This window comes from Apostichopus japonicus, chromosome 15, assembly GCF_037975245.1.
Source record: "Apostichopus japonicus isolate 1M-3 chromosome 15, ASM3797524v1, whole genome shotgun sequence".
Classification (NCBI taxonomy): Eukaryota; Metazoa; Echinodermata; class Holothuroidea; order Aspidochirotida; family Stichopodidae; genus Apostichopus; species Apostichopus japonicus.
Genome location: NC_092575.1, coordinates 20,360,525 through 20,482,420, shown reverse-complemented (window position 1 = coordinate 20,482,420; position 121,896 = coordinate 20,360,525). Strand labels below are relative to the sequence as shown.

The window sequence follows — 121,896 nt, the reverse complement described above, 5'->3', positions numbered from 1 at the left end:
TAAACTGCTCTTTAAATGTGGTTAATAACTTAACACCAACATGAAAAATGTCTGTGCTGCAAAACTTTGAGGATCTTATGAAATTAATTATTGGCTTATTAACCTCATTAAAAAAAAAAATAGTTTATGGTGATCAAGTGGAATCATATCATGACTATTCATGAGTAATAATATTCAGTAGGCTTGGTAAAATTGTCGACCAAACTCAAGAAGATGCTTTGAATATTGTCTCTTCCGTTCCCCTATGTATAATATAGATCTCACAGCGGTATGTACGTACGGCTCTCTTAAATCTTAGAGTTCCTTTCAATATAAAGAAACTATATTAAATATATTACAACAGCGCCGCTAACTTGGAAAATAGAGGGCAGCATATAGTTTTCATATCGTCCTTCAAGTTAACGCCAGGATGTGTGATGCTACCGAGTTCTTGTATGTAAATCATGCAATTACGTGGTATAAACAAGTCTCGACGCAAGGGGACTTGGGTTGGGAGTGGATCAGTAACGTCGTTTGGTTGTCGTGCCCACAGTCTATCTTGTGTGACTGTTTGGAAAATGTATATGTAAGTCTACTTAAAACCTTCATAGTAATAAATTCTTCCTTTGGTTCCATTTCTCGGGATAGTGGAATATAAATTGTCATCTGCATACAACTATTATTTTATAACTGAGAACATAGGGATCTGCATTTTACTTAAAAATCATTAGTATTACCAAGGATCTGAAGTCCCTACAAGTTTCTGAAAATAGTTTCTATGAGGTTCTGTCCTTCTAACTTATATTGAGGAATGCTAAATAAGTTGACTGATTGTGTCATTGCAGAAAGTATTATGAAGTAGGCAATACAACCTTGGTTTCAAAGGGCCCATAGCCAGCTTGTCAAGTTTGGAGGGACAGATTGTTTGTTTGGCAGGCAGAATTTTTGTTGGGGGGGGGGGGGGGAGCATTTACAAGGATTCACCATAGGTGTCCATTACTGAGACCATAAATTTGAAAGAAAAATGGGAGGGGGGCATAATCAAAATTTTGGGGGACATTGTCGTCCAAGAACCCCCTGCGTATTACCACTAAATAACAACAACTACAGGTGAACTATATTTCTCCAAACCATATTTATTGGCAATATGATCCATGATTGGCTTTATTGCAAATGAAATGATCTAAAAAATAGAAAGAAAATAAGCAAGGAAACAAATTAATAAATTTAATTGCCTTTAAAAATCCTATTTGGTTTTAGAGATGGCTTCATTACAAGCAAATGTTTTGGATACTGCTATGCCACCTTGTAAACACCACAAAATACACAACTTTGACAACTAAGCTAAACAATTTGTCACTAAAACCAACTACTTAGTAATCAACAATCTCAAATAAGTTGACTAATTAAATCTACTATTTTATTCCTTAAGATGCTATGGTACTTGCATATATCATGCTTCAACGCACTTGCAGGGACAATAAAATCCTCCAGTTTTCTACTAGACAGAGGTTTCGGAACTATTTATACTGTCCCTTCAAGTGCTTTGGAGCCTGACTATGTATAGAGACAAGGATAGTATTAGAAACTTGTGTGTCCTAGCTGGCTGATAAATTTCATAAGGTCATTGGGTCTGGTTAGTAGTGGCCTCAAAGAAGAGGGGCTTGTGCTTTTACAATTTGCCACAATTTGAGAGATCCCCTTACTTAATAATATATTCACAAAAAATAGCAAAACCAGAATACTACATAGCAGTGGGCATAAACTTTTGGCTTTCAGAGACACCACAAAATCATTATAAAAAACAGTTGTAATACAACAAATTTTCTTTGGGATATTGGATTAAACTGCTAGAAAGTGAGATTATGGTCACCCATGCTCAAATGTCAACTTGCTATAAACTTGAAATGTAACCCAAAGTATACCTTTAATATATACTGACTCGAATATTTGAATGATATGGTGACTACAAGTTTAAATTTGGCTCAAGAGGAAAGCTTTCACAATATGCAGATCAAAAGTAAAAAGAAATGTTTAAATTGTAACAAGAGCAAGATGTCCAAAGAAATCAAAAGTTGAGAAAAAAAAGAAGATTACTGGCTGGAATGGGATTCACACCTTAATAAAATATAACATGATTAAAAGTATATATGTATGGGCTACATTCCCCACCACCCCCCCCCCCCCTCTGTAGAAACATTTGGAGAGCCCATTGGCTTAAATGATCAAAAACATTGATAAGTCATGTTCAAGTTATCCAGATTGTAAATAATATGACATGTTAAAAGCTATAACAAAGTAAAAGGCAATCTCAATCAATGAAAAATTGTTTTGTACGTGTATATTCGGAGACTTTCTATCTTCCACAAACAACAGGTATATTGTACTTAGTAGTGACACTGGTGTCACAAAACCAATTATAACAATCATCCATACTACACTTCTTGTAGTTTACAAGTGTGTAGACCATTGACAGTCAGTAAACATAAAAGGATTCTTGTACTCACTAAGGTATATCCAGGCGAGAGCCAGGAATTTGCCGAGGGAGGGGCGCACCTGTAGGCAAACTATCAGAGCCGTAGATTCTGCATTGAAAACTATCTAAGCGTAGCCCTGCCATGAGTTGACGCTACGGCTACAAGAAAAATTTTGGCCGCAAATGCCTCCCAGATCGCTGGAAATGGCACTTCCCAGGCCTTGTAAGTTGCATCTAAGCAATTTCTAGTGAATTACTAGCGATATCATAAAAACATACCAAAAAAAATATTCTCAAGGGGGGCGAGGGGCGGTCGCCCCCTTTGCCCCCCCCCCCTTGGCTACGCGCCAGGGTATATCTACATATTTATTGTTGGAATAATCTTGCTACCATTTTATTATTTTAAATAAGGACCTCTTCACATGACCTCTGACCTTAACAAAAAATAAAAGCAATAAGGGTTCTTGTATAGGCAAGGTTGGATCACATACCAATTGTGAAGTTTAACCACCAAGTACTTTAAAGTTATCATCTATACAAGCCAAGGCTCCACACACACACACACACCCCCAATGTTTGTATTACATTCCAACCAAGGACCCCATTGTATTTTCCATTGTTCAAATCCACGTACCCTAACCTTAACAATACCCCATACAATAGAATTCTTCCGAGGACGTGGTGATTCTTTAGAAATCACAACCGAGGACCTGAAATTCTTTTGTTCAAGTCCTCGGTCAGATAGAAAAACAAACGCACACACACACACACACACGTACACACAAAAGTTATATCATCATTGCACAAAAAGTTAAGAATTTCAAGAGTGTCTGTACCACATCATGTCTTATCTCTTCTAGGCAAAAAAAAAAAATAGATCAATGGAATGGTGAAGAAGAAGAAGAACAAAAGATTTGTATGCTGTGCACCAAAATATTATTCCTTATTAACACGAGCAAAATTATGATAAAGCGGAGGGATTTAGTCTCAAAATATCAACTGCTCAAGTCTGTAGTGAATGTGTGATAATGTGAGACTAAAATGTAAAATACGTTTTAAATCAAGGTTAATCACTGCAAGAGCTCTGGCCAAAAATCAAACAGAGTAGACAAAAGCATAATGAAAAATAGACTGGAAGGGAGGGGGAATGCGGGGGGGAGGAGGGGGTGATGGGGGCTTGGGGCATCAGCAAAAAACTGTGCAAAGAAACCCACATCCGAGGTAAAATATACAAAATAATACAAAAAAACTCCTTAGTAAATGACAGAGACTTGGCAACTACTTGGTAAATGCTTTCAATTTGGTTTTACTTAAATAGCACTGTGAGTTAACTTTGTTTATTTAAAAAAAGTTATTTAAAAAAATAGTTATTTCATTCACGTCACATTGCTCAAACACTATCTATAAACATTGCAGTATAACTGTTTATAATATCATGACATTCATATGGGAGGTTAAGGTGAGAAAAATGTCGTAAAGAAAGGTTTCATTGTGTTAAGCTTAGGCATCAATTTTATATATACACATTTATGTGTTAGGCTATACAAGGTGGCTTAAAGAACAGTTGTTGAAGGTCATAAGTATTTGGCACCAAATCTTAGCAATCTACAACCAACTAACAATTTTGGAAAGTACTTTCCTGCTAGTTTTTAAAATCTCCAAATTATTTCTGGACATTGAATTGTCGTAATTATGAAAATCCAATGTCTTCATCAGGAAAAATACTTTGAGGGTGGTAACGAAAATGCTTGTTGACGTTGGAGCATAAGTGGCCATTATTGGATTTTTCTAGCATACTTGAGGACAAGACTGGGTGGCGTTAAAGCAGAAAAGTTTCTCTTTTACCATTTGCATTTTAACATGACTTCCAAGGACAGCAAACAGGCTTGGCTGACTTGGGATTTTGAAAGATCACCATCTTTCAGTTGTATACCCATAACACTGTATAGAGGTAGTCTCACATTTTAATCCAACATTGCAAATGGTATATTTTCTTTCTTCAAATTTGAACCAAATTGTGCATTTTCCACCAACATCTCATGGTTAAAGGGTGAAGTAGTACAGTTTGTGTTACAACTGGAATCGACTCTGCACAAGTTTTGGAGGTGCTTACCTCTGTCATCGAGGGGGGCCTTGACAAACCCACGATATAACAGAGACGTTCTTTGCTGTGGGTCGGCTGACTGTACGCGTGATTATCTTTTGGCCTTCCATTTTTGGCTCACTCATGCTACCACAAAACCAACACAATCTGTGACAAGACCAGTTCATGGTTAACTGATATTCACTGATCTGCTAGAATATCTGGATTCATGATTTGATCTTTTCAAGTTTCAGTTCCAGGGTAATCATTTACTGCCTTATGAATGCACAGGGACCTGTAGTTATTTTTTCTTAAAAAATATCTCAGCGATCCAACTATGACATCACTTAAAAATGAACAGAAAGAGATTGAAATATGAAAGAAAAGAAGACTATTTGACTTTTAGAGGTAACCTGCCGATCTTCGCTGTTAAGTTGGAGGTCTGTCTAATCTGTACATGTATTCGGCTGGTACAAAGTAACCATGGTAACTAACTTCGTCCGGTGTGGTGTCATAGTGGTAGTGACCACCCTCGTTGAACTGTCTGAAACAATGCGTGTGTTCCACTCGTAAGCTGAGACCCTGTAAATGTACACAAAATATCAAATCAGTATTAAATGTAACACACACCGTTGGCTCTTCAGTTGATATAGATCCAGTGTTTGCTTGGAATGCCTTTTTCACTAAGGTTTAGCTGAACACTATGTATGGATCATATCCCAGCTTTACATTTGCAGTAAGTCATGTTTACGTGGGTTCAAAACTTTGATATTCAGTGACCTCAAATGATCTTTGTCCTCCACATAAGTTCTGTTACTCACAACGGTAGGCCTTGGAATCCAGCATGAATTTCTTCAGGTGTTACTTTTGGAGTACATTGTTTACGAACATTTCAGACTTTGACCTCTGTTGACCTCAGTCGGCCTCTAATGGTCACTCTATTGTCATTACACACACAGAGAGTGAGTTTGTGGACATCCTTCACTAGATGTATCAGTACTTATTCTCTGTTGGCTCAATGCACAGTAAATTTTGTCACTGTTCATAACCATGATGACTGTACCATACTTTTATAAGTTTTACAGTCACTTTAACTATAAACTGTTTGCAGTTACTGTAGTTATAACTTATGTTGACTACAGCAGCATATTGTTTCAAGGAGCATTACAAATTTATGCTTCACAATCAGCAACAGGCTTAAATACTCAACTGGTTTGAAATCACCTCAATTCAATTCAGCAGTTGATTAACCTATAAGTAAAATTATCAGTTATTTCAATATTTGTATTCATATTATTATTATTATATTTTTCTTACCAGAAGTAACTATTCCCATGCTATAGCTTGTTACTGTAGCCTATTAATAAATAACTTTAATTATATTAATTAATAAGTAAATATTTTTATTCCTCCGATGAATTTCTTACCGGGTCATGACTGATTAGCACACTAAGACAAACCAAAGGAGCGTCTGCTTCCCGAAATTTTAACCAACTGTCAACATCTGCATCTGAATTCAGAGGTACTTGTGAATAATCTGGCTGCAATGAACATGAACAACAAGAGTAGTAATTTTAACGATAGAGAAAGCTTACAGTGAGAGAGACAGAGGCAGACCTGTAGTTTAGTTTGGACATCGTGGAGTGTTAGCTCAGTGGTTAACACTGGTGCCTTTCAATCACAAGGTCCGAGTTCAAGTCACTCCAAGATTAATGTATGTCCTCCACTAACAGAGTTGTTGACAATTCATAATCATGGATGTTAAAATATGAATCTTAGAGACTGACTTCAGTCAGCTTGAGGCTTTGATAAGCCAATGAGGCTTCTTCGCGAGTTCCTGTTTGCAGGAGGATCTAAAATACATACATACATTCAATTTGACTTAGCGAAGAAATAAATATGAAAATAGTCGTCAGTGACACTGTGTACAAAATTTTTAAATGTTGAAAGAGTTAGTACGCTAACAAGGTTTTCAGACTTTTGACTTTCATTGACCTCCAATGAGCTCTGACTTCCACAGAAAAACAATGTGATTTTTAGGCTCACTACTTGTGGATCTAAATAGCAAGTATGAAATTAATTCAAGCTTTACATTTTGAGTTAAACTGCATAAAAAGTTTCCAGCGTTTGATATCTGTTGACCTCAAGTGACCTGTGGCTTCCACAGAAAACAAAATGGTTTTCGTAAATCACTAAGGTGGATCTATATACCAAATATGACGTTCATCCAAGCTTTCAGATGATTTTCAGACTTTGACCTTTTGTTGACCTCAAATGATCTTTTATCTCCATCTTTATTTCTGTAGGGTTTTTGCACTCAACGAAGGAGATTTACACACTAAATAAGAAGTCCAAAGTGCACTGTTAGAGTTACAACAGTTGATATATTTAGCAATAGTCGTCTAATCTTACAAATATGTGAGATCTGAAAACTACTGGTGCGCAGAAAGCACTGTCATTGTTAACCATGATGCAACAAAACACAGTCAACTAGGCCAACTATAGCAGTAGAACACACCTGCTGAATTGTGTCTGGCAATGCACAATAAACATCATTGTCAACCACATGTCAGGGTTGAATCTTTGCGATACCAGTTATTGACGATGTATTGTTATATTCTTGCAGAGTTTTCAAACTTCTCGTTTACCTACTGCCAGTGCATGAGTAAGTTGCTGATGTGCATTATTCTCTTAATTTGTACCTATGACATTACACAAGCATTTTCTTCAAATTTAAGTACATAATATTTGTAACATGTTCCACACTAAAAAAAGGACAATAGGTATCATTTTGCTGTTTGTCAGTGAAGAAAAAAATAACAAGGCAAAATAATTGCTTCAATTTTTCATTCCAATTTTTGTCATCCCCCCCTCCACCTTTTTAGCTTGCTGCCAAATTTAGGAAGGGTTTATTCATCAATAAAAGGCAGACCAAAGCCATTTATTCCTTAACCTTCTCAAACTGCTTCAGAGCAGAGACTAGTGGTGATGAAGGAATCTTAAGACTTACCATGACATGAAGCTTGGCTTTGCCACTTTCTATTAGGAATGTTCCTCCTAAGCCGACCGGTTTGTCTCCGTAATGTGCCTTGAGAGTTTCTCGCATATTCGTTACAAAATTTTCCTTTCCGGATCGTTTTGATACTTTTACCTCTATAACCTGTTTGATGAATTAAACAATATTAGAGGTGTATGCATAACAAAAAACCAAGTAGACATTAATTATGAAATGAATACTTTTGGCGTCTCAATTTGGTCATCTAAAAACTCTCTTTCTTGGATATAATTGTCCATGGTTGCCTACTAGTAACCATGTGCGAGGGTTGTTTTCCCCACTTCAAAGATTTCACCAATATAATAAATGACATTTCTTGTTATTTTGTTCCTTTCGTTCTTTGCAAGATTGTTGTTAAACTTTCATAAATCAACAATAAGCAAAACCATCAATCAAAAGAAACTGCCAAAAGGGTCTCATAACTTCTTAGGCATAAGTCAGCTAAGTACAAAACTTTTCAGAACAAACTATCAATTATTTCTTTCTGAAACACAAAGTTTGATTTCGGTAAAAAAGCCTTGGCGCAATTCTTGCAAAAAGACACTTGAGTGTAAGTATTACTTTTTTTGAGTTCATACACTTATGCTGTATATCTCGAATAATGAAGTGAAAAGTTTTTCCACCATTTCGGTAGTTCAAATCGTAGACGTTAGCTATGACAGAAAGCTCCTTCTAATGATAGGAAAGTGAATACATATAAACAAATGATAAATTTCTTTGATATTTTGTCTTCTCTAAATAATATTTAATTTGTGAGGTCTCTGAGCTACTTTTTATTATTATTAATATTTTTTTTATAGCCCATGAAGATTGACATAAGTCAAGAGCTAATATAGGCTGTGAGGCACTATAAGAGAAATCACATGGGCCAATCACTGGTTCACAGCAGCTTTGGAACTACTGACAGGTGGGGAGTTACTGGCCCCTTACCCCAGAAGCACACCCAAGCGGTGCGGTGCGAGGTGTGCACTATACATGACCTAAACTGAAGGCATCCAGAGATTCAGAACATCCAGATGGCAGATGAACACCTCTCGGTCAAGGATTGGGTGATCAGTGCCTATAAAAATACACCACCCACTCCTCCCCATCTTTGCTTCCTCTTAAAGCTCTACTATTCCATCTACTTGACTTACCGGGCCTTGCTTTCCCTCACATGCTAATAGGTTACCGAGAATGTAGAATTCGTTAAGATCGTACTGCTTTATCATCAATATCCCATCATCTGGACATATCATAGCTGCACGGGACTTGTTATCGCCATGGGTGCAGTCGCTGGTAGTTACAATATTTGGCATCAACTGCAAGAAACATCCCAAGAACACAAACAAATCAGTTGATAGAGTACAATAACAGAGTATTGAAACGTAAGATTATCGGTGCCAAGTAATCAAGACTTATTCAAGTTGTATCCAAATATGAATTTTTTTAATGAAGAAAAGTATACTTTACCAACTTTTCTTCTTTATATATTTCATTAACTGCAAAATACAAAGTTTGTTTTTAGCAGCACTCGGTGGATTCAAGGAGGAGGGGCAAGAGTCACATCGCAATCACCTATCAGCCATTGTCTAGTCATGTTTTCTCATTAACTGATCCAATTTCTCTCCCCCCCCCTCCCTGGATAACATAAAGGATCAGTAACATGAAACCTTGAATTCATTGTTATCTTTAGCACAATTTTACCCAAACTTCTCAAAATGATAAAATTCATATCAAGCCTACTTGTGTTCATTTGGACAGTCGTCTCAACATTAGGTATAGTCTAAATATGACATGAGCTACCCCTATGCTAGCAGATTGGGGATATGTTTGAAGCAATCTGTTACACAAATTTGATACCATTTTGTACAGGCAACAATAACAAATGATAACTAGGTCAACAGGACCATTATGTGTAGTTAAGTTTGTTTCTAGATAAAATAATTAATAAAAGAAATTAAAAAAATAATTTCAATTTTATTTAAATTTTTACCTCACAGTTGATTGTGCAAAGCCTTCCGGCTCCAGCACCTATGATAAATGCTCCGGGCAAATCCACTAAGCTAGCCACTGTGTCGAAGTTATAAACCTATCATAGAAAACAGAGAGAAGATAAATGTTGAATACATAACTATATGAATTTGATACATAATTTGAATATAAAATTTCAATACATCATTACAACCACGTGGACATAAACATCTAGGGTTCATAACACAGTAAGTTAGGGGATCCATACTTTGGAAACATTTGGGAGACCAGGGCCCCAATCCCAGGGGGGAGGGGGAGGAATGGAAAGATCTCCACTGTTCTAGACTTATATATAATATAATATTTGCCCTCTTAATTGAACCATCAAAACTGAATGATACCCATATTGTTGAAACTAGTTCTATGGAAAACTCAATGGTATCTGATATCATATAAAAGACAGCAAGTTTGAATATATATTTCTTTCTAAAGAACCTGAGAAGATGAATCCCATGATATTTTTCTTGACAATTTTATTGATTATTATTGAGATTATAAACCCTATTCACAAAGGCCACAGTCGTGCACATAATTTATTCATGCACCAGAGTTTGTGATACAGCAATCATTAAGAAATTAGGAATATGTGCAAAATATATTGTGATATATTAAAATGACTGAGTTTCTCATGGGGACCAAAAGAGTAAAAACAAACACCTTATTTTACTATCAGTATTATAATTTGATTATCATTAGGTCACAGTTCAATGATAAACTTAAGGTACTACTGTAGGCATGAAACACAGGCAAGGCATATAAAGCAGTGGTAGTATTGATGAATTTTTGGAATTTAAATTATTACCTTGTCTCTTTGAGCTAAAGGAACCAGGTATGGAACTCCCCCAACATCAGCAAGTCGAGGACTACCAGAGATTCCTAATAATGGAAGGCAAAAGAGAAAGGTGACATCAAGTTTACTCATGGATTGACATGGACCAGCCAGTATGAGTGAATTACTATTAAAACCATAATATGCAATCAAATAACAGCAGCTTCAGTAGCATGAGTCTTCGGTTCTATAGATGAATACCATACTAAGCTAATACTGTATTGATTGCTATTATGGTTGATCAATTTATCCACCAGAGAGAATACATCATGCATGTTGCCATTAAGATAAACTATGTATTTCCATCCCAGTCATGTCGGCATGGGAGGGGTGCATGCTATCCCCTGGTGCCCCCCAAATGAAATTGCCATGTCCAAAAAAAAAAGCCTGAGGTGGGAAGATACACAACTCTTTTACTTTTACCAACTATAATTTGTTAAAACATATATCTCCAAATTCTGCTGATTTGAAGCTGAATTTATTGTCTGGACTCCCCCTGATACCCACCACAACATGGCTTTCCACTGCCTGATATCAATGGCCCACATACTGTGTCCCTCTTAATGCTACTCTCATTTTAATCTGCTCCCGTCCCCACCGACCCCCCTGCACCAATTTTCAAATGTCTGGCAATGCCACTGGTTCATCCATATGAATTCAGCCTATAGCAGTACACCAGATATAGAACTGTAAAGTAACCAGAATGAGTTTGCTGACTGTGATTCAAACTTCCTTAATAATAAGCAAGTAAGCAACACTCATAATGCTGTCATTCATTGTCTCCACCATGCACACAAACCCAAGCATCATCACTAGTAAATGCGATAGAGATTAGCTCAATAACTCTAAACTTCAAAACACACAGCCAAGAAGTATCTGATTCCATTTGGGTGATACTGTATATCACAAGCTAAATGTTCCTTCACACAAATAGCTGAAGACTTGCACAAGTCTAAAATATGACATCATCAAGCTACAATGTGCCAAAATTTTGCTCATAAAGTTCCTTTTTTCTTAATTTATTATAATGCTAAATATTTTTGTAATGGAGATGGATTTTGCAGATTATGCTGAATCTAAAGTATCTAAAGCTCTCAATGTGAACTAACCAGTAACCAACACTTTGTTTTCAGTGTTAACACTGTTAACGTTCTACATTGAGAGTAGGATATGATAAACAAAGAGAAAATAAATGGCTTCTTATCCTAGTGGCACTATGATATCACGGATTTACGAGATGACAAAACTCTGCGACAACTTCAAAATAGGATATCTCTCAAACAAAGCCAGGTATTTCTTAATTGTTTGGTGGAATTGTTCATCACAAAGGTGTGTTTCATACAAGGTAAGGATGATTGATGGGTTTTTTTTCTCCATTAAGAATTTACGTAAGAGAAAAGAAAAGAAAAAGGGACTACAAACCTTTTGCTGCTAGAGTGAATGGCTTTTGAGTCAAATCTGGACATTCTACAGTTTTCACTGAAACATTCTTGAAATTGTTTGAAAGGCCTTTCTGTAACACTAAAATGTAAAGATTAAACCAAAATTATGCATAAAAAACAATGCCCAGTAAAGGTTGATTACAATTGAATGTATGCAGTTGTTACATGTGTTGGTAGTTGACCAACTTATTTGACAGACATTTGTTACCACGCTCTGTAAGTGAAAACATGCACATCAGCAAATGAAGGTCACAGGCCTAGGTGCTCCCTGTTTTGAAGCATAACTTTCAGAACATTACTGTTTGCAGTGAAAAGGGTTATTTCTTGTTAACTGTATACTAAGATCACAACTTGGACTTGAGTTGAGTTGAGGAGCTCAGAATATCTAGACATAAGACCTTTCGTTATGTCTAATTATCATAGCACAAAGTTGAGAATGCATAATTAGAACCTGTTGGGATGCTTGGTAAGTCTATAGTATATCTCGCCTAACTTATATTTCTAAAGGAATTATCACTTCTTAAGCTTAAAGCCTTAAAAGGGTATCAGTATTGCCTCCTGATAGCTTGAAAGTCAGAGAATGAGATAAGTGTACAAACTGAAACAAGCAACAACCACCCTCAAGTCAAAGCCATTCTCCTCAGTTAAAGTCTCAATACGTGTTTGCTGATCAATTTCGAAAAACAATCTTCTGCAGGTGGGTTTAATGGAGAAACGCAGTCGCAATCGAAGGAAGGAAATGTATTTTCTGTTGCCTTAATGTTATGAACGATTTACCGTAAAAACACTGCGAACGCCCATGTCAGCCGGATAAAGATTTTAACGCAGTCTTATACCCATATCATCCAATTTTTACAATTCCACAGAGGAAACATCTGAAAACACCTGTTTATTCATTGCAATGGAAGGAAATGACACAATTTCGCTAGCTACATCGGTAACACCGAGAGAAAGATACATGAGCAGGGACCTAAGGCAGGCTAGCCATGAAAGTAAAAGTAATCCTAGGCCTAACGGTTGTAAACAAAAAAGAAATATTTGATTGGCGCATGATCTGTTGGGCCAGCAGGGCTTGCACATTTTGATTAAAGTTTGCACAATCTAGGCTACAGACCTATTAATAAATCTGGCGAATTTTATGCAGCTCAACTTTTTTAACGACAGATCATAAAAATAACAAATATTGATATGAAAATTGCATAGAAAGGTGTCATTTTCACTGAAAGGTCGAAGTTTAAGTTTGGCAAACACATACTGAGACTTTAACTTAGCCTAGACCAACTTTAGGCTAGTGTCTCATTGAACCCTAACCTGTTGGCTAGTCTTTAGTGTTACTCAAAGTCTTGGTTTATCTAAAACATCTTAACCTCCATCAGAGTACATCTTAACCATTTTACCAATTTATAGTATGCTTACATTCGCAGGTAATACTAAAGACAGTTAGCCTAAGACTAGGCCTAACCCGAAGGCATAGCGTTAGACCTAGGCCTACCTCTGCACAGCTCATCAAGGTCAGGGACATGCAATGAACATTTTTCAACTGGAATCTCCTGTGTAGCCATTACTGCTTGCTATTTTCGCCCTTAGCTAGTCGTATTTGAGAATTGCCAGGTCCGAGGTTATAGAACAATCAGTTCGACGAAATCGTTGCAAGGTTACGCTTTCCCTGGTGATTTGTATTACTTTATAATGTTTGCCTCCTTGCAGTCTAGTCCGATCCAGTTTCAGAAAGTAAACACATGTGATGATACCAACGGCCAGGGTAAGTATAACAACATGTCTCACAATGTTGTGCTGAGGAATGGCCTAGTAAGTCAAGAAATAACTAACCCAATCGTATCGACAGTCACACGACCGACGGATTCAAGTCTCATTGAGCTTTGATAAGCTGATTTGAAAGAATAAAATACTTGCATGAAAAGAATTTTGTAAAATGAGATAACTGATGGATTTGTCGGAAATTGTAAATTCACCGGAAATGATATCACAAGTGCAAACAAAAGTAAGTGTTGTTGCGCCACACACATGACATCATCGTCAATGACGTTTCAAATTATAGCTAGATCGCTCTTTTGTAATACCGTATTGTTGTTACGGATATAAAAGCGCAGACAAGTTGCGCTTAAATGTTGAGTTTTCCAAAATTTCTTTCGGTAAGCAAAATCCTGCGTTAAGTTTTTGGATAATAACTACGAACAAAGGGCTATAGCTGTCCTTATCTTGTAATGTACCTTTGAAGGTTTATTTTGATGGTTGCCTATGCTAACTAAGCCTTAGTGATACCTGGTAAAATCGTCTGCAGACGTCCGCAAGTATATTACGAAAAAAAATTGCTATTGCGGGAATTACGAAATCCTTGTTTAGAAGTAGTAACACAACTGCATCTTGACAGAGGCATGCATTCCCAGAAATAGCATGACTTTGCTAAAACCTGGAATGTGTCCACTGTTGAACGAAAACTTAATAAGACTGCTCCGTGATCTGAAAATCAATACCGGTGTGTTCTAATTTTATATAGGGGCCTAGGCTAGTATTATTAAGTGCACGTGCCCTTCTGTTTGAGGTTACGGCTGAGCATGTCAGAGTCAGACTGTAGCTTAGGCTAGTCCACAGGCGCTCCCAACATTGTATTAGTACATGTACAATAAGTGGTCTCAAAGTAGCTTAGTCTAAAAAAATCCTACAAGTGCATAGTATAATAAGGTGAACATATTTTTTTACTAGGAATCTGGGACAAAATGTTGAAGGCATGATGTGCTGGCCTCTAGAAGGGGTCTAAGGGGAGGGGTAGAAAAAAGTGCTAGTCAGATATATAGCTGCACAGACATGACATAATCAAGAGTAGGCCTAGTAATAGTATAGGTCAGCGCAGTAGTAACAACACTGTCATGCTCGCACATTACTCCACAAGAAGTACCTGAAATTTTAAAGTACGACATTTTATTCACAACAGATTTAGAAATGTTGCAAAATCTACCTTCCTGCCTGTTTTACTTTAATGACACATCATTACAAAACCATAGACAATACTACCCAACTTTATAGTAGGCCTAGTTCTTGTTTTGATCTCTGCGATTGTCCGTGCAAGGTATTTGTGTACATCTATGGTGTTTAATAACATGTCATTAAAGTGAAACAGGCAGGAAGGTAGATTTTGCAACATTTCTAAATCTGTTGAAAAATAAAATGTCATAGGCTACTTTAAAATTTCAGGTAGCCTACTTCTTGTTAAATCTGCGATAATTTCGGGGACACTTGTTAATAATTAAGGGACAAAACTTTAGAATCTGGGACTTTCCCGAACATCGGGGACATCTGGTCGCCTAGTATTAAGTACAACATTTGAGTTTGGCCTATTACAAATGTAAGATCCAAAGCACAAGACAAAAATAGGCAGACTAGTGATACACTTGTTTTGGGTAGGATTCTAGCCTTACTTAGGCCTACCTTTGGAATTAGGATGGTGTTTGTAATTTGGGGCATGGTAAGGTCAAAGTTTGCACCACTACCAGATCAGAACAGGAGGGCAATCCAGGGAGTCGCATATGTCATACTGCCAGCAAAGACTGATTTTAAACGTACAAATATATATTAGCCATGCAAACTGGCAATACCGTTTTTTAAGTAGACGTGACTATATTCTTTATATGAACCCTACGCTGAACAAAACTAAGCTGGGAATCCTGTAGAATCCTGGGAATTCTGACTCCAGAGTCATACTTTTAACAGTGATCAAATTATTGTTAAATTTTTCCTATTTTTTTTTATGTCCATTTTATACTCACTATCTAAAAGATTATCACTCAATGTGAATCAATTAAATTCTAATGTTGTGCGAAGGTAATTATACATGCACTAGGCCGACTTTGTCCTCTTGCGTACTACTTAGAAACAGGGAATAGACCTAGGCTACTCTCCTCTAGAGGCAAAATGCAGTACAGTATATATCGCAGGTATACTCATGCATGTGTTTACTAGTTATAGGCTAGACCCAGATACAAAGGTGAACAGCGTCACAAAACTGCGACTTTCCCATCCCATTTTGAACATAGCTATCATCAAGTTGCGTGTTACTGCTGTTCTCACCATGAGTGGCACAGAGACATTTTGGAAATTACAAAGCCTGTCAATTAAGTCAAGTTTTCACAAATAACTGGACCAGGCCAGGCACAACATTGTACTTTGTAGCCTAGTTGTATTAACCGTTTGCCCAGGCCTAACATAACAGTTAGGTTCAGGCTAGTGCAGCATTTAAAAGCTAGATCTAGGTTTAGTATCTAAGGCTAGGTTTATGCTCCTCATTTTCACTGAGACATCAGGGTTCACATTGGGGTATCCTTCCCACCAAGTTTAAAGAAAATCTGCCCAGCCGTTAAGGAGGTGTTTGTGACACAAAATTCCACTAACAATATACATTTGACTTTTAACCATAGGACCGTTGACATCGGTTCCAATGGCAACCACTCACATTTCCATTAGATCTGTGAAGGTCCCATGTCAAATTACCCTTGGGTACCTTCCCACCAAGTTTGAAGAAAATCGGTCCGGTCGTTTTGGAGGAGTTTTCGACACAAATTTGGACACAAACACACAGACACATTTTGACCCCCCCTCAGTTGTAGGTGGCCCCCGAGAGTAGCCACTCAGGAAATTTAACCATTACCATGGCAACTGTTGCTATGGCAACTGACATAGCTGTATATTGCCCAACTGGCAGAGGTACTACAATATCTCATCCTCCCTATAGGAGCGACAAGATAAAAACAGAAAAAAACTTCCTTTGAGCTTTCAAACAATATATTTAACTATAACAATATGAAAGTAAAGGTGCAGTGAAATGTGCCTACATGAGCCTCTAATTGTTACTTAGTGTATTCGACTTCTATATATATATATATATATATGTAGATTAGTAACAGTAGACCTTCATAAAATGAACAATTAAAGCAAAATATCTTGCTTAGTGAAATAAATTGATACAAGGATGAAATTGGAAGTCACCTCACATTTCCAAAACAGGTGAAACAACTAACAGACTGGTTCGCGAATACCATGTGCAGAAACCTATACTGAACTGAAGTTTGCTTTCACAGAGGGATGTGAAAGTATTACAAAAAGAAGGATTCTATTTGTCTTGAATTTTCATTTACAGGTCTTCAGTATTGGCCCCACTTTGTAGTCTGCTCGAAAATGCTATAAACGTTTCAAAAGAACCTTCTGGAAGGCTCTTACTCTACTAAAGTATTACATACATTTAGGGAGCAACTGAATAGTCCAGTAATTTTGCCTCAGTGAGTAAAAATGCTTTTAGGGAGGCAGCATGACCACCTATCCTGATAAATGATATAAAAGATATTTGATAATGTTTGTTAAATTAATTCTGTTGGCTAACCTATTTTTCTATTATATTAATAGTTTCAGATTTCATCGCTGGTAATGCTGAAGAATTGGCCAGAAAATGCAGCATATCATACAAGGTGATTGCACCTTCGTCATTAAATTCTCTAAACTTGCAGCTTCTGAAGTATTGAAGCCAGAGAACTGTACACACAGGATTCAGTTTTCCTGGCCCTAGTCTCTGCCCTTTACCTCCCTGTTTCACTATTTAGCATATATTTTCTAATTAGGCCATGGTAGTTTATAAATGGGTTTTCAGTAAAACCTTTTATTAATGAGCTGCAATGATATTTAACTGTTATATAGAGCTAATTGTGTGAAGTTTGAATAAACAAATTGATTCATATATGAATGTTTTGAAACAGTTTGTCGTTGAACCATTGGAGTACTTCTCCATGTAAATTGCATGTATTTTATTTTGAGGATTGGAAAGAGGTTGTATTGAGTCTGGTGGAATAAAAGATACTGAGAAAGAAGAACACATTTTGTTGTAATGCTTAGCTTAATACTGAGAATATTTGAACAGACTTAGTAACATTCCACATTTTAAAGCTAGCAACAGTGAGGGTTGTTATAAGTTCCATTACTTATGACTATTTCCTTTGCATATGATCAGGAACATTTTGTTGTCAATGTTTCATTTAATTCATATAATTCTCCTTAATTTGCATTATTAGGTTCTCCTTTCGATTCGGAAAGTCCTATTTGCCCATTTTGCAGCCATCCCAATCAGTGGTGCTAACCTCTACCAGGAGGTGATCTCAAGTGTTGCTATATTGCAAACTGGATGTAAAAGGTTTGTGCCAGTGTTTGGCTATTCATCTAATCATGAATATTTATTATTTATTCATGAATATCTTTTTATTTATATATTCATGAATATATATTAGTTTTTAATGAATATTTATGTTTATGTATTCTACACTGATCATACACTAAGAAATGGTGACATGTGCGTTGCCAATTGCCTGTTGAATTGTAACGGTAAAAAAGTGAGGGGGCTATTTAATGTTGAGAAAAAATATTATTATCTGGAAACCACAATTGGTTCCCATTACACATAATATGAACAGGGATATGTGCCATGGGTTGTGATGAACTCGAACCTAACCATAATCATTGGTCTATATCGTAGAGAAAACAATTTTGAACAACTTCCTCAAACAGCAAAGAAATATCTAATTCAATTTAGGACTTATCACAAATATTTTTTCCTTCATACGCAAGGCTGAAGTCTTGATAAAGTCTAAATATGACATAGGTGAGCCATGTATGCTTTATATTTCAGGAAATGAAATTCATAACTGCTACACAAAATTTCAACATTAAATTATTCCCTGAAAGGTGAAGGGAGGAGGCGAAGGTGGTGCACCTCACAGCCAATTTGTGAATAATTAATTGGTAGGTTTGCCGGCCCTCCGATCCTGAAAATCGTTTGATATTCCAGACTTCCTCGAGTTAAGACTTCACAAGCTATGCAACTCTTTGTACAAACAGTTCCCTAAATTTCACCCTGAATTCCTTGTAAAGTGCAAAGTGACTCACAGTATTCCACCAAGAGTTGCTGAAGGCAAAAGAAAAACCAATGATATGAACAATGAATGGAACTTCATTGCCAGTGGCTTCTCCATAGGATGAAATCAAGCAGACCGGTAACCATGACACCAAGAAGGCCGTGGTCACCAGAATTGCAATCCTGATTCCTTTCCACTCTCTGTTGTTTCGTATTCCTCCCGGTGCCGCGCTATTGGTGGAATTCCTGACTTTTCTGTTTTGTTTTCGAGCTATAAGACCTATCCAAACATAGCAGGTGATTATGATGATGAGAGGTAATAAAACAAAAATAAATGAAGTGGTTATTCCCTCACCGACAGGTTGGTTTCTGTAAGGTGGAAAACAGAGTCGAAATTGAGAACTGTACTCAACTAGATCTAAGAATCGCTCGTCGGTGAAAATGTAAGAAGTCCAAGCTATGAGAAGCACATCGTAGACGACCTCTATCGTCACGATACGTACAGGAGAAATTAAACTGTGATAGCGCAGTGGTCTCAGAATTGAGAGTAGTTTATCAAGAGCTATAAGGGTCAATGTTTTTGTTGTGGCACCACAACAGATAGCAATGACAAACACTAAAACCTTACAAATAAAGATGGATTTCAATAAGTTGGCTTGTAACACGTCAAGTATCAGAACGGCTGCAATGGTGAAATCAGTGCATGCAAGAATCCTTAGAAGGAGATTTTGTGATTCTGTCGTGATTTTCACATTCTTCAACACCAGGAAGTTTATCGTACTTCCAATTACTGTTGTGACACCAATGACTGCTAAGCTAACGTATATGAAGTTACCTTCGAACGAATTGCCTCGTTCTGATGTCGTATTATTCATCATTAATACATGGGTGGTTTCTTGTATGGGTGCAAAATCCAAAATTTAGTAGAGAAATGTTCAACAATACAGTTTCCTGGAAAAGCTATTCAAGCTAGGGATGTCAGACACATTTCCTTTAAGTTTACCATGAGAATATACAAATTTTTGCTGCTTTGTTAGGTCACAGTCAAGATGTGTCAAGCCTGGATTTTGACAAATTAAGCAGTGTCAAGATGTGATTTAAAATCTTCAACAGATCGATATGTCCCTGTTCAAAGGCATATCCTTGGAAATTGCACCAGCCAAGGGAGGCATTGACCTAAAAATTTTCTCAGAAAGATGATGAAACTATCCAAAGCTGGTAAAATATGTCACTATGAAGAAAGTCCAACAGAAAGTCAAAAGAATCAAAGTAAAACTTTGAAACTGAGCCTTGATTTGGTCCAGTCAAGTTGAAGCTAGCCGGATACTGGACCAAGCATTCACCTTATTTGAACTTTATTTTCCGACTTTCAGAATTTTTTTGGCAACAAAGAAGTTTCAATTGTGTCCTTTCATTGGGTGAATGTGCTATGAGTGCCTACAATGATTAAAAGATGACTCATGTCACAGCTGTCATCGTAAATCCTGCCAATGGCAATTTAATGGCAATTCTATGTCAATGCAATATCAACTGTGGTATGCATGCTAGAAAATTTCGCTCTTTTGAAATGTAACAAAGTATATTTCCTCTGGTCCGGGTTACTACTAAAACAGAAAATAGTCACTGAAAATGTGAGCACGAAAATTCCTGGAAAGAGAAAACAAGCCTTAAAGATCCAATCGGATGAAAGCAAAGTTCGAAGTAAACAATATGCAACAAAGTTAAAGAAGAAGGAAACTGCTCCTTAAGAAAGGTGGTTTGCTATATACAGCTCCATACAGTTTTGGCACCACTCACACTATAGCTGAAACATAACAACATATAGACAAAGTATGACACAGCGTGATATGCATGTAAACCTTGAAGAACTTAATCGAACTCTAGATTATTACTCTTGAACAGTAATTCATTTCACAGTTTGATATATTCATCCATCCATTCTCAGATTGCATGTATTGCATTGCAGCTTATTTCCACTATCAAACAAAAATTGACTAAACTTATAAGAAAAAAACTTCCTTATTCAATCCATCTGTGTTTTTCCGCAATATATGTCAAATGGTAGTTTGGTGAATGGAGCTGTCATATATATGTGGCTTTGTCCACAACAATTAAAACACGCATGTCATTGTTGCAATGCTTTACAAAGTTTCCCAATCGATGATAACTGCATGAAATTTTCAAGAAGTTGACAAATGGTTTTCAAAACAAAAAGTCCAAACAGTGAAACATTCAAAGTTTAACCTGGCTGTAATTACTGTACTGACAATGGTGGTGAATTTGTTCCCAAGTTCTGTGAAAAACTGTGTGAAATTTTCCTCAATAGTAGTTGTCTTGTACTGTAAATAACATTTTGCAACAAATTTCATCCAGATATTAACATTCGGTAAATTTGAGTATTGATTTGTTTTACTTTCCTTAGCTATTGGTAGACCTTGCTTGTACTGCAATCTTAAACTTACCTAGAATGAAATCAATAAATCCACAGAGTTAATGCACTTGATATTGATAAAAATAGTACGTCTGCATTATATATAAATATTGATTGTCACTACTGTAGCAAACAATGCTAAGTGTAATTTGAATAATGAAGCATTTTAACTAAAATATTTTCTCCCCACCAATCAGGTTTATATCTAGCTGTTCAATCGTGAAACTTGTTTGTGAGTTTTAATTGTTCTTTTCAGCTAAAAGAGTCACGAGATAATGTGGTTGATTTAACTGATGGATAAAATCAAACTGATAATGTCAAAGTTGACAGACTATACTTGGCGTAGCAATTTGTCTAAGTGCTTCTTATATCACTAAAAATTGCAGCAGTTTAACCTTGCAACCTATTACTTACAACTTCAAAGGAAAAAGATAGGAAATTACTTTGGAAGGAATTATGTATTTCTTATGTCATATGATTCATAGTTTAAACAAAACATAAGTGGTTTCTGGTATTAGGGTGCAATTAAAAATTAGATGAAAGATGCTTCCTGATATTTGCTCTTTCAAGCTAAGGATTTCCATAAAGTTAATACATTTTTTGCTTGATTACAGCAAGTCAAAAGTACAAGAAACCTTTATTTGAATCACAGAAATTCAATTATTGCCTAATGATTTACAAAAATGAATGGAAGGAAAGATTACGCCTTAACGTACCTAGCATCGATTTGTGTAAGTTATGTTTAGAAGTCACTGATACCGATGTGTTTACAAGTATGACTAGCCTGGATTTTGGTTACGTAAGCAGTGCCACGATGTGACTCAAAAATCAGTGACATATGCCCCTGTTTCAAAGCAGATCCTGGGAAAATGCAGATTCCAAATGATCGAGGCATTCAGTTAAAGATGTTATGAAGGAAAGTTATCAATATGAGGGAAATCCTTGAAGACAGAATCCAACTATACTTGTTGTATGCTGAGTGTTGATTTAGTCCAGTAAGGTTTGAAGCTAGCCAGATACTGGACCAACTATTTCAGCTTATAGTTATTGTTTCTTGTAAATCAAGAATACAAAAGTTGAAAAGAGCAGATGTAACAGTTCCTTCTTTTTCTTCAGAATATTGGCTCTTCTGTTGGTTCATTACATAAGAATAATGATAAAGTTGGTGCAATGCAGGGCAATGCTTCAAAACTTTTTGTTTTTAATTTAATTATCATGTACAGTAATTTTGGATGATATTGTAGGAATTAAGCTGGTCCCTGTGGTTTTGTCTGTTGTGTACAGTTAAACACCACATTGGACCTCTTTTCTGACTTTGAGACTGTTTTATTGAAACAAAGATGAGTTTCACTCACTGTAGGTGGTTAAAGAATAGTTTCTTATTGGCTGATTATTTGTGCTTTATACAGTGATGTTGCTCAATGAATCATGTGACAGTTGCGATGAGAGATCTTTCTGTCTTCTTTATGAAAATATAAATGAACTGCAGTATGCTTATTAAATATTCCACTTTTTGGAATGTAACAAACGTTTATATATCACCTCGTTTAGAGTTACCATTAAACAGAAACAATTACTCAAACGTAAATGATGACAATTCCTCTTTTAGGTCTATGGATAGGAAACTGATGTCTGAACAATTGATACGGCTTATGGCAAAGTAGAAATGTTAGCAGTTCCTTAAAGAACATAACAGCAAGAAAATTAAGAAAGGATTTTAATGATATGATTGCTGTTGTAAGTTTATGGATAGAGTTAAGATTAAACAATTTTCAAAGCTGTAGGATACAGTTCTAAGGAAATAATGTCTGAACAATTGAAACAGCTGATGGCAATGTAGAAATATTTACCAGTTCCTTAAGAAATTAACAGCAAGAAAATTAAGAAAGGGTTTTTAACTACAAAACTGCTCCAAATAAAGTTTGACAGTGCTGCTGACAAAATTACTAAAGTGGTATGGGAGAGTTTTGAAATGACGACATAGGCAAAGTAAGGCATAGTGTGGTACGTACGTACGTTACCTGTAATGGATGAACGGAAACTGTCTGTATTAACTCCATTACTCTTAGTACATAAGCCTTCATTACACAGTCAGTGTTGGATGTTCCTGTATCTAGCTTATCGTAGATTGAATGGTTTCCATAGAATTTAGTTTCATTATCAAAACAACATTGATTAAACGGAATAGGACAGTCGTTTCACTTGTTAAAGTTTATTATCCAAACTGAGAGAAAGAGAGATGACAAAAGTTGACAAAGTCCAGCAGAACGAGGTTAATATCATATATTTTATATATTTTATATAAAAATGATAGGAAATTTGATCAGGTCAGCTGCCATACAGTATGTATATTTTCCCTTTAAAATGAAAAATCATACATCACCAGTCCAAGTCTTATAATCTGTTGCGATGATATGTCTGCCTGAAATTTTTCCAAATTGTTTAAATACTGAAGGTCATAGGCGTAGGAGGCGGGGGGGCTGGGGGGGCTGCAGCCCCCCCAACCAAAATTTTTGGTGAAAATTCGGGCAATATGCTGAGAATTTTTCGGGCACCTACTGAAAGAAGAAAAATTTGCAGTTGTGTTTTTCAATTTTTTTTGTGTGAAAATTTGGGCAGTATGCTGAGAATTTTTCGGGCACCTACTGAAAGAAGAGTAATTTGCAATGTTTTTCAATAGTTAAACTGATATTGTTATTATCGTTATTATTGTAACGACTTCCCCAATAATTAAAACCAATATGGAAGGGTAATAACACGGAAAATATAACCAAAATTTTTCGCGCGCTCCGCGCGCTTTCAACATCTTAATGTGCATATCATATAGTATTCATCAGTTAGTGGCATGTGATGTAATAACCGATGTATGCCTATATGATATGCACATTAACATGTTGAACGCGCGCGGAGCGCGCGAAAAATTTGGTTATATTTTTCGGGCAAGTCGTTACAGCCCCCCCAGATCAAATTAGGCTCCTACGCCTATGCTGAAGGTTGCAAGATATCAACAATAATCCATACTGTCAAAAATTTGAAACTTATGTTGGATATGATTTAGTGGAATTACTGTAATTTGATCCAATTCAATTGAAAAGACTGCTTGACTGAGTGTTCAAAAAATATAGTCTTTCATATGTTGAAACCCTTTCTATCTTAGCTATGACAAATAATTTACATGATATGAAATGATGTTCGATTAAATCTCTGTTATTTAATCTTTTTGGCTTTGTGACCCCAGTTTTTGCCTTTGTCAACTCGGTAACACTCCAGTCGAGGATATTGTGGCCTGGGGAATGGGTTATCTGGGAGGAGGCACTCAAGGTATCCCCCTCCTACGTGAGAATTCCTTTTATATGAGTCATAGTTTTTAGTTGTAAAATCACTTTTGAGTTTGCAACTTTAAAATAATTATGTTCAAGCAATTTCCGCATGTATTCTCACCAACGTCGGCAATTTTGTTATTCTTCCAAAGTATTGGGACTCTCCAGAAACTTTATGCCAACCCTTAAAGGGTCTTTTCCCCCAACGTGGATACAAGATTATGAAGTCATATTTAAATGAAAGGATCTTCCGGCAATTGAGCTGAAAATGTATATGTACTTAAAACATCTACAAAATTGTTGCATTTGACAACTTAGTTGTATTAAAATAAACCCAAGTAAAGCTTTGAAGTACATTCCCCAGATAATAGCACAGACCACCTACGGTAAACTGTAATCCCTTTCCCAGAGTATAGTGTAACATATTGTACTCATTCTACAGTATTGTATTTTACACCACCCTAAAGCAACCACAATATGTCCTGTTGTAACCACCAACTTACCCTTAGAAGAAGCATGGGGCTGTGGTCACTCTTAGGAATGTTTATATATGACGCATGTTAGTAGAAGTAGTTAAGAACAATGAGAGTGTATAATGAGACACTCTGAATACAGAAGTCAAAGCTATAACAACTCCTCTTTGAATCATCTCTTGTATAATTATCGTCAAGAATATTACATATAGTTTAGCCAGTCAAAATCGCTCGCAATGCGTTCAATCAGTGATATCTCGAGTTAAGTACAGGATATCATAAATTTAGATGTCATTATTAACCAAACATTGTTTCATTTCAACTTTATAAGTTTTATACTGTCTACCACTGGAATATACAAATGCCTTAAATTTGAGGTAACTTCTCTGTCATTTACCACATTTTAGCAGTGTCGAAACTTTCCGATAGGTACCTTCCACGAGCAGCTTCCCTTTTTGACGGAATGCTCGATACAACAGAAAATAGATAAAGATGTTCATCCAAGCATTTGTGAACATGAGAATGGTTGCGATCAGCACAGAGCGTATGTCGATGTCTATGTCGAGGTTTGTCCCAAGAAAGCCAATGACGTTCATCGGAAACCACGTAACCATGAACACCACCGTTAGACCCACCGCTATCCTGATGCCTTTCCATTCTTTTAATCGTAGCTGCAAGTTGTTACCCTCTGGACTTGTCAGACTAGAGACTTGCTTGTTCTGTTTTCTAGCTATTATGCCTATCCATAGATAACTACCGAATGTGATAAATATCGTGATTACAGTCCATACGAGTAGGAAGGCATTCGAAAATCTTCTGCGATTGAAAGGGCTGGGAATGCAGACGCCAAACTCTGGGGTGTACAGTATCAGGTCCAGAAACGAATCATCCGAAGTGACGTATATCATCCAGATTCCTTGAACGACCATAAAAACGGACATAACCGAGAGAACTCGAAAGGAGGTGAAAATTTGCGGATAACGTAAAGGTCTCAAAATGGTGAAGAGCTTATCCAGAGCTATGACGGTGAGCAGGTACGTCGTACCGATGTTACAGAGACAGATACAAACGAGTATGATCTTGCAGAGAAGCGGAGACCGAAGAAACGTCACGTTCTGTTGAAAGACACTCACCACAAGCAAGAGTCCAATGATGAAGTCAAAAATTGCAAGAAGTTTTAAGAGGAATGATTGAGAATCTGTCGTGAGTTTGATGTCGTTCAACACAAGTAGAGTAAATGCACTGCCAAGTACTGCTGCGATACCGATGAGAGATATCAGTACATGTGCGAGTAACACAGGCTCTCCCGATTCGCTGGTTTGAAATTCTTCCGTGGGAAGAGCCATTTAAATTGTGACGATTTTTAAACGATTCAACTCGGGCTAGAAGAGCCTTAATCACAGGGTGTACTTTGATATTCCTGAGAGTAACACGGTACAGGACAGATTATAAAATAGTTAGTACAACAGTAGTGAATTGATACTTGTACTACAATCCAACTCGCGATGAGTATTTAACTGTGTATGGTTAGGCCTAGAATTTCACAATCTTTAAAGCAGTGACTAGAAAAATGAAAACTTGAAAACATCTACTGGCTAAAGTCAAGTCACTGGCCAGTGGTATTTCCTGAATTACAAACACAGATCAGTTATATACTGTACTGCAGGCTTACCAGAGCTGTCCATTAGTAGTACAGTATTTGCTGATGATAAGCAGTATACATACGTCTGACTTAGGTTAGGTGTGGAAAAAGTGACTGGTTTTTGACTGATGGTTGTTCAACTGACTCATCATGAATCGATATCCTGAATGTCTACTGGCTAAAAAAAATGCCAGTGCGTTTTTGTCTACTGGCAAAAAGAGCGAAATCCACTGACAGTTTTAGCTGGTAAATAGCATGAATTTCAGTTTATATACCTCAAGATGTTTAACACAATTGGCTGGTAGTTTACTCTGCTACTGTACACTTGACATTTACACTGTTGCTGAAGACGCGGCCTATGAAACGATATCTAAATGGTCATATTTTACTTTCTTGTACACACCAGTAACTCCGACTCCGACTGTGCACAGTATGATCTCAGCACGAATGGAAAAGTTACCTTAAATTGTAGCTTTGTTAAACGTGAGCATCGAAGCAAGTAATTGTGCTCTAACTAATGTCAAAACGTTTCACTGAAGCGATGTCACTTTTTGTTTCCTGTGAGTGCTTGTCACTTTTAAAGTAAAGTACTTTGTGAACTGTGATGGAACTTAAAGCTACATGCACAATGTATAACCTGTATTGAAGTTGCAGTACGTAAGTTGTAAACTTTGCTGTAACTGGGAAATTCAGAATTGTTCTCTTGTAGTAGAGGATATCTATCATATATATTCGTTTCTTAAACTTTGTGTATGCCGTACTTGACTTGTTTAAATATTGTAGTCGTTTCGTACTTTTTCAAAACTTAATGCAACTTAATCGACTATATAGGCCTATATGGAAAGCACTCAAATTATAATTAGATAATTTGTATTGATATAATAATTCAAAAAGCAACAATAAAAAAAAAAACAACAACATCAGATTGATTGTGATTGGATTCTTCCCATCTTTCAAACTTTCAAAATCTAATTTTGGTTAATTGGGGTCAAAAAGATTTCAAAGAGAAACAAAAATAAACACAATGTTAGTTTTTATGATCATTATTGTTACTCATTTACATATAGTTCAACATACATGGTTTACAAGTTATTCGAGTTAACATTGTGAAGTTAAACAGGAAAATTGTGATTTAGGTTACTACAGTATGTAAACACAAGAGAAATATATACATTAAGAAGACCAGTCCCGTAAGCTGCATGCATTTACTTAAGTGACTTTACTTTCGTTTCTCCCCACGACCTCAGCATTACATATTACTGTAAAATATCGTACATTGTATTCAGCATACATGTTAGTTCAGAGTCAACACTATGAGCCACTTTTCATATTACTGTTAAATATCGTACATTGTATTGAGCATTCATGTAAGTTCAGAATTAACACTTTGAGCAACTTTACATAGTACAGTAAAATTGAGTCACTATACTGTAGTACATTGTATTGAGCATACATATATGAAAGCAGAATAGGACCCTTTAGGATATTGCTGTAAATTTTAGAAAAGAAATACTTGCAGCATTAGGTTGAAGAGAGATGCTAAAATAGTATCAAAGACTTTAGCCATTTCAAATCTATTGAATTTCTGTGTGTATTACTGAATTTATTCCTGAAGATTGAAATTTTTGTAAGAAATTTGCGAAAGCTTGGGCAGTGCATGAGAATGGATTTACAAAGCTGTTCATTATAAATGCTGGGAAAATTTTACGACTGGTTAAAAAACCTTAGCTTATAATATATATCCTTACAATTCTGGACTACTTTTTCTCGAAAGGATTTATAAAACAAGAAATAGAGTAAGATGTTGCACCAGGCGTTAGTGAACGTCATAAACGTAGCTATCAATTTAACATAATTTGGAATTGTAATTAAAGAAATTGACTGAAGTAATGAGATAACAGAACCTGGAATCCATGCCAGTAGGAATATCATTGTAATCCACACTGCGATCCTGATGCCCTTCCATTCCTTCCTCCGCAACTGCTCGGTCGTCACCCCGTCACCCGAGCTCGCGGCGATCTTCCTGTTCTGTTTTCTGGCTATGATTCCTATCCAGAGGTAACAACCCATGGTGAGCACTATCGGTAAGATGATCCACAGGATGCCGGTGGTGACGACCAATGCCACTTTGTCGGGATTACCAAAGAATGGTACACATAGGCTGAACTCCGGAGTGTAGACCACCTTGTCCAGAAACCTCTCGCCCGAAAATACCCACGCCATCCAGACCGTCTGACAGAGAGCCGAAGACGACTCTACGGCTACGATCCGAGAGGGAGTGATCAACCGTTGGTGACGAAGAGGTCTCAGAATCGTCAGCAGTTTGTCGAGTGCGACAAAGGCGAGCGTGAAGGTGGTTATAGCATTGCCGATCGATAAACACAGTAACAGAACCTTGCACGAGACTTCGGATTCCAAAGCGCCGACATTTTGTTGCAAGACGCTGAGGACCAAGACCACTCCGATGGCAAAGTCGGTAATTGCAAGAATCTTCAGAAGGATCATTTGGGAATCTGTGGTGATTTTGACCTGACCCAGAACAACATAGATGACGATGCTTCCCAACGCTGCCACTAATCCAGAAAAAGCAATAACTACTGCCAGCAATGGAATCGTTTTCGGTCGGCTTACCATCTCCGCCATCGTAACGACAGAAGTCGTTACATTCCACACATTCTCCATAGTTACGGATCTCTGGATAGATCAAATGATGTCTTCCAAATTGTGGTTCACTTTTTAGCCCAGTGTAAACATTGGCAGAATTTGATATGAAGATCCACGTTCCGATTTTTTCACGACAGAATCTCAATAAAATATGAGTGAAATATTCATTTCTCGTTGAGGGTAGGAAAGTTGCTATCCAGAAAATAGTAACTCTATTTCCAGAAAATAGTAAGTCAAAAGAACATTAGCTATGCTAACAGCATATAAATAAAAGTTCATCTACTGAAGATGAATATATTTGCCACAAATACAATTTCCCTGTCCTAAGAACTTCAAAGCATTGACAGTCTTTACAATTATAGATAAATCACAAACTGGATTGTTGCAAAGTTTTCTATAGATAAAGGATCTCCTCTTTCGTTGTGTGTGTGTGCGTGTGTGTCTAATATTAATTCCACATCAACTACAGTCGTAAAATCAGCAAGAAATGAAATTGACATCGGTTTGATGAAGGTAAAAGATGTGACATTTGCATTCCACACTTTGTGGGCTTTAACGACAAATTGCAAATTATTTCCGCAGATCTTAGAGTTATTTCACCATATAACTCTTTAATTGTTCAGTATTGATTTAGTACGTTTGTGATAATTGTTGTCCCTTTTCTTCATTTAGACAGTTCGACATTTGAAATTGCTTACATCTAGGAAAAAGGTTTGTTTTTCGTAATGTCTATTGATTGTCCGCAAGTCAAGTTTTCGAAACGTTATTGTCCAAACCTGGTCAATAATATTCCGTACAAGGAAACCTTGAAAGTTTTCCTGACAAGCGCTGCATCATCATCTGCAGGGAGTTGTGATTTTTTTGAAGACAAAAAAATCGAGGATTCATTTGTGAAGCATCTATAGTGAGGTTTTGATTTAAATATACTTACTAGCTGAAGAAACAGTATGGCTATGCATACAGTATATATGCATTGAGAAGATGTGATGGCATTTTATTAATTCATTGTAAAAAAGATCGATTGCTGTTCAAGAAATCTCAACTGCTATTATTAACACTTGTAATATTTTCAGAGCAGTATTTTCTTACACCGTGGTAATAAATTTATCGCATAGTTTGATGATATAATATAAATATAGAGAATTTTGAACATCTATGACACTTCAGTTTTGAGGCATTTTCCCTGTAACTGATACTGTGGTGGGGCAGGTGTGGTGGAGGGAGGGGGGAGGGTGTGGAGGGTGGGATGTGAACTGATTATATTATATGATATTGAAAATACTGTTCTGTACTTTCTTAAACACATCATTTAGAGCAATGAAATGGTTATATATACATATATATATATAATTATATATATATACAGTATATAATTATATATATATATATATATAAAACAATATGTGTAGACACTAGAGATCATTTATGTTCTGCAAAACTAGTCATATTTCATTCCACATATGTCATATTCCATCTCGTGAGTGGATTAGTAAATATTTCAGAACTGTTTGACATCTGTCAGTGATTTAATAATGTTACTCTTAATAACAAATAGTTGGAGAGCTACAGTATTAGTTTCATGATGGACCAGAGTTTGTAAGAACCTATGTTCTGTTACCATTGTATGTTTTAATTGATTCAAGTACACATCAGGCCAATAATTTCAAACTTTTAGCCAATTTGCTTAACAAATACCAGTGCATGAAATGTCTACTTGCTAAAATCAAATTCCCACTGGGACATTCCTTAAAATATTAAACAAAGTAAAATGTCATATACTCGCAGAGAAATGCCAGTGCTTTTATGCTACCAACACATAGCAAAATCCACAGGTATTTAGCCAGTAAATGGCCTTAAAATTTGAAGCCTGCACATGTATAGTCAGTATTCAATTAACCTGTATAGTTCAGCTCAATTGTTGAGATGTTATATTTAATGCTTTATATAACTTAGTGTTACAGTAGTTCATTCAAGGTAAAGCTCCCAGGTTTTATTCTCAGCATGATGATCTTAGCATAGTGTTAGTAAACCTTACCCTGGGCCTGTTTATTTGCTCACAAAAACATGAAATACTGTTACTTTGAAGGGTCATTTTAATAACAACAAAATGATCATTTTCATCAGGTTCAGGTTTGGAACGCTGATGATTTGACAAGCATCGTCACATTATAGGGCTACACTCACTCTTTGTGCAATGTTGCCACTCAGCAAAGTGAGGGCTTTTAGGAAAATCTTGATCATTCTACAGTATACAATCATATAGTCATCAGTTGTCAATCCTTGTGAATTCTTCTTTTCATTCTTTAATTCATAATGAGGAGCCTAGACTGAAATCAGAATTAATGATGAAAAATATTTCTGAATTTAGGTAGAATCTTTGCAAGTCAGCATTTTCATGATCCTTCCAAATACTTGTTTAGCTTGAAACGTGAACTCCTTGTAACAGATAAAGTGAAAAACTAGATTACAGCAGGAATTGGAAAGTGTCAAAAAACCAGAGAAGAACTTCACAGGGGGAGGAATGGTGTAATCCCCGACAGACTGAAGAAGAGTAATCGATAAAGTCGGAACCCAAACGAGGATGAAAGCCGTCGTGAGGCAGAGGGCGATTTTGATTCCTTTCCACTCTTTGCTTCGCTGCTGATGCCCGCATGGCATGACGGATACATCATTGATCCTCTTGTTTTGCTGTCGAGCTATTAATCCTATCCAGAGATACGAAGTTAGGATAAGTGAGAAAGGTAAACAAATCCAAACGACAACGTAGAAACACGAAGCAAGCTTCCTCCGTGGATTAATCAAACTCGGGAAGCAGAAACCGGAATCGCTATCGTATAGGAGCTGGTCGAGAAAGGTGTCAGAGGATACTACGAAGATCATCCAAAAGACGGCATTCGCTAGCGCAACGACGAGTAAAACTCTGATGCGAAATAGCGTCACGAAACAGTGGTATCTTAAAGGTCTCAAAATAGATAGCAGCTTGTCAAGGGCGATGAGAAGTAGAACCTCGGTAGTCATGGATGAACAGATGGTCAGATGTAGTGCACAAATCTTGCAGACTATGTCAGGTCTGAAAAGTTGGATGCTCTCGTTTAGCGCCCCGCTGACGGTCACAAATCCAATGGATAAATCTATCAGTCCGAGTGTCTTCAGTAACAGATTTTGAGATTGGGAAGTGTTTTTAACTTTACTAAGAACATATAATGTTAGACTGCTTGATAAGATAGCTGATATGCCAATCACAAAGTAGGCCACTATTATGTAACGGAACATTTTCCTCGAGTACCCTTTCCAACGGTCAAGTCTGTCGTCGTCAAACCGACTGTCATAATTTCTTGAATGTTCGTCCACAGTACTCGACATAGATCTTCAAGTAACTTTCCAGATTTTTTGCGAAACTATTTCAAGGTATTTATTTAGAAGATGTCCATTCAGACTGAACTTTCATGGAAACTTTGCTGACAGTTTTTATGGTTATTTAGTCATTACTGCTTCATTGCGATAACCATAAACAATGGAGGTTTGTTTTATTGTTTCTATCTTTATTTTGATGAAAATACTTTGTGTTTTCTAGTCCTCTTTGACAATTGGATAAATAGCTAAACATCAGTCATGGCCCTCGGGCATTTTGCTTATCGTTTCACCATATAAGAAATAACCTGTCTTCAAATTTCAGGTCATGAACATGTATGCATGCACGAAAATTATCAAAAACTTTGTTCTCGTCACAGGGACTCTTGATATTCGAAACTAAACCAACAATGGAATCACAAAAGTGGTGGTCAAAAGTTACTATGGAACAATGATAACAATCACAGGAAGAATAATGGGTGGTGCATTTAAAATGCTTCCCTTGTATTAAGGTGCATCATCACAAAGTGATAATGAGTGCTTTCAATTTGATAGGACAGTACGTGACAACTAAACTGAAAATGGTGGTACGAGGAATAACAATGATATCCTATTATCGTAGCGTTCTCGATCGTTGAAATCAACATCCAATCAAAAATACAGTAGAAAATATTTCCAGAAAGGTAGTGACGGCGGTAGTGAAGAACTAAGCATGCATAGAGTCTTGATGTGTAACCTGATTAATTCACTTTGGCTTCGGCTTTGAGTACAACGTTTCTGTATGCTGCCTTGTTGGACAAATCTCACCGTAATACCGACTTTGCGATCCGTGTTATAGTCGTTGCCGACTCGACAATCCGCCGTTCCCTCACAATTTTGCAAGGTCGGTAAGAGTGACTCCACAGTTTTCCCTTTCGGGAAACCAAAAAGGGATCAGTTTATGCAGAGATTAAGAACCATTTTTGATCGTATGAATCATTGAGTACGTCTCTGAGTTAAAGAAAGGATTATATGCTGAATTAAGACTTCACTGAACTCAATAGAAAAACAGAACTCAATAGAACTCAATAGAAAACCAGGAAATGAGAAACAAATAGGCCAGTATCAAAATTAAAAGCCACTAAAATTCTTTGCAAGACAACTGTAGATATCAAAGTAGCGGTTTTCTTTAGCCTTTTAGAGAAAAACGTTATTTGACCTGAATGAAGCTAAGTGGTGCTTTAACAATGTTTTAATGCCGAAATGTTTGAAAATTGATCATTTAAACAGGAAAAGTACTTCACTACCTTGCCGGATCTAAAGTGGGGAAGAAAACTGACGTGAATGGGAACTGTCATTCAGCGATCCATTAAAAGGCTGTCGTCAAAGTTTCGTTAATTGATCTGATGGCGATTCGATGGGCTATTTGATTTGAATAAAGCAATTGATCATCATTGAAATTGCACTTAAGAACTGTAAAAAAGAAGTAATGAAGAATCCAGGACATTGTAAAATACATGTACTTATGACATCACCACCTGTAGTGTACTTAAAAGTGGACATTGGTTTTTTAAGGTTTAGTTCAGTCAAGTCAGGTGTTCAGCCAAGGTGGGGGAGGGGGGGGAAGGGGGCAACCTCCCCCCTTTGAGCATAGTTTTTGTATTTTTTTTATATCGTTAGTAATTTCAAAATAGAAAATGCTTAGATGCAACTTACAAAGCCTGGGAAGTGCCATTTCCAGTGATCTGGGAGGCATTCTCGGCCAAAATTTTCTTTACGCTTCGCGCCAACTCATGGTGGCGCTACGCTTAGATAGTTTGCCTACAGGCTTTGCCCCTCCCTTGGCAAATTCCTCGCTTTGCGCCTGAGTCAAGTTTTGGCTTTCTGTTGCAATCCTACGTTACGTTATTATATTTTCCTTGGGTAGCTTTTCTGCATAATAATTATGGCTTTAATGTAGCGTAGTCCATTTTCTTTTTCTTTTGCAGCCTGGATCGAGTCTTGGATGGCGGTCTGTATACGTGTGAACTTGTAGAAATGGCTGGTTTTCCTAAAGCTGGTAAAACACAGGTAAGCTGGACTAAACCAGTAATAATTCGGACATATATTGAATGACCATCAAAATCTTCTGCGGAAAAAGAAAGTTTGAGAAAACAGCCAGCCATTTTACAAACACTTTTCTCATGTAAATTGATATTAACAGGGAAGAAAAAAAAAAACAATTGCTAAACTGACGTTTTGACGGTAGAACTTTCTGATCTGGTGATGAAATCAAGATTTTAAACTAACAATTACGTGACCAATTTGTTAGGAATTCTACAGGATATAACATATGTTATGGTTATTGTTGTGATTATATATGACCATGAAGCAATTTTGTAATCTATTTTAGAACTGGGTCAAACTTTGAAACCATTCTAAACAAATTCAAAAGGAATACACTTTGTTACAGATCTGAATATGATTATCATGAAAATCAAAAGAGATTTTAATGAGATATTATTGTGAAGTATTTCCATTGAACTTGTTGGCTGCAGAAATAACATAATAAATCAGATCAAGATTGCATGATTTCATTTTATTGATTCCTTTTTTCTTCTTCAAACGATGCTTAGATTTGAAGATGTATGCTATTTATGTCAACAAATCTCAGTGAATTAAACAAGGAAATGTATAGTGATTTGTGTAATTTACATTTGACGTTAAGTTTTGTCTTCATGAAATTCAAATTCAATGCCCTCCTACCATGTAAAATATGTTTGTGTCTTGAAACAGTTATGCCACTCAGTCGCCTCGACCGTCGCCGTAGAATCAAAGCAAGGAGTGCTGTACATTGATACCACTGGAGGATTTTCAGGTCAAAGGTTAAATGAGATTCTTGATCAGAAAGGTTGCACACAGCTGGTAAACTTGTCTTATTTTGTGAAGGTTACTAAATAAGAAGTGAAATAAAATGTGAGGTAATGGTGGGCTGACATTAATTAGGAATACAGTAGTATATGGCTGGTCTCTGCTCATTACCTGGCATAGAAATGGACTTTCCTTCCTATTGTAATTAAAATATTATATTGAATCCTACCTTTCTACATCCTTATAGCAACTAGGTTAAAGTGGGGGGGGGGGTTGAAGGGAGGGGAATTAAGAGATGCTTAAGATGTGATCCAATGTTTGAGTTCTATGCTGTAACATAACAGGACTAGAATCTCACAATTTAGAGACTTGCTAAACAAATGCCAGTGCTTCTGTTCCCACTGGCATTTTTCCCAAGCAGTAATATCTTGAGATAAAAAGTCAAAACTTTGAGATGAAAAGTCAAAATTGTGAGATTTGGGGACACTTATTTTTTCCCCCCCCATGTCCCTATGAAGCCACCATACAGACAGTATCATTGAGAAGTATGGTCTCTTTGATATACAGACTAAACAAGAGGCTTTGCAGCGGATTCAGTGTAAGCAGGTTTTTGATATCTATGACTTGTTGGAGTTACTGGAGGAGGTCAGAGGCAGATTAGAACAGGGTCAAGATGGAGCTAACGTGTCCTTCAAGATGGTTATCGTAGATTCGGTGTCTTCCTTGCTAGCTCCTCTGCTAGGGGGAAACCAAGTTGATGGTGAGTTCAGTTAATATCGTTTGACATGCTGTTTAGTGGATTGATCCAAGGGTCTCCCAAGAAGATGATATAAACTGGCAAATGTTTGATGTAACCTCTAGAGCCCTCGTCTATAGGATAAGATATCGATTATGCTTTTGTGCAGATGCTTAAAAGTGAGAGATCGTAGAATTATTACCCTGACTGTGTGTTATGTAGATGTTGTGACCTTTTAGGACATTTAACAAGATTTATACATTGTCACGGTATTATCATGCGTGCAGCTTGTGGTAAGTGCCGTGTACCAGCATGTGTGAGGATTGGATAGGTACCACAGCTTGAGCTATGACTATGACCTACTAACTAGCCTGTACCCACTAGTCAGATCTAACTGGCCACTTTGCCAGGTACAACATACTCAATAACACAAATTGCATTGTTTATTGTGCATTGTTTGTGCATTATTTGTATTGCTTTAAATTGTTTTGTTTATTTGTATTACAGGCCAAGCCTTGATCGGCCATCTTGCACAAGCCTTGAAAGTATTGCCAGTGGAATTTTACACGTCTGTCTTGGTAAGATCGTCTGTTACATAACTCAAAACTATTCATTAGTGTAGATGAATTAGTTGTGATTTGTGTAGATGAATCAGTTGATGAATTAGTTGAGGTTAGCTTGGTATGTATTATATAGATCCACATGGATGCAAGTACCTTGCCAGCAACAATGGTAAAAACTTGAATAAATTGTGTGAGTGATGTCATCAAATGGTAACAAATATCTCCATTTTAGACAGTCCATATCCATTTTCTTGAAACACAAAAAGTCCAAATAATTTTCCTGTTTTGAGTTTATGACTTTTTAATTATTATGATTAAATTTAGTAAATGAGTAATTGCAATTAGCAACAGGCACAACCAGCTTTATCAAATTAATGTGGGTTCAGCGCCCAACTTCACAGATCCATCAGGCAATTGTCCAAGTATGATGTTAAAATTTTCAAGTAGCATAAAAATTAAGTGTTGAAATCAAGTGTTTGCTTTGAAACAGATGTAAACACTTTTAACTTTTGATCAACTTGATATTATTACTAACTTTGATTACTTTCATGGCCTTCAAGGTAGATTCACAGCAAAAATGTTACAATACTGATAAACAAGTGAGCAAAAGCCCTCTACGTGGCTTCTAAACTTTTAAAACCTGGGCCATCACTAGAAGCTGTTTCAATCTTACAGGAAAGACTTGATCATGGTTTACTGTTCTAGTTATGGGGGACATTTATATCCATGTTTTCGTTTAGCTTTTCCTACTTAAAGTGTTAAGTGTGAGCTAGGGTAGTGTCCAATGTTTGTCTGTCTGTATTCATAGGTAACCAATACAGTTGTTCAAGGTGAATCCTGGGACGAAAAGAAACCTGCTTTGGGTCGTTCGTGGCAAAGCGTACCCCACACAAGAATCATGATAAAGCAAGATCCAGCAGTAGGCATTGAGGATACAGCTGTGCCTCTCGGAATACAAAGAAGGAAAGCTGTCATAATAAAGTCACAGAGACAGGTGAGTTTGCTCAGTCTAGTAATGGGTAGGGCAGGGGAGGGATGGCAGGGTAAGGGGAGAGATGGCAGGGGAAGGGGATAGGTGACAGGGGAGGAAAGAGATGACAGGGGAAGGGAGAGGGGAGGGGAAGAGATGGCAGGGGAGGGGAAGAGATGGCAGGGGAGGGGAAGAGATGGCAGGGGAGGGGAAGAGATGGCAGGGGAGGGGAAGAGATGGCAGGGGAGGAGGGAGATGGCAGGGGAGAGATGGCAATGGAATTCAATTGGAGAGGGTCCACTTAAATCACATCTGTACATTTACTATAAGAAGCTTACATTTTAATCTCATGTCATCATATAGGTAGTGCTTTAACTCTATATTCAACAGATGTTCAATGTAATTTTTTCTGTCGAACTGGTAACAGATCTAAGGGTCAATGGTAGCAGCTATTACCTTTCTTAATATATGCAATGTGGTTCTTTCTACAGCCAACTGCAGGGGTTTTCAATTGGTTTCCTGCAGAGCAGTCCAGCGGGCAAAAGATTTCATTCCACTCCACAAACTAAGACAAAATCAAATTACAGTTTGGCACTCCAAGAGTATGTGGACCCTGGAGGCTTGTTTTAGGCTGGAACACCATACTGGCCTAACCTACACATTGCACACTACATAGATATAGTTAGATTTAGGTTCCTTATGGCCCTTATCGCCAAAAATAATGCTTGTCTGGCAAACGCAGAAAATATATTGAGAATCCCTGGTCTGTTTTCTTGCAACACAGTAGTATCAATAACATTTACTATGTTTCATAATTTCCTTTCATGTCTCGTAGCCTACTGGAACATCAGCATCATTTGTGATATCAGAGAGAGGTGTAACTGACCCACAAGGTAGTGATACAATGGCTGTTTCACCAGCAACTACTTGAAGGATATCAGCATCTACTTGAAGGATATCCAACCTGAGAGGAATGACAACCCAGTCACCAGTGGTGTACGCATTCACGAGCTCAGTCGACAAACTCTCAGAATAAAGACTTGGATAAAAACGTTTCTTCCTCATAGAGACATCATGAGGTGACTGTTTACATCCGTGCATGTTAAATAGTTGAAGGTTTACTGATGAGTAGCTTTTTCCAGGTCCAGACTTGAAGGAATGTATAATTCTGTTTTAGTTCAAAAGCTTTATGTTGAAGAGGCAAGTGAAATGATTTGGAAATTGACTAAATCATTTTGTAAAATGGACTTTCTTCTTACAGTATTTATTGGATTCTTTCTGTCAGGCCAGATTACACAGGGTGAGTGCTAGAATTTCCTTGGCCTCGTGGAAATTTGTATACAAACATATTGCCAAGCTCTTTTCAAAGAGCAAAAATGGTCTTTGAACTTTTCTGTCCCTATCAAGTTAAAGCAATGATGTTTAAGAGATGACTTGCTACAACTATCCCAGTCACATGGTTGAAGTTACTGGTCATTGTTTTGCCATTGTCCAACAGAGAAATTAATGGTTATAAATTCATTTTGGTCAAGTCATTGGAACTTCTTCAGCATGATTTTGGTATAAGACCCATTACTTCAGAAGGATTCAAAAACTTGTGAATGATCACTGAAATGTTTTTTTTTTAAATTCAATTTCTTTCACTTTTGCAAAGTTACTAACAACTTCAAAGAAAACAACTAGTGTTAGATCATTTCCCTGTTGCTCAATAAGAACATTGATACTCGAGAATGATGAAAAAGTAAATGAATCAATGTATTTAGTTGGTGGCTCTTTAATTGCTACAAAATGTATATACAGAGTAATAAATGAAAGATAATTTCAGTGATATAAAAGTTATACTTTTTTCTAACAATGGCAGTAAAATGAGTAAATGCTACAATTCTGACATTTGATTTAAGCTTACTTTTAAATTCATGTCCATCAGCACGGTATAAATAAATATGACCAAGTCTCCCTTCCCCCTCCCCATCTCTCCCCTTCCCCCTCTCTCCCCCTCCCCATCTCTCCCCTTCCCCCTCTCTCCCCCTCCCCATCTCTCCCCTTCCCCCTCTCTCCCCCTCCCCATCTCTCCCCTTCCCCCTCTCTCCCCCTCCCCATCTCTCCCCTTCCCCCTCTCTCCCCCTCCCCATCTCTCCCCTTCCCCCTCTCTCCCCCTCCCCATCTCTCCCCTTCCCCCTCTCTCCCCCTCCCCATCTCTCCCCCTCCCCCTCTCTCCCCCTCCCCATCTCTCCCCTTCCCCCTCTCTCCCCCTCCCCATCTCTCCCCTTCCCCATCTCTCCCCTTCCCCCTCTCTCCCCCTCCCCATCTCTCCCCTTCCCCCTCTCTCCCCCTCCCCATTTCTCCCCTTCCCCCTCTCTCCCCCTCCCCATCTCTCCCCTTCCCCCTCTCTCCCCCTCCCCATCTCAAATATCAAAAACATATCAAGTTTACAACAATAATTTAAATATTAAATTGAAGAATTCAAAGTCAAGCTTTTCCTTTCAGTTGTTAAGGTAACATTGATACGTTAAGAGGAGAATGTCACATATAAGAGCAACCTTTTGCCATTTAGATCCAATCTAATCTGCTTGACCTAAGACATTGTTGGCCATAATGCTACCTGTGCTTAGAGTAAATTTCTTAAAAATTCATTGAATGTAATGACAGCAAAGTGAGATTTGGCACATTGCGGGAAGCCTAACCTGTCTAACGTAGAAATTTCCCAAACCCAATCAACCACAACATGTTCGACTCTACTCCAAATGTTTAAAATTCTTTTCCTCCCCTATTGAGCCCATCATTCTACTACACTCACTATGTAATAACTCAAAGTTTGCTGTAGTCCAAACTAGATGACTCTATGAACTAAGCATAATGAGGTGAAGCATTCTGTAAAAAAATAAAATAATTTCCAATCCTTTGAATTTTTCTTGGCAATATTCCTGTCATCCTCTCGCATGGCACATAGAAGAGGCAGGTTATTTTTATCATCCCACTTGACAACTAATAAATAATGTAAAAGATATTTGAAAGAGCATAACCCATATCAAGGTAAGTGAGGGCAGAATACCAAAAAAGGACTCTTAAATGAAGGTCCATAAATTCAAGGTGTTACAATACTATGAAAGACAAGAAGATTAGTAACCGGATCAGGAAATAAAAATTAAAATCTGGGATAAAAATTGCACAAGATGTTTCCTTGCTTGTTTGAGGTATCTTCTTTCAAAGGTGTTTAAAACTGTATCAGAGGAGAACCCTAAATTGAAATGATCTCCACTGATGAACCATCTGACAGAAAGTTGATTTTCACAGAAAGATTCAAGCAGGTGCTTGTGTCGGAGGTACCCGTGATCCCTGTAATTCGAATCATGCAATACCAATAGTTTCCATAACAACTAGAAAAGTACCAAAGGTCGGCATGGGTTGATTATCAAGGAAACAAAGTCACTATTAATAAATCAATAACATCCTCAGATGCAATATGCATCCTGGTAAAACACAGCTGACTATGTAACTCTTGGGGCAAAATCACAATATTTGTGTTTAATAATTCCTTTTCAATAACAGACAAATATATAAATAGTTTTTATTTGAAGTATCAAGGTGAATTTTTACTTCTAGTCAATATGATTCTAACGTCAAATACTCATATAATTTTCCATTTGCTTCAGGATTTGCTTCAAGACAATAAGTAAGGGAAAGAACTGAAATGTTTGGTAATGTTGGTTAGAAAACTGTTTTTTCTTCTGACTGACTGACTTTGGTCTGGGTGGCCTTCATTTCAGCTGCTATTATGTCAAGGACAGTTCCATGGAATACCTTGATGACCGAGATTCATCTCATTTCTATCACTGGACGGTAGATAAAGTTTGACGGGCATTTTGCATCCTCTTACGAGCTCTCTGAAATAGTTCTGGAAAATGGACAAGAAAAACAGAAGACCTCTGTCAAGTTGGTTGTAGAGCATTTTACATAAACTTGTCTCCTTCAACAAGTTTCCATTCAAAGCATTTAAGAACGTAACATATCATGTACATTCAAAACGTTGAGAATATAGAAAAAGTGAAATCCATAAATCAGAACAAAATTCATTTGTGAATTTTGAAATGGGTGGATATATTTAACAATTGGTAAAAGTTTACTTTATTTTCTAAATTTTACAATGTTTGGAAAAATATAATGACACTGATACTACTACTCAAGGTGTAATAACCATTGGAAAAACTATTTTGTTCATATCTAAACTCTACCAATGCCATCCAACTGTTAAATACCTGAACCAGATCACCATTTCCATCCAATCCATAAAACTGTTTCATGAATCTGGTAACTGTTCCAAACACACTTTTCCCACTGGGGTTACCACATGTTTGATTAGTTTTAGGTAGTTCAAAGTTCTATTGAGTACATTATACATACATTATACATGAATATATAATTATGCATTGTGATTTGGCCATCTAGAAAGGCAAATTGTCAACGGTAACATTCTATCAACCCTACCAATCTTACATTTGAGATTGAAGATTTTACTTTCAACTCAGTCAGCATTTACATGTAGGTATGCTTCAAAATCAAATGATTTTTCACACAAATGGTAGGCAAAGTGCGGATCTTATCCATCCTTCCAGAGGTCACTAGACTAAAAGTTGTCATCCTTTCTTCAGATAAAATACGGTAACCCTATTCACACACCACCAGCTTAACCCAAAATACTTATGTAACGACCTATTGCATACTCGATGGGATTCAGTAGTACCTGTCTCCCCGAGAGATAAACTGGACAGTTAAATCCTTACTTGGACCACATAAGTTCATGAAAATAACATTCCCTCTCCCCCCTCAAGTTTTTTTGTATGAAAAGTAGTCTAAGTCCAAAAGGATAGGCTAAGTGTATTACTGATTGAAAATGTGCATGCTTTCTGAAGACTAACAGCTTCATTTGTGACATGAATACAAAATCATGAGACACATTGTTTAAATGTAACTGACCAACTGGAAAAATATGATGTGATTGGAACCAACTGTTTACAATGCTACTAATCTCATACAATTGTTTATTGACCTCAATCAGACCTCTTTCCCTCGGTCCCTCCCCACCTCATTTCCATGAACTTCCCCTTAAATAAGTGGATGTTACTAGCAACAAACATGAAATAAAGCATTTAACTTACCTAAAACATTTTGCACCGATGCTTGCATTGTTAGACCCCTACAGTAAAGTAAAAAGGAGAAATAACCGTTAGACTAAACATTGTCATTGACATCTCACACCCCCCCCCCCCCGTCACCCTTCCGTGGAGGACATAACAGTCACAGACTTGATGTAGGGGGACCTGGGGTTGAAAGTGGATCAAGTGGCTTGGTTATGGTGTTCATGCTCTATCTTGGACGACTGTTCTTAAAGAGTATATCAATTTATACATTATAGACGTATCTTTCAGATCATCATCATCGTATATCTGGGGAACCTTTTGGCATTCAATATTAAGGGAAATAAGAGAAATACTAATGAGTTTAACTCACCCTAATCTGTCAATCAATGAACCCACTGTCCTTCTTGATGCAGATTTCTCCATAAAAATCCTGTTGTAAGAACAAAGAAAAAATTATCTCTGAAATCGTTCCATCGTGACTTTCAAGCATTTTTAACGGCAGGTAAGAACGACTATGACCACATATTCTTGAACTAGATGACCAAGACATATTTTGATTATGTACCAGGAAGCCTTGGAATCTTTATATATAAATATTTAGGGAAATGTCTGAAATGAGATTAGTAGATCAAATTCTTCAACTATCTCAAAGGGAAATAACACTGTCGGCCATTTTGTCAATCAGTGATGTGATGCTGTTACTAGGAGATAAGAACTACAGTATGAGATGTTTCACTAAAGGAAATAATGGGTGGTATTGTAGAAGATAGCATGCATAGACTCCTAATATGCAACCTGATTAATTCACTTTGGCTTTGAGTTCAACTTTTCTGTATGCTGCAGTGTTGGACAAATCTAACCGTAATAGTAACTACTGACTTTGCAATCCACGTTACAGTCATTGCCGACTTTGTGATCCCCTCACAATTTTGCAAGGTCGTTAAGAGTGACATCATAGTTTTCCCCTCTTGGAAATCCAAAATACTAACTACACAAACACGAGTGGCTCTTTGACGTCCTGTTTAGAACTGATCAAGTCTTCAGCTATAGCATATGAAGGAACCCTTGAAACATGTTATCTACCAAATCAGGCCAAGACTTTTCTTGGTGGCATGGAGCTAAACTGCATCTCCTTTAAACAGCAACTCTGGAGATTGTTGACAAACCTGCTCTGTTGCATGACATGCAGCTTCAGCGAAACCATTCCTGTAGTTTCTGTCCGAAACCCAAAACGGCTGAGAACCGGTCCGTCGTGGGTGATCGGAACTGAGACGTAGGTGGGGTCCTCCAACTCTGGCGATCCCCCAATGAAGAAACGCCGGAGATTTTCGTACGAGCTTCGTCCGAGAGGTCGCCAGGTTTGAATGTCCAGGTGATGTGTACCTAGAACAATAAGAAAGAATGAAATAAAATGGAAAGGAAAGTCCCTGTACCTGACCATGTAGTCAGGGTCATATATTTATCGTATGCCCTGAAGCAACTTTATGTGTCGACTTTGATAAATCTTCAAATTTCAATCGACACTAAAAATCGCATGATTTGCAGATGACAGAATTCTTTACTTTGACTAGGTATGATTCCTTTCAAATAAAGAAGACAAGTTGAACATCTTCACTGAGCCTCTTGCATGTTGGATATATAGATTATGTGAATGTGTTTGGTGGTGACAACACTGATGTAGAATCTGACGATGAATCAGTTATTATTAATAGTTTAAAGCTATTATTGTTATTTTGAGTAATACTTGCCACATTTGATCAAACAAGCAACCAAACATAAGACTTATCTGACTAAAGTTATCTTCTTTTTTTTGGGCTCTATTCAAGAATTTTTTACAATAAATTTCAGTGACTCATTTAGTATTCAAATTTTGTGTAGCACTAAACAACTATGATTCGTGTGCACATAAATTGCTATGCACCTTTGCACTTACATAGCAATTTAACTATTTCATGTAGTATTTTGCAATGCAATAACAGATGCAGTGAAGTTTCACACAAGGTAATAAATTATGACTTTTTGAGTTTGGTCAGTGAAGATAATCAAATTATTGCGATTTCAATTTACAATGACTCTGATTAAAGCCAAACTTCTGCAGTGGTTGGCTACTGTTGTTGTATCTTATAGTACTCGAGTCAATATAATGTAGTACTTGTCAGGCAAACTTGATATTGTGACATTCTCAGAACCCTCTGTCATGTACCTCGGAATCTATTGAAAATATTTTAATATAGATACACTTTTGTACTTGCCAGGTGTACTTGGTACGGTGATGTACCCATAACCCTCTGTCCTGTACCTCTGCCAGGAATCTATTGACAATACTTCTACAAATATCTGTGGCCATTGTGGCAATCTCTCCTCATTCTCTTCTATTTCATCTGGCTTGTAGAACATCTCAACTTCAAAAGGGTGACTCAAGTAGGCAACATTCTCCTGACGAAAACAATTACAGCAAAGCTTTAATACTAACATATCACAATACACAAAAAGTTATGATTACTATTTTTTTGCTGACCCAAAATTTAAACATTGAATGCATTGAGAATTTGCTTCTGCAAAGGGATGATGGAAAGAGAAGGTAAGGCAGGCCTGTTGAGAGGCAGGGGGGGGGGGGATGGTGTTAGGAGGACAGCCTAGGGACCCAGGGTCAATTAGTGGGCCCAGGAAAATATGGGGGTGAAAATTATGTCCTCAGAACCTGAATTAGCCATCAATGAGGAGTTAGAGAAGGGCAAGAAGGACAAAAAAAAAAATTCGATACGAAATAGAGAGAGTCCACCTCAATCTGTCAGACCAAACAACAGTATCTTACAACTCCCCACTTTGAGTCACTCCAAGATTAATGGATGTCGTCCAGTTGCAGAGTTGTTGACAGTTGACAATTCATAATCATGGACGTTAAATATGAATCTAAGAGACTGACTTCGGTCAGCTTGCCGCTTTGATAAGCCAATGAGGCTTCTTTGCGAGTTCCTGCATGCAGGAGAATCTAAAATACATACATACATACATACATACATACATACATACATACATACATACATACATACATACATACAAACATACATACATACATACATACATACATACAACTAACAAAGTCTCTGAGGTAGAAGAAAAGCTATCACCCTGACACTGTGTTTTGGGACTACATGTTTACGATTACTCACCCTGTTAATTTCTTTTGTTTTACATGTCTGGGTGACTCCAGCCATCTCTTGGGATCTGTCTGCAGACCACTCTGTTTGAATAAAATGAAAAACTTCATGTAAAATGCTGACTACATTGAAATGATCGAAAGCTAATCACAACAAACAGCACACGTGTCGTAGATATCAAAGTGCAGTGATCACGTGTGGACATGTAATGTACAGAGAGACAAGAGATCTTAACCACTTTATCCTCTCTTCCCCTCTCCCTTTCACCAAACTATTTTTGCTGTTTCTTTTGTCCACTTTACGGTCCATCTGTCTCATTTAAGCCTCTTCTGATTTCAATTAGTCTAGAATAAAATGAATAAGATCCTTCAGTGATCTAAACTTCAGGCCCTTTAAGTTTTTGATATCATTTTATCCTTAAATATTATCGCTGTATTACAAAACTTTCTATTAATATGAAGCCCTTGACTTTCAAACTTCTCTATTTTGTGCCCTCTTTTCCATGGTTGTGACACTTTCCTTCACCTCACCACCCCCCCCCCCCCCCGCCCCGGCATATTGCACTATTCCAAACAGCTAAGAAAGAAATAGACATCCAAAGCTGCTTTTGGTTTTCCCTAAGAAATTTTGGAGGACCATTGAAAACTTGCCTTGCTTTTCAGAGGATGGGATTGAGTTGGCCAAGCATTGATAATTTGGTTTGAATTGTGACAGACTTTGTTTCCCTCTCATACATAATTTTTGTAATTATTATCAATTCACTCCCTGATATTACTCTTACTTAATTTTCTGTATATCAATTCGCTCCCTGATATTAGTGATGTAACTAACGTTACATTGAATGGCGTTTGAATGCCTACATTTGTCATTTCACATCTCATAATATACAATGAGCGACTCACCTTTGGGTAGTTCTATGAAGTAATGCACGTAGAGATTGTCGTACTCGAAATTCTTCACGGATACAATTTCGCCCAGAACTAGAAGTCTCAACATATTGGCTGGCACCTGAGGAAGTAATTTATATTTCATATTTAATTTATAAAATGGGAACAATAGAGTCATTACAGTTCAAGGCTTCTTGTACTTCAAATCTGGATAGTCATTGTGATGACATCATAGCGGTCATATACCCAAACTTGGGGATGAGATCTGCAACTCTGGTTTAAAATGATTTACTCTGTCATCTTTAACTTTTTTCATAGACAAGAATTGCATACTCAATGATTGTGCTGAAAGAAACAATATGTTTTACATATATATATTGTAAGTGATATCACATCCATGTGTTACATTTCTTTACCATACACTAGCGCTGTAACGAGTGATAACTCAGGTCACTAAATTTCAAAAGGGATGTGACTTCGAACAAGTTTGTCAGTTATCTTCCAGACAGAGATTAAACAGTGACTTGAGCCAATGTCGACTGGACTTGAAAATCACTGATAACTGACTTGACTCGACTCTATAATAAAATGACTTCTGCACTACTCTGCCATCAACGTAAGTCAAAATCAATCGAGTATAAAATGAATTATATACTGCTCTCAGTAAATATTGAAGTTACACTACAGGCCAACAACATCAGCTTAGTAATGTACTCCAACCCAGGACATACATAACTTTCATACACTGGAAAATTATACACAATAAATAAACCAGCCACACTCTTCAGTTTTGATGAGACTAAACTATATTCTCTTTCGCATCGGATAAATCCTTGCATATGTTGTCTACCCTCTCTCTCCCCAGCCCCTTCCCTTAATACCTAATCTACACAGAACTAGAGTTGCATACCGTACCATCTCAAACTCTTGTCCCACAAATGTCTTGATATATTCAGAGTGTCTCTGGTAAAGTTCTTGGTACATTTTATTCTCTCTGTCTTGTTCCCTCCAGCTGATCGGTTGAGATGCGAGGGTCAACTCGTACTGGAAGGAGTCCCGACGGGCATTGTTCGTGACAATGATGTAAGGGTCTTTGTGCCTGGTCAGATCGGGGGTCAAGCTGGTCACTCCTTGACCATTGGTCTGCCAAACGAAGAGAAAAAGTATTAGCAGGATAAGAGATAACAAAACAGAATGAAAAAAAATCAACATTTCATAGCATCATGATGACTGACCTTTATGGTACATAAAATATGTTCATCTTCTTCTGCCACTTCTCTGAAGAAAAAGAAAGACAGAAAAAAAAAGAGTTAAAACTTGTAAACTAATTTCACACATTTGAGATATTTCAATAACCACACATTCAAGCAAGACCCTTTAAATTGGAGAATTTGATTTTTTTTAAATGAATTATTATATACATGTATGTATTATTTTGAAGAGTCAGTACATTTCATTCTCTTTAATGACTCATATGTTCATACAGCTCCAGAAACCTGTAAATATGTTTAAATTTGTTTTTATTTCGTTCATGTCTTTGGAAGATCTAACATCAAGCATCAGGTACAATTTTAAGCTGTATAAGTAAATGAATGATGGATGCTAACAGGGAAATTAAAGACACAAACTTGAGAGGAGCAAAGAAACTTTTAGCTTTAACTTTTAGGAATGGTAATTGTCAGAAGTCTCTTAGCTCTTTTCCACAGTTAAGATATTAAGCTATGAAACATACCCTATTTTATTCTTGCAATTAATTGTGTTAAATATACATATCCAGCATGACAGGGCCTATTAAAAGGACAGATGAGAAAGGGACGTGGGGGGTCCAAAATGGCAAGTATTGGTATGTTGGGAGGGGGTATAGGTATGTCATGGCAAAATGAATATTAGTAATCACGGACAACAACTAAAATGAGTGGCCTTCATCTGCATTGTCACCTCCCCTGTTTTGTTGGTATGAACAGCAAAATGATCATATTTCAGTCATGGTAGGAAGCCAGTAGCTCCAAATCATGGGTTACACACATAACATTCCAACATCTAAAGATCTCTCCCTCAACCCTCACCCCCCCCCCCCCCCCCCCAAAAAAAACATTCCATGGACATCAGATAATACTTCAATTTATGGAAACTATCATGAGTTTCATAATGTCTTTTTTTCTTCAAATTTAAACTCACTCATCAAAGCTCCCTAGGTCAGCCATTATGTACATGGTAACCTCGGGCGTGTCCAGGACATGGGCACTACGGACGTGTTCTTCTGAAGGCTCCTTAATGACCACATCCGTTTTCCTCCTTCGATTGGCATCGCTGTATCCTCTGAAAGTGAGCAAAGTATTCAACAAAATTATCCCCCATCATCATATGCTACCCTGGATCATCATATGCTACCCTAGATCACCAGATGCTACCCTGGATCATCATATGCTACCCTGGATCATCAGATGCTACCCTGGATCACCAGATGCTACCCTGGATCATCATATGCTACCTAGATCACCAGATGCTACCCTGGATCACCAGATGCTACCCTGGATCACCAGATGCTACCCTAGATCACCAGATGCTACCCTGGATCACCAGATGCTACACTGGATCATCATATACTATCCTGGTTTATTAAGTGCTACCCTGGTTAACTCACCTGTCTCCCGGTCCTCCTAACTTGCGTCTTCTAACATTCTGCATCTTCTGTGTTAGGAAGGAGGCTGTCTCATTGGGGGAACTAGTGGCAAGGATTTGCTGCAAAGAAGAAAAGTTCCGGAAATTTGTTTTGTTATGACACAACAAATACGATGCTTGTCTAATCCACCACTTGGTTTGGGTCACACTCTGCATAATTAATTATACTTAATAGCTTTTATAATGTTTCAGATTAATGTCATTAAACCAAGGGTTAATGGTGTTGACTGGCAATTTACACACAGAATTCAACTTGATATGAAACATATATCATCCACTAAAGCTCTTTTCCTAGTGAAGCTAAGGGATTACCTGGCTAAAAAAAAAAATTGAAAAGGCCACAGACCTATCTTCTCAACTTCAAGCAACCATATCTTTAACCATAAATCATGATATGGAGATACTAAGTTGAAGAGTTTACATATGATCCCCTTTTTGTCTGCTTAGAAATTTTCATCTAATTTTCTTCATATTATGTTGCTTCAATCAACCTTATCTTATCTAACAAGATATTAAGGTGAGCAGTTTCATAAAATACAATGTGAATATTTCTGCCTGTCAAAACTGAGTCGTTTTTTTTTGGTGGCTACAAGTCAAACTCGCAAAAGAAAAGAAAACACAAAACAACAAAAAGTAAAAAAAATGAATTATATATGATTTCAAGTATGTTTCTCAGGAAGCTTTCTATCGTCAAGGCGACTAGCACCAGATAAAAATTTTAATTTTACATAATATATGCCACTAACCCTGTACAAACCTCATCATTACTTGTGAATCTATCGGAATCTAAATAGGAAAATAATCTTCTGGTCTTTCTGCCGCCCTGCTCTTTCAAGGCGAGTATATCTTGGTGATGTCTCTCTTCTTGCGGACCAAAGCAGTTGGCTGGATTTGAGTAGATCTGTACCTCCCTCCGACTAAAGACCTTCTCCTGCCAGGTGAAGGTATACTCTTCCTTCTCTTCTTGAGGAGCTGGAGCTGTTTGGGAGCAAAGACATTTTAATCTGTGATATTATATATAGTTGAAAGGAAAATGTGCCAGCCTCTTACCCTCCCTCTGTGGCATATCATCAATAACTTGTATTGTGCATATGAAGTTATATTTGCAATAATCAGGAATACTTAAATGTTCAAGCTTTGGGAAGTTGTTTTGATGGCTCCAAAGTTTTTCTCATATAAAATACTATGGTTTGTGTGTAAAAATGTTCTATACATCTTTGGATAGACTTAATGTGACTATATTTGCATAGCATCTTGTGAGGTGACACTGGATAAATTATTCCCTGTAATATTATGTATTCATCCACCTGCATTCCATACCAAATTACTTGAAATGGGTGCTTCCAATTTGCTAGGCAATACAATGATCATTTTTTTCTCAAAAGTTGTAATAACTAACCTTTTAATGAAGGTCTACTTCCAAGAGGCCTCATCTCCATCGCACTAGTACCAGCACCATCGTCATCCTGGTTATAAAAAGTTGGAACTAGACTTGACCCAGTCACTTTCTTCAAATTGACTCTGGGAAAAACAATATAAATATTGTGAATTCTTGCATTAAAGGAGAAAAAAAACAAGAATGGAAAAAAACAGAAAGAACCTCTTTATGGTTTCCTTCCGAGAGCAAAATGATTGGCTTCAAATCTTTTAAGTATATTCAATGACGTCATCTAAACTGAGTAATTTTACATTCAACGACTGTCAAAAGTCAGCCTGAGGGTGCGGTATTTTTGGACCAAAAGGCATATGAATTAATGTAAATAGTGCACAAGACATGAAAACATTACTATCACTTAGTATACTGAGATTAGGTAACATACAAGCTTGGTAGTTGCCATGACTTCTGTTCACTGAAGGCCAGTAGCCGTTGTGGTAGGATATTGTAGAAGTAAATCTATACCTAAAGTAGTAATAAGTATTATCATCTACATATAGCTGTGAAGTAGAAACTAATTCCATTGCAAACAGCTAAAGACTTCTTAAATTTAATGCATTGATATAGGCATATAGTGACCAAGTTTGATAGCTCATATCTGTAACAAAACTAACAATGTACTCTAAGTTAGTCTAACATATTCTTAACCTGAGACAGTTCAGGCCTACACTCAAATAGGTTAAACTCAAGCATAAAATTAATCTAGTCCTCCAATTCCCTTGGTAGACTGATCGCTGATGGGGGCTTAGTTTCGGCAGTCCGACTCCAAGGCTAGGCGCTAATAATACATAACATAACAGTTAGGGCTAGGCCTAACGTAGTACTATTAACATGCCTAATACTAGTAATACTAGGCCTAACGTTACGCAAACTCACTTTATTTTGAGGTTTTTTATCGGATCCTTGGATCGGTAGTATCCAGTCCCCAAGTCAGCTGTTTTGACTTCTGACATCTTTCCACATGGGTTACTTTCAATATTGCCAGCTTCACGTTCAGTATACTTTAAGAATCATTATTAAGGTTAGGCCTAGGCATACTTGTTCAAGGTGTTTGTGTTGGTGATCAGTGCAGTGATTGACATTTCTGGCTGTCTAAATGTTGAGTCCTTCGTTCATTCCGATCAAGAGCGACGGCAACTTGGCCGCGCCCATAATTGGTAACTAGCCAGTAGAATCAGTCGATTATAACATGTACATAGCCACGCCTACATATATGATAGACAACCTCCAGAGTGAGCTAAACGTATGTAAGATAACTGCCAAGAGTATTCAAGATTTTGTTTTGGGCGTTGCTGAGTGGCATGAAGGACTCAACATTTACTAGATGCCAGACACTGATCGTGCCGAAATATGTGCATTGTGCAATGTTTTGAATTTCTCTCCGAAAGATCGCATGAGGGTGACCAAATGGTAATACACCTATAACTGCCAAAAACACTCGAAAGGAAATTTCAGGGAACTCGCCTTACTGTGACAGAAAGACTACTACCATAGAAGTTAGTACATGTTTATCCAACCCTTTTATAATTTATACCGAATAGATCCCACGATCGACCATGAAAAGAAGGGGAAGGTGTTCAGATAATTGGGGGCACTGGTATGAATTATTGCTATCAAAACCAATTGCAACCACATATATTTTTGGGGCATTTACCACCTAGAAAAAAATCAGGGTGGGAGAGATGAGACCTCCCTCCACTGGCAGACCATGTTATTAATACAAAATTTTGTAGTGCACACGTACATCATTATGTAACATCTATGCGGTACAAGTTACGTTGATGCCTATAAACAGTCAAATCATATACAACAAACGTTGTCAAACAATAGCAACACAGTTTGCATCTTAGAACCCTCCAATATACCAAAATATTCCTGTAGGCCCCTGCCCTGGAAGAATTGACATGTTACCCCTACCCCCCCCCCCTCGCCCAGTCAAAACAAAACAAAATTGGCTGCGCCCCATGTGGGATATTTCAGTGGCAGACACACTAGATGTGACACTGCTATGTGACTACAATTTTTACCTTCATCTTTAGCAATCCTCCATAGGTGGATGTCGTGGCATGGGGAAGGGGTATAGGGGAGGGGGTATCTATCTCACCTTTGAACAGTTGTATATGATTAAAGAATAATGATGCTTCGTTATAAAATGGTGTTTTTTTCGATTTTGAAAGTAATTTATGCTCAAGATTTTTCCATCATGTTGTTGTTTTCCAAAGGACACAACAAATTCTTTTTCCTTCCGAATATTTTGGAAACCCATCAAACATATTTGGTGACCCTATGTAGGCAAGATTTGCCATCTTAAAAGCGACTTATATGTTTGCCCAGTCTCCTGAACTTTAAACCCCAAAAACCTAGAATTTTTAGTTTTAGTCTCACTTTGATCAATTTTTTTTTGCACAAAATTATTCTCAGAATCAGTTATTTTGCAGAGGTCAAGTAACTACTACTTGAAACTTGTCTACTTTAATCATGTTTTGTTGCCCAAATTTTAGTAAAGATACTCCATTGAGCATTCTTTGTAATACAGCTTGTGGAGCTAGGATATAACAAAGAGAATAAAAAAAGAATCAGTTTGGATGTCATTCACATTTTATTTGTTCTGTTTATTCAGCCAGAGCAGATGAAAACATTGGGAAAGTAACTTAGGTCCTATAACCTTCAAACATAAGAAGACTAACTTCTCAATTTCAAGGCATATAAGCCAGTAACTTGTACATAATCAGAAAAAGCTAGAACACACCTTCATAATGATTATTCAGCACCCATCAATAGACAACCATCTTTTTGAAAATGGATTTAACCGGTAACGGGTATCAGACAAAATTTTAGCACGTTAAAAAAACATTGCTGGAAGTTTGCAAAAGGTAGTATTGTAGAGGCTCTGTACTCCTGATATTGAGGATTATTAAGAAGAAAAGTCCCATTGTGGATAACTGGTTTTAGAGTGGCAGTAAAATGCTGCTTGGAACTTCACATGCGAGACCGTTATCTGACTTTTTGGCATATTTGGGGGCAACACTGATGACCTGCAAGGAAGACATATTCTATAAAAAAAAAACCTGATATAAAAAGACGGCTATCACATCCTAAGTATGATACCACTAATGAACCATTACAATCCAATCAGGATATCGCGCTTGAAGTTGCAGCTACATAAATCCGCTTTTCTTTGCCGAGTCCCAAAATTCCTGTTATTGCTCCTCTCGTTAACTGTTCGTCGTTACCGTAGAGTTGTAAATATTTCAGATTTTGCGATTCATTCATGACGACGAGAATATCAGTTTCCGAGAGGTTTGGTAAGTTAGACATGAGTACTCTCCTTAAGGATGGTAAAGCTCTTGGAATGCTGGAAAATGAAACCGAGGTCAGATGTGAACAGCCGGAGATATCCAAAGTCTCGAGATGGCCAAGTTTCTACGCACGAGATTGAAAAAGGAAAGGATTACAATAAAAATAAGAAAAATGAAGGATTCTATATTACTCACATATTCTGGTAAAAATGACATGTATATTTTCCATACTCGACATTTTGAGTAAACAGTGGCTCTACCACAAAGGTTTTAACCTATTCAGTAATGAAAAGGTTGGAATTTGATCATCTATTAACTGGCGAATATACTACCTACAACATTACTTCTGCAACAACATCACAAATAAACCTGCCTGTACTACTGTTTCTCGCCTGCCTTGAGAAACATGAACCATCCTGATTTTTCTTCAGGTTGACTCTTTTAAAATATACTAAAATCAAGTGTCCAATTTGTTGTCAGTTTTAAACTATTGCTTTCAAATATGCTAGAAATTAAAGTAAAAAATGAGTCCCTCATATACATATTTCAACAAGCATTTTTATAGGCACCATCAAAAGAATTTACCATATTAAGTGATTTATTTGTCTTATTTCATTTTCTTTATTTAATTATTTCATAAATGTTTGAAAGTAACTAAGAGCGTCAAAGTATGCATTTTCACCTAAACTCTGTTAATTAAATTAATGACCTATCATTGACTGAGAAAAGATAGTGGTCGAACACATCTTCATGAAACTCTCTTGAAAAAAATTATTTTCATACTTTTATTGAAATTAATTCACTTTTCTTAGAATAAGGTGAAAATCTTACTTTGATCAAAGGAACAAAATTATGGTCAGTTAGGAGATAGCCAGCTCCCTTTAAGCTGAGACTTTTGAGATTGTAACCTTGTTGTTTAACAATATTTAGAGTCTTCTCTGTGATGAAACTACCTTCCAAATCAAGAAGTTCTAACCCAGGACCAACCAGATTAAGGAGAGCTTTGTTGCTGAGCTTTTTATCTCTCTTCATCTTGTGGATGATTTCTCTGAAGAGGAAGGAGGAAAAGAGGGACAAAATTATTGAGGGCTGATGCAAAAAATTTGTCAAATTTGGTACAATGTTAAATTCATACATCCCAATTCTTGAAATGTTTTTTTTTACCTGAACATGTTTTGTAAAAGTAATCATGCCTAAATATTAGTAATTAATATCTTGAAAATGGTAAAAATCTTTTACTATCTTTGAAAAGTATAGTATTAAAATAAAATAATGAATATGCAAATGGTGCTCTATCATGTGAAGACAGGACACCAAGTGATTTTTTGAAGATGAAGATTTAAAGAAGCATATAAAATTGCAGTGTATTTTAAACACCTCTTGCTGACCTGACCAAATATTCATCAGGAAAATCTTCTAAACAGTAGTCTTCAATATGTTTGCATATATAACACAGGCAAAACTCTGTTAATCGAGTGACTTGTGTCCCATCATGAAATGGATTCTATGGAGAGAAAAAAAAATTCTTAAAAAACGAAAGAAACTGACTTATTTTATAATAATAATAACAGCTATAATCAAAGGAATGCAGGAAATCATTCACCCAAATTGCCAACTTTGTTTCACTTTTCTTTGTAAATTCTTTAAGTTCAAGAATGCAATAAACTGTAGGTATATTATAACCCTAATATATCTTGGTAGATTCAAAATATGAAGTTCAAATATGATCATAAAAATAATTTACACAGAAATTGAGGTAGGTCATGCTTTTGTTTGCTTCTTTGGCATGAATGAAAAATATTGTAAAAATCTTATGGATCATTAAATAAAAGAAAAGTGTGTTTGCATGTATGAGAAGGGAGGGGTTGAGGGAGAATTGAAAAAATGCAGGACGGAAATAGATATAAAATGTACTGTTTCATCTGCCAAGTAGTCTCCGGAAGAGGAAGAAAGGAACACACCATCAAGACTTAATGGAAGAATTTACTATTTTAATACAGATCAGAAGTTTGTCAGAGAGATAAAACATAGAAAAAGTTAATTGAACCAGTACAAGAATTACGAAACCTTTCAGCAGACAGCAAGTTATACTCACTGGTTCAAATCTTCTTCTGTAAGAAGCTCTCACTGATACATCTTTTCCATCTGTCTTCATCTGAAATCTCTTTTTACCAGAGGCAGATATAGAGATGCTAATCTCCCTCTTGATTTCATCCACTGAGTAATCCTTCATGAGGTCAAGGGTCATCAACTCATCTATGTCAACAAAACCTAAAGATGTGCAGGACAAGATCAATTTCAGCAAGTAAGAGTATTGTTGACTCAAGTCAAAGATTGGGACTGGAGTAAGACTCAAGTCACATATTTTTTACTTGTGACTTGACTTGCCTTACTGATGAATGATTCACTGAAGACTTGATTTTGATTTGGAGATAATATCAAATGACTTGTTTACAATTACCAACTTGCTAATTAAACAAACAAATAAAAAGAAATGCTTTGGATGATGTAATTAATACTCAATTTGTTCTGTTTCTCATTTTTACTAAAATTTGACTTACAAAGTGAGAGCAAGCTCTGTTAATTGTATGAGCTCGCCTAGGCTCTTAGCTATGTTTTCATTTCTTAGTTTTTAGCTGGAGCTCACAGATGCATGTCATCCACTGGACTGGCACCACATCTGAATATGCCCTGTTGAAACTCATCGATTGATTTTCATTCGCCCTATATCTATTGCTTGACTTTTTTTTCTGTTACAATTGATTTGTGACTTGAATTGCAATAAGATAACCTGACTTGTGACTAAAATTGGCTTGAGAAAAAATTGACTTGTGACTTTGACTTTGTGACAACACTGGCAATAACAAAGAGGTTTATTCTAGGGTGAATTTTTTGCGTAGTGTCCTGAATGTTCTCATCTCCAACTGCCATGGCTAAATGCATTCCAATGTAAATGATGAGTAGGCCTATAAGCAACATATTATAGGCTAGAATAGATAATCATTTGCAACAGTCTAATGTGCTGATGTCACAAAATATCATATTCTTATGCTTAAGAAAATATATATGCAATCTAGAATCTAGATGTTCTTCACTTTCCAATGATCAAACTTGAAAAGTCCATGCAAAGGAAATAGCTAGATCACAAAAATGACTAACCATATCAACTCCTTGTCCGAGAATGAAATATGTAAAAAAACATATCAAATAACTTTGACTCTCCAAAGAAGTTGAATGGATTATCTGTGATCTTAAAATGGAATCCAAATTATTCATGAGCATGTGATTCTTCATTTCCTGTCCGCTGGACAAAGAAAGCTTGACCACGTATGAAAATAATTTCCGACTTACCTTTCTCAGAGACAGTGAGCCCTTCTTTCCTTGCTCCATATCTTAGTATGTAAGCCAACCGTTTACTGAGTTTCTCGTTGTGGGAGAAATCGTTTGCATTTCGTAGTGATGAGGTTGCTCCCTCCATTTCGGATCAGCCCCGTTACCAAGTAATGGATCTGCAACTAGGGTAGGCTTAGTTGGGACAGGAGAAAATGTAAGTAGCCTATGTACGTTAATTTATGCCTAGGCCTAGCGTAAGTTAGATTTTGCTATTATTTATACTGATGGGGTGATCCACACAGATTGACATTTATTGCATAGCACATTTAAATAAAGAAAGAAATTTAGAACCAAAATGGTGTAAGACTGTCAAAGCCATATCATTCGAGAATGAGCGCTGGGTTTAAAATAACGAAATTTCACAGTATTGCATCACCGTCTTCCGCTGGCAGTAGCAGCCGATCCTTACCAGACTATCAAGTTTTTTTAGTTGGTTTTGTTTACATCTGCAGCGCCCTCGAAAATGTAAGCGCCCAGACGAAGACTGAAATTGAAAAGGAGCCAGAAGGTTAAATTTCTTTAATAATGGAAACAACGACACTTGAACATGAGGAAAGTACTATGGAAGCTGAGGATGACGACAGCAGTGGCGATGATGCAAACGATGAAGTCATTCAAGACTTAACACAGAAGGCAAGACATTTCAGAACAATTCATCGTTATGTTTTAGAAACTAATGTGAATGTGATACGATGTGTCCACATGGATGTATAAATATGCTGTTAGTACCTGTTATGCGAAGGTGGTAGTGCTCTATCAAAATTCGTGCTTACAGTACAGTATTCCATGGCTGCCGTGGAATAACAAATGTATTAACCATTTTTCGTTAGCCAGTAAACTTTGTTCATAGTAGAAGATGTCATTCTGTCTAACGAAACTGCTATACAGCTTTGCAATACACATCACATGCACTTTTTCCATTGTGGCTTTGTAGTATTTGCACATTAGAGGGGGGCGAATAGAGTGTATCCGTCAGTATTTACTGTACCCAATGATCCATCTCTGAGTCCTATGGTGATAACATGATGCATCTCTTGATTTCAACCCAGCTGGATGAATTTGATTGTGCAAATACTTATTCCTCATTCTGCAGGGCAAACGTGCTCAACTACCTTTTTTTTGGCTTTAGCCGGTAGGCTTACCAAAACATGACCCAGTCAAGATTTGATGGAAATTTCATGGAGGTGTCTCAGAGGATAACTGTTTGTACATCAAATGGATAAAATTGAAGAAATATATTTCTGTAAAAGCCTCAAAAATGTCAAATAATGCTAGTTTTATAATTTTATATTGGTGACCATTTGTGAACCTTTCTGGCATATTTGATGTAGCAATTTTACATGCCTTTCAATGAACTTTTGACAAGTGACTGAGTACGAATTTGAAAACTATTCAGCTGTTAACTAGTGCTTAAACCAAGATATTCTTTCATGTATAACTGTACACTTATTAATATATTTGTTTTTGCAGGTTGCTGCCAATCCATACCAGTATGACCTACACATTCAACTTATAACTGTATTGAGAAAAGAGGGAGAGTTTGACAAACTTTGTAAGGCAAGAGAAGACATGAGTGCAATATTCCCACTGACTGATAGTGAGTATATAAACATTGAAATCAAATTGTATTACAATTTGGAGATGAAGCTAATTGTAGTTTCTAAGATTCTATTACCATCGTGTCGCATCGCACAGTAATGAAACGTGATACCTTGTAATCTTTAGCTGGACCTGAGATGTCCATCGCTGTATCGTTTGTACACTGTGCTGTGGGTAATGACCGCAGCGGTATGTACTGAATGTACACAAGTGTCTAATTACCGACGGTAGCGAGCTGTGTGTTGTTTTCTGGGATCGATGGTGGTGTCTAACACTTCTGTTACACCTCATTCGAAAAAAAGGTCAAATTACCGGCATTAGACATTTCTTTTTGCGCGAGTCTTCACACGCTTTAAGTCCTGCCTACATCATAGAGTTGCCATATTGGCTTAAAATGTGATGAATGACCTCTGTGTTAACAGTTAAGTCCACAGAATGATGAACATACTGTAGACATAAATATAGTAAATAAAATATACTTTGTATTTACAGTGTTCTCATGCAATAAAATTCTTTTCCTCATAAGATGGTTATATGAATAAAATGACTAAATATGTTTGTCAAGTTAATTTTTTATCTGATCAATTACTAAAAGTTGTGTGTGATCTTTTCCAGGACTATGGTTGGACTGGATAGAGGATGAACGGAAGTTTACAGAGGATGGCAAATCCAGAGAGAAGATTGAAAAGCTCTTTGACAGAGCTGTTCAAGATTATTTATGTAAGCTTCCAAGCAATATATCTTATTGCTATATATACAGATTGCATTGTAATCAGTGGAATCTACAGTAGGGCATGAAGAAGGTTTTAATGTGACCTCCATCTATAACAATAATTTATCACTATTCCTCTTGGTTTACTCCTTCATTAAAAAGTAGATTCAAACTCCTTTTGATTGTTCATGTGTAATATATAACTAAATGTCAATGTTAATATGTTATTAGTTCTGATGGATGTCACCATTTTTAGAAAATCAAAGATTTTTTTTTTCTTTGAGATTATGCAAACTTATGGGACAGATTTGATTTTCCAACAAGATATGGTCGTGTTGGACAATCAAGAATAATTACAAATCAGCCTTGTGTGGGAAAATGTTGGGACTTGTAAATAATCCATGTAAACTGTTAAAAGAGGCTGTTTGAGTAAACTTTTGTAAGTTCTGTAACTTCTGTAACTTTCAGTAATATTTAATAGAATTCCATAAACATGTAATTCTTTGTATGAATCATTAATTAATTTTGAAAATAAGGAAGAAGCAGCCAAAATTATTAGGTATTTCCAAATCTCAGTTTTATGCATTTGACAGAAACTTCTCGGTGACATACTTTTGAGAATTGAATTGAATTGAGTCAGTAACAACCTTATTAATTTCCATTTGGTGACAACATGTAGTAGGGTATCTTTGGTGTGATAAATTATAAATTATCTTACTTCTAAATAAGGGTCGAAAAAATTGGGTGAAATGACAACCAAATCCATAAACATTCTTTTATTCAAATTCTTTTCCAAATTAGCTGACCAACTGTGGCTAGAATATGCCCAGTTTTCAGTCGGTGGGATGAATTTACCAGGAGGAGTAGAGAAGATAAGAGATGTCAATGAACGTGCCATCTCTGCTGTAGGCCTCCACTGGAGAAAAGGGAATGCTATTTGGGAGCTGTACAGAGAGTGTGAAAATGCTTTCCTAACGACAATTCAGGTACAATCTTTGCAAGTCCCTATAATGTAATGTGCTTTATATGACAAGAACTATTATGGGTATTGCCTACTAATGTATACAATTTGTATACATTCATTTATATATGTGCCTGCCTACTACAAGGTTTCTTCAAGAGGATGCATAAAAATCTCTCAAAACAAAATATATGTAAAAGAGTAAAACTAAACTGGAAGATGTGTCGCAAAACTAAGACAGAAGAAAGAAGATAGAAGAAGAAAAAAAACAAACAAAAAATAAACAAAACAAAACAAAACATGGTTATTAGAATTACAAAAATTGTGTGGTAAGTCCTACCTAATGTATTCATGCATGATACACAAATTTATGTGTAATGGTCGCTAGACTTAATGTAGAGGGAAATGTACCAGCACAAACTATTCAGCAGAGAAAACTCACTTTTGGTCCTATTGTGAATTGTTTTGCTAAAGAAAAAACTGATGGAGTAAATTGGGATCCTGTTGATATCTCCTTTAAGTACCAATGCGTGTTTATTAAACTAGGGCTAAACAGAATCCAGGAAGGTCATGTTACTTGAGCAGAAGAAGGCCTCTCTTTGCTGCATCTAAAATAATCTCACACAATCCATAAAATAAAGCAAACCCAAGAAAGTTCTCTAAAAGATGTGCACAGAATTTAAGCAAAAAATAAGTGTTTGACAGACTTTGTATTTTTTTTTTTTCGTCTTGCAAGAATTATTTGATTGCAATTAATAATTCTGCTGTACTCTGGTTTGTGTATTTGGTACACATGTTTGGCTTGCTACGAAACATCCAAAATCTGTAACGTTCAGGTAATCGGTACATGGTGAATAGTTAGGAATAAATTTCTGTAGAATTTTAAGATTGTTTTCGACTCAATTTCAGCCTCCACCTGGCTCTGTGGTAACCAAAGAAAAGACAGACGAAGTTGACGCACAGGTGGAGAGGATCAACAAGATCTTCAAAAGACAACTTCGTGTTCCTTTGCAAGGTAAGAGAGAAACGTTGGTTGGAGTAAAAAGGCCAGACAGAATCAAATTTCACTATTCATAGATGATACAATGGGGGAAGGTAGGGGGGTGTGTGCAAGGTAGTCTGGTAGGGTGCTTATGCCTAAAGCTTTAGTGGCTTACATACCCCATATTTGCAAGGTTATGGAACAATTTCATATTTGCAAGCACAATGGAAGTCTGTCGCAGTTCTAACCCTTGGTATACAATTAAGATTTCCTTCGTTGAAGCCTTCCATTACCGGTATATTTTCGTTCTTGTGTAAGGTGTGTCTAAAATATGTAACTTGATATATGAAAGCTACAATTTTTTGGTATCAAATATAGTGACACCTATCTTGGTTTTGTTGATCGAGAGATAAGTTACCTGCAAATGTAATCTGTAAAATTTATCCTAATCCCTTTGCACTTGGAATGATTTAATTAAGTGTACCCTTCAATGGTTACATAGGGAAAGTAATACACTAAATTTGTGGGGAAACAAAGCATTTGTAAGTTGGATGAAACACAGTTAATACTTTAATAGTTGGTTACTTGTAAGTTAATGGTTGTAAGCACAAAAAGACCAATGGCAAAGGTGTATGGCTTGCTGCTGCAGAACTATGGAACAGCCTTGACAATAGTAAATTGAAAACTGAAAATCTCCACTTTCTGAGAAACATGTAATAGGAGACCAATTTTTAACGTAAATATTATAGTTTGCATTTTCTTTCCCGCTATTTTTCTTTTTTCTTCTTTCTTAAGATTTCTTTCGTTTTTTTTACCCCCATCTTTCAAGTTTCCTTTCCTTCGTTTTAGATTTGCTCTTTCCTCTATTTTTCTCTTACCTACTTTTCAACATATTTTCACTTTCTCTACAAATATCAGCAATGTCCCCTTTTCTGCTGAAGTTTTAGTGACCCTCCAAAATTTCTTCCTTTGCTTTCTTTTCTGTAAAGGGAAGCTGCCTGTAAATCTGTTTTCTTCTTCTCTCCTCCTCTCCCTGAAATTGATGCTTCTTCCATTGTTGTCTTTAAAAACTGAAACTAAACTAGGAAAACGAGGCAAAGTTACAACACAATTCAAAATGGGTTTCTTCTTTAACTCTATAGTTGTGTTTTTACTACTCTTTGTTTTTTTGCAGACATGGAAGAAACTTTAAAGGAATATCAAGAATGGCTATGTGAAGTCGCCGGGGAAGACGTTATGATTAACTACAAGATCGCTCTGGCTAAAGTGAAAAAGTACAAACCCTATGAATCTGCTCTGGTAAGGGAACAGATATGGATAAGAAAAACTTGCCATTAGTGACAAAGAAACAGACCTTTTTCTTTAATCTCTCTGGTTATCTACCTCTTAACTTCTTTATCCAGAAAACAGCCTTTTACTTAAAGGGTCATGTTCCACTTTGTTATTGTCATGAACCAGACTCAAATGTGACACTTTTGTGAAAGTGATTTTGAACCAGGTGGAGTGACGCTTTTGTTTCAAACCTTATCATTACTAATTGGTAAACATCGCAATATAAAAACCAGCATTTTGCATTGAATATGTCTATGATGTAGTGATAATAATGGATATAGTAATGAACATTTGTAATGCTCTAGTATCCATCAAAAAGATGCTAATGATTTGTCCATGTTGTAGTTTTCCATCATGCAATTCATTGAATAAAAACATTTCAAGTTTCGTTTCAAAAAATGTCAAAAAAAATAATAATAAAAGAAATTTACCAGTACTTGAATTTTCTTTGTATTTCACACCTGGTTTTAATATTTGCAGACAAGTTTTGTCATTTTTTATCTGTTGTATGTCTTTTAGTAATTTTCTCCCTTTTTCTTGTAGGTTAACACCCATGGCTCTAATTTAGCCGAGTGGCAGTCCTACTTGACATTCATCATCAAAGATGGAGAACCTGCAACTGTCAGATGCTGCTTTGAGAGGGCCGTGGCAGAGCATTGCCTAGCAACGGACTTGTGGCTAGACTACACACAGTACCTTGTAAGATCCTCAAGACAACATCATATATTCAAGGGACTTAATTCAATCCCAAGTTGCCTTAGCTCTTAAGTCAAGGGGGTGATTTACTACTACTACTGAAGTATCATAAGTTTATTGAATTCCATATTCAGCCAAATCCATTCCTTCATGAGATTCTTAATTTATGATGATTTCATTTTTTTATCCCATAGGATTCCCATTCCACCGTAGCTGATATGCACCTGAGCGTCTACAACAGATCTGTTAGAAATTGTCCCTGGTCACCGACACTCTGGAAGGGATACATGCAAGCTCTGGAACATCATCAACGTCCTCATGAAACAATCAAAGGTACTCATTTGGAGAATCTCATAACTTCATGTTAATATGTTCGGTTGCATCCATATTAAGTGTAAAACTAGGGTCAGGTTACCGAATTATATCTGGTGAAAGGAGAACAAGGTATTGCAGCCTGAAGTGACCAAACTCTGATTCAGTGAAATTGCAGTGTGCTTTGTAAGATCAAAATGGTTGAACGTGACTGCTGCTATTGACAATCTTTCATTTCTGCGTTCAAGTCTGTGGTTGTAAGGTGGCCAAATTACCATCAACAAAAATATCCGTCAGTATTTATGCAATTTTGCTCTATCTATCTAACAAACAAGTCCAGGTAAAACCGGGAGAGGTAGCAGGTCTGTGGTAATTTGCATGGTCACTTGATGGCAGTAACTGTTTCCAGTAATAGTTTGGTCGCTGCAAATAAGGCTAGGCTTAGGTACATCTGGTATGAAAGTGTTGCAGATCTAATGTTAGGCTATGAACATGTAGATATGAATTGATCAGATAAACTGACATAAAGATGGTGCAAAATGATATGTATGGTAGTAAAGTTTGCTTGAAATTTGTAAAAATGGTAAAAAGTATGGTTCACTGTTTATAGAGACATGAAAACTTGCTGCACATTTCTTCATCAGTAAGTGAAACCTTGCACCCTGATTACATGTGTCATACCACTGATCTAGTATATACACTGGTGCCATGGTGACCCATAGGTCCAGTTTGCATATAAGAACTCACCGTAATCGTTCCATTCGTGTTACAGAAACCTTTGAGAAGTCCCTCTTAGGTGGATTCACAGAATCGTCTGATTTTCTAGGATTGTGGGAGTCTTATATTGACTATATGAGAAGAAGATTGGACCAGTTAAAGGACACTGCCTCAGAAACAGGTTGGTTATTAATTAAAACCTTACGTAAGCCATCTGTTGTTAAGTCATTTTATTTCATGACTCGAGATGTCCCAACAACATAGTAACACTTTAGTGCTGGTTATAAATATTTTCAATGTACTCAGCCATTAGTTTTATTAGGCATCTGAAATGCTCCTTGAAAGTCAATTTCTGGATGTCAGATCCTCTTTTCATGTACAATTTTTAAGGTTTTTAATGTTCTAGTGTCCAGTTCTGGAGAGAGAGGGGGGGGAGTCAGGAGGGCTACTGCCCTGGGGTCCTGATGTCTGGTAGAGGGCCTGGGGCTTTTTGGCTTTTTGGGGCATTGCTTTTGGTGTCATACAAACAACAGAGCACCCGAGGATGTTATCAGATATCATTTGTCATGTTTATTTTATTCTACTTCACTGAGGTCGTCTTTGTATATAAACATCAAAATAAATTGTTAGTCTTAAAGTGATCAGTTTTAATGTAACTGTACAAATTTTGTTGGTGTTGAGTTTGGCTTTGAGAATTATACATATAAATAATTAGATTAGGTCAGGTTAGGTTAAGGTCAGGTCAGGTCAGTGTGATGGACATTGAAGTAGTTTCGTTTAGTCTTGTGCTACACAATCTTTCAAGTGCAAGGTAAAGCAAGTGCTTCTTTATACTGACGATGACCTTTGGTTTATTTTTTTTATTTTCTGTACAGTACATAATTAAAGAAACATACCACCCCCCTCAATCAAAAAGGATAACAAGTTAATATAAATAACCCAAGAGTGGCTGTTAGACAAATTGCACCTTGTCCTGTCTGTTATAGACAATAGACAATACAAATGATCTGTTTCATACAAATTCAACTTTTAGAAAAAAGTGTGTTGTATGGTAGGTCCTGTAACTTTGAACAAGCACACCCAGCAGTCAATTGATAAGACTTGCTGCCAATTAGTGGTTAGATAGGTCATTTGATATAGAGCATAGGTTGTGTACTTCGGAGATATCTGATTGGATTCCCATTTTATCCCACAATCTGTTTGGTATTTTGCAGTCAGAGTCTGTTTATGTAAACTAAACAAATTGTTTCTGTTATGTTCAACCTTATAGTGTACCTTCTTTATTATATAAAATAAATCCCACACATTAAATCTTTTCACAGATTTCAGTGATGCAAAAGAAGAACTGAAGGCCACAATCGAAAAGGCAGCAGAATACCTCGGCCAATGTGAGTATTCACTAGGTGGTCCACAAACTTTTAGGCCCACGACACAGGATCTTCTGTGAGTGCTGAGCCATGACCCCACCAGACCCTGACCCCTCAGACTTGATGCTCAGAGTACTCATGAAAGATAGCTTGGACTAAGGCATTCTTGTGAAAATAATAACTGAATTGACCTCTGTCCCCAAGCTCTGAAAACCTTAAATAACATTTTCAGCATATGGAAATATCTCACTGGCCACAGAAATTTTTTGCTATGCATGTCTGGGTGGTGTCCCATAGTTTTTAGACCCTTGTATTAGATATTAGCTGTTTCAGGATTTCAGCAATGGGGAGAAGATTTTAGTTAATTTTGACAGGTGTTATATGTTGCTTCCCATCATGAGTGCTAGGTCCCTGTTGCTTATGTTTCCGGGGGGGGGGGGGGGATGGGGGAGTGGGTTGTCAACAAGGGCGGCAGAAGCACTTTTAATCTGGGGGGGCACCGACATCAAAGGGCACTTTGCAGAAATTCGATTGGACTGATGTAGCCTTATATTTAGTACCCTTTATAACTCTTATTGTATTATCTTTTTTGCGTATACACATCACTCCATCAACGCCCCCCCCCCCCACCCCTTTCATAGAAAATATGCATACTAGCTCTGCAATATCCAAGTTGTATGCACGACTATCTGAGCGGAGCGCCACCATCGGTTGGCGCGGAGCGTACAAGAAAATTTTTGGTTTTACAAACCCCTCAGATGGCCAGAAACGGCCCTTCCTGAGTGTTCATTACGGTTCCCTGGCCTCTTGCTAACTTGAGACACCTCAATTTTTATGTAGAAAAAGGGCACATTTTTAACCCTGAGGAAAAGTGGGGGGGGCACGTCCCCCCTGTGCCCCCCCGGTTCCGCCGCCCTTGGTTGTCAAACACGAATTGATGTCAAAGCAGGTCAGAATGTGAAAATCTTACCAGAGATGTATCAACACACAATGAAAATGAATTGTAGAATAGACAAATTTTGAACATGTTTCTGAGATAAACCAAAGTTCCTGATTTACAAGAAGAATTTTTTTATTTTATTTCATTGCTCTGCAATTGGGAAATGTCTTTTGTAAACGATGCTCATGATGGATAGATTTACATCCGTTCTGAATGTTAATTTTAATTTACAGACTTTGGGAGTTCAGCAGATCCAACATTCCGTCTCCAGCAGTATCAAGCTGTGCTTGAGGTGAGTGTTGGGTAGTGCACACATGTTTGTTCATCCTTCAATTGTTTGTTCTATAAATCTTATTGGTATAGCTCAGTTTAGTATTGCATGATCATCAGCTCATTCAGAACCCTATCCATGTGGTTTATCGAGGATAGAACATGGAGTGTTCAGACAGCTAGGAGGCAGGGGTGTCAGAGTCCCTCCCATTCCTGCTCCAGGACCACTGATAAATGTTCCCATCTGCCCATGAGAGCATAACTCTCATCACTCTGTCAAATAATGAACTTTGGTTAAAAAGTAACTCATTTCATCATCAATGTAGAACAGCTTCTTTGAACAAAGTTGTTTTAATAGTAACCATCGAAAGAAGGGAATCAAATCCCAGTTGCAACCAAAGATGCCAAAGGAAGACTCTGCACAGCATCTTTGCAGTGTAGCAATTTTTTTGAAATAGATCACGAGAATCTGATTGCTGGTGAGGTTTTAAGGTAGCATACGCCCATTAAAAGCCCCATTGACTTACACACACAAAAGTAATGTGGTCTCTGTTAAAGTCTAGATAGAAGTCTTCACTAGCTAAACGCTACCCATAACCGGATAGCTGACAAGTTGGCCTTTCATGGCACCATCAATTTTCCGTATCGTAACAATGTAGATTTTTTGCTATCCGAGCCAGAATTTTTCGTCACTTGTAAACAAACCTCTTCATTCAGTAGTAAACAATTTTCCTACGCTGCTCCTGGGAGGCCTAAAGGGGTCTAAAATTGCCTGAATTGACCCAATTATGTCACCACATGTACTTCCATTCATGCTCTTCAACATGCAAGCCACAAAAAACTAGATCATGATTGATAACAGGTCAAAAAAGATGTTCTCCTGCTGCTTTTTGGCACTTTTCCTGAAGGAGAACAATTAAGCAGATGGATATAGACTGTAATAGGAGTATGCCACCTTAAACCTAAGACCACCTAACTGTTACATCATCTTGTTTGACATTCAGTTCCACATCGCTTTGTGATGTCAAAGTTTGATTTGTAGGTATCTCTTGTTTGCAGAAAAGGTCACTTCCCTTGTGAACTCTTGTGAATTTAGTATTTTCCATATTGTTATTCCTCTTTTACTTTTTGTTTGTTTTGCAGGCAAAATACTTTCAGAACATGGAAAAGTGTAGAGAGCTTTGGAATGAGATATTGTCAGCAGGAAACAGTTCTCATGCACACATGTGGATGGCTTATTACAATCTGGAGAGGTAAACTTTATTGCCACATCTTTTCTCGTTATTTAGATTGTTTGAAAGGATTCTGAACTCTTTTTAAGTTGCATTGTATTTTTTGGTTTCTAGTTCGTGTCATTTTTGAACAAATTACGCAGTCTGCCAGTCACATGAGGTTTTCCGCCTGGTCATTAGGATATTTAGGTCTTATTCAAGTAATCAGAAAATAGGAAATGAGGTTGAGGTAATTTCAGTTCAAACCAAACCTCATCCCAAAAACTTTGAAAATGTTCCTCTTCAAAGTGAAAATGGTATGGAAGTCACAGACAACAGGCTTCCACAATTTCCAATTTGACAGAGGTAAGCAACAGTGTCCCAAAAAATTGGGTTATTATCTGTGACACACACAGCGAACGAAACAGTTTTCGTTCATGGTAGGGTGAACAATGAACCATGATAGATGGTTCAGTTCACTTTGCAAAACCCTTTTGAGCCACAATATCACCCATGTTCTAGTTAATGAAATACAATGTTACTTAACAACATGATATCAGTGAAACAGAGAACAAAAATCTGGACTCAGAGGCCATGTAATCATCATATCTTAAAAATGCTTTTCTGGTCACAAACAATGTGAAATTTATTGTGAAGAGAAAAATATTCCACAATGCTAATTGAAAGCCCCATCTAGATAATATCTTGCCCTTGTTAAAACAAAGACAAAACTCTGTTAAAACAAAGACATTTTCAGCTGAATTGACCTGATGACATCATCCATTCAGCCAGATGCAACTATTGAAATAATGAATATTTTATTAAATGAAGCCAATTCATGATTAAACAGAGGTGAGCATGGTCATTTTTTGAGCCAATTTTGATGTGTGTCAGAGGAAGAAATAAGGTGGTTAACTTGTGCAATAGTAAACTGATCCACAAAATTTCAGCCTTCTTGAAAAGGGACACAATCACCTAATAATATAACCTTTGGGTAATAAAATGTTTACTTTGGCACACCCTCACTTGGACACTTCCTGCCCCCCTTCCTCCTTCCCCCACCCCCTGTCTACTATCAGTCTCCTGAGGCCATGTTTTTGAAAGAACAGTTATTAGTTGATGCCAGGTATAAACGCAGATATTTCACTTTGAAATGTTCTCAGGGTCTACGGAGATACCAAACACTGCCGCAAGATACTCAACAGAGCTGTAAACGCCGTTAGTGACTGGCCGGAGCAAGTATGTGAAACTCTGCTCATGTTTGAGAGGCTAGAGGGCACTCTAGATACTTTACAGACCTCCAGGAGAAGAGTGGAATCTCAGATGAAGAGGGTGGAGGAGAGGCGGGAAAAGGAGAGGGTGAGTATAACCAAAAAAGACCATCATTAACAATCAGCTACGAACTGACGAGGGTGAAAAATAGAAACCCTCAGAATATTAATTAATAAATGAGAGATGAACACAAAAGAGTATCAAAGCTGTATTCCTCAGCTGTGTTTACAACAAGCTGAAGAGTGTAAAAATAGAAACCCTCAGAATATTAATTAATAAATGAGAGATGTACACTAAAATAGTACCAAAGCTGTAGTCCTCAGCTGTGGTGATACCACTGCTTTACTACCGAGGCCATTTAACAATTATTCTTAACTGTCACTTTATGCAGTAAAGTGTAAAAATGTTTGTCTTGTAAATTCTCCATCAGTTGTTCCAAGCTCAATGTAGGAGTATCTTAATTTTTTTTCTTCATGAAAACTAACAAAAACAAAACAAAACAATTTTACACCTGGCTTTTTTTTTTTGGTCTTTTTTTGTCCAGGCTGCTGATTCTTGGAGACGGCAAGACGAGTGGACAGGACGAAGAAGACCAGCGTTCAAACGGGGAGGGGGAAGGGGAGGAGGAGGGCGGGAAGGAGGAGGGCGGGAAGGAGGAGGGCGGGCAGAGGGAGGCCAGAGGCGAGATTACAGCTACTTTGTGAAGGCAGGATCGAGTGAGAATAAAGAAGAGGATGGAGATACCAGGGGGAGAAAGTGGCAGAGAGAAGAAAGACACAAAGGAGGTCACATGAGACAGGAGAGCAGGAAAGAAAGCAAGGATGAACAACAACAACAACAACAAAAACAACAACAACAACCAGAAAACATCGCTCTCAAGAGAAAGGTACGTTTTGGTGAATGATTTAAAGTAAGGGGTCATGGTACAAGGTTTGAATGTATCTGAATCATTGCTTGGGGGGTAGGGATGGGAGAGGAGGGGATCAGCTTAGAATAGAGATGGTACGGTGAGAAGTGAGTCACTTTATCTCAAGGGATTTGTCGTGAGGATGGTAGATTGTCTGTTTCAAGAGTTGCTTCATGACAAGAATCAATTTTAGCAGAGATTGGTGCCGAGATCCTGAAGATTTTTTTACAAAAACATGTAAATATCTTGCTTGACTTTTTTTTAAACGGCTTAAGATTTTTGCATGTGAGATTTGGAGATCCCACCAAAAAACAATATCTGAAACCATGAGTCTCATGGTAAAGTCAAAAGACTTGGTTTGTGTGTAGTCCTCCTCTATTTTCCATCTAAAGCCCAATGCACACCTGATCCACTGATGGTGACCCGGCTCAACTTGACCTCCATGACCTAGTTTCCTGTCATCGTGAAGAGACCCACGGTCTTTAATCTGACCCCGGCTCACAGAACAACTGAACAGTGCAAACACGACGAGTGTTCGCTGTTAACGACCAGAACCTTGGTTAGGTCACATGCATATTTATTACCCTCTGTATGGTCAAATTTGTTAATACTGGGCAGTTTGAGTCTTGAAGCACGGCACACTACCGACGACCAGTCAGGAAAACGATAAAATGTGAAGGTTTTTTTGCATACTGAAGCTGGCTTCTTCTTTAAATTTAGGCCGATTCTCCGACTGAAGCCGAGGATCAGAGCAAGAAGTTAAAGCAGGAGGACACAGGAGTGTTCAAGGTTCCGACCTCACGCCCTCCAAAGTCACCAAAATCACCAAAGTCTGTGAATTTCACTCCTCTTGGAGTTCCTGCCAAAGGCACTGAGGATGTCCAACAACTGACCTCATCTGATGGTGATGATGTTAAAGGTATGACATCAAATGTATTACAGAGTCAAGTTTGGTTATTTATCAGCTTTAATTAATTTGGTCATTTCCCGATATTGTCTGTCTACTGTCGAGCACATATCGCATTGTGACTTTCAAGCATTAATTTCACTTCTTACTAAAGATGCTTACAATCGTAAAGTAAATCTTTTTAACTTTTCGTCCTAAACTTCAACACTTACTTGCCTTAATCATATTACTTTTTCAAGCAGATATCAGGTCTAGCCTATTCTACATTTATGAATACGGGCAGATTATTTTAATGTCATTCACTGCAAATTACCTGTTAACAAGAGCTATTGGAGCATTCAAAAAATTTGCTAGTATGGGTTATCTTAGTAAGGAAAAGAAACAAGCTGCTGTTATGAAATGCAAGTCATTGCCATGGATACCATCATTACAGGTGAACCAATGGAAACAGAGATGGTTCCACAGAAATCTTTCCAGGAACGTAAACTGGACCCAGATAAGGAGACCCAAGAGAAGACCGTCTTTGTGAAAAACTTATCTTATGACGTCGAAGAAGCAAAACTTAAAGAGATTTTCTCTAAGGTGAGGATAAACCAAACTTATGATATCTCGCCAACATCTCCTGTCATCCATCCCTCCGCTTCACCCCCTATCCTTAGCGCTAATGGCAGACAGGACTAAATATCAGGCATTGTCTTATCATTAGACAGGAATAAGTCCCTTGATGGACAACCTAACTGAATTTGTAAGATTGCTGAAAACCAACAATTCATGTATACTGTTTAACCTTGGAAAAAACTTTCCAATAAGAGATTGAATTTACACACCTGTTGTGTCTGTTATTGTTTTTTGTTGTTGTTGCTCTAAGTTGTTTTTGGTTTGAGTATGTCTATGGAATTAGTCAGAGATGCTGGGGGGGGGGTATGGAGGGGGGTATTATTGGGAAGGGAGGGGGAGAGAAGAGGAAGTTGAGTTTGGCGTATGAAGTTTAGTGTAGTTGTGTTTTCTAATTATACTATTCATTAAAATTTAGTTTTGAAATGATTAACAAATGTTACAACAGACATTTTTTATCTGTGTACATTTATCTTTTTTCACCCACATTAAATATTTACACCATCTTTAAAAAAACTCTTTTCTTATAGTGTGGAGAAATCCAGGAAGTCAGACTAGTCACCAACTACCAACAGAAATCCAGAGGATTTGGATATGTTGAGTTCACTGATTCGGTAAGATCAGAACACAGACATTTACATCACATCATAATGAGCTCGTTCTGTAGAGTTTTAGTAGCACAAGAAGCAGCAGAATCATACGCTAAAGATCATTATTTTCTCTTGATATGAGTCAATAAAGTCATTTTCTCTCTCTCTGTCTGTATTTTGTCGTAGGAGTCGGTGGCTAAGGCTCTCGCACTGGATAGAGAGTCCATCGCAGGGAGACCGATGTATGTCGATAGATACGTGGAGAAGGAGAGAGACAGAGAAAAGAAACCGACTGCTGTCGTCAAAGAATTCAAGGTAAATGAAAGTATCAGTCACAAACATGCCTTCATGGAAAGGAGTTTTAGGTGGGAAGAACAAGAGGGGAGGAAGATGAGGAGGGAGAGAAGGAGGAATGAGAAGGGGGAGGAGTGTCAGGAGGCAGAGCGAATCAGAGAGATCATTGACTTTTGAAAAATTGCTCCCACATTTCAGTTTGCAGAGATGACTTTGTATATTCCAGAAGAGAAGAGTGATTGAATATTTGATATGCAGTATTTTACTGTTGAAACACACTTTCTGTTCCCCTGTGTTTCTATGAAACATTCTTTAATAATACATTTTATTACTAAGCAATAAATTTCTTGATTTGTTCTTCTTGGGTCAGTATGAGATGAAGCTGGAGAAGAATAAACTCTTTGTTTCAAACCTGCCGCGATCTGCAACTAAGGAGGAACTTGAGAAGTTGTTTAGTCAGGTAAATTTTCTTGTTCCATGGACATGCTTTGACTAATTCATCTAGTCAGGAAGTAAAAACAAACTAATTTCAAGTCATGCTTTAAAGCACTTGTACTGACAGTATGAGCAGTATGAATGTCCTTGTGTTTCTATCAGATGCTTCTATATGAACTGTTCATACTGCCAGTACGAGTGCTTTGAAGCGTAACGTGAAAGTACAGCGTAGAGTGGTTCTAGCATTAGAAAATTCTCCTAACTGGCTTGTATTTTCCAGAAAGGTCTATGATAGTTTTTGTCCAGTCATTGGAGTATTTTCTAAAGTCTAGAGCTCTTCTTGCAATCACAGTGGATTAAGTGCATTAGAACTGGACTTAGATGGATGAGACTAGAACTGGACTTAGATGGATGAGACTAGAACTGGACTAAGATGGATGAGACTAGAACTGGGGACTAAGCTGGATGAGACTAGAACTGGACTAAGATTAATGAGACTAGAACTGGACTAAGATGGATGAGACTAGAACTGGGGACTAAGATGGATGAGACTAGAACTGGGGACTAAGCTGGATGAGACTAGAACTGGACTAAGATTAATGAGACTAGAACTGGACTAAGATGGATGAGACTAGAACTGGGGACTAAGATGGATGAGACTAGAACTGGGGACTAAGCTGGATGAGACTAGAACTGGACTAAGATTAATGAGACTAGAACTGGACTAAGATGACTGAGACTAGAACTGGACTAAGATGGATGAGACTAGAACTGGACTAAGATGGATGAGACTAGAACTGGACTAAGATTAATAAGACTAGAACTGGACTAAGATGGATGAGACTAGAACTGGACTAAGATTAATAAGACTAGAACTGGACTAAGATTAATAAGACTAGAACTGGACTAAGATTACTAAGACTAGAACTGGACTGAGATGGATGAGACAAGAACTGGACTAAGATGAATGAGACTAGAACTGGACTAAGACAGATGAGACTAGAACTAGACTAAGATGGATGTTACTGGACTGAGATGGATGAGATTTTGATGCATTATACTCTGTTAAAAATACATTTTCATGTTGATATAATGTTTATTATATGAATGTTAGCTGAATACAGCTTGTTACATCTTTTTTCTATCACAGCACGGTACCTTGAAGGAGGTTAGAATGGTGACTTATCGGTCAGGAATGCCCAAAGGACTGGCTTTTGTGGAGTTTGAAAATGAAGTAAGTTTATCCTAGAAACAACTGGTACAAACAACTTTCTTAATTAATTTCATTTGTCAATAATTTTTTTTTCACATACTATTTCAAACTTGTAACAATTGTAATTAACTTTCAATAAGTGTCAAAAATTGTTTCAATCTGGTTTTCTGCCCTACCCGATATACACTGTTCTTCATGTCATACAACATGCAAATAAAGGTATTAACGTGTTAATATTCTGAAACTATGCCTGAAAAATACTCACCCGCATATCTATTAGCCAGCCCATATTCTAATAGTTACATGTGACCCTAGTTACATGTGACCCTAGTTACATGTGACCCTAGTTACACAAGTTAAAGAAGTTGACCAGGCTTAACACAATATCGAAACAAGGTTTAGTCAGTAAACTTCATCATTCTCCCTTAGCAGAGGAACAGATTCAGCAAGAGTCTGGCATATTTTGTCATCTAACAAACCTGCATAGGCCCTCAAGCACCCCCCCCCCCCCCACCAGGGAACCAGATGTTTGGAACTGAACATTTAAGCATTCAGTTATCAGATTCAGGGAGGAAAATGCTATGAAACATCAAGAAAATATGTACCAGACATGCAGGGGCATGCAAGAGCCAGTACGAGCCCAAGGAACAATTATGTCAGTCCCCCCCCCCCACCCACACCGCTCCTGTTTGAAGTCTTCATTTTCCCTTAAGCATATTATAAAAACAAATATAAATTTTAAAAACAAATATAAATTATTGAGACTATGCAATGAGAATTCTTTATTATGGTAAATGAGAATTCATTATTATTTATCCCATGTTTCCCAAGTCCCCCTTGCTGACCCCGAGCTGTACCCCCCCCCCCCCATCCCATCACAGCAGGGTATGACTATTCACAATAATTTGTTCTTGACAGGCTGATGCATCTAAGGCAATCATGGGTACTGATGGAACTGACCTTGCTGGACACAGTATATCTGTTGCTATTAGCAACCCACCCAGCAGGAGACAACCAATCAGTGACAGGAAGGGGAAAGATTCGGAAGATACCCCTAGCCACTACCCAAAATCACTTGGAGCTAAGTAAGTTTGCTTTCTGCTAGATATAAATATATTTGTATTTATATTCCTTATTGTTTATTGTCAAGTTGGACCCGTAGTTTTAAGCATATTACTTGTGACCTTTGTCAGGTGAGTAATTTGATTTGATATTTTATTTCAGATATTTTGTACCCTTGTTTGCAGTAGTAATAGACTCAATTTCTGACACGTTTTCTATTGTTTTTCAAATTTCATCAGAGGTATCTCGGGTCCTAGAGGGAAAGGAAGAACCCAGCTATTTTTGGTACCCAGGGCGCTCCAGAAGACGAGTTCCGTAACAGCAGAGGCAAAACCAGACGAAGAGAAATCAACAGACAAAATGGAAGAAGCTGCTCCTCAAAAGAAGATGAACAATGCTGAATTTGCAAAGATGTTTTTGAAAAAGTAAATTTTCTCAAAATGTGTGTGTGTGTATTTGAAGGAATCTTTAATACAGAAAAAGTGCAAAAAAGGTGAATTAAAAAAGAAAAACTTTTGAAGGCGAGTTCTTCAGAGGAAATAGGACTTTTATCTTTTTACTCTTTAAAGAATGTAAAAAAAGTTGGGAAGTGTTTAGAAGTAAAACGCATGGTGGGTTGGGTTAGGGTAAGGAGAAGTGCCATTGCATTGATCCTTTTGTGTAATACGATAAAAGCAAATGTAAGAAAGATAATAGTTATGATTTTCTTTGGTTGAGGGAGGAGGGGGAGTGTTGTTGATTGGGGTGGGGGGGGGGACAAGTGCATTTAAGCAACCTTAACTCCAAACCTTATGAAGAAAAAAAGACAAGAAAAGATTGCTGTGAGGAAAGTTAAACTCATTGTTTGAAATGTGTTTTTAGTTTTAAGTTTTAAAAGCAAGGAAGTTGCCAACTATTTGAAATTGTGAAGTATTACATTTGAAGGTAACGTTACAGAGGAAACAATATGCTTGCTCGTTCTAGTGCTCAACATGGTAGATTATTACTTTACAACTGCTTGCCTTAATTTCACAGGGTTATTTAAAGGTACCGTGACTTCAAAAGGCTATTCAAAAGAAAGTGAATTACAAAGTAAGGTATTTTTAAGGACTACAGCTCACCAGTGCTAATACGTTTTCCGTAATTGGGATGTTGTTGTTGTGTAGAACTGTACAACCTTAGTGCACATCTGTGCTACAGAGTTACATAAAGCTTAACATTTTAATGGCGCCATCACTACTCGACTTGCTAAATACAAGGCCTTTCACCAATGCGATATGTTAAGTATAAAGTGTCTAATATTGATGTTTTTATGCCACAAGGAAGTCCTCAAATTCATAGAAAAGCAAACAATCTATTTATAAATCGCAAAGAAAAAAAAGCGAAACAGAGAAAAAAAGCATCATTTCTCTTGATTCTTATCAAAGAGATTGACGAAATGCTTGAAAGATTTAAGTTTATACTGGTTTTCAATTTTTTAAATAATTTTTTTCAAAGAAAGAAAAATAAAGAGTGCAAAAGACACAAATGAGGCAGCAGGTTCTGAAGTTTTGTTTCAAGTGAAGAATAATTATTTTAGTTTTGGAAACCCAAAGTATTCAAATTTGTTCTAAAACTGAAGGTAACACAAAACTAAGGCATAGCTACCAGTACATGCAGGTTCATTTTGATTGATTTTTGCTAGGTAAGAGTTAAAATGCTTGGAAATACAGTATTTTTGAGATTTATTTTTACCAAAGAAAAGAAAAAGAGAGAGTAGTATAGGCAAAAGAGAAACCGGGTTCCGTAGTGTTTTTTAGGCGAAATGTATTTGGTTTAAGAACAAAGCTTTCAAAAAGTAATGTTTTTATGCATAAGTATTGCCTATGAATAATTCATTTTAACTTTGTTCTATCTATTACCAATCTTAAGTTGTACAAATTTGTTGTAAAAACTGTTGGTACATTTTTTTTGGAAGTTTCCTTGTATCATCATGCCTGTACAATAAACAGCTAAAAAAAGAAGGGTTTCTGAATGTTTGATTGTGTATCAATGTGTATGTGTGTATGTATGCATCCATGTTGTGTGCACATGTCATTGTTCCATGCAGCATTGTTGAAGTGTGACATAAAATTAGTGATCACAATTTCCTCAGATGTGTGAGCTACATAACACTCCTGTCATCTGCAAATACTATACCAAAAATGATACAGATGGCATGCCCAGAATAGGGGGGGGGGGCATTGCCCCACTCTACCATTTGTCAGGGAATACACTCAGTGGGGATTTGCCAACATTAGAAAATAGTTTATTAGTACAACCTTACACTCAGACCTAATTTAAAGTCTAAATATGCCTTAGAATGCATCATTTTGTGTCTAAACTTTGCAGTTTTTCTGCGGGAGAAACCCAGACCCGCTCCCCCACCAGGGAGCCACAATCAACAACCCCACTGCCACTCTTCTCACCTGACAAATGTTTTACCAGGACCGTAAAGGTTCATGCCCTCACCAAAATCAGAAAATTTAGAATTGGGCTCATCCCCCCCTCTCTCACCCCTTTGAATTCCTATGCACATCACTGCAATGATATAGAAAGACAACACCAACATTGAAACTTGTCCATTTATTGTGATTACATCACCATGTTTCGTTGACAAGGAGTATGTCCTTATTTAACAATTTAATTTATTATCTTGAAGCAAGAATCAACATCAGGGATTTTACATCAGTTTCGAGAATCACAGACACAAGTAAACAAATCCCATGACAGTATAAAATAACATAATCTGTTCCATTTATATTAACAAAAATTTGACAAAGATGGGCGAAAACTTAAATATGCAACTGTCACGTGAGACAATCCATTATCATTTGGCTGCCAAAATGATTAAATTTAACAAGTCCCATAATTAGCAAGATTTATCGTGACATTTGAACATTTCCAAAGCTTTAAAATACTTATAGCCAAAAAATATGATCAGTCTTTTGTGTACTATTAGGTAATGGAAAAAGCTATATTAAAGTGGAAATCGGAGCATAAATGTATTGCATAGCTTACAAATAAAAGACTGATTTAACATACTGAGAGTTAATTCGAGAGCTTTCGGCAGCAAGTCGCAGATATTTTGGAAACATAATACCAACCAATGAAAATAATCGGCTTAGAAGCAGTAAAAGACCAAAATAGTCATTCCAACAGGTAGAGAATTTTCCTACTTTAATGCAAGCACTTTTCGTTGAAAATGACAAAACAGATAACTTAATATGTGATGCAGGATTGTGTTTCTTACTAAGATTCTCGTCATACAGTTCTCAGTCATTTCTGTTGACTGCTCTCCTTTCTCATTTACATTAAGCTTTTCACATTTGGTCTGCAATCTATCTACATGGTATCCAAAATACGATTGTGATTTACCAAACTAAAGACACCCTTATTTTTTTCTCCAGAAAAAGGTTATTGGGAAATAAATTAATAAATTAAGTCTATCATCAACATTCTTTCCTCCAAACACATATCCAAGAAAAGCAAATTAGAAAGTTTTAAAACCTTCGCTTTTTTTTGGAAATTATTTGCAATAATTATCTGTTTGTGCTGAAGTTTCAGAATTTCAGAACTCATAATTTCAGAAGTTGGTACAGACGTTCCTAAAATATTTCTGCTTTCCATCTTTCACCGCTCTTTCTCATATCCTGCAAGGCACTGACGTTTTCCTCCTTGTGACAAGATCAGCGATACTTTCCCTCCACGAGGGGATGGATCTTAGAGATTCCTTGTAAGTCAGCTGTTTCCTTAACCGGTCCGAAGATATGCAAGTTAGCCTCAAAGGTTGGTCATTCCTCGAGGAGAGACATCAATCGTAATGACTGTGGTTCCTATCAGTCTCACCTCTCAAATGGTAAATGGCGCCCCCTATCAGACCGTAGAACACAATGCACAAGGTGACAATGAGGATCACGCCAGTCGTGGAAAATCCAAATAAATATGCCAAGAAAAGTAAAAGGAGAGCGTATCCGATAGTCCGGTAGCTGGCTAGGAAACGTAAACTCAATCGCGGTCTGTGATCAGTTCTGCAGGATACAAATGATGACGACTTCTTTCGGGGACTTTGTGATGAAATCGCAGGTGCACGCAAATACTGCTTGGCTACAGATCCCAGAAAATCAGGCCGAGAGTAAACTTCTTGTATTTCGTGGTCGTACTGAAAGTCAGATGGATGTCAGAAAAGTTAAAACAAAATAATCTTATTCTGATATCGACATTGTTACTTGCCAATGTTTACAGCCAATGTTGGTCAAATTTTTTTTAAGAACCTTCTGCTTTGAGAAGTTATGAAAAAACTTCAAACGCAATCTAATATCAACCAAAGTTAGGGGTACCATGTTTCTTTCTTTCTAAAGTCAAACACCGTGTCCTGGCAGAAGGGGTGTGAAGGGAAGCAGGGTTTTTAAAGCAGGCTACATACCAAATGGTAGCATATTTACAGCTTTATACAACAGTTTAGTATAGTGTCATATTTCGAAAATTTTCATTTTTACCAGAATTATTCTAGACAAAAGGTGAATGCTTTGTGTGGTTTGGCCAAACACGGCTAATAGATTTCACTATGTAGGCCTAGCCCACGTGGCTCTGCTTTTCCTGCCGAGCTTGGGGCTAATATACAGAATGGACATCAATCATACTGAAAGTCACAAAGACCTTTAGAAAATTGGGACAATTTACTTTGCTGATGAGCAATCCTGATTAACAAGTCTGATAATCCTACCAAAGGTGCAATTCAACTTCTCCATCACAGTAGATATACATTGGATCACATTTTTCTTTTAACAAAAACTTGAAGCAGCTTGTATAAGGAAACTTTTCCTCATGAAACATGACAAAATACCATTTCATTAAAATTACCAGCGTAATCATTAAATAACATTTCCTTTCATACATTTCATGGAGAAAAGGTTTAAAAGACTAACCTTTCGATTAATGAAACAACAGAAGGTGTAGAGCAATCGAACAAACGTCGCATTCTCGAATGTCCTGATCGGTTGCAAGTCCGGATCACCGAGATACTCGACATCAAACCGCCGATATCCATTCGCCATCTGAATCGGAAAAAGCGCGAAATTGCGAGTTTTGACGTAAACCAAATGTAATCCCAGTACACGGGAGTAAATGTAATTGGAGCATAAATCAAAGATAATTTTATCAGGGTAGGTTCCTTTACTAAAGCCTTTTTTTTTTGTGCATTTGGTCAGCAATTTTAACAGACCTGTACAAATAGTATACATCTCAAAGTAAGATTAGCATTGTTCAAACTTTAAGACACATTACTGGAATTTTCTTGTCTTTTTTGACATTTTTCTTTATTTATTACAATGGTTATTTTCTGTTATGGACATGGTTTTAGCAAATGCTGACTCTAATATATGTGAACCCTCTTAACATCTTAGTTCAGTATCAACACGGTAGACATTCTACCTTCATAATATGAATATAACAAAAGCCAAGAGAAGGTATACAGTTTCAGATGATAGTAGAATTATGACATCACAGATTTAAAATAAGACAGCTTCCATAGATTAACAACATTTATCCTGAGATATTTCCCAAAGGGAACATGATTTTTCGTAACTGTTTGGGGGTGGGGGGGGAGGTCGGGAGTTGTTCTGAACATAGATCTCAGTCATAAAAGCTCAAGATAACGGTTGGGTCTGTGTCTCCTTATAACCGGGAACTTGAATGTACTTTTAATATCATTCAAAAGTGTTTACACAACATTTATCCGATCCCTCTATGCCATAAAAAAATATTTGTTTGGTCCAATCAATTTAAATTGTACCGTCCGACATTGTACCCTCTAACAATGTCCCTCCACCCCCCTCCCCCAGGCCCCTGGACTCGCATCTCACCGAATCTTCCTCGAATCTTATTACCAACCTGGATTCTGCCAAGATCTGTCAAAGTCCCATCCTCTGTGGTGTCTGGTGGTAAATCTTTGTCTCTCCTTGAGAGAGGATCTTCATGGACGCCTGCTGATACTATATGAGTGTCAGGGACCTAATATAAATAAACCATCATGTGGTAATTCAGTAAGTAGTCACATGATAGAAATATAGTATAGACTAAATCCTGCTTCAGTAATCAGAGCCCACAATCCTGCTTTGGGAACTAAACCCTATATCCAGCTATGGGGATGGGAATCAAACCCCAAATCCTGCTTCAAATGATCTTCAAAACCCTATATCTGGATATGGGAATCAAACCCCAAATCCTGCTTCAAATGATCTTCAAAACCCTATATCTGGATATGGGGATCAAACCCCAAATCCTGCTTCAAATGATCTTCAAAACCCTATATCTGGATATGGGGATGGGAATCAAACCCCAAATCCTGCTTCAAATGATCTTCAAAACCCTACATCCAGCTATGGGGATGGGAATCAAACCTCAAATCCTGCTTCAAATGATCTTCAAAACCCTATATCTGGATATGGGAATCAAACCCCAAATCCTGCTTCAAATGATCTTCAAAACCCTATATCTGGATATGGGGATCAAACCCCAAATCCTGCTTCAAATGATCTTCAAAACCCTATATCTGGATATGGGAATGGGAATCAAACCCCAAATCCTGCTTCAAATGATCTTCAAAACCCTACATCCAGCTATGGGGATGGGAATCAAACCTCAAATCCTGCTTTGAACTTCAAAACCCTATATCTGAATATGGGCATCAAACCTTACATCCTACTTTGCAAATCAAAACTTGAATCCCACTTTGTAGACAAACCCGTAAATCCTGCTTTGGTAGTCAAACCCCAAATCCTGCTTAAATATAAACTTTAATCAAGTCAAATCTAGAAACCAATACAGATGCAAATGAAGAGCATTGTAATATTAAAAAATACATTTTTGTATAAATCCTAATGAAAACTTGATTTTCTCTCCAATATTTCAATTCACCTCAAAAGCATCCGCCAAAAATTCCAAAGTTTTATCAAGATAATCTCCAGCTCTACGAGTGTTCATGGGGCCAATGTCGTCCACCAAAGCAGCGTTACCGGGTATCTGGGGGTGACCTCCAAACCATGCGTCCAGATTAAACCAGTTTGAAAGGTCTTCACCTAGACTGCCCAGTTGAAGACGATTTAGACTTGTCAGGTTCGATTTAGCCTGAGCAATAACTTGAAGTAACTGTGTAACCTGAAACAAAATCAATTCATAGATAGATTAGTTAAATAAATACATAAATGGATGGACGGACGGATGGATGGACGGAGACAGACAGATATATTGACAGATAGATAGGTAGATAGATAGACAGATAGATATGTAGATAGACTGACAGACAGACAGATGGACAGACAGACAGACAGACATATAGACAGACGGACGGACGGACGGACGGACGGACGGACGGACGGACGGACGGGCGGGCGGGCGGGCGGGCGGACGGGCGGGCGGGCAGGCGGACGGACGGACAGGCGGGCGGACGGATGGAAAATATTAAAGAAAGCTTAAAAAAAGATACATGTATAGCATTAGGTTAAAAACAAAAATAAGGAAAAACAATGATAAAAGTGTGTAATACCTGGAGCCTGGCTGTTTCACTTGTAAGAGGTTTATACTGAAAGCTTTGACCTTCTAGGGCAAGTACTTGGAGGCATTGTTGATGTTGGCCGTGAGAGAGATGGGAGTTGGATAAGATACTTGTTGTAGAGGAAAACGAAGACTGTAGAACAGTAGGAGCGATGACCTCGAGCATGTGGCACTCCGCTGAAAGAACAGATGGAAATAGGGAATAACAGGTGTAAGATTTTGGCTAAAAATGGGATTTCCAGAGACTTATATTCATAATCATATATTTATAATCATAATCTAATGTAACCAGACCATTCATTTCGATTCAGAAGTCTTCCATGCCAAAAAGAAATCATAAAAAAAAACTTCTATCACAAAAAATAATAATTAAAAAAATAAAATAAAAAATACCAACAGACACTCATATTTTCATATAAATGGCAGATTTCTAACCAAAAATTAAAATGAGGTTTTCAAAGCTATCATTTTGCACAACAATTGTAGTTGATTAGATGCTATGCTAACTACACAAGTTACTCATGGTTGACTGGACAAATTACATACAGCTAACTGAGCTAAATCAATGTTTACGACATACTGGTGAGTGCATTAGGTACTCAGTTACCTGCAGGTAACTCAAGGTTTAGTGGGTACTGAGTTACATGCAGGTTCATTGGGTTCTTAGTTACCTACAGGTCACTCAAGATTTAGTGGGTACTGAGTAACATGGGGGAAAATAAAGGCTTAGTGGGTGTTACTGATACATGCAGGTAAGGTAGGCTTCAATACAAGTTGAATGCAGGTTGTAAAATAGTGTAAAAGGCCTCTGTGCGATAAGTTCTAAACAGTACACACTGGCATTGGATTAAACAAACCTTCTGTAAGCAGATCCATCAAGTGTGGTTGGGCGAAGACCTTGGCTACCCTAAACACCATCAACGCATTCTTGGCATTGCTTAGATCTTGACGTAAGGCCCGAGGGATGAACTCTTGGAACAGGACAGTATATATCGGAATATTCTCTGATATGAACTTCTTCCTGAGTGGGACAAAATGATAAAAATGCATCTCTTAAATATAAGAGGATCAGTTCTTGCAAACAACCAAGGAATAATCACACATGCATTGTCCTTTTCTCAGATTGTGCTGGGGAGTTCTTTTCATGTGTAATATACACAATACTGAACAGTTGTACAGCCTAGGGGGACCCATGGAGAGCTTGGCACACCAGCGTATGAACCCATAGTACCTATAAAATATATTAAAATTATTGATTTAATGTTACATTACTGTTTATGTCCCAAGGATAGTTCTTGTCATAATATTTGGCCTCCTTCACAGCTGGTTAGGCCCCATTAATCTGAGGTTCTAGAAAATATTTGAAAAGTCCACCGTTATTTTTTTTTTCTTTTTTTTTTTTCTTTTTCCTTTTGTCTCTGTCAAGCCCATCAGGTTTTCTGGAAATCTTCCCCAATGCTTAACTAATAATTACTCTTTATTTTATTATTTATTTATGTATATATGTCAACTTGAACAAACAAATGCACCAAGGGATCGAATACAACAAAGAACATACCACCTGCCGTCTTGTACATTCATGGAGCGCTGTTCTCTTATCTGTGACCTTTGACCCACCACCATTGTTGAGTTTTGGTTGTATCTTCCTCCAGGTAATGAGTCAGGGCTGTAGCGCCAAGGTTGAATGTAGCTTAGCCAGACCTCAAGAATCTGAAGAATAATATGCACCGTGAATGAAATATTAAGGAAAAAAATATCCCTTGCAAGCTTTAATTACAAAATATTCTAAAAGACAAACAAGAAACATATAGCGTCATGAGCAATCAAAAATCACATGACAGTCATTGAAAAGGATGGAATTAACCAAATAGAGTTCTGTAAATGTGCTCAATTAGGGGAATAATAAAAACAAAGCTATTTCTTAAATGTTTATTTTGTACACTGCAACTATATGCTACACTGTTTCTTCCAATTTTTGTCACAACAAGCAATATCTTGCAGTTTATCCTTCCTTTGTATCTTTGATTTGCGGAGGATGGTGAGGAAGGGAGGAAGATGGGGCGAGGAGGGGGAAGAGGAGGTGAACAAGCCCTCCAAATAAACCCTACACACTATATATGTAAAACAATAGGCAATACACTCATGTTTCTTGCTGCCTTCAATAATCTTTAATCTATCTTCAGCAATCAAAGTTCAGTGTCCAGAGATTAGTAGTAATAACTACGAAGCCAGCACTACTAATTGGCCAAATCTGTGTCTATGTGGTCAATACATTACAAGGTCACTAACTAAGGTCAAAGAGTGAAGCAGACTTCCTTTTAGTGATCATCATACTTTGATTGCTAATGATGTGTTATAGAGTGATGTTGAGGTGTGTATGTATATATAAAGATATGTGTGAATATAAATATATATATATAGGCTACATATGTAGGTTATATATATATATATATATATATGTAGGCTATATATATATATAGCCTACATATATATATATGCTACATATGTAGGTTATATATATATATATATATATATATATATGTAGGCTATATATATATATATATGTAGGCTATATATATGTAGGCTATATATATGTAGGCTATATATATGTAGGCTATATATATGTAGGCTATATATATGTAGGCTATATATATATATATATATATATATATATATATATATATATATATATATATATATATAGTAGCATATGTTTGGAGCGCCCGTGGGGGTGGACAAGGGATACCTGAAACGTTAGGAGTGCCCGTGGGGGTGGACAGGAGGAGATAAACTGAGATGGTTTCAGTGACAGTCTGTCTTTATCTTGTGACAGTCTTTATCCTTCTCCACTCTTTTGTATTGGTTGTTTGTAGTATTGACAGAATGTTGTGTTGCTATCTGATCTCTACATATTTAACAGCATGTATCTAGCAGAGTTTTAGATTGCAGTGAGGAAACATCGTTGATGGCATAAAATGAGGATACATTAAATGAGGATACATCCTTGTCGGCAAAAATTGAGGATACATTTTTGTTGGCATTAAAGCTAGATAGTTTCAAATTTACCTGTCTGAAAGAAACATCCAGAGGCCAGTGATCAAAGCCGTGTCTCAGAAAGACATAGAGAGGTTTTTGGACTAAAACTGGTAAAATATGCCTGAAAAAGAAAAACATGAAATGTCAAAAGAACAATAAATATTGATACAATGAGCTGCATACGAGGAATGGTATGTTGATAAAGCCTTATAGACTTAACATTGGTGAGAGGTAAATCCAGTTTTTGTTTTTGTTTCAAAAATAACAGAAAGCAATCAATTGCACTCTCCTGAAATTCCCCCCCCCCAAAAAAAAATGCGTTAATTAATAATCAGTCTTCTTCACTCTCAGAGGAGAAGAAAGCAAGAAATATCTTGCATGACTGGAAGAAATATGCAACAAAGGAGGACGCAAAAGCAGAAAAGAAAATGAGAAGAGAACGACAAGATGCCTTTTATTTTAATTTAATATTTAAAAAAGAAAAAAAAAAATTATGAGGTGAGGTATGAAAACATGATTTCTTTGGGATTAGAAATCATGTCATCTATGCCCTAGAGGGTTAATAAGATCTTTTTCTATTCCTCTCTCAGTTTGAGTCAAATTTAAAAAAGTGACAAATTATTGTTTTTCTCACCGCTTCAGGTCATTCAGAGTTGTTTCCGGTGACTGTTTATAGGGAGTAGGATCTCTGGGGGCGCTGTTCACAAAGAAGTGCAGATGCTTGATGAGTATCCGTACCGCTCTGACGTGATCCAAGCTGGGAATAAAGTTATCCTGTATAGCAGAGAGAAATAATGAGCCATACTGTACCTTTAACTACTATAAAGGATATTGTAGAGGTACAAACTCTATGTTTGTTTGACAGAACAGAAGGAGAATATAAAGCATCTTGGTGAAAATGAATTATTCCAATTCCTACGTGGAGCTGTCTTCAAAGATATGTTCACAGCCAAGTATATAATTTTTGTACCGAACGTGAAATTGAAAAGACACAATTAATGTCACAGCAGACTGAAAGTTTATAGGAAAGTTTGTTACCGTTCAAGACAGGCATAGACAAAACCAATTTTTATTGATGAAGATTCCAATCCTTGGCTTACTTTGCATGTTAGAAATGGGGCTGATGGTGTTATTTCATGATCTGCTAATTTCACCCATTTGCCGTAATAGAAATATTTCACAAAGGGTTCATATAAAGATAATATCACCAGTAGTTGGGGAGTGAATCTGGCTGACAGTGGAACATGCTTCTACTGCAACCCTCTCCTCCCCCAAACCCCCCTCCCCACCATTGTCAAGCAGCTGTTTTGATTATCATTAAATGTCCCATTTTTCTATACCTTCGTAGTACACAGACTCAAAAATACACTTTATTGTTGGTCAAACTAAGACACCCTCCTACTCATTTTCATAGAAATGAACGTTAGTTTGAGAGGAACTAAAAAAATGAATTTGATCTTAAATATGCCATCTCCTCTACACCTTTTCATGTAAGTAACATTCCCCAGCCCCCCAAACCCCCCCCCAAAAAAAACATGAAATTGACAACATTTTGGTACTTTTGTCGAAATTGGGGAGTGAATCTGGCTGACAGTTTACACTACTGAAGAGCATTAGTGTGGATTTTGGTCTCCAAACTTAAACAAAAACCAGAACGAACCAAAGCCCCAAAGAAAATGTGTGACACTACAAAGTGAACCGTGAATAATACTTTGAAAATCATCCCCTGAATTTGGTGTATGACTTTTGAGACTGTATAAACTGTCCCACTTGAGGTCGTGTGGAAAGGTTTAAGTAACCTCTGATTCCAAATGGGTGATTTCGGAGTGAAATGGCTTTTACACTAATGGACCAGATTTATGAACTGTATATTGACAGCGACGATTTTAACCAATTTCGAAGAAAAATTCTCAAAAGGAAAATGACAAATTTCTTCTGACCTGTACTTGTCTGAAGAGACTTTTATTCTGGGAGGCAATCGAGTTCTGATTGAGCCAGAAATCTACCAGGGCTTGAATGAAGACTTCAGATCTCCAAGTCTCTCCTTCCGAAGTAGCTCCTTGGCCGTGGTGAGAGGAGGAGTTGAAGAGGGAAGAGGATGAGGAGGGGGAGGAGAGGTGGTAAAAGGAAGATGCTTCGTCTCGTATTAGTGGACTCCGCTCCATCTTACCGGATTGCCTGGTCGGGTAGACAAGATGGAGGAAAGGAAGTGAGGAGAAGAGAAATTCATTTTTATTTTATCTACTGTACGGTGATAAAATTTTATAAAATAAAAGAAAGACCTCCAGACACAAGACGAAACCGGAATGCTTTGGCAGGGTTAAAAGGTGGGTTATAGTTGCTTTGGCAGAGATTAAAACTGGGTTAAACTTGCTTTGGCAGTTACAAACTGAAATACATTTGCTTTGGCACAGTTACAAACTGGGTTAAAATTGCTTGGCAGAGTTTAAAGCTGGGTTAAAATTGCTTTGGCAGAGTTACAAACTGGGTTAAATTTGCTTTGGCAGTTTCAAACTGGGTTAAATTTTGCTTTGGCAGAGTTAAAAACTGGGTTAAAATTGTTCTGGCAAAGTTACAAACTGTGATACATATGCGCTGGCAGAGTTACAAACTGGGTCAAAGTTGTCAGGCATTTCCTCATTATTTGAAAATCAATACATATTAGTTTCTAATAGGAAAGTGTAGTAACTGTATGATATCTTAATATCAGCGATTTAGGAATTACAAGTCACCCTGTGAACTTCCATCTAGACTGACCAGCCAGATACTGGTGGCTAACAACCTTTTCCACATCTTTGCTGCTGTCGTTCCAATCAGAATATAAAATGCCTCACTTCAGTTCATGATTTGCTTCAATTATCTTCCATTTAAGTAAGCAAATTTTTTCCCTCCCTCCACCCTTTTCTTTCCATATACAATTCTATATTACAAGTTTTTAGCTGTAGGTACAACTATATACTCAGCAGATGATACAAACTATTTTAGAGTTAAAAAATGCAAAGACAAAAGATTTGACAGATTCCCACGATAGCATCACAAAGAACCCTGTAGAAGGGCATTCAGACCCAAAATAATCACATATAAAAGAAAGAAATGAAAAGTGGAACTAACAAAAGCATCATAAAATGAGAAAACATTAAATTACGAATAGATTAATACAGAACTAGATACAGAGGAGTGTCAATTATGAATGCATAGAGAGCAGGGTATGTTTACTGATTACCAAGCCTTGAAATGAGCGGAGTGAGGCGGAAGATTTCGGTGCATTCCGAGACGAGGAAAAATTAGGATTATCGGTATATTTCTCTTTGTAATCAGCATTTTAAATTGCACAATAGCTGATTGTTTCATCATTCGTATGCTAATCAAGGTGCAGTTGTGCTTCACTTGAACTTAACCGGTAAAAATGACAACAGAGTATTGCAAGACAAGAGCAATACACCAACATGTTTTCTTCGTTTTGATACAAATGAAAAAATTTCAGACTTTTTGCACCAACGAATGACGTCTTAGCATTTACTATGGAACCCACGTGCCTTACCTTGGGCGACCGACCTACCGTAAACCTATTACTAAACAATTGTAAGTCTTGCCAAATGTATGCTAACCATTTGCGTTAATTTGTGATGAGGGGGGGGGTGAGGGGGGACATTCAAAGAGCCGAGAACCCCCAAGCATGACATATCTTTTATTTCTGTTCACCAGTTTGAATTATGACATTAACTTTATCTCAGACTCCTTCAAAAGTCACATAATATAACAAGTGTCCAAACTAGGAATTTTCCTCACTTTTCCAGATCAAACTTCAAGCACTTTCAAGACCTATTTTCATTAATTTGTGGTGAGGGGGGACATTAAAAGTGCCGTGAAGCCCCAAACCTGACACGCCTTAGCCACATCTTTTCACCACATTTTGATTTATGACAATAACTTTATCTCAGACTTCTTAAACTTCATATAATATAAGAAGTGTTCAAACGAGGAATTTTCTTCACTTTTCTAAATCAAACTTTAAAATTCAAAGACTTTCAAGACCTAGAAAAAGAGGTGTTTCCTGTTCTCTACCTTTTACCATTTTCCATACCAAATGGGAACCAAGCATTATGAATGCTGATGTAAAATGGGCCACCACCAAGGCAGGGAAAAGGGGGGGGGGTGGGGAAGATTACTTCAACTCTCTTCTGCTGTGCATAGATCCCTAGTTGTCAATGTCCTAACATTATAATTTGGACTTATCTCTTTCACAAATGACTCATCACTGTTGGTGAGATGTCTTTGCCGTTGTCGTGGTTACAGTTTATGCAATTTGCATGCCGCTTGGCAAATTTCACTTTCAATAGTATTTGAAGAAAGGTGAAAGTATCACCCAAAACAAGTATGCAAGTTTTTTAAATAGCCCATTTTGATGAGCATTCTCACTGAGTAAAAGAAATTCCAAATAGCCCCACCGGATTTTGCAAATGACCTAGATATTTGCTAACCTGAAATTATACACATAAATTTGACCATTCTGTTGCCAATATGATTTAGTATAGAGAAAGCTGCAACATATAGCACTGTGCATAGTACACAAGTTATTATTTATTTCATATTAGCATCTCTCTTTCTCTCTGAACACAGAATATGTTAAAACTATTTAAAATAAGATAACTCAAGGATCTTTTTGATATTGATGGTTGCTCCAAGGACAGTAAATATTATCAACAAAGGCATAACCTAGAGCATCTACTCTTTTACTACACGAGTGAATTTTGCTCTCGACTCATCTTCAGGTTTTATGCCGACAGCAACGGAGAGTAAAATTGACAACAGTTGACTGATGCACTTCCTTATACCTCACATTATCAATGGTTTGAAAAGCAAAGATATCATATGTTTTGTTGCTATAAATACTTTTAGAGCATCAATGACAGAATACAATCAGAAATCGGTTTTTATTTTCGTGTATAAAAAATCAGCAAAGCTTTGCAAGCGAGAAAAGAATGGCATTGGAGATCGATCGTCAAAACGAAAAGATGCTGCAGAATTGGAAGAGGAGAAGTAAACGCTGCTGGTCACAACTCAAGAAAGCATAAATGGACAAGATATGTATAGAGGGCGGTGTTCTTGACATGTTCTTCAACTTCGCATACTGTGTTTCTACTACACAGGTGTAGCTGCACCGATAAAGACTGCAGGTACATTGAACCCCATTTTTTCAAATCTGATTTTTTTTTCCACCAATTAATCAACACAGCCTCAGCGATTTTTTTTTTTGTAAACGGTATGGTGAGAGGAAAAAAACAAACAATTTTGAATTTCTGGGGCACTTTTATGACAATTTATGTCTTGATGCTTCACATTTGTAATTAGGGCAGTATTTCAAGCTTTTTAAAATGCTTAATCCTGTTACATTTAATATTAGCAGCCAAGCAAAAAATAGGACTAACCATAAAAAAAAAATTAAAAAAATTCAAATGTCCAAGTGTAAGGGGGGAGATTAGGGGAGGGAGGGGGACATGTCTGTTTATACAAAGGGGAGAAAAAAAGTAAACAGGAGCTTAAGAGACAAGTTTTTTTTTACCAGATTGGAGGCGGAACAAAAGCAGAGATAAACCCAGCTGGAACCGTCCAAACATATCAGTAATCCTTATTTGCTTTGTGCATGGCAACAATTTGCAGAATTACTGTTTTGGGGCTACTAAACCAGATCTCACATAATCCCACATAATGGCACATTTAAAATTGATATGGATTCCACTGTTTTTTCTGTTTGTGGCAAAAATTGATTACTGCATGGCCTTCTAACTTCATTAGGCTACCTTTAAAAGTGGAATTTTGTAAAAAGTCTTTTTTCATTAGCAAACAGATTGTGATATGAAAGCCAAAAATAATATATAAACACCAAAAAAACAAACAAAAAAACAGACAGAAAGACAGACAGACAGACAGAAAGAGTGAATGAAAGAAAGAAAGAAAAATAAAACATCTGTAAGAGCAGAATACTGGCAGCAGCATAGTTACCGCCATTCTTTTTGTTACTACTAAATACACAGATACACATTTAGCAACAAAAAAAAGAAACACGAAAACAAACAGAAGATATTTGAAATAGGTTGACGACCAAACATTTTCCTAACTAGGACGGTAACCTGTGTCTTCATTCTGTTAAACAAAAGGGTAAGTTGGAACTTATGTAATGCTATTTGTAAGCCAAACAAAAAGTAGAGGAACCAGGAAAAATAGCGGAGACAAGAGTGGGTGGGTGGGTAGCCGGGGGGGGGTCTGGTGGGCTGAGAGGGACAAAGCATGCGTTTTTAAAATGTTAGTAGAACCTTGGGAACGTCAAGTGTTATGACTTACAAATAATCATACAGAACTCCGTACTGAGGCAATCTGTGATTGGATGGTGAGAGAAGAAAAGATAAATCACTTGGGAGGAGAATATGAGAGGATATTGATGACGAGACAGAAGACAGAACGTTAAATAGATTATCGTTAGAATGATAGAAAATCACAGACACACAAACATGTAAAACAACATGCTTTATCAATGGTTGAATAAAATAATACACAGAACTGATCTTTAAGAAAGCCTATAGATGGCTCCCTAGACAACCAGGGTTTTCTTTTTAAAAGAGATTAAAGCCAATCATCATCTTAACCCTCGATACGAGCTTTCCAAATAATAGGTCGTGACCACAAGAATGTGTCGTCAAGGCTTTATGGTCCATCAGAAGCCGGGTAATGAACTGACCAGGTTTAGAACAGACCGAAAAGTTACGAAAAATATGGAAAGACTAATACAACCTTTTTGGTCAGAATGGATTTCAGACCAGTGACATCAGGATTACAAGCCCTGCGTACCTACCAACTGAGTCATCCAACCCATAGTTGGAATTCAAGCAGAGTTATCAAGATGTTTAAGCCTACCCACTTATCTAAAAGCTTTTTAAATGCAAAATTATAGCATTGATATATTGCCTTCCTATCAGTTTGTGTGACACAAGATTTAAAGTATAAAATGTTCATATCCTGCAGTGAAAGATCATTCTTTTTTCTTCAATGTCAAGAGAAGAATAATTTGAAGGTAAAAGCAGAAACAATGGTATTTAAGTGGGTCTGGGAAACCAACTTTGAATTACATTTAGAACGACAAGGTTTCCAAATATCATAAAAACGATTTGACTGCCAATGTTAAAAATCTAAAAATCAATTTATCATAAGGTCAATAAATCAATAAATAAGGTTAAAAAAAGAGAGTGAAGTTAAGTGTCTTTTCTGCCATATTATTCAAGGTTCATATTGCCCTAAATTTATTGTCAAAAAAATGAATTTTATTGTCACATGGCAGATGTATTTAAGAGGATGACATTGTGGTTGCCATGGCATCTTAAACAAGCCCCAGAAAAGAAACAAATTTACATTAGAAGCCAATCTTCTTTCTGAAGGGTTAAATTTTGCAAGATAAGTTTTCTAGCAAAATGATTCCCTAAAGATTTTGTTCCAGTTTGTTATCCTTCTATAACCTTCTGTAACCAATTCTGTATTTTATTTTAATATTAAAGAGAGAGGGGCAAAAAAGGTGTCATGTTCTGTCACACAAGGGGAATTTATTAAAATGATTTATGAACGAAGATTAAACAAAAAGGGGATTATAGAAATCGAAGAAAGATTCTTTTCGATGCCGCAACATGAAAAAGATTATGGTACAAAGCGACAAAAGATAAGTTTTAATTTTCAAAGAAAAAGAGGAATGCGATGAAATTCGATATCATTATGAGAATACGAAAAGTGACAACACCTGAAGAGATTGTCTCCCTCTATGAACGTTTACCTATCTTTGGCGTCATTATACAGTAACTATAGCATAGGACCTGAGAGCAAGTAGCCACTCAATCATTATTGACAGACAGACACACGGACAGACAGACTCATTGCCGTGACAACAGCTGGACCGGTATGAACCGATAATTTATATGTTATACTATTGCATAAACAACAAAAGTTTCTAATCAAAGTAATTTATCAGTTGGATAAAAAAAATAATTAAGCTGATAAATCTTTTTACCTGTTGGTAGGAGAAGCTCCGGAGCTTGAGGTGCGTGCAGGGGACAAGAAACCCGCTGGTATGGGTGGGACCATCCTGCCATCGTACGGTAGGAAGTAACAGAGGTATTTATCCAAAAGATACGGATAAAAGCAATCTTCTGGTACCGCCCAAATATTGAGAAACTGCGGGGGTACAAAAGATATCACAAAAATGATTAACACAGTTTCTATTTCATTAACAATGGTGAACTGACGCCATGGTGTGTTGGTTAGAGTTTCTGTCCCACAATCATTAGGTTCCCGGTTCAAATGCTCACCAGAAACCAGATTATCTTGACCTATTCAAACATGCTGCTTTTGCTGTTGAGCGGAGTTTTCTTTGGATTTGCTATTTCTGGTTTGCGAATTGGGAACTGGGGTTTGGTTCTATTCGTTCCATGGTTTGCAAAACAACTTTGTTTCCCACTGCAGTGATGATGGATCGATTGACTACATCCGACCCTCATTATATTTTGAACACTGACTTGAACTTCATGCAAGCTACAGTTAATGAGTCACAAGCCTGAGTGTCACAGGCACTCACACACACACACACCATAGCATAGGTTCCTTTCACCTTCGGCGAAGAATGAAAAAAACAAAAAATCAAGATCCTTATAGAATATTTTATTTTCAAACTGTGTAGAATTGTTCTTTACTGGAAAAGTTTCATGTCACCTTGGGAGTACAATGATGTATGACAAAACAAAGCAATAACATTTTGTTTTACTTGGAATAATAAAAATAAAGAAAGCCACATAGGATAAAATTGGGTCCCTGGTAGCCTGGCTACTTTGACCACGACCATAATAACGATGACCTTCAACTCCTACTCATGTAAACAGCTGTGTTGATGAAAAATTAGATTATTGAAATACTAAATTATTGGATAATTGTGAACAAGTACTGTACCTTTTGGTTTCCCGGAGAGACCACAAAATAGGCAAAGTTAAACATGAAGAATTCAAAAGGATCTGATTACAAAATGGAAAATGTAAGGACGTAACACAAGAAATATCAATAGGTTTTAATCAGAACATTCATGACAATGAAATAAAAAAATTCAAGAAATTACACATAACGTTAAAACTTTTTATCGTGTTTTGTTAAATGTATATTCGAACAAGATATTAGAAATAACAAGCATGCTGCAGGATTCATGCATAATTAACAGAGAAACAAAATATCACAAAGGACTTAGGAGTGTTAGCTCAGTGGTTAATGCCGGAGCCTTTCAATCATAAGGTCCAGAGTTCGAGTCACTCCAAGATGTATGTCGTCCAGTTACAGAGTTGTTTACAATTGACAATTCATAATCATGAAAGTTAAATATGAATCTAAGAGACTGACTTTGGTCAGCTTGCGGTTTTGATAAGCCAATGAGGCTTCTTCGCAAGTTCCTGCTTGCAGGAGGATCTGAAATACATACATACATACTATAAAGGGGAAAAGTAGAAGACAGAAAGAAACAGAATTCTCTTAGAATAAACATTGTTATTTACAACATCAGACAACCAGGTAAAAGGATACTCAGTTGTACGTGGGTCGACGTTCGATTCAGCTTGTTCTGGTAGAAACTGGGAACGTTGCCTCGTCCAAGGTTCTCCTGGACTTGATTCTGAAGAAGGGGAGCAGGAAAGAGTAATTCGTAAGGCCCTGGTGTGGGAAGTACTATATAAAAGTGATAGTTGGTTTTGAAGAGATATTAAGTACTAAAAGAAATAAAAAAATTCAAAAGATGTACTTCTAATTGAGAAAGCTGTGATTTCTTTTGTCACAAATTTGATAACATTATTATATAAAAGTAATATTTCAAAGAAAGAATAACAAAAAACAGTAGTTGGATCTTGGATGGTACTCACTGGAAGGTTACTAACAGGGAAATCATACTTGATATACTGGTCAGCTTGCTGTTTGTATACTGCATGCAGTAGGGCGCCCTCAGGTCCCATGAAAGTCACTAAAGTGTGAAAGTCCTCAAGATTGGTTACAGACTGCAACTGGTGGAGACCCCAACCAGTGTGCCCATTGTAACCAAAAATATTGTCCAGGAGGAAAGGAAAGATCGACTGCAACTCCTATTGAGAGAAAAAAAAGAAAACAATGGGAGAAAGTAGGGAGATTAACATGTCCTCGTGGAAATTCATATCTCTCTCTCTTAAAGAATTACCAAATAAATATTTACTAACAATACAAGATAGGCAATGGATGACGCGGAAATTAGACAACTTTCCGACAGGAGGGATGTTAAGTATCAAGTTGTGCCAAAATGTTTCTACTGGCGGTAGGTGGCATGCATTGCACATATTTTTGATCATACGCATACCACTATTACTGTTCTGCGAATCCCTAGATGAAGGAAGACCTCCAGGTGTTAGGAAGGTCATCCTTGGCAAATTTGTACAGTTTGCACAAAAGTGACCCCTAAATCTGTAATAATGACAGATTTCACTGTATTAAGATAGAAGTTTAAAGGGATTATGGGATTTCATGTTATAGAAATTTGGGAGCACAGAAGAAGGTTAAATGAAGTAGAAGCAACAAGTATCAAATGTTTTTAAATAGTCATGAAATGTTAATGCAACGCAACTTAATACAATACTGGATGCAATCCAATGCAATACCAGGGCAAATGTTTAAGGATATTTTCTGGTCGTCGCTCAGAGATACAGGCCTTAACTTTTAGTTGTGAGAATAGCAAAGTTGGTTGCCGAAAAATGTAGCAAACTTACAGTGACCAAATGTAGACTGTGGGAAGGAAGTGCAGGTTAGATAAATAGAACAACAGCTTTAGGGCTGATACCAATTTATCATTTTAGCCATTTTGGGGGTACTTAGTTAGAGTGCAAGCCAAATTTGTTGTAAACAAACAACAAACGATCTCGAAGGCTGATTTTGGTCGTGCGAACAGAAAATCTGGTCTGCTCGGGCGACCCAACAACTGTTAAAACTTTGCACCGGAATAAAAATATTATAATATACTACAACAATTCCATAGCATAAAATACAATTCAACACATAACAATAGATTAAAGCCTTAAAGTGTAATAGAACATAATATAATACTGTACAGTATCATCACGTATTTAAAACACTGATGAAATGTCAAGAAAATAAAATAAAATAAGAAAGGTCGGTGAATCTGTATAGATTTGAACTGAATAACAAACCTTGCTGGAGAACTGTTGAAGGATAGCCTCAAGTTCATAACATCTTTGTCTCAAAAATGGGCTTCGACAAGCAAAATGGACTTTCTCCTGAGGAGAGAGAGAAAATAAGTGAATAGAAGAAAATTTGAACATTCAGACAAGAACGTAACAAACTTTCTAAGACTTCTGTAAAATGGGAGCAATGATGTCAATACGTAAGAGGCTGAAATTCCAACTCAAATAATTCACGGAAGCTTGAAAATCACTTTGTAGAACTTTGCGTGTTAAACTTTTACCCACAATTTATAAGACTATTGTGAAATGGGAGCATTGATGTTGATAACAGATGGAAATTCTAGCTCAAAATGAATGATACTACCTTTGTCATTGTATGCCAAACTTTTACTGAAATCTCACATGATGAGTTGAAAGTGTGGATGGCAAAGTGTTTCTCTTGTTGAATGTTTCTTTGAAAAAGTACTGAATTCAGAGAGATATTCACAACTTGCAATTCATTACAAGTTTACTCCATAGTTTACAGCATGTTACTATATCTTGCTCATTATTTGGGAACTACTGTAGGCACCATTTTCTGGCATCACCATTTTTCAGTAATCTTCACCTGTTTAGTCAGACTCAAAATTAGTCCACACAATAGAGTCACTGAAGCAACTTCTTATATACTTATTAGTCAAGGTGCATGCACATATTGTCAACTAATGCTACATAGTTAGCTCAAGGTAACAGTTCTATAAACATACACTGTTTGTGGCTATTTCACTGGCATCTGAAGAGAATAGCAATGTATCAATCACCATAATTGATAAATTACATTTGCAGGTTTCTTCAGTAACAAGGGCTAGGTCAGAACTGGATAAATATGTTTCAAGGTACTCTTGAGAATCCTAGCAGTTTTTAGGTCTAGGTTATGCACTCATCAACAAGGTGAATAGTGACACATTTAATAATCAACTGTCATTCCTCACGTTTATTTTAATTTTAAACTAATCAGACTAGCCTTAACTATATTTTTTCCTAAAAGGATATCCAGTGCCAAATAAAGGTGCATCCTGTTTGGTATCTCTGTGAATGTACGGTAGGCTAGGCTGCATACTGATTCTAGACCTAAGTGCGAACACAAAAGATTAACTGATTAAATGTTATCGCACAGCGACTTGTTATATAAACTGGCCATATTACTCCAAAGATGTAACAATCTTTGTACAATTTAATTATGACAGAATCAAAGGCCAAACTTTCAGTATTTTTCAGTATTTTTAGTATTCTCAGACTCAGTTAGATGCAAATCTAGTTAAACATATTTCTCTCTGAGTACATATCTACTTCCTCCAAACCAATTGCCAAGCATGTATGGAGTCTCACATCGACATTACTCTTTGGCATTCCTAATCTTACATTACACCGTATTGTTAATTGTACATATTTCTTTCAGTGAAATTAGTGATATTATAGGCTAAATTTCGCGAAATAGGGTACTTGAGTGTCCAATGTTTGCCTTTGGTGTACACAAGCTATAGCCTATGTGTACAAAAGTGTAACGTTACCGACACTCAACCCCGTTTCCATAGTTATCGTTAGGCCTGTTCCTCTTGACGGAAAATTTTCCTTTAATATTTACAAGAATGTACCTGGATGGTCGTGCTGTTGCCTTTTAAAGCAGCTCCATTAGACAAATCTCTTTTAGTTTCTCTTGAGAGAAAGCGGAAATTTTGGAAACGTGAAGCCGCCATTTTTTAATCGAGGGCTGCACAGAGATATTACAAGAGCCCATCATTGCCAAATACGCCAGACAGCGTTAGATGGTGAACCAATCAGATAAAAAAGAACGAACCTCACTTAATCTCCCATGAAAAGAACTTCCCGTTTCTCTGTGACACATTGTTCTGCAGTGTAGTATGTTCATATAAAGAACGTCACCGTTATCAAAAAGTGTTGACTTGATGCTACACCAGTGGCGTGCGCAAGGGGGGGGGGGGGGTAGATGATGCCCAACGCGTCCGATCGTCAGTCGAGGGGAAATGGTTCAGTCGGGGATTTTTGCATTCTGTGGGGCACGAATAGGACCAAAACTACGGGAATGCCCTCTCCTCTCTTGTTTTTATGTTGGAGAATTTTTATTTACTATGATTTAATAGCACAACCTTCCGTTCAGAGTTACTTATTAAAACCTAAGTTATCGTCTAAATATGCTTAAGAATGATTTTTCTGGGGGGGGGGGGGGAGGGGGAGAGACCCCTGGAAGCCTCGTACAACCTTTAATGATCCTATGGCAGCAACCATCCTTTATAAAATTGTTAACTCACATCTCGCCTCCTAAGAAAGATTCATGTTGTAGTTGGGGAGGAGGAAAGGGAGAGGGATAATAGAGTATATTTTATTATTTATTAGAGCTACTTGTAAAGACGTAAAGACCAAAATTAATGCCTCATAATGCATCATTTGACTTTTAAAACTTGTTTTTTTTTCTGTTGGTACACCCTCAAACTGCCCTACATAGGGGTCGGTTATACTGAAACCAAGTGCAAGCCCCACCTCCGCCACATCGTCCTCTTAATTTAATTAACGACATAATCTATTTAATTAACACTTCTATTGATATGAATTTGCCGGACACAATATAGGTGCTACCGATCTGTTACGAGTTATAATTTGAGTCCAGATTTTAGTCCAGATGGATGGTACAAAAGTTGGTATCGTTTAGTGGTTTCGTGTAGTAAGGTTAGATGCAAAATAGTGCACTGTCATATTCTTCACAGTATTTGTTGACCTTGTGTGGGTTTGTTATAAGTGGGATGGTTATAAGTGGGTTTGTTATAAGTGTAAGCAAGTAGGGATGCAAATTTAGGGAGAATGGTAGGGGCAGGAAGGAGGCAGGTAGGAGGCACGTCTTCCAATCCTCCTACTGGCTACGGCCCTGTATATATGACCAATATCAAACATTTTAAATACATAATAAACCGTGTAAGTATAGGTATACGCAGGTATCTCATATCTCTATATTCATATCATTGACTCAAAATGGAGATGTGTACTGATTATAGAGTAACTGAAACAGTGGCGTAGGAAGGTACTTTTGAGTGGGGGGGGGGTGGGGCTGAAGACTGATGGCCGGCCTGGGGGAGGGGTCTAAGGGGAGGGGGTGTCCCCTTCCCTTTGGAAATTTTTTGCATTTCCAGGTGGCCTCAGATGCAATTTTGTGCAATATAGCACACTTCAACACCCACTCCATTTTGTAAAGAATTTTGCATTTTCACCTGGCCTTAGATGCAATTTGGTGCTCCAAAGAAGATTTTTTTCTCATTTGGAAATGAAAAAGGGGTTTTCTGACTTGCGACGCGGGAGGGGGGGGGGATGATATTTCCGCTCCCCATATTTTTCACTGGGGGTGGGGCTGGCGCCCTCAGCCCCCGGTTTGTACGCCCTTGAACTGAAAGTTAATTTATTCAGAGAAATCTCGTACTATACTTAGTGAGGACTTATCTTCTAAGAAGCAGATCACACCGTGTTATAAAACCAAGTAGTAGAACATCCACTTTCGTAGTTATTTATTTCAAGTTTTGTCATTGTTTAGCCCTCCACCCCCTCCCACTCTTTCCCATCTGACTACGCCACTGGGCTCTGACATTACACAAAGCCGTCGCTAAATACGGCCCTACAGTTTTTCACTCGCTGTGTAGAAGTCTGTAAAGCTACGGTATGAAAACGCCCTCTATATTTAACATTAACCGTCTGTAAAACAACGATATCCGCTAATATAAAGACTGAACAGAAAATCTGCCAAATGCAGTTCCATCGCTACAAATCAAGAACAAATTACTTTACATTGAGTAAATAAATACTAGTTTTTTAAAGTAAGGAAAATCAAGTTATTACTAATGGTATATCTAAACAATTACCATTGTTTCTGTCTGTGCGCAATGACGATGTTCAACATTTCCATGGTTACGGTCAAATCTTAAATATTGTTAAATATCATTTATGCAAAGCCGCTTAGATAGAATAGATACTACATTTATTTCTGTAATTCATTTCTTTGAAAAAGTCATATATTACATATGTCTAATAATTGCAAACAAACACAAAGGCTCATAAAACCACAGTATAAACGAATTAAGTATATAACACAGTTTATAGGAGAGTCAATGGTGGTCATTAACTTACTGCGAATAGAATAAAAGAATCATTGCAAACCCGAAACGGAGAGAACTGTTTTTTAGTCGTATATATATATATATATATATATATATATATATATATATATATATATATATATATATATATATATATATATATATATATATATATATATATTATTTCTGCTCCTTTAAGTGTCGCCATTTCAGTTGAAATTGTGATTGAAGAGATGGATGCCATCTGGATGTTAATAGAGGGATTCATGAGTCTAAAAAAATTGTAACTATGATGTTCGCCGAATCCTGGTAATAATCAACTCAAAAAACAAATGAAGGCCGTGAAAAGAACATTATCTGGCTTTTAAAAGTCTGGACTTTGAACTATATTGATCATCATTCTGTAAGTACCTCGAATATCAATGGATTCACCAGTCATCTGTCATGAGCATATATTTGAATTGGATTAAATGTATACATATATATATATACATTGATAAAGATTGAAACGTATTTTCCTTGTTTGTGTTTTAACTCCGCATGAATCCTTGTTGTAGGTCTATGTATAGGGACGATAATATCATTTTCGTATATAAACTTTAGTATTTTTTTCAGTAAAAAGAACATTTAAATAGTCCTATACATATATGCAAGTAATGTATGGGTAGTCAAAAGAACACTTAGATGGATATTGGAAATTAGACAGTTAAAGGGTACAATCTCTTGTCTATATTATTATACATTGTAGAAAATCGTGGGCGTTCTTTTTAAAACTTAAGAAGACCAATATACCGCCCCTTTCAGCAGTTGGCTCTCCTTGCCCTCTATACCCCTTTCCTCACCCTATCCGACCCCAGCCATGCCCCCAAGAAGAAAATACTAACACACGTATGTTGGTACTGCATAAAACCCATGCAAAGTACTTATCTATTTTATATTTTATACATTGCAGTAAACCGTGGGCGTTCTTTTTAAAACAAATAAGACCAATGAACAACCCCTTCGAATATTTTCTTATATACTATGGTTATTCCACGTAACCCGCCCCCCCCCCCCGCCTTTTCCGATGTGACAGTGAAAATTCACACTATACCCTATGACTACTACACAAAAAAGTGACGAATATTAGTCTGTGACAGGAAGAAATTTCAAATATTTAGTTCTAGCATAGTGACGAATGTGTGACGAATGTCGAAACTTAACTGAAAAGTGACATGACATAACGACGAATATGTTTACACTAAAACTGCTACTTTGTAAGAAATTTTTCGATCAGCAACAAATATGAGAAATCAAAGTTCTATTTGTTATATTTAATATATTGACAACTTTCGGTTAAAAAGACCATTTTTAATTACCAAGTACTAAAGTCGAAACTCACTTTTTACACATTCGCCACTACGCAAGAACGGGGACGAGCAAAAATGAAAACCCTTTTGACTTGGCCTATTGGCCAGCGGGTTATTCAACTGCCACTTTAATTTAATATTCAAAACTTTACGTGCAGCAAACCGGTGTTTTAACTTCGCATAATTGTTCAATGTGTGTACAGATGAATATGGGATTAAGTTCATTTGATAATGCGGTTATAAAACCCATCTCTTGGATAGATGTAAAAGATTCATATGTGAGTATATATGTGAGTATGTGAGTATATGTGAGTATATATGAAATTGTTAGCACTACGGAATATTCCGTAGAATTAAACATTAAGTATAGGACTTAAGATGCATTTAGTGTGTTGTAATATTTTTTTTCACTCTCACTAAAACATTTTATATTTACACATAATTCGATATACCTGTTACGTGCCATGCAACGGACAACCATTTTGGCTGCCTTAATTAGCAGGCTATGACCCGGACGCCAAATCATATATACCTAGCAACAAACTTGTAACCCTTTTATACTTTTCTGTTAATTTTGAAACACGTTTGCTAGAGGTAACGCACGTAGACATATAGGTAATACTGTCATTCGCGCTGTTACGGTAACCGTCGTTTCAACTGAAATCGGAAATTCAGTGGAAAATTAACCTTGTGTGGGTGGGCGGGCTCAAGATGTTGGAAAAGATTACGAGAAGAATCTTCCCGCCATCCGATTTTCGAGCTATTCCAGTTGAAACGACTAAGAAATATAAATTGATGGTGTATACGGTAGGTATAGTACATGCCTATAGAGTAAGTACAAGAATCAGTTTTTATGGGTTTCTGGAAAAAGAGCTCGACTAACCGATAGGAAATCCTGTATTGCTAAGGTCAATTGTTCAGAGGCTAAAGTGCAGGAATAGATTTCCTCGTTTCCATGAAATCTTCCTTCCTTTCGGAACGGCCTAAACTTTTTTAGTTGAGTGTACATTTCAGTCAACATCGAAATCTAATACACTGTGCGCTCAAAATATTTACCGGATTTAGAGAAGACCCACTTTTTTTTAATTCAAATCTCGGTCATTTTATATATGCGAGATTCCATCTGATGTGTTTTTGCATGTTGAATATTAAAGTAACGTTATGTCACATAAACTAGGTATTCAAGCCACGTCATAATACGATTGATGAGACTCGCCTATAGGTCTCGCACCACGATTAAATGTTCCATTGACTTACACACTAAACTCGTCACTTTCAAGACCTGCCAGATCGTAGATAGAAGTTTTCAACTCAGGGTATATCCTACCCCAGCACATGATAGCTGAGATCTTGGCCTATCATGGCACTTGCAAACTTCCATATCATGACCGTTTAGATTTTGAGCTAGAAGAGGAGCAAGTTTAGCATACTGAACCCCACTCTTCCATCTGCTCGCTCGGAGTAATATCAACATTTAACCAAAAATTTTCTAAAATGGTTTATATCACCTTCGATTCTCCCTATTTTCACACCATCTGTACTTTAAATTATGCTCTTTCATATAAAGGTAGAATAAACGATGAAAGTAACTGATAACATGCTTAAACAAGCTTTACCTTTGGTACTTTTACCTCTTTTCTCTGACAATGGTTAACCTTTCGAACGGATGAACACTACTCTTATTGTGGTGCGGTACCTATATATTACCTCTGTCTAGGCTTTTGTTCATAATTTCGCCATTCAGTTTTACGTTGTTGATTTACTTTACAGCACTGGGTTAAATCCCGTTCTAAAAGCCCCTCGCCCCGAAATGGTAAGGTTGGGCGAAAATGGCAGTTGGGCGAAATGGTTGTTGGGCGAAGTGACCAGCTTCCGTTCCAGAGGCTAGTTGCGTAGGCACCTTATTCTGAGCCTGTCACAGCGCTCACTAGCGCCCTCACTTTGTAGGTATTCACTTTGTACTCACTTTGTAGGCACCTACATGACTATACTCCCTGGTGTGTTTTCCGCCCAAAATATAACATGAGTAGTATATGTCGTGCCACTACCCCCCCCCCCCGGGAGCCTCTACTGGGAGCCTCTACTGGGAACCGAAGGCCCCCGTTTTTTGCGGGGCTCCCGTTTTCTGTATTGGGAGCCTTCGCCACAGTGTACTGGCTCCCGTTTATTTATTTGTTTTTTCTGTTTCCCTTTTTTTTCGGGAGCCTCCGCCACCTTGTACTGGGAATCTCCTGTTATCTGGGAGCCGTTTCGGGGGCTCCCGTTTTTTTTTGTGATTACGCAACGGTCAAGCGGCACTAAACAAAGGCTCTTATTGGGGGTTTGATGTATCTACACAAACAGCAGTCAAAGAATATATATATAATGTAGTTATCTGTTTTTCGGGAGCCGTTTCGGGGGGGCTTCCGTTTATTGTGAATAAATTATTCCCTGAAGCCTCCACCAAATTAAAAAGAGAAGTCGTAGTACCAAACCAGCAATAGTTGCAAAGACCTACCAATGCACTAATATCCATAATGTAATCTTGAAGGACCTTGGCGCCGATGCACGGTATCTTCTGTACATAACACTCCCGATAAGTGTTATGGTTTAGTGCCGCTTGACCGTTACTACGGTAAGTTGTTTGGGAAAGTTCACGTAGGAAAGGTACATTCTGGATATTAATGAGTGCATTGGCAGGTCTTGCAACTATTGCTGGTTTGGTACTATACGACTTCTGTTACAAACGGGAGCGCTAGGATGATAGCGTGTACGTGTATACATTCGCTTCTGCAGCTTGTGTGTAGGAAATTACATTCTGGTTATTAATTAGTGCATTGGTAGGTCCCAAAAACAGGAGACTCCCAGTACAAGGTGGCGAAGGGTCCCGAAAAAAAAATAAAAAAAAATAAACTGGAGCCAGTATAATGTGGCGAAAGCTCTCAATACAGAAAACGGGAGCCCTCGAAAAAAACGGGGGCCTTCGGCTCCCAGTAGAGGCTCCCAGGGAGGGTGGGGGGGGGGTGAAGATGCACGACATATACTACTAACATGCGAAAAGTTCTTCCAAACACTGCAAGTATTCCACATTTTCGATCGTTCTTTGTTAATTTTTGCTTTTGTGTTTTTAATTTTGTTTGTTACCTTTTTATATCAAATACTCACTGGACAGCGACTGGACAAGGTAGGGGGGAGGGGGTGGCGGACGCAGGGCACTGCCCAACTACTTTGTGAAATCCTGAAAAGTGCCACTCTTCATGAAACATATACTTTGTTTGAACAAAGATAAATTAAAAGATTCTAATAAAAAAGCACCCAGATATTAACAAAGGTGACAAATTGTAATAAAAAGTGCCCTTTGTTGGAAACATTTCGAAATACTGGCATTTATAGTAAGAAGTGCACACAAAATATCATTTTGTCGGGAAGCTTTGAAGTAGCATTATATATATATATAACAATTATTTGCCCTCAATTCAATATCACATTTCCCATTGTCCTAGGGGATCATGAAATCATTGGAATCTGTAAAAATTGGACGTTACAGAGATCTAAGTATGTTGGTCATAATAGTCATGAAGGCAACCTTGATTTTTTTTGTATCACTAGTTCTGTAAATATTGTTCGTAAATGTGTTTTGCCAAAGATTATAACGGTAACGATATCAAATGCTGTTGTTTGTCTTTGTATATGCTGTGTGTTATTTGTTGTTTTAGGAAATAATATTTGAGCAACGGTTTCAAGTACTAGACTATGTCAATTTTCGATTGTTCTTTGTTAATTGTTGTTTTTTTTCAACTTTTCTATTGTTACCCGTTTATATGAAATACTCGTAAATAAGTACTAGACTATGTCAATTATCGATTGTTCTGTGTTAATTGTTGTTTTTTCAACTTTTCTATTGTTACCTGTTTATATCAAATACTCGCGTCCTTACGGAAATCACGAGGGAATGATTGAGCCCCGTCAACAGGTTCAAAACGACCTCCACAGTATAACACATGACTATATGCGTCTCAATTGCAAGCATGACTTGTGACAGTCAAATAAAATACTTTTTTAAGGTTCCCCAACCCTTTACTCATCCCCATATACCACATACTATGCAGTAAATAATTAGACCTCCCTGGTTGAACATTGTTACATCAATAGTCCGAACGTATAATATGATTGGCCTTTAATATTTATGATTATGCATTATGCAGACATGCCATTATGGGTTAGGCTTTATCACATGTGTAATTTGTCATTTTTAATTCTTATATTTCTTATGGTTTATTTGTGAATATTATATATTTATTTTAGTTCTAAGTCTCTTATTGTAAGGGTGTACAGGCCTTCGGGCTACAGGAATTTGGTTTCCTTTTGAAAATCCTGATCCGCTTTGTGTTTTCGTACTTTGTTGTTCGTATACTGCTTTTTGATTGGATGAAATATATAATGAAAAATGAAAAATGAATATTTTAACTTTTACCTTTCATTGATTTCAAGGAAGAGTAATGCTGTTTTTGGTCAGTTTTGTCAATCTTGTTTCACTTAATATGTTATTTGGATTGACTGGAAGTAGGTATATTTCTTCACCCATAGTGATGAGAAGTTAGTTTAGTCTTACTGCACATCGCAAAGGCTTAGGATATCCGTGCTTCGAACGAAACCAAGCACTTCACCTTTCACTTTATCAATTGTAATCCAAAACACTGACGGAATAAACACAAACAAATCAATGTTTTGGCTGCTTCTGGGATGATTCTTAATTGTGACATTCGTAGTTCGATCCTTAGGCCTACTCTGTAGGCAACAGCTAGGCTATCAAACTTGCCTAACGGAAGGAGAGAAGCCTGGTTTTTCAACATGGTATCGCCGAATCGTGGATGACGTCATCGTTCAGGATGCTTGTTGCAAGCTGTTACCATGGTAAATGTGCCAGTCTCTAGACTTATTATACTAACACGCACATGTAGGTATAAAACAAAAACTATAAACTCACCGGCCGAGATATTCCGAATTTAAGAGGGTAATTCTGACACTTTAATTGGGTTTGTATGGATTTTGTCCTATATCTTCTGCAGTGCGTGGTTATTATAGCCTCATACAGACATGTATACGTCAAGCGCTTCTATAGTTTATTATAATACGAATCAATTGGAGTTATCTTACTTCTCATACACACACACACAGTTAGTTGTTTCGCAGAACTATGGCGTAATGAAGGGCGTTGATCATGGAGGTCCATAGAGATTATATACAACCCTTCTCAACTTCACACACAATAATTCTCAATTAGTAAGTTAGCATAACACTGCGTTTTTATTTGTGGGAGGATCCCCACAGAGTTCCTTACACGCATGTAGGACGGAGGCTTTACTGATCGACTCCATGGCAACGCACTCCACCTTCTTTATAAGCCCCGGCTCTGAAATTTACTGAAATGGGAAATGATGTTAATGGAAGACGGAAACTATCTATATGTGGTTATGATAACTTAACTGGTCAAATTACATTTACATTGTTTTTCCTGCCGGGGATTAAGGGCGTTGGGGTTTGTGGAGGGGGACGGAGGACGGGGGACGGGGAGGGGTTGCCAAGCTGGTATAATGTGAATGAGGAGACTTGGGTCTATTGTCTACAGTTTAAGGAAACGGTTTAACTGCAACACCTATTTATCCAACTTGTTAACAACACTATAAACTGAAACTGAAACTAAAACTGAACGGAGTGTATACCATTCCGAACACGGATATAATAGCCTTAATACACGTAGAAAAGAGAGGCTTCATATTTACTGTTCCGACGAATTTATCACACGGACTTGAGTTAAATTTCAAATATGTGTTTATACACTGCTTCCCTAATCTTTCTCGGTTTCACCTAACTAAACTAGGTTATATTCTTCGATATCCATTAAAAAGCTTGTCTTTCCGTAGATAATCTTCTTGATTTATCCTGGAAATGTAATACATTTGCTTAGTTGTCATTGCTCTCTGTTTGCATAGCATTTCATCAAACTTGCCTCTTTTAGGTGTAAAAAATATTAGTTTCACTCTTGGAATAAAGCGAGTTATATATTATTTATATTATATATTATCACCATTTCACCTTTACTATAAACCGCGCTATAAGGACGTGATTTTGACTTAGAGATGCAGACAAAATGGCTGGCAATCTCGATAAACAGTCAAATAATAGAAATACCCCTTTAAAGCTAATAAATTATACTCTATTGAGTTCATTTTGATTGAGCGGATACATATATAATCCTTTCTTTCTTTTGCGCTAAAGGTTTTTTATTATATATATATATATATATATATATATATATATATATATATATATATATATATAATTTTTTATAGTTTATCCATAATGTGTAAATTGATTGGATTTACTAGTTACCCATAGCAACAGACTGAAAATACATTAAAGTGCAATTGTTATTCGTGTGATTATAGCACAGATGATGGGAATTCTTTGAGTGGCAACAATGATATATCATTGAGAAATGGAATCAGGTTCTAAATTTTCATATCAATGAACAAGATTGGAAAATCAATTTTTTTTCAGGTCACCATTCGTTTGCGGTAAAAGATAGCAAAATCCAATACAAAATTTTTCGTTTCATTCACATCATTCTTGTCACAAATACTTTTCTTGCTCGTATTAATAAGCGCGATAAAGGCTTTATGTTCCTTCTTTAAGTTACATAATGAAATAATAACTCATTTTTTTGGGGGAAAGCGAAATCATCTCTGATTTCATTTTCTTTTATCTCCAAAAGTAACTTCTTTTTCGGATATAAGGTACTTTTGAAAAGTATCCTTTGTAACGTTTTCATCTTCCACCTGAAATAATACACATTCGGTAAACATTCAAAAAAAAAAAAAAAAAAAAGGAGGGAGGAGGCTTTAACTTGCAACGAATTCTTGCTCAAGTTGACAATTCTTTGTCAATTGTAAAAATTCAATTTCCTCTAATGTACTTAGTAGAAGGTCATATATATGTTATGAGCAATTAAAATAAGTAATAAGTTCTTGTTTGTTCTTATTCAACTGATGCTTTTTATTCGGGTTCTTGCTTGTTATTTAAGTTATATCATTTTACCTTTTCTTCTTGCAAGTTTGAAGAGACTCTATTAAAATGTAAAAATAATATACAAACTTGATGATTTCAATAAAGATGAGGGGGGGGGGCGGAGCAAAGATTGAATATACGCTCCGAACGTTTTACGAGAATCGGAAATGTCACATTTCACAAGATTCTATTTTTATGTATTTTCCAAAAGGAGAGACAATTTCCTTTGCATGTGATAAACAACACAATCAAATATCCAATATACGCGATACAAAATTAAGTAATATTGGAGAAAACATTCAAGTAAGACACAGAAGCTTCAGCAGCACGTGATCACATTGTGACGTCACAAGGGTAAAATAAATAGAGGTAGTTAAGTTCTATGTGAGAAAAAAAATTCTCTTCAACAAGATAAATACACTGGTTTTACAGATTAATAGTTTTCTATATGTAAATATATATATTGTTATATCCCGGGTTTAATAATTGACTAGTATATACTCAAAATTCATGATCGGTAGTAAAAAAAATTTATATTGCTTATATATAGTATATAACTTATAGGAATATTGAAAACGTGAGAGCCATATATTTAACCTATTTATGACTTTGAGTTGATATGAATATAGAAAGAAAAACGAATTGTCACTGCATGTGACGCCCCATTTTTTAAAACTTTGCTGTATATTTAGAACGTCTTCTTTTTGTGTAGTATTAATGTCTTTGTTCAGTTACGTAAAACTGCCGTTGCAGTCAGTGTAATTTATAATTTATAATTTAATATCAGCATTCGATATTTTACCTGACATATATATATTATACACCTTTTTAGGTCGCTTTTATTGTTTAAGAGCTGAGTCTGGAAAGATGAAAGATTTCAAATTCCCAGTACACTGCATTACAGCTTAAGCTCTCCAAAGTATATTTATACAGTGTCTATAGATATATACTCCTTGAGTGACATTTCGTACTTTTATTGTTGTTGATAGGATTATATCATGTGACAACAGCAGGCACTCTTCTGATTGGTCAACGTCGTTAGGCATGGCTGTCTATTTTACCATGGCGTAAACTATTTTTGGACAGGAATTAAGTTTAAAGTTTGACGAACGAATATCGAGATGGAATTTACTTAATGACATATTTTTTACTTTATTTGTCTTCTTAAATTGTTTGCACTGTAGGTGACATTTAACCAAAAAAAAAAATGTTATTCGAGTTTTTTTCAGCACGACAGAAGGCACTATTCTGATTGGTCAGTGTTGTTCGATATGCTGCCACTATGATAGGTTAATATCATGTGACGAATGAAATTAACAATGGAAATGATTTTAAAAAAAGCTTGTTATTTTAATATTAGTAATATTAGAATTAGGTCATATATATTTCAACGTTATTTGTTTTTGTGACGCACGACAGCAGGCACTAATCTGATTGGTCAGTGTTGTTCGATATGCTGCCACTCCTCGAATAGGTTAGTATCACGTGACGAACGAAAATAATAATGGAAATGAATTAAAAAAAAAAGCTTGCTATTTTAATGTTACTAATATAGAACGTTAATATATATTTGACGCACGACAAAAGGCACTAATCTGATTGGTCAGTGCCGTTCTGGCTTACGTGCGTCATCAGCAGTTTTCTACAGCGAGCCCTTGGGGTTGGGGCGCAGTACATCAATATAAACATAAAGGTGCGTCAAACCTAAACAACAGAAAATTCGTCAACCGATTGTTTCAAAAGTTGCAAATATAGCACCATTTCGAATCTATATAAGCACGCTCCACTACAGCAAAAATTTCTTAAAGGGGGTGAAGGGAACTCCTCCTGATACACCCCTTCCCATGTATGGCATAAAATACTAACCCCTCCCCCAGTACAAACGTGTTTTAAAATATTTACTATAATGAAGTGCTTGGAATGTTTCAATTACTTTAAAATTTAAATTAAATTTAAATCGCTGGTGGGGACTCAAGTATATATACAGGACTAGTGGGGAATTTTCCCACCAGCTTACCTATACAGGGATGCTCCATTTTTTTTCTGAAGGAGGGGTTATCGCCCGTAGTTGAAGCCGTGGAACTCCCATGGATGCATGTAGAGGGGCTGGTGGCATCCTCCACCAGAAAAAAAAGGAGAATCCAAATGTTGCATTCTGAGGCTGCATATTTAGACTAAAGTTAGTTCTAATCGCAAGGTTGTGTTGATAACTATACTGTTTTATTTTTTTGTGAGGTTGAAAGGAGGGAGGTGGGGGGGGGGATGGAGGGGAGGGGAGGTGGCAATGTGCACCTCCTTGATTCGAGCATGTTTAGTAGCTAACTGTGGTCTGCTTTCTGACTATTATATGTCACCTATGCAGTTTGTCTGCATTCTTTCTCTTGTTAATTCCTGAAATCATATGACTATAGCGCAACTCACACAGTTACAGCTACATAGTTTTCAAGTTAATTCGTGATCAGTGGTATATCTCTCTGGGTTTCAGTTTGAGTATAGGGAAGCATCACCTCGTATATCATGTATAATTGCACTAATGATGTCACATTAGAGGTAGGCAACTCTGTATTGGATATATTCTGTTTTGGAACTCGGCAGTTAATTTGCCAACTGGAAAAAATCAATTCTTAGTGACGGAAATAAAAGAGACTATGGCTTAGACATGGTTGTACTTATTTTAATTATTCGTGCAAAACAAAATAACTGGCAGGTGTTCTATGATTGCGACAAATTTTTGGGGACCAATTTTTTTGGGACTCCCCTGGATATTCGGGGTCCTGGTAATTCAATAAGCCACCTCGCTTATTGGTATCCTGGTGTTTGTTATTGTTCACAAATGAAGGGTTATATTGTTTCCTATAGTTTCTATGACATTATTTTTTAGTTGATGAGGGAGGCGGCATGTGTGGGGGGGGGGGGGTGGAAGGGTGATGCATTATGATGTTCCACAAGGACACTTACTCTCTATGATAAGTCGTGATGAACTTACGACAACGAAGAATATCTTCTTATACTATAGACACAATAATGTAATTTTTTGGAGATGAGTGACAGTGAATTTTCTTCCTATTATATGCAATCAGCCTTGTATTACTCCGTTTCCCCCACCTGACTGATGTTGCATCCATAGTGCCATTAGATAGCAATGTCTCTCTCTATGCCTCTTTCAGGGTTTGAAGGACGGGTACCACAACACGATGAATACGAATACAAAAGAGAAGTCCCATTGTTATTCATATATCTATATAAGCGTGTGTATACGACTAGTTATTTCAACAGTATATATCTATATATACTCTGATATTCCCACCCCCCCCCCCCCCCCCCAAATGCGTTTACTATACAATAACCAGAACAAATCGATTAAGGACCGACCTGTGACTTTCACAATTATCCGCACCTCCCACAGTCAGCGTATATGCACCTATATAGGTATGGTTTCTAGTACCTCCTATATCAGTTTGTGCGTACAATGTATAAATCCAAATATGCTAATAGGCTAAAAAACTTGGTCCCTCACATTGTAATCGGTAATTATTTATCACTCAAACCGTTAAACTTGATCAGCGTTTGGAATTAATTTTGAGGATTAATTCATCTCAGAAAGAAATTTGGTAATCAAGTTTATCAAGTTAATTTTTAAGCATGCCAGAGTTGTATGCCAATATAGTGAGGACATTGTCAGTTTGATATTCTCTTTCACATCCCAACTATACGTTTAAATCAGTCATTTGGCAATATCTTGTTATTCGCAAGCATGCGATCTTTGTTTTATTTTTTTTTTAATTTATATTTATATAAAAACCGATTGCTCTTATTGAATAAACAGCCTCTCATTGCCATCGTTATCACATTAAGAAATTTATGAAGGTCTCTTTCTTTACCAAAAATGCAAGTTTGGAGTCGCCCGTTAAATAATTTACCAAATTCTTGACTAAATTAATGTTACTTGAGACAGACGATATTTTAATTTTTTATTTTATTGATGGTGTCCAATGCAAGGAGATTCTTTTTTTCACAAAATTCACACCGACAATGAAATGATCCCTAGAAGCACACATTACGATAGCATTGTCCTAAAGTGTCGCCGTCACGATCTCTACCTTTCCCTCTTACACCGTGCCATGATTGCTAATTCAGAATGTTCATGTCCTTCGTTCGTGATATATGGTACTGAGCTGATGTACCAAATATCGATCATATCACAAATTATATATAGCAGAAATAACAGTCGGACTCATCTTTAAGAACCAGGTTAAAAAAACAAACACAGCGATGATTGAATGCACGCGACAAGTGTGTCTATTACTTGTCGTGACTTAAATCCTGTACGGAAGAAAAATATTAGAAGGGATTGACTCAACTTCGATAACCTTAATCAGTAGTATACACAATGATGATAAAGTATAATCGCTTTGCAAATGATCTCTATATAAGTCTATTCTATGAATAAACTCCTTTTGGGAATGCAAAGCAGACACTTTAAAGGGATTGATTCAAATTCAAGAATCGTATGAGGAAGTATAGACGATGACGATATAGTCATACTGTTATGTGTTTGTTCATACTGCATAACTTCATGGGTTGGTAACATAAATAAGACATCCAAGAAAGTGTTAGATGATACTGTTAAACGGGCAGGTAGGGCTGTTAGGAAACGCTTGCCAATGGTTGACGAGGTCTTTGATAGTCGGGTTGATGATAAGCTTCATTCAGTTCTCAAGGATATCGATCACCCTCTCCACGCTCCATTAAATAATTGTATTATCCCTCGTAGTGGGAGGATGAGACCTCCGAAGGCTCATACTAATCGTTACCCCTCATCTTTCATGGGACAAGCTGTTAGAATTTTTAATGCATCTTTTAATCGCTAATCTCTTGCCTTTGTCTTTCCTTCTGTCATTGGGTTCTTATCATATTTACCGTTTGTGATTTGTTTATACTTTTTATTCCTTGCCATTCTGTGAGCTTCGGCGCATCTGTTCCCGTTCCTTGTTATTAGCATTTCTTATGCTTTTATTGTCCTACTGTTTGTTCTCTTATTGTTGTATAGTATCGTTTTTATATCTTACTGTTTTATCTGCAAGCATGTATTTTCCCTATCGGATGCAATATTCTTATCTTATCTTATGTTATTCTATATTGTATGAATGAGTTCATGTTGGGACTTATATAGAGCAAAACTTTAAGGGGTTGATTCAACTTCAAAAATCATGTTAAGAAGTGTAGACAATGATGATATGGTATATCCGTTGTGTAATTCTATTGTGTGAATTAACTCTTGTTGGGACTTTAAAGCAAAAATATGTAAGGGATTTACTCAACTTCGAGAATCCTGTTAAGTTATATACATTGTAATGGTAGCTGTCAAAGTTCTTTGTATGTAGAATTTTATGAAAATGTATCATTTTTATTGAAATTTTCTATTCCTACAATATTCCTATTCTAGTATATACATTGTAATGGTGATAGAATAACCGCTATAAGTGATTTATAAATCTATTCGGTTAAATGAGCTCCAGTTTGGGTCTGTAAAGCAAAAACAGTAAGGGATTGACTCAACATCAAGTAATCCTACTAAGTGACACATACACAAAGATGATGGTATCAAACCGGATCATATATCTGCTGCATATTCAAATGACGGAAACCTTGCAAAAAAAAAAAAATTAAAAGGAACATTTAAAGTTCAGTCGAGATATTACAATGTGTTATTGTATTGATATAATAACACGATTAATCCACGGTTTAGCTTAATTGTGAAGTAAATTTGTCGCGCAATGGATTAAGGCTATTCTATAATTACCGTATGGTTTTAGAGCGACGTCCTACCGACTGAACAGTTGTAAACATTAATCTCAGTGAAATTCTAGACCCGATTTTTTTGGTGTGTTATCGTCTCGAGTAACTAACAACTATTGCCAACCAATTCTATTTGTAAATCTCACAAAAATTTGTTCGATTTTTTTTTTACAGTTTTGGAGAATAGTTCGTTATCAATTTGCATTTCTAACTGCCCACACAGATATGTTTGGAAATAGTTTTGTAGTTAGCTAGTGAATTGACAAATACCGACTGTGTAATATACCACATGTATAACATATATACGGAGTCTCGTGTGATACCGCGGTACAGAAAACAGAAAGTGTGTAATATACCACATGTATAACACACGGAGTCTCGTGTGATACCGCGGTATGGAAAACAGAAAGTGTGTAATATACCCCATGTATAACACACGGAGTCTCGTGTGATACCGCGGTTCGGAAAACAGAATGTGTGTAATATACCCCATGTATAACACACGGAGTCTCGTGTGATACCGCGGTATGGAAAACAGAAAGTGTGTAATATACCACATGTATAACACACGGAGTCTCGTGTGATACCGCGGTACAGAAAACAGAAAGTGTGTAATATACCACATGGAGTCTCGTGTGATATCACGGTACAGAAAACAGAAAGTGTGTAATATACCACATGTATAACACACGGAGTTTCGTGTGATATCGCGGTATATACATCAGAAAGTGTGTAAAATACCCCATGTATAACACACGGAGTCTCGTGTTATACCGCGGTATAGAAAACAGAAAGTGTAGTTTGTATTGTATTTGTACTGTCAGTACGAGTGCTTTGAAGCATGATATGTAAAGAGAATATCGATTGGTATAAGCTCCACCTCCACCTCTCTCTCTATGCTACATGATTATAATTATCGAAGTATTACAGTTCATAAATTAAATTATATAATGTTAAGTAGATTTGTTAGGTGGAAATCTCTACGGATATCTCTGTGATATTGTTTTTATGCTTTTCTTCAGATTCTCAATGTAATAATGCAACCACGTTGTATAAGACCAAAAAGAGAAATTAGAAACAGATAAAAATAAAAGCAAGACACGAAACGCAACAACAATATGAAAAAAGGATTTTCTGTTGGCAAAACAATGTGAAAATTATATTGAAGAGAAAACATTTCCACACTGCTAGTTAAAATAACCCATCTTAATACCTTGCCCCTAACTCGAAATGTGATTGATTGAATGTAACATAGTTTGACTGGCTAAACCTTCAACTACTCCAGGGTGATGGATCACAGTAGGGGGTCTGTGATGTCATCTTGACAAATGCTCTTTGGAAACTTTACTTAGGCTATTATAATATTCTTGTTGATTTATCCTTCAAACGTAATACATTTGAAATGTTTGCTTAGCTGTCAAAGTTCTTTGTATGTAGAATTTTATGAAAATGTATCCTTTTTATTGAAATTTTTTATTCCTGTAATATTCCTATTCTATGGCAAATACTAAAGAAACACAAAGACAATTTCAACTGAATTGCCATGACGACATCATCAATTCTGCTATTGCCAGATGCATTTTACAAAATATCACAAAATTAAGAAATAAAATAATAAATCTTCGCAATACAAAATGCTAGTATATAAGGATGTGGTTTTCGCGCCTACAGATTCAGTAAATATTTAGCAATTTTGCTAAGCGATCAACTGGAGTCATCAGACTTTCCCTTTAAGTGCAAAAAAAAAAAAAATGAAATACAGACAGACAAGTAAAATATTTCATTACTTCATACTAAATTTATTTTAAAACAATATTTTAAAGATAAAACATATTCAAGAAAATATAGCATTTAATCTGCCGCATCTATACGAAAATTATGCAGTCGTTTGTCACATTTTCTATGATTAATATAATAAAATATGACAATATTAATATTTACAAATATACCTTCATGTGCACTATTGTAATTTATATGTCAAGAATAAAGCCTAAAATATCGTACGTGGTTTACGTGTTCAGGAAATGAGGATTAAATATGCACATACAGCTTGTATGCATGGTAACATGAACGATTCTTATATTTTGTTTTTTTCAGACGAGAGAGTGATTCATTTTTTGGCGTCATAATTTGTAACCAATATAAGAAGAAACGTGATAACGGAAGAATCGGCCAAATTTTGTTTCTTACTTCCCAAGTTACATTTAATTTTATGTATAGAATCTTGTCTTTCTGTTTTTTAAATTTCATATATATATATATATATATATATATATATATATATATATATAAATATATATATATATATATATATATATATATATATATATATATATATATATATATATATATATATATATATATATATATCATATTTATCACGCCTTGAATTCATCAACTTTACATGGCAAAACTACAATGATTACGAAGATTCTGTCTTTCATTTTGCCCTGAAAAGTTGTAAAATTAATTCATTAATAAAACAAAGAAGTTCATATAATATCATCAGCTGCATAATTATTTAATTAGCAGCCTAAATATTCAATGTGGTTTTCAGTTAAAGTTTCCTGTACTATTAACAGCGTATGCATGGATATAGGTACATGTTGCCATATACTTATAAATACACCGTATATTTACCACGTATATAACACCTCTTTCAAAGTAAAAATTAAAAATATTATAAAAAATATGATTTCATTTTTGATGAAACAAATAACACCTGCTTCTATGGCATACCGTATTATAGTATCTCTATATTTATAAGAATCTTTACATAAAAAAAATGTGCTCTAAATCACTCATCTTAGACATAACTAAACATTTTCATATAAACGTAAAACAGCTGTATTTTTTGGCATTTCATCTGTATGATATTCAGCTATACAGAACAAATAGTATTAACAACCTATTTACAAAGAATACAATACGTGTTACTCTTAAAACTCAACGCATCAGATATTCAATTAATATTGAATTAATTTTGTTATATAGTTTGGACATTCTGACTACCTTATTAAACATGGTGACAACTAAATACTAATCACTTAACATTATCACTAAATATACATGAAATCGTTAATATCAATGAGCAAGAAATGAGAAAAAAATCCCTAGACTATATTTATAGGTTATGATGATCCTGTGTAAATTATATGGTTTGGAATGGGTGTTGTAGCATATATAGCTTTACAATATAGTTATTGTTTTCATTCTGTGCTATACATCATCTAACGACACGTCCCTTTATATACCAGAAGGATAAACGTTTAGTGTCCTTGTATAGTCCGAACAGTGTTTAAGACAAATGAGGTATAGGTAGGAACAGTCGGATCATTCAGCCAATTAACACAGAAATTACAGGAATTACAGGATTACAGGAATTACTGTTAATCTTAAAACTTTGTACCATAGTAAAAAACTGGATTGTGCTGACAAATCTGATAATTTCGTTGCATGTGCTATTAGGATTATAGTAAGAACTGAGGATATGTGTAATCCTAACAAATCCCAACAACTGGATTTGTTGGAATTAACTTTAAAATTTACAGCAGTAACTGTGTTCTCTGTGTGTGTATCGGGTGCATCATTATGATTGCAGTGCACCTTTTCCCTAGAAATAAACCAATTTCCTCCAAATCTCAAATCCGATATTATCGGAAAAATCCTGATTGGAAAGACAATTTATCAATCTAATATTACTTTGTATAGGCCTATATAGAATTAAGACGTTTCAACTTCGCCACACCGTGCACATGTCCGCGTGTCGCTAGAACGTATGCAGTGATTAAATTCAACCTTCGGGATAGTCGATTACTTCTGGTTTCAATCCAAAATGGCGTCATTATGATCAAGCTTAAAAAACAGCAAAGCTCACCTAGTACATTACTTCCTTCGGAGTAGAACAGCATATATAAATAGTATATATATATATATATATATATATATATATATATATATATATATATATATATATATATATATATATATATATATATATATATATATATATATATATATATATATTGTTATATATTGTTATATATTGTTATGCAAAGTCAATTGTTCGTGTCTGTATACCATGTTTACCATTCTAAGTATGTGGCCGGATTCCTTTATTGTCAAGGCACGCCATTAAATTATAATATTTCTTGTCATCCAAATCTGAAATTTGATATTCCATTATCATTTGACAGTATGATTTATTGTGCAACATTATTGGCAGTTGTTTTTAGTATGAATAACAAATAATTAAGATAAAAACTGATATTGAATCCTTTGGGCAAGAGCAAGGGGTAAACCCCGCCGTTAATATTAATAAGACACAAGTACACAAAGTTCATCAGAGTCATATGTTTCAAATAAACGACTCGTTATATTCGTATTACCTGTGTACAGCAACCGTATCATTTGAACGTGACGCTACCTCCTTAATTGAACATTTTTATTGCATGACCAGCCGTTTCTATTAACATTTATAATGATTTTAGATGCCTCTACAATGTCATCGGAACGGATGATCTGTAAAGTCTAAGGCCATATCATGCCTGTCTGGCAGTAGATGTATGTATGGTGTATGTACGGTGTTGTGAGACTAACTTGGATCTGTGGCGGTCGTTTCCCAGACTACGGGTGCTTGCCTCAAGAAGACCTGCCGTAAACCCTGTTGAAATTTTCTGTACTTGAAAGCGTAAATAATGGGATTGATACAAACGTTGAAACCAGCCAGAATTACCGTAAATAAGTAGAAAAATCCAGTAAAGTCTGTCTGACTGACAAGGTTATAATAGAAATAAATGATCTGATTCGGTGTCCAACAGACAGCGTACGTCAAGCTGACTAAGAACATGGTAGTTAGAACATTCCTCCTCGCGCGCTCTCGGACGGTCTTGACTGCGGAGGCTTTGTTGCTATGCGCTTTGGCGGTATTGTCAATGTGCGCATGCCCATTACCGTTGTTAAGTGCCGCCCGTTGATTTTCCTGTAACGATATTGTAGTTGAGACCGCTGTAACGTTTTGGTTGCCATTTTGCAGCGAGACATTGGATCGATTTAACTGGGCGGTTGAAGTGGCGTTTATGACAGGTTTAACCGGCCGAAGGGCTCGAATTATGGAGACGTAAACGAAAGCCATTATCCCCAAAGGTATTACGAGAGTAAACGTAAACACCATGAATGCAATGGTGTATTCTCCTCCACGGTGTAAAAGTTTCTTGGTACATGCACCATCCTCGTTGACATGGTATGTGAACAGGAAGTAAATTTCCGACAGAGGTCCAATGATCCAGGCCAAGAGACATACCAACATGGCTCTCTTTCTGCTGGCTCTCTGCCGGTAATTGTGGGGGTAGACGACCGCGAAATACCGCTCAAGAGTTAGACAAACTAAATTGACTGAGGAGACCTTAATCACCGCCCAGTAGAGATATTGATCAACCCAAAGCTTACAGATAAAGTTAGCAAGCATATGGTGATTTTCATTAAGATTCATGAGATTTATGGCCGGCGGGAAGAACGCCAACAATAGTAGCAGAGACGACACAAAGTCCACGAAAGATTGGTGACCGATTAGAATGTTCGTAATACTTC

General features: G+C 36.8%; 7 protein-coding genes across 9 annotated transcripts in view; 2 read left to right on the top strand and 5 right to left on the bottom strand.

The window, feature by feature from the left end:
- Positions 1-1,095: 1,095 nt before the first annotated feature.
- On the bottom strand, positions 1,096-13,857 carry LOC139980677 (ester hydrolase C11orf54 homolog). Its single transcript, XM_071992499.1, has 8 exons — positions 13,370-13,857; positions 11,858-11,956; positions 10,409-10,482; positions 9,569-9,664; positions 8,730-8,894; positions 7,549-7,698; positions 5,966-6,079; positions 1,096-5,120 (listed from the first exon to the last, which is right to left on the bottom strand). The coding sequence occupies exons 1-8, from the start codon at positions 13,437-13,439 to the stop codon at positions 4,968-4,970; spliced, it is 921 nt and encodes a 306-aa protein (XP_071848600.1). The 5' UTR covers positions 13,440-13,857; the 3' UTR covers positions 1,096-4,967.
- On the top strand, positions 13,512-39,590 carry LOC139980676 (DNA repair protein RAD51 homolog 4-like). 2 transcript variants are annotated; one of them, XM_071992498.1, is made up of 9 exons: positions 13,512-13,639; positions 17,293-17,354; positions 17,952-18,070; positions 34,636-34,717; positions 35,423-35,551; positions 36,065-36,257; positions 36,741-36,811; positions 37,605-37,790; positions 38,602-39,590. In XM_071992498.1, the coding sequence occupies exons 1-9, from the start codon at positions 13,567-13,569 to the stop codon at positions 38,695-38,697; spliced, it is 1,011 nt and encodes a 336-aa protein (XP_071848599.1). In that variant the 5' UTR covers positions 13,512-13,566; the 3' UTR covers positions 38,698-39,590. The 2 variants fall into 2 exon arrangements, with proteins under 2 accessions (XP_071848599.1, XP_071848598.1); XM_071992497.1 differs by lacking the exon at positions 13,512-13,639 and adding an exon at positions 14,162-14,374.
- A 1,908-nt stretch (positions 39,591-41,498) lies between these two features.
- On the bottom strand, positions 41,499-52,276 carry LOC139981233 (tectonic-like complex member MKS1). Its single transcript, XM_071993457.1, has 14 exons — positions 51,946-52,276; positions 51,034-51,155; positions 50,392-50,612; positions 49,597-49,694; positions 49,131-49,271; positions 48,188-48,230; positions 47,868-48,095; positions 46,968-47,073; positions 46,078-46,148; positions 45,157-45,340; positions 44,071-44,287; positions 43,275-43,334; positions 42,923-42,960; positions 41,499-41,661 (listed from the first exon to the last, which is right to left on the bottom strand). The coding sequence occupies exons 1-14, from the start codon at positions 52,020-52,022 to the stop codon at positions 41,597-41,599; spliced, it is 1,671 nt and encodes a 556-aa protein (XP_071849558.1). The 5' UTR covers positions 52,023-52,276; the 3' UTR covers positions 41,499-41,596.
- Positions 52,277-53,649: 1,373 nt separating this feature from the next.
- Positions 53,650-58,196, bottom strand: LOC139980728 (uncharacterized). Its single transcript, XM_071992596.1, has 5 exons — positions 57,720-58,196; positions 56,464-56,639; positions 55,757-55,872; positions 55,200-55,416; positions 53,650-54,492 (listed from the first exon to the last, which is right to left on the bottom strand). Exons 1-5 carry the CDS (start codon positions 57,844-57,846, stop codon positions 54,202-54,204), a joined length of 927 nt encoding a protein of 308 aa, XP_071848697.1. The 5' UTR covers positions 57,847-58,196; the 3' UTR covers positions 53,650-54,201.
- A 13-nt stretch (positions 58,197-58,209) lies between these two features.
- LOC139980726 (squamous cell carcinoma antigen recognized by T-cells 3-like) lies at positions 58,210-79,559 on the top strand. Its single transcript, XM_071992593.1, has 22 exons — positions 58,210-58,394; positions 59,232-59,358; positions 59,976-60,080; positions 60,874-61,058; positions 61,943-62,048; positions 63,190-63,314; positions 63,891-64,046; positions 64,238-64,376; positions 65,128-65,253; positions 66,395-66,460; positions 67,613-67,671; positions 68,793-68,902; positions 70,024-70,219; positions 70,677-71,018; positions 71,760-71,958; positions 72,380-72,528; positions 73,092-73,175; positions 73,338-73,466; positions 73,816-73,905; positions 75,031-75,114; positions 76,012-76,178; positions 76,395-79,559. Exons 1-22 carry the CDS (start codon positions 58,287-58,289, stop codon positions 76,582-76,584), a joined length of 3,042 nt encoding a protein of 1,013 aa, XP_071848694.1. The 5' UTR covers positions 58,210-58,286; the 3' UTR covers positions 76,585-79,559.
- LOC139980727 (sphingomyelin phosphodiesterase 4-like) lies at positions 79,410-99,780 on the bottom strand. Of its 2 annotated transcripts, XM_071992594.1 has the most exons (17): positions 99,611-99,778; positions 97,983-98,069; positions 96,675-96,890; positions 96,343-96,430; positions 95,725-95,786; positions 94,793-94,956; positions 93,085-93,117; positions 88,683-88,920; positions 87,377-87,516; positions 86,773-86,863; positions 85,265-85,416; positions 84,564-84,727; positions 83,699-83,883; positions 83,071-83,310; positions 82,045-82,164; positions 81,081-81,209; positions 79,410-80,314 (listed from the first exon to the last, which is right to left on the bottom strand). In XM_071992594.1, the coding sequence occupies exons 1-17, from the start codon at positions 99,710-99,712 to the stop codon at positions 79,967-79,969; spliced, it is 2,559 nt and encodes an 852-aa protein (XP_071848695.1). In that variant the 5' UTR covers positions 99,713-99,778; the 3' UTR covers positions 79,410-79,966. The 2 variants fall into 2 exon arrangements, with proteins under 2 accessions (XP_071848695.1, XP_071848696.1); XM_071992595.1 differs by lacking the exon at positions 93,085-93,117 and having other exon boundaries at positions 99,611-99,780.
- An 18,305-nt stretch (positions 99,781-118,085) lies between these two features.
- Positions 118,086-121,896, bottom strand: part of LOC139980907 (allatostatin-A receptor-like) — a 19,329-nt gene continuing 15,518 nt past the window's right edge. The window contains exon 2 of the mRNA XM_071992940.1: positions 118,086-121,896. This exon is cut by the window's right edge and continues 549 nt beyond it. Coding sequence (XP_071849041.1) covers positions 120,902-121,896 — 995 coding nt within the window. The 3' untranslated portion in view covers positions 118,086-120,901.

Excerpts from the sequence above, each read along its gene's own strand:
- LOC139981233 (XM_071993457.1), bottom strand. The coding sequence starts at position 52,022 with ATGTCAGAAGTCAAAACAGCTGACTTGGGGACTGGATACTACCGATCC. Across the intron at positions 50,613-51,033 it reads AAGTAGACCTTCATTAAAAG|CTCCAGCTCCTCAAGAAGAG; the intron begins GTTAGTTATTAC and ends GCTCCCAAACAG. Across the intron at positions 45,341-46,077 it reads AAACAAAAGAAATTAACAGG|GAGAATGTTGCCTACTTGAG; the intron begins GTGAGTAATCGT and ends TGTTTTCGTCAG.
- LOC139980676 (XM_071992497.1), top strand. The coding sequence starts at position 14,293 with ATGACTTTGCTAAAACCTGGAATGTGTCCACTGTTGAACGAAAACTTA. Across the intron at positions 34,718-35,422 it reads CTAAAGCTGGTAAAACACAG|TTATGCCACTCAGTCGCCTC; the intron begins GTAAGCTGGACT and ends GTCTTGAAACAG. Across the intron at positions 35,552-36,064 it reads AGAAAGGTTGCACACAGCTG|ACTAAACAAGAGGCTTTGCA; the intron begins GTAAACTTGTCT and ends TTTGATATACAG.
- LOC139980727 (XM_071992594.1), bottom strand. The coding sequence starts at position 99,712 with ATGGCGGCTTCACGTTTCCAAAATTTCCGCTTTCTCTCAAGAGAAACT. Across the intron at positions 84,728-85,264 it reads AATGTACAAGACGGCAGGTG|GAAGAAGTTCATATCAGAGA; the intron begins GTATGTTCTTTG and ends TGTCCCACTCAG. Across the intron at positions 82,165-83,070 it reads TTTTGGCGGATGCTTTTGAG|GTCCCTGACACTCATATAGT; the intron begins GTGAATTGAAAT and ends TATTTATATTAG.
- LOC139980728 (XM_071992596.1), bottom strand. The coding sequence starts at position 57,846 with ATGGAGGGAGCAACCTCATCACTACGAAATGCAAACGATTTCTCCCAC. Across the intron at positions 56,640-57,719 it reads GCTCACTGTCTCTGAGAAAG|GTTTTGTTGACATAGATGAG; the intron begins GTAAGTCGGAAA and ends GCACATCTTTAG. Across the intron at positions 54,493-55,199 it reads ATTTTGTTCCTTTGATCAAA|AAACTTGGCCATCTCGAGAC; the intron begins GTAAGATTTTCA and ends TCTCGTGCGTAG.
- LOC139980726 (XM_071992593.1), top strand. The coding sequence starts at position 58,287 with ATGGAAACAACGACACTTGAACATGAGGAAAGTACTATGGAAGCTGAG. Across the intron at positions 63,315-63,890 it reads AACCCTATGAATCTGCTCTG|GTTAACACCCATGGCTCTAA; the intron begins GTAAGGGAACAG and ends TTTTTCTTGTAG. Across the intron at positions 70,220-70,676 it reads AGAGGCGGGAAAAGGAGAGG|GCTGCTGATTCTTGGAGACG; the intron begins GTGAGTATAACC and ends TTTTTTGTCCAG.
- LOC139980677 (XM_071992499.1), bottom strand. The coding sequence starts at position 13,439 with ATGGCTACACAGGAGATTCCAGTTGAAAAATGTTCATTGCATGTCCCT. Across the intron at positions 9,665-10,408 it reads CTTTAGCTCAAAGAGACAAG|GTTTATAACTTCGACACAGT; the intron begins GTAATAATTTAA and ends TTTCTATGATAG. Across the intron at positions 6,080-7,548 it reads AAGCCAAGCTTCATGTCATG|CCAGATTATTCACAAGTACC; the intron begins GTAAGTCTTAAG and ends TGTTCATTGCAG.